The sequence below is a fragment of the Filicampus tigris genome, chromosome 16, assembly GCF_054856515.1.
Source record: "Filicampus tigris isolate MCC_2025a chromosome 16, RoL_Ftig_1.0, whole genome shotgun sequence".
Taxonomy (NCBI): domain Eukaryota; kingdom Metazoa; phylum Chordata; class Actinopteri; order Syngnathiformes; family Syngnathidae; genus Filicampus; species Filicampus tigris.
In genome coordinates, this window is record NC_141232.1 from 16,845,986 (window position 1) to 16,990,164 (window position 144,179).

The 144,179-nt window shown below is 42.8% G+C and overlaps 1 protein-coding gene and 1 long non-coding RNA gene across 3 annotated transcripts; both read right to left on the reverse strand.

Moving 5' to 3' along the window:
- Nucleotides 1-1,187: 1,187 nt before the first annotated feature.
- LOC147135021 (uncharacterized) lies at nucleotides 1,188-8,731 on the reverse strand. The gene is made up of 3 exons (XR_015089959.1): nucleotides 8,608-8,731; nucleotides 7,687-7,772; nucleotides 1,188-7,429 (listed from the first exon to the last, which is right to left on the reverse strand). It is a non-coding gene; the product is annotated as an uncharacterized LOC147135021 (long non-coding RNA).
- A 9,733-nt stretch (nucleotides 8,732-18,464) lies between these two features.
- On the reverse strand, nucleotides 18,465-64,496 carry LOC147135022 (uncharacterized). 2 transcript variants are annotated; one of them, XM_086056183.1, is made up of 4 exons: nucleotides 64,340-64,496; nucleotides 33,632-33,794; nucleotides 21,585-21,702; nucleotides 18,465-19,137 (listed from the first exon to the last, which is right to left on the reverse strand). In XM_086056183.1, the coding sequence occupies exons 1-4, from the start codon at nucleotides 64,352-64,354 to the stop codon at nucleotides 19,029-19,031; spliced, it is 405 nt and encodes a 134-aa protein (XP_085912309.1). In that variant the 5' UTR covers nucleotides 64,355-64,496; the 3' UTR covers nucleotides 18,465-19,028. The 2 variants fall into 2 exon arrangements, with proteins under 2 accessions (XP_085912309.1, XP_085912308.1); XM_086056182.1 differs by having other exon boundaries at nucleotides 21,585-21,759.
- Nucleotides 64,497-144,179: the final 79,683 nt, after the last annotated feature.

Consider the following 144,179-nt stretch of genomic DNA (forward strand, 5'->3'; position numbering starts at 1 on the left):
TGTGTCTGTATTTGTCTGTAACAAATAGCATAAAATAGCACAAATAGCAGATGGCAGGGGAAAAAAAGATCATTCTAATTAACGTAAGCTTAGACAACTAACCAGAACATGTTTAACAGTTAATCTGTATTCACCAGGTTTAAAAGGCAACGATCTCTTAAAAATGTGTGTTTGTGTGGGAGGGAGGAGGGGGGGGTGAGTGTTTGAATGCGTGCATGTGCGTGTGTGTGCATGCGAGTGCTTGTGTGTGCAAAATTTGAAAGAATACTGTTTTATTGTGTGTTTGTTTTTGTTTTTTTACTGTAGGCTATGTCCTTTTTAAAGGCGAAGTCAACCCAAACATTTTCTTTACAATAATATGTTCTATGCAGCCCCACTATTCTAAACACAGATTTGCATTGCGTTTGTAAAGTATGAGTCAAGTAGTAAAATCCACTTGTTTTTGTCCATCTCAGGGAGCGGCCATTTTTTCACTTGCTGTCAATTGAACATTTGAAAATTGCATCACAGTTGCTCAGGGCTGGGATAACAACCAATTATGGCTCATCTTTAGAAATTTTTTTTAGCCGTCATGCTTAAAACTGGTATTTTCGTTCCGTGCGAAAGTCTATCAAAAAGCGCAGTCCAACTATACGCATGGGTGGAGAATTTAAAATAATTGAGCATAACGGGGCATTTCTGCCTTTGTGCACTGTTGTGGGATGGAAGGAGACTTTCCCCAGCCACTGAATTAGTCCATTGCAAATGACGATGCGCCCAATTTTACGCTGAGAGCAGATTTTCTGTTACCAAATTGACAGATGACTTGGGGGCGAGGCAACTCTGTGCGCCAAAACACCCAAATGGATGCAACACGACCCCAAAGCTGCCAGATTAGACTTGCGCTGGCACACTGTAAAATATAATACGTTGACTTCACTCCAAAACAATACGCAAAGCCGTTGCCTCAAAAAAGTAATTCACTTGAACTTAGATAAATTAGATTACACCAATTTATTCGTTGTGAGTGAGCAGGACTTAAATAAATTAGGTTAAATGAACTAATACATTTTTAGTTTGCAGTACTCAATTTAACTTAAATTAATTAGTATCACAAACTTATTTATTCTGAGTTTTCCTACTGAATTAACATTGTATTTATTTAGCAATCTGTAGCACGAGGGGTTGGACGAAGACATTTGAGAGAGTGAAATTTCGCTGTCTTTAATTGGACCACATCGCACTGCAACAGACTGCAACAGACGAGACACGACATGACCACGCCAGTTCCACTGAAGGCATTCTCTGACTAGCATAAACAACAAAGGATGACCAAAAAGCACGAAAATAAATCTACATGAAGCCCTTTAGTAATTAATTATCGCTCACCTGCAACAGACAAGACACGACATGACTACGCCAGTTCCACTGAAGGCATTCTCTGACTAGGATCTGTGAGGACCCCTGCACTGCCTTCACCCGCCTGCACTGGTTCCCAAGTATCTCCTGACTAAAACTCCTTACGTTACAGAACGTTTTATGCATGTCCAACACAAATTAGGCAACATGTAATATTACAAAAATAAAAATAGAACCTTTTAAGTAGGCCTGGGCGGTGTTTTATAAATGGGCAAAAATTACTGTTCATCCCACATTCTCCCCTGCAAAAATTCATGGCGTCCCGACATTCCACACAGTCCATCATATAAGTCTTTAACTTCAGAGCCACATCGCCAGAGTGGAAGTCAGTCCAAATAAATGAGGCACCACAAGTCCATCGACTGTTGTGCACATGGTGTTATCTCCCTTTTCCACCACGTTCACTGGAAGACACCACTGCGCGGTGGTATCTAACGACATGCTCTGCTTCACAGGCAAAGTACCTCCACTGAAAGAAGATTCTTAAACACCAGGCCATGACTCTGTGTACAAGCTCATAAGGCTGTTACCTTGATACTGTGACATGCTCGCAATCTATGTTCAGGCTGTGGTGTGTCTTCATGTCAATGTGGTCAATGTGTCATCTGTAAGTAAGTGCTTATGGTTGAACATCTTACCGAACTCAAGGTCGAAATAATGAACTAACAACAGTATCAGACCACAGTGTGTGTAAAAGAAGGCTGACCTAAAGTGTTGTATGTAAGTGTTTTAGGTGGCATTATGTGTCTGAAAGGATACTGTCGAAAGGTGGCTGGCTGGCGCCCAGCATCCTCGTCTGCTTCATCAGATGATGTTGTAGGGCTCTGGTGTGTGGCAGGACTGGCTGGAACCTCATCTTGAGCTGGATCCTCCAACTCGGACCCTCTAACTCGGACCTCACACCGTCATCAGCACTCAGCAGACCATCTGGAGCGTCCTCGGAGTCATCTCTTTGAAATTCCTTATTGATGCTCCTGTCGTGATGTCTAGGGGTTGGTTGTGGCTGGAACTCTTCTGCGTCTGCCTCAACTGACTCCGGGTCGGTTTTGAGATGATTGCATGCCACTCTGCTTCACTATCAGAATCTTCTGTCTCAGAGTTACTATTCTCATCTTGGCTTGCACTTTTCTCTTTAGTCCTTGCAGATTTTACACATGTTGGCAGAACATCTTCAGCAATGGGCAGGTAGTCGCAAGGCAGCAACAAGTTGCAATGAATGACACGGGTCTTTCCTGGACCTCTCTCAGGCTTGATCACATAAACAGGAATGTCAGGTTTCTTTTCAACAACATGAACTTTTTCCTCCCAGTACGACCTGAGTTTACCTGGGCCACCACGCTCAGAGAAGTTGCGCACAAGCACCCTGCTTCCTGGTTGAAACTCTGCACCATATGCTTTTCTGTCATAGTATGTTTTTGATCTGGCCTGCCCTTTACTGTCACTTTTTGAGGTGATATTGTATGCTTCCAACATGTGTTTGCGCCACTTGTATGCATTTTCGCTGTGGGATGTGCTTTCTTCCTCGTCGCCACCAGGGGTCAGGCTAAACATAATGTCAATGGGCAGCCTGGGGCTCCCACCAAAGAGTAGATAATGAGGAGAAAACTCAGTTGCTTCATTTCGCGTACAATTATACGCATGCACCACTTTGTCAAGTGAACTTTTCCAGTCAGCTTTGGCTTTCTCAGGCAGGTTTCTTAGCATGGAGCGTAATGTGATTAAACCTTTTGACTTGGCGATTCCCGGCAGGGTGGTATGGAGTCGTATGGGAACCTTGAATGCCGCAATACTCTTGGAGTTTAAAAAACAACTTATTTTCGAATTCTCTGCCCTGATCGTGGTGCAGCTTAGTAGAGAACCCAAACCTGAGCACATAATCCCCAAACAGTTTGTTTGATGCAGTTTTTGCTGACTTGTTGGTGCATGCATATGCCTGGGCAAATCTTGTAAAATGGTCCATGACTACTAGCACATACTCATAGCCCCCCTTACTTGGCTCTAAGTGTAGAAAGTCTATGGAAACCAGCTCGAACAGGTAGGTGGTCACAATGTTAGTTAAAGGTGCTCTAGTTGGCTTGTGGGATGAACAGTAATTTTTGTCCATTTATAAAACACTGCCCAGGCCTACTTAAAAGGTTCTATTTTTGTTTTCTTGCGCTTCGTTTAGTTTCAACTTTGGGTTTTAGAGTTTTGGCTGTATCTTTAGCTGACAAATTGTACAGCGGCTTAGCGATTCTAGAGAGGTTTTGGATGTAGGGCCAATAGTATGATATGAACCCTAAGATCTTTCTCAGCTCACCCACATCTGTTGGCTTTTGGTCTTTCAAAACTTGTACCGGTGCTAGCTCTGTTGGATCCATACTATATCCATCTTTGGACACAATCTTTCCTAGGAACTTTACTTTGTTCTAAAAAACCTCACATTTTCTCAGAGTTAATTTGACACCATGCTGCTGGTAACGACGCAGCACCTCTTTCATGTCCTGTAGGTGATCAAATGTTGTGCTGTGTACTAGGTTATCATCCAAATAGGGCTGGCACGTTTCATCCCTCAAACCCGCAAGACACTCTTCCATGCTTCTCTGGAACTCTGCAGGAGCTGTGGAGAGGCCAAAAGGGATCCTCACCCACTCATAAAGGCCCCACGGTGTTATGAAGGCGGTGAGTGGTCTGCTTTCCTCCTCCAAGAACCCTTGGTAGTAGGTCTTCCTCTGGTCTAAAACACAGAACCATGCACTTCCGCATAAGCTGTTCAGGATATCCTGCACACGGGGAATGGGGTGTCTATCTGCTATGGACTTGAGGTTTAGCGCTCTATAATCGATGCACAGGCGCAGCGTCACATCCTTTTTGTGAACACATACAAGTGGTGAGGAATAAGGAGAACGTGACTTTTGGATCCATCCTCTATTTAGTAGATCCTCTAGGTATTCCTTCACCTCCCTGTGGAGTGGTTTTGGTACTGAGGTATACGTTCGTGTAACAGGGGTAGTGTCTTTCAGACGAATATTTACTTTTAGTGATGGGATGCATCCAAGGTCTTGATCTCCCTTAGAAAAGGCTTGAAACTCCTCTCTTATCACTGTCCGTACCTTGTCCTGCTGCTCCGGTGTCAGATGTTCAAGATTCACAAGTGGGTCCCACAGTTCTGTTTGATGCCGTTGTCCTTGTGCGTCTGTATCGGTGTCGTGAATTACACTGTCATTTTTGTTTTCAGCACTGGACGAGTAACCAGGATCTCCCTGTTCTGTCTGCAGCGGTTGCACACTTGCTGGGTAGACTGCTTTAACCTGCTGGAGCTGGCCTAATACAGTATGTGCTGTGAGAGTAATACTGCTACTACTTTCATTTGTAACTGGCACAGAAACTTTTGACCGACCTCCCTTATGTACGGTTATTACTGCCTCATTTTAAAGCTAGTCCGTCTGGCCACCTTGAACTATCTACAGGTTCAAACAAGGCATCTTGTCCCTCTGCACTGGTGTTTCTGCGTACATTGCACTTCACCATCTGAGTTTGACCCGGGGGAATAGTTACTCTTGGTTGCCCCACTCTCACTACTCCCTCCCTCATGTCTTTGTCATTCTTCTTTGCCAACTGTATGAATATTTCAGTTTTTGAGCAGGCAAGTGCAAATGCTTCTTGTACTGATGCTGAGGTAAAGTCTGGATATTGCTCCATCCCATTTTCGACTAACTAGAATCACATTAAAGCCTGTTATGGGTGGCTCAGCAACACCTGGCTCATCTGAGATCAACACTGGGGTATGAGTTCATATGGGCCTTGGTTCGAGGTATTAAGATTGAATTTGAATTCTACCCAACCAGAGAAGGGGATAACTGTTTGGTTTTCTGCCTTACCAACCAGTGTTTCATCTTCATCCAGAAGCTCATCCAGGCGGCGTGTGGCAATATGTGGGAGGTAAGTACGACGCCAGCTTTCATTAATTATGGTTACCTGTTAACCAGTGTCCCATAATGCTTTTGTAGGCACTCCCTCAAAACAGCAGTCAACTAGACATTTCTTGCTGAAGAGAGCATGAAGCTTGGCTTGGCGACGTATGGCTTGGCGACGTGTGGCTTGGCGACGTGTGGCTTGGCGACGTGTGGCTTGGCGACTTGTGGCTTGGCGACGTGATGTCATCAGATTGGTGGAAGTGGAACTCACCCCTTGGTGTGCACTGTTTTTGTTTTGTATCTGAGCTTCAAGTTGTCTTATTCTTTCTAGAAGCAGCTCCTGCACCTTACTGTCTTTTTCAGAATAGTCTCTTGATGTAAAGTGTGTTGGCGCCACCTTGTGGGGTTTGACATTTATCGTCTCTAGCCTGTTACCAGCTCTCCGAGCTCCTCTGCACCCTCTTGAGAAGTGTCCTGTTGATCCGCACTTAAAACAATGTTCACATTGATCACTCTGGTCACTCTCTTCACAAGCTGCTCATGCTCGCCGTTGGATCCATTTTAGGCTGGGAGTAGCACGCTGCTGGCGGCCGTGCAGACTTTTCTTAATGTCAGCCAACTCCTCTCGGAGTAGTGTCACCGTTTCATGCAACTCGGGGTCTCTTGAGTGCGACGATGCTGGAGTTTTTCGAGTCTTTGGTTTATCAGTGTCCATTTGGTCTTGTACACCCACTTTCATTTCGGAAATAGAGTTACTCTCTGTTGAGCCCATTTGCGCTCCTGCCTGTAGCTCGTGAACTTTTGGAGTTCTATTTGCAGCATTTTTGCGCTGTTTGGATTGGCGTTCTGACTCTACACTAGCAGCTTCATTCAGCTTATCAATGAGAGTCTCATTTGTGACCGCAACATCATCTAAATAAGGCTTAAGCTGGAATTTGATGTGATCCCTAATAAGCCCTGTGCTGACTGACCTCAAAAACTTCAGTTAAATCACAACTGGACTGTTTTGGTCATCTGAGCCTGATTCTTTAGCAGCAAGGAGCAGTCTCTCTTTGAGTTCTATGGCTCTGAATAGAAAGTTTTGGGGAGATTCGTGGCTGTCCTGAGTGACATTCACCAGCTTGTGATACAAGTCCATGGAACCATCCTCTTTGAAGTGCCCCTTTAATATAGTCTTTAACTGTGAGAGAGTGAGGTCACTTTTGACTTCAAGCATGTCCCGTAAACTTAATCCTGGGCTGGTGACTTTTACTACAGCTTCCACAACTTCATCTTCACTGTGTCCTTTCATTAACCCTCTCTCAATTTGGTGCATTAGGTTTGTGAATGACATCTTATCTTTCTGTCCTTTTTCCCCAATTTGTCCACTTATTTTAAATTCTTTCCTTATTGTGACTTCTTGTAATCTGCCTATGGGCAGACTGAAGCTTGGGTGCATGGAGGGCTCATGCTGTAGAAAAGGAATGCTTCCTTTGTCACCCTGTCTCTTTCTTTCACTCACAGGTGTTTGTATGTTTCCTTGAAGATGTTCTGTTTCTGTAGCATTTATTTTAATAGGACCAGTTGTGCTTAAAGTTAGTAAACTGACCAAATGTTGTTTTGCCACATCATCTTCTTCCATTTCAATTACTTTGTCTGTAGATTCCATTATTGCTTTTATGACTGCCCGCCTGGTCGCTGCACTTCCATACTCATCTTTAGCACGCACACACACCTCTTTGAGCTCCTCCAGCCTCAGAGTCCAGGGCTGCTGTGCTAGCTGCTCGGCTTATTCCTCGAGGCTAATCTTGCTCGCTCTGTGTGTTGTGGCACTCCGCCTCCCTCGTTAATGCGCGTGACCGTCAGCTGTGGAGTTATACGATAACTTTTTTTGTGGAAAACACACTCAGAAGGCTAAATCCATCCTGGACGAGCCCCCATATGTAGCACAAGGGGTTGGATGAAGACACTTGAGAGTGAAATTTCGCTGTCTTTAATTGGACCACATCGCACTGCAACAGACTGCAACAGACGAGACACGACATGACCATGCTGGGCTGGAGGTGCACTCCATTTGGATCCTGCTGCTGAGCATCTTCAATTACATTCAGAACCCCAAATGTGACTGAGGCAAGTGCTTCTTCTTTCGCTGTGTCCTGCAAAAAAACACACAGGTCTAGTTATTGAATGTGGTCTTCTTTTGGAGGAGGAAGGGAGGGAAATTGCTAAGATTTTAAAGTTGACCTCATTTTAAAGATTTTATATACAGTACTCTTGGTTGACAATGTCTTTTTTAATTCATCCAAGGGGATTTTTTTCACTGTGTTGGGGAAAATAATTATAATTTAAATGAAATATGAAATACATAAACATGATTTGTCAATAAACTGATATCAATGTTTCTTTTACTTACGAGGCAAGTATTGTAAACTTCAGTGGAGTGAGGAGAACTGGCAGACCTTTGAGGACAACTGTCTGAAGTGCTGTCATATCAGGCGACTGAAATTACAAAGAGAACAGATACCAGTCAAGAACTTTGTAGCATTTTGCGAATTTAGGAGAATATGCGTTGTGTCCTGTATTTCTTGACTTACTGTATTAGGTCCCAGCACTTGAGGGATATGCAAAATACGTGAAACAGGCCTATGGTAATGAACCTTCCCCAAACACAACATTAATCAGAATGCCTTGTTTCAACTAGTGGGTCTGCATAGAACATATTCTTGAAAAAAAAATGGAGATGGACGGATTGATCGCTTTCTAAGATCTTGTGGGCACATTTGGTTGATTTGTGACGAGGCTCCACAATTCACCCTACTGTGCAAGAAACACTGGAAATCAGTGCGCTCAGACAATGTAAGGTGCTTGTTAATAGCCGACAAGTTTAAGCGTCAGATTCAATCTGTCCCATCTCCTACACAAAACCAACCAGAGTAACCGACGCTGCTCTAATATGGGAAAAGCAAAAATATTTACAATTAAAACAGCGTTTAATTCAGCGACGTACTCGTCGCAAAATAGTGCGACTTTTGGCGGTTAAAGGGATGGACAAGCATTGAGCAGTCTTAGTTCGGAGAAGCCAAGCTGTCAAGTTAAATGAATACTCCAACGGTTAATTGGAATTTAGCAATTATTTTCACAATGATAAAACATTAACGGTAGCTTTTGTGTGCCTGTCCATACAGTGTATGCGACGAAGTGACTTTTGTGGAGTCCGGCGCCATTATTGCTGAGTACATCATGTATTCATGACAATTAAGCCCTTGGCGGTGACACGCACTAACGTGAAACCACAACAACAACACTTTGGCGGTTCATAAAATAGTTTACTTACCAAGTAACACTGGTTCAGACGAAAGGGTCCGCTTCTAGTTTACACAGGTTCCATTAAATTCCACCGTGGATTTTCCATTGTGTTGAGAGAGGCGTGCGTACGTCCGTACGAAATGGTGCAGGTCTGCGCATGTCTGGAAGAACCCGCAAAGGACCCTGGGACAATAACTTACTCTATCGAATTTGACTGGACTCGGTTACGTAAGTTACGTTACGTTAAGTTAAGCATGTTCCCCAACCCAAAAGTTCTAATTTAAGATTAGTGTTCATAACAAGTTAATGAATTTTGAGTTAGGTTCACTAATAGTGTTCTATTAATTTGAATTTTTGTTTTTACAGTGCACGAAAATGAAATTACGACCATTTTTACACCGAGCTCACAGGCGCCAGTCTACCAAAATAGAGTGCTGGTAATTTAGTTTCACGGCACTGTAAAACCTATCAGTACAGCTTAATAAAAAGAAAAAAATTGTTTCCGTTACAATCAGTCATTCCAAAAGAATAACCTGACTTAAAAAGGAATTTTCGTCGTAGTAACTCAGTTTTTATGAATACAATAACATTTTGGAGCATTTTATGTAGGCCTTTATGTAGGCCTATTGAAAATACAGTTATCCTGTAATTCCATTTTTTCCCACTAACTTGTTTTACTTCATAAATGTTACATAAAAACAACAATTACAAAATTAACCTACCACTGTTTTGCGGAACTGGGTATTTTACTAAAAATTGAGCGTCCGTATTCGTCATCCATCTGCAACGTGGGTACCCTTCCGTCGTCTGTCATTCACCTTTTCTTTCGGTTGTCAGCCTGCCAGCATCAAAGTGTGCAGAGTCATTTACGTCAGCTTAATGTAAAAAACTTAACTTGGCTTTATGTCAGAAAACTACGACCAACGGTTATCAAAATCCACATGGACATCGCTACTTATGCTCACTTCAACCTCGGAAAATATCGAAAAACAGCTGCCACAGTATTTTGGATTTTATGAGCATTCAGCTTTTTTTTATTCCCATAGACGTTCAATATAGAGAAAAAGCTTAATGTTGCTCAATGTTAGAAAACTATAACCAATTGCCACCAAAATTCATGTGCGCATCTCCACCCATGCCCACATAAATCTCTGAAAATATCAAAATAATTGCCCCAATATTTTGGATTTTCTGGGCGTTAAGGGTTTTCCTCTCCATAAAAAAATTCTTAGCGTCACTTGATGTCAGAAAACTACAACCAATTGCCACCAAAATTCTCTGTAGAGCAACACGTCACTGCTTTCCTTCACTTCAAGGGATCAAGGTAAATTGAAACATCATTTTGGCTTGTCACTCATTTGCAATGTCAGCACTTTGTAATACCGCAATTGCAGGTAAAAATTACCAGTTATCAAATAATAACGTTTTTAAAGCTATCTTGGAGACAGAGGCGAGCCTAAATTATATGCCGGAAAACCCCTTACTTTAAGCAGAAAACACAATTGTACTCATGAACACTAAGTCAGTTGAGATAAGGTTTAACCCTTGTGAACCTCCAAACTGATCGGAGTGCAGCCTTGATCGGGTCGGGGAGACTTATTTTGAAGGTTTCTCCGACCCGGTCAGCAGTTTTTAGACATGTCACAAGGAAGCAGTGACAGCTCCGAGGAAGGCGGCAGTGAATGCCGAAACTGTCAGCAAGGTAAGAGAGTTTTCTCTTCGCTCGAATAAGAAGATCATTGTCGGGAAAAAAAGAAGCCTTAAACCAGGGGTGTCAATGTCAAATTGACGGAGGGCCAAATAAAAAAATTTGCGACAAGCCGAGGGCTGGACTGATAGAATGTTCATTGAAATTTTTTAAAATGTCCGGATTGGATCGGGTCCTTCGCGTCTGCTGATGATGTCACGCTTTATGTAATCAATTTCTTTGCCTCTATGTGTGTCACCCCCCTGGCTGTTGTGTTTTTATGTTCCAAGTTACTAAATGAAATATAAAATAAAGTACATTACTGCTACTTTTGTGAGGCAGCTCGTACGTCACTTCCGCTTATGACCCGAGAAGAAGCCGCTGTCCGTCTTGTGAAACAAGATCAGTGGAACATTTGCGTTTCTCCTGCCAAACTGGAAACAATTTTCTGGTTGACTTGGGCGGCAAGATTGTATGAACTGTACATAATGTGAAGTAAAACGGAGTGGATCATATGATTGGTATGATGTCTCCAGCTGACTCTATTTTAGAGTGGCAAAGTATGGATGTGGGTGCTCCTTTCAGAGAACACAGGCCCGTACTCCACTTGGCACGTCTATTTATTGTGGTTTGCAACAACACAGACAAAGAATAACCTAGCAACATCATCCAATGCATATCCATTAGTTAACAATATGCCTAAACATTACAATTCACTGTGTTAAGAAATTAAACAACCAAACAATACATACAATACTGTATTCATCAACGTGACATCACTCACGAGAACATATCAAGGTTATTATGTACAGCAGTTATCTGACACGAACCTAAACTATTACACTCACCTTTTAACATTTACACACAACAACAAACGTGATGAAACACGGGAAATCTGCAACTACTGAGTTTGCTGGTACAAACAAACTACTAGCTAGCTGTGTCGAAGGAGGAAAATGAAAAGAAACCACGTTTCTCGCTATCAACACTGAGCGCTTGAGGAGCATTCAATGCCTGCTCACAGTGTTGGACATCTCAGAACTACATCGAAACTCAATGAATTTATTCTCAAATGCCAACAATTACGAATACTAAAACAACGTGGAATTTCTAACATGAAGTAATTCTTAATAAAGCGTGTTTTACTCCGAATAACCTTTCACCACAATCTGATTCTGAAAGCCACGAAAACTGCCGTGACGTCTTCAGTCGGCACGTAGACGACCGAAGGACGATCCTTGCAAAAGTTGCGGTAATGTTCGTTATAACAAAAGCCAGGGGGTGGCAAACAAATGCAAATAGATATATGACAGAAATAGTGTAACAAATTGGGTTATCTGGGAGTATTTTGTGAGTCGATTGATTTGTTTACAACTGCTTAAATGTGAACCAATATTTAGCTGCCAACACAACCGCCGTTGGTCACCAGACTTACTGGGGATAAGCAAATGTTTTTTGACGGAGGACAAGTGCTCCTCCTCTTGTCCGCTTGAAACAAAGTAAAGTCACGACCTCCCACAGACAAACATGGTGAATGCGCACAAGACAAGCCGCGCTTCGTGATATTTCACATTCGGTCTGAAATTGTGTATTGTCGGATTGCACATGCTAAACAGGCTGGGCGTGTTTCTGTCAGTGGTCAGTGAATTGGTGTCCGTTGGTACTTTACCCGTTAGGGACGATTACAGGGACATACAAAAACCCACTTCTGTCCTTGCTTAGTCCGTCCTTTTTAAAAACCTCTCGTCCTCCGCCCCCAAAATGGATGTCTGTCCGGCTCGTTCTGTCCCTGGGCTGGAATGATGGCCAATCTCTGTAGATTTCATGTATATGGTGCATGGACTCACTTAAACCATATACATATGTGCCACTTATCAGAAGCTGTACATCCAACAAGACTCAGTGCAGCTATACTACTGTTTTGGCCTTAAAGTGATTGCAGAATCATTTCACCTGTGGGGATGTAGATTTTTCTGCATGACAGTGTCTCTGCCAGAGATGCTCCGTCCATCCGTCCTAGACTGACACCAATTTGGGGATGGAGGACGAGAAGGTTTTTTTTTTTTTAAAGGACGGACTAGGCAAGGACGGAAATGGGTTTTCGTCCATCCCTGTAATCATCCCTAACCGGGTCAAGTACCAACGGATGTGTTGTGTTGGGTTCCTTTAAAGAGAAAAAGTCCTGTTTTTTTTCTTTTTCATGTGTGTTCTCTGCAGTAACATTGTACTCACAGGCATAGTCTGCTCTTTAGTCGTTCAACCCATGTAATATCATGGATTACAAAACTGATGACTGACATAAACATGCCCAGCCTATCTTGCGTGTGTAATCCGAGATAAGGTATGTATGGCACGTAGGAAATAGGTGGATAGTAGGGGTGTAACGGTTCACAAAGATCACGGTTCGGTACGTACCTCCGTATGGGGGGTCACGGTTTGGTACGGGTTCGGTACAGCAATAAGTCTCAAATACACAAGACTAGTGTAGGGTATGATTAGTATTAAATATTAATGTAATAAATGGGCGGCGATTGGGTTAATGCCTGCACTAACTTTCGATCACCGGTAGGGGGCACCACGTCCGTTTTGGGTTGTTTCTTTGGACAAAACGGACCAAAAAGTCCTCGTAATTCAGTCTCAATATATGAAGGTGCTACATTAAAAAACAGTAAGTCCGATTTACCAGATCAGTGATTGAAACTTTGACTCAAACACACACAATTCACACTAGATTTCTGTATAGCACAATGATTTATTTTCTACAGCTATTGAAATCTAAACGAAACACACTACAATTTTCAGAAAGAGAAATAGAAACACAATAAAGAAATCCTATGCTAAGACGAGTCTAAATAAATGAAGAAAACAAATATCAAAGGTTTGTGAGGAAGGGCATGGGGGACCGGAGTGGGAGGTTTTGGAAAGACCAGGCGTTGAAATTTGAATACGGAAGTGCTTTAAAAGACGAGGATGGACGGGGATAATTATTTTTATGAATAAGGACGGAGGGACGATGACGGAAAGGTGCCCAGGTCGTGGACGGAGGACCGGCAATATAGGGTACAGTAACAATCTCTGGTCTCTGCATGATAGTTTTCTGGCAGTGTAGTCTGGTGGTTGTAATCTGTCTGTTGCTTAAATTCCTCTGAATCTTGAAAGATAGGTTTTTGTTGCTAGTGGCTCTCAAGCAAATGCTGAGTGTGCCTTTCGTTACCAAGCAAACGGGTACTCAGATTTCTCAACTTTTTAAAAATTTCTATATTGAAAAACGTTTCTATGTTATTGGAGACTTCTGATTTTATGGATTTTTTGAAGAACAAATTTTAAATATAGTCAATTGCTCTCTTCAGACAGGCGTCTTCCCCACTGCCTTTAAAACGGCGGTGGTGAAGCCCCTTCTGAAGAAGAGCGGTTCTGACCCGAGCGTTTTTAATAATTACAGACCCGTATCCAACTTACCGTTTTTAAGTAAGATTTTAGAAAAACTGGTTTTCATCCAGTTGAATCATTTTTTAAATACAAATAATATTTTGGAGAAATATCAATTTGGTTTTAGGATGAACCACAGTACGGAGACTGCTCTTTTAAGGATTTTAAATGATATTAGGTGCACTGCAGACGTGAGAAAACTCACAGTCTTGGTGCTACTGGATCTAAGCGCTGCTTTTGATACAGTAGATCACCAAATTTTATTAAATAGACTTAAAAATCTAGTGGGCATCTCTGGTACTGTTTTTGACTGGTTTTATTCCTATCTCACAGACCGATATTTCTTTGTAAGTATGGATACTTGTTCCTCTAAAACTCATGAAATTAAATGTGGGGTTCCTCAAGGTTCGATTTTAGGCCCCCTACTTTTTAATCTTTATATGCTTCCCCTCGGGGATGTCATCAGGGGACACGGCATCAGCTTTCACAGCTATGCTGATGACACGCAGCTGTATATTGCCGTGTCTCCTGATGACACAGGACCCATTGATACCCTTTTAAATTGCATTTTAGATATCAAGTCATGGATGGCAGATAATTTCCTACAGCTCAATCAGGACAAGACTGAGGTTTTAGTTATCGGTCCTGAAGGTCAGAGAGAGAAGCTTTTACCAAAACTACACATTTTTAATCCCTCACACTGTGTGAAGAACCTTGGCGTCATTTTTGACTCTGAGCTCAGTTTTATTCCTCATATTAAAAATGTAACCAAGATTGGTTTTTATCACCTTAAGAATATCGCCAGAGTCCGCCCGTTTCTCTCCCAGGCTAACACGGAAGTGCTGATGCATGCCTTTATTTCCTGTCGTTTAGATTACTGTAATGCCCTGCTCTCTGGCCTCCCGAAAAAGAGCATTTCACCACTGCAACTACTGCAGAATTCAGCCGCTCGGGTGCTGACGAGAACCAGAGGGCGGGAGCACATTACGGCAGTTTTGAAATTGCTGCATTGGCTCCCTGTGTGTTTCAGGATCGAGTTTAAAGTACTTTTATTAGTTTATAAATGTGTTAATGGTCTTGGGCCATCTTATTTATCTGATTTGCTTTTATCATACCAGCCCTCGCGGATCCTGAGGTCCTCTGGCGCCGGCCTTTTATTTATTCCAAGGGTGAGGACCAAAATGCATGGCGAGGCTGCATTCAGCCGTTTTGGTCCTCACCTTTGGAATAGCCTGCCAGAGGATGTCAGGTCTGCAGAGACTGTTGATATTTTTAAGAGGAAGCTCAAGACACACCTTTTTAGTTTGGCTTTCAACAACTTTTAAATAATTTATCTTTTCTTTTGATTGAAGATAATTCTATGTTTTGCTTTGAATGTTTTAAAGCACTTTGAGTTGCATTTTTATGTATGAAAAGTGCTATATAAATAAAATGTGATTGATTGATTGATTGATTGAAGACTCCATTCCAGAGGAGATATTCAGTTCCCTGCATCCAGACTGAGCGGCTCATGCACAAAATCACCACTGACTAATTTAAATATAACCTATATACATGCATGGGCAGACAGAATTACTCCTGTGTACATGGTAATTGTGATCATTTGGAATATCCCAATCTAAACTGCGGCACATGAACACTATGTGTCATGATGCACATAACTACAGTCCTAAATTAAGTCTCAGATGAAAGTAGTGCTCAGTGCTTAAGAAGCCCATTCTTTCACTGATGTACTCACTGAACATTGGAAGTTTTGTACGTCAATTAACCATGCCTTTTGTCGTTGCAAAAATGTATCTTTTTTTTTTCAAACTCAAAACATTGGTACAATTACGTCAGTGTACAAAATAAACCACAAAATGCTTGGTTACACATAAAATCATTGTATTCAAAGAACAAATCCAACAAATCATGGATTTCACTCAAAAATAATAATAAAAACCATCTCTTTGGGTTTTTGCTCTTGCTTTACAAAGCTAACTTGAGGAACGCTTGGCTTCACCTTGGTAAGTACCACTCCTACATAATTTTTGCAAAAGCCTTTTCATGTTCTTCGTTTATGTCTACCATCCTCATAAAGGACTGCTTGCAAATCCTAGATTGTAACAAAATATAGAGTATAAGTATCACAAAGGATTTCTAGGAGTTTGTCATGTCAGAAAGGCTAAGAGAGTTGTTGTTCTAAAGAGTTATCACAAGATACGATATCTTATCGTTTCTCCACTTATATGCGTAGGGTAAATCGAGTGTGTCTCTGTGTGTGTCTGTGTGTGTGTTTTTTAGTGTGCGTGCGTGTGCGTGACTTGACCTCTGAAACCCCGAGACTGACTCACTGAGCCCCTGGGGTTTGATCCAACCCAGGTTAAGAACCACTGTCTTAGAGAAACAGTGGCACGCACCTCTCTTGTAACTCTATCTCCATCCTCATAAAATTATAAGCAAAATACAGACTTCAATTAATTACAATAAAAACAAAGGAACTGCAATCTGGCTCCCTAATTGGAGATAATTACCAAATTATACACACATGAAAAAATAACAGTTAGACAAGTAGTGTTCTTTTGTAGTTTTAGTCAGTATCCTGGCCAGAAAAAATACAGCATGTGCCCTGTTTCAACTTAATGTAAGATACATCAGCCCTTGACCAGCACTTTAAGTGAGCATGTACACAGCGGTTTGGAGGACCAGCACTTCTCACCTTTAGCCTGCAGTGTACCGGGACATTTTACAGTGTGCCGGGACTTCACATGAGCCCACAGGACCTTCTCTTGTTCTATTTCTGTCTCCTTCAGTAATTTGGGTACCTCAAATTAAAAAAAAAAAAAAGATAGAGGATCTTTTTCTGTCTCCAGTGACAGTTTATTTGGTGTGTGTGTCGTGATTTAGACGCTGAAGCGTCAAAACATACTGCACGAAGCTGCAAACATACTCATAACGTAACACACCACCAACGCAAAGGCTAACTTCAAAACACAAACTTACCAAATAACACATCAACGCCAATGCAATAGACTTTTATTTTGAAGTTTGCCTGCATGGTTGCGCGACAGCTAGCTTGACTTGTCTTTTCTACATTTTGGCTTGCCTTATAACAATAATATTGTTTTCCATTACATAGTTGCTACCAACATCAACACAATGTCATGCCAAAATCATATTCAATCACTAGTCGAGGACACTAAGAAGCACCTGGTGAATTACGCAATCATTGTATGATAACGGCACAAGTTTCTCACATTAGCTTCTAGCGGCAAGTGCTAGCATCTGGCAATTGCAAATAGTCAGATAGCTGTTGCCCTGCTTTCTTTATTTTCTTCTTTTTCAATGATGTGGACATAGGCCAGCTTGTAATTCACTGCCTTTAAAAGAAAATAATGTACCTTAAAGGAGAAGTCAACACAAATTTTTTTTTCAAGAATACTGTATGTTCGATGCAGGCCCACTAGTTGAAACATGGCATTCTGATTACTATTGTATTTGTGGAATATGAGTTTAGCAGCAAAATCCACCCGCTTTTAGCCATCTCAGAGGGTGGCCATTTTGTCACTTCTGTTGACTGAAAATGACATCACAGATTGTAAGAATAATAATGTATATTATGATTCATGTGGGCGTCACGGTGGTTGACTGGTTAGCACGTCCGCCTCACAGTTCAGAGGTCGTGGGTTCGATCCCGGCTCCGGCCTCCCTGTGTGGAGTTTGCATGTTCTCCCCGTGCCTGCGTGGGTTTTCTCCGGGCACTCCGGTTTCCTCCCACATTCCAAAAACATGCATGGTAAGTTGATTGGATACTCTAAATTGCCCCTAGGTGTGATTGTGAGTGCGGATGTTTGTCTCTGTGTGCCCTGCGATTGGCTGGCAACCAGTTCAGGGTGTCCCCCGCCTACTGCCCAAAGACAGGTGGGATAGGCTCCAGCACGCCCCGCGACCCTTGTGAGGAGAAGCGGTACAGATAATGGATGGATGGATGATTCATGTGTTAGATACACAGATGCTCAGAGCTAAGATAACAACTAATCATGGTTCGGCTTCAGAAAACAGGTGAGCTATGATTGGTCATTACCTGAGCCCTGAGAAGTGACAAAATGGCCGCCCCCAGGCTAAAAACTGGCTAAAAACTGGTGGATTTAACTCCTATTCCACAAAAGCAATATTTATCAGAACGCCTTGTTGAAACAGGTGGGCCTGAATAGAACATATTCTTGAAAAAAAAAAAGTTTTGGTTGGCTTGTCCTTTAAAGTGCACTTTGAGGTCATTCTCATTCATGGTCCATATATAAAATAAGAACGTAGGCTGCCTTGTATTACACTTCGAGTTATGTTCCAGAAATCTAAAGAGTTATATTTGACATTTTGTGCTGGATGTTTTTTTTATGTGATAGGCCAAATTTTATCTTTATTTATCTTGTTTGTTGCCGATCCAAAAAAGGATCCGATTAATGACTCAAATCCGTGATCCTATCCGAACCATGAGATTTTGATCCGTTGCAACACTAATTTGTACGCGGCACATGCCTGTCCCTCGCGAGGTGGTCTCACAAGTCTAGTGCATAGCAGGAAAGAAAGTTGAAAACAGTTGAACCCATAAATGTTGCCGCGGCTCCAAATGGGCCCAAAGTGAACCCGGACTGGTGACAAAGCGGGTGATGATGAACACCCACGTCTTGCAAGTGAAGAGCAGCCACCTAACAGCCAGTGATCTTTCTTTCTTTCTTTCTTTCTTTCTTTCTTTCTTTCTTTCTTTCTTTCTTTCTTTCTTTCTTTCTTTCTTTCTTTCTTTCTTTCTTTCTTTCTTTCTAACCTGCCCTGTTTAGTTGCCTGGTCATGCAGAATGTGGATCTGTTTGCATTTTTATGCTGGATCCGTTTTTCTGCGCAACAGGGGAGGTTGAAATACAGTAAGTATTTGTATTGTTGTTTGTATTGTATTGGACAGAGCAAGATTTGTGAGGGGACAGGAAGAGAAAAGAGAGAATAGAGCATAAACAGAAAAAAAAACAAAACAATAACAGAATATCATAGAAAATTAGTATATAACATAATTTCCTTGGCATCCATGTGTTCATTTTTTAACTTTAATAATCAATTAGAAAGGAGATTCTGCCACCTTTAAATTGCAAGACAATAACTGTGTCACCTGACACAAGCTGTCAAGTTATTTTGTCGTCATTAATCTCTTTTCTTCACTTAAGATTCCATGGGACTCAATGGGGTGGTATTTTGTGGCTTAAAGCAGTATTTATTTAGAGTCAGAATGATTTACAATCGAGTCACTGATAGTGTAGTGGTACACACGCCTGAGTTGTGTGTGGGCAGCGTGGGATCGATTCCCGCTCAGTGACGGTGTCTGTGTGTGCCCTGCGACTGGCTGGCGACCAATTCGGGGTGTAGTCTGCCTTCGCCCGTTGACGGCTGGGATAGGCTCCAGCACCTCCCCGCGACCCTGTATAGGATAAGCGGTTTGGAAGATGACACATGATTTACAATCAACAATATTGCAGTATTAAATCTATGTGGCAGAGCTATGGATCAGCTGTAAAGGTAAAACAACTGTCAAGCAAGACCAAAAATTCATTCAGACCTATTTGGAACTCCCATTGGTGAGCAAAAGAAACTTTCAAGCAGCCTTGGCAGCAGGAACAAATGCACCCAGAGGCAGGTGAACCCCATGGTGGAGCTCATCCTCAGGGGGATGGCCTTGGCTTCATTCATCACTTGGCTGACACATTCCTGCTGACTGCCTGAGGCTCAACCTCACACAGCGAGCTGTTGTGCTCCTACAAAGTGCCATGTGGTCACACTGACAACCCTGCTCACCTCGATCTCATATATTATTTTCTATTATCTATGAGCTGTAGGTAAAGAATACATTCAACAATGTTTGGCTCCCACACCGTAATAAGTGTTTTTTTTTTTTCTTAGCATGTAGAAAGGTCCACATAGAGTACTGTGCAAACATTTAAAGAAGGTTTGTTGTTTTAGCAATTTGATTACCAGAAGTAGAATGTCACTCATTGGACGTTGACATTCTCCAAGACTAAGGTGTTCAACAGAGCTGGTCAGTCCGTCCCTGGGCCGGACCAGTCGGACCCTCCGGCCCAGCCGGATGCCCATTTTTGGGGCGGGGTTCGGTGGTTAACACATTTTAAAAAATGGCTGGACTAAGCATGGCCGGAAGTGGATTTTAGTCTGGCCCACTAATCGGCCCTCATGCGTTTGACATGGTCGCAACGCGGCCAAATTGTGCTGTTGGCGACAGGTCTGAAACACATGCCACGAACCCATCAGGAATTGTTGCTGCTCTGATCAGTCCATTATGTCACATGTTGCGATGACATACAGTTTCCCACATGGGGAGGAGAGAGGATGCAGCACGCAGCTCGTTGCTGCTGCAAAAGCAAACTATTTTGGCATTAAAATTAAATCCATAGTCTAGTCATTTCGGTCCCTTTATGGTTGTAGCAGGTACGATATCCATTGTTGTCGCTGTCTTTTTGAAGCGCCCCCCGACTTGGAACTTAACTGTTTCAAAACAACTTGTGCCCGAGAGAACATTAAGCTGTGCGCAGCACTCAAGTATGATGCTGCCACATCAAGGTGGAGTTCATGCACTTCTTCTGGCATCTTCTACTTCCAGAAATATGCCGTAGCAAACCTGCTGTGTATAGTGGTTTGCTGGTATGCTTTTATTTTGAAGGCCGTGAAGGAAGGGAAGTGTGGAAAATAAATAACTTGTTGAAGGCGACTTCTGGCCGTCTGTTGGACACAAATAATTATACAATACGACAAAACCAACCCCAGGGCTCGCAATGGAAGTAAGCATACGCAGTTGGGTAAGTAGTAAAGTACTAGTGGCGCATTTTGAAGCGTGTCCACAGCGGGTTCGAATAGTAAATTAGCTAGCTAATGATCCTTAAAAAACTTCTGCCGTTAGCATCCCTGCCGCGGCGGCGTCAATCACTGACACTTTTTTTGGGGGGGGCCGGAGGGCAGAACGGGTTGGTGGGTGATCATTTTTATGAATAAGGGCGGGGGAGTCGCGGCCGGAAGGGTACCCAGGTCAAGGGTGGAGGGTCACGGCCGGACCGGCAAAAAAGGGTCAAGTGCCCAGCTCTGGTGTTAAAAAATAGAGAGGAAAAATGTGAAGAATCCTGTTTATATGTTTCTTTTAGTAGTGGCCTAGTTTCTAGATCTTGGAGGATGAATAACAGAAGGGTGGTCGCATTATGATTCTGGCAGGAACTACTCTTTTGACGCCATTATGACTGAACATCATTTTATTTATCTGGGAGTATCCTTGGCATGAGGTGTCAGACAATATTGTATAATATACCTTGAAGAACAGAAAAAAATGATTTCCTATTTCTGACACTGCTGGGATTAAGGTGTGAATCTTAAGTGGGAGTCATTAATTTAGCACTTTAAAATATTGACAAGATGAAGGTTCAATGGGGAAGTGGTTTTGGCACCCTCTAACCTGTAAACCTACTGTGTTATCCATAGGTTTCTTGCACCAGTCCACTGTTGATCTTTTGTAATCCTGGGGTGTCCAAACGCTGTCCTCAACTTCTTCAGAGTTCATTTTATTTCTCATTAATGTCCAGACCCTTTGTACAAAACCTTAATATTTAACTCATATGCTGTCCATTTCTTCTGATCTTCCTTGAGATGATTCTGCTCCATTATTGGAGTCCAGCTTTGTTTAATTAAACTGATTGGACTTGATTAGGAAAGGCACACACCTGTTTATATAAGATCTTACAGCTCACGGTGCATTTCAGATCAAATGAGAATCATGAGGTCGAAAGAACTGCCCAAGGAGATCAGAGACAGAATTGTGGCAAGGCACAGATCTGGCCAAGGTTACAAAATAATTTCTGCAGCACTCACTCAAAGTTCCTCAGAGCGCAGTGGCCTCCATAATCCTCAAATGAAAGAAATTTGGGAAGACCACAACTCTTCCTCGACCTGGCCTTCCAGCCAAACTGAGCCATCGTGGGAGAAGAGCCTTGGTGAGAGAGGGAAAGAAGAACCCAAAGATCACTGTGGCTGAGCTCCAGAGATGCTGTAGGGAGATGGGAGAAAGTTACACAAAGTCAACAATCACTGCGGCCCTCCACCGGTCGGGGCTTTATGGATGAGTGACCCAATGTAATCCTCGTCTGCATAGAGTTTGCCGAAAAACACTTGAAGGAAGACAAGATTCTCTTGTCTAATGAGACCAAGGTTGAATTTATATATAAAAATTATAAGAATATATTATATCGTCAGCCTCAGTTTGAGAAGTGTAAAATACTGCGACACCTCTAAAGTGGCCACGATTGGAAAGGATTCTTAAATGGTCACAGGTACTGGAAGAGCAGTCAGGCGTCGGACGTAACCGGTATTCATATAACAGGTATACATATAGTCACAAGAAATTAATATCAGCAGCAGAACTAATCTGCAACTTCTTTGCACACAGTTTTGTATCAGTGAGTTTAAAGCTAAACTTGATCATCATCGGCGGTCACTCGTAGTCGCGTATGACTGTCCTCCTTCTTGGTCCTTGTGGGTCTTCAGGTGGGCGTTGAGGCCGATCCTGGACCCGATGACTCTGGTGCAGCGTGGACAGGGGGATGCAGAGGTCGTGGGTTTGGGTTGGGCCTGTTTGGTGGATGCTCTCTCTTTCCTGAGTCTGCGCTTGTCTTGTGCAGCATGGCGGAGGTCATCATTATACTGTGCAGCACCCTCATGGACAAGGTTTCTCCAGGCGACTCTGTCTTTTGCTGAGTGTTCCCAGGTCTTTAAGTCTATGTGGCACTTCTTTAGGTTAGTTTTAATGTTGTCCTTATACCTATTCTTTTGGTCCCCAGGGGCCCGTTTCCCTTTAACAAGCTGTGAATAGAGAACCTGTTTTGGGAGGCGAGTCAGGCATACGAAAACATGGCCAGTCCATCTGAGCTGGTTTTGGGCGATGGTGGCGGTGATGGTGGGAATGTCAGCCTCCTCCGGGACACTGGTGTTGGTGCGTCGATCCTCCCAGCTAATCCTGAGGATTTTCCGGAGGCATCTCTGGTGGTACATCTCAAGTGCCTTTAGGTGCCTGCTGTATGTGGTCCAGGCTTCTGACCCATACAGAAGGGTGGGGAGTATCACAGCTTTATAGACCTGAATTTTGGTCTCAGCTTGCAAGTCACAATTTTCAAAGACTCACTTTCTCAGTCTTGAGAAAGCCCCACTGGCACAGCTGAGGCGATGGTGTATTTCGTCATCTATGTTGGCTCTTGAGGACAGGAGGCTGCCAAGATATGGGAAGTGGTCCACATTTTCCAGTCTGGTGTTGTTGATGGTGATGTTTGGGGGTAGGACAGGCATACTGCTGTTTGGTGGTGGTTGGTGGAGGATCTGAGTCTTTTTTTATGTTGATGGCTTGACCAAGCTGGTTATATGCTTTCGCAAAGGCAGATAAGGTACACTGTAGGTCCTCTTCTGAGAGAGCTACTAGGGCGTTATCATCCGCGTACTGCAGCTCCATGATCAATAGGGTGATGGTTTTGCCCTTAGCCCTGAAGCGATTGATGTTGAAGAGTTGGCCGTCAGTCCTGTACATGACGTTGACTCCCTGAGGCAGATGCTTGCAGGTCAGATGGAGGATAGCAGCAATGAAGATAGAGAATAGTGTTGGAGCGATGACACATCCCTGTTTGACTCCTGTGTTGACCCGGTAGGGTTCAGTTTCGTTTCCATTGCCACTGAGTACTGTGGCTGACATGTTATCATGCAGCAGTCTCAGTACCCGGATATACTTGTCTGGGTAGCCCATCTTTGCTAGGACCAGCCAGAGGGCCTGACTGTTCACTGAGAAGTGAAAATCATATCTGAGGTGCCTCTGTTTGGGCAAAAACCACTCTGAGATTCAGGAAGGATGCTTTCTGACAGGGGGGTGAGCCTGTTTGCCAGCACCCGAGCAAGGGCTTTCCCTATGGTGGACAGGAGATAAATGCCACGGTAATTTCCGCAGTCTACCCTCTTTAAGATGGAGACTATTAGGGCGTCCCTAAGATGTGCTGGGATTTTCTCTCCATCCCAGATTTTGAGAATCTGCCCACCCTACTGGGAGACAAGCTGGAGCGGGCGGGGGTGGCGCACCACCTCACCACATGGATCCAGGACTACCTCACAAACCGGCCACAGTATGTGAGAACACAGGACTGTGTGTCTGACGTGCTCCTCTGCAGCACGGGGGCCCCACAGGGAACTGTCTTGGCTCCCTTCCTGTTCACCCTCTACACCTCGGACTTCAACTACAACACCCCTACCTGTCACCTGCAGAAGTTCTCTGACGACTCTGCGATTGTCGGCCTCATCACAGGCGGAGATGATCGGGAGTACAGAGAACTTACTCAGGGTTTTGTGGATTGGTGCCAGCAGAACCGCCTCCTGATCAATGCGGGGAAATCCAAAGAAATGGTGGTGGATTTCGGTAGGCGCCAGCACTCTTCACCTGCACCAGTGAATATCCGGGGAACAGATGTTGAGAGAGTCTCAACTTACAAGTACCTGGGTGTTCATCTGAACAATAAACTGGACTGGTGCGACAACACAGACGCCCTCTATAGGAAGAGTCAGAGCAGACTCTTCCTACTCAGGAGACTGAGGTCTTTTGGGGTTCAGGGGACACTCCTCAGGAACTTTTATGACTCGGTGGTTGCATCGGTCATCTTCCAGGGAGTGGTCACCTGGGCAGGCGGCGTCTCGGCCCGGGACAAGAAGCGGCTGGACAAACTGGTCAAGAGGGCCGGCTCTGTCCTGGGCTGCTCCCTGGACTCTGTGGACTCGGTGGGGGACAGGAGGATGTTGGCCAAGCTGTCATCAATGCTGGGCAACCCGGACCACCCCCTCCAGGGCACCCTAACAGCACTCCACAGCACCTTCAGTGACAGACTGTTACACCCTCGCTGTGCAAAGGAGAGATTCCGCCGTTCCTTCTTGCCTGCTGCTGTCAGACTCTTTAACAAGAACATTGTGTAGTCTCTACAAACTGGCGGACATTAGTGCAATTGTGCAGTCCTGCACCTGAGCTCGTATCGTGCAATACCCAATATTCCCCACTACTGTAATACCGTGCAATACTCAACATTCCCCACTACTGTTAGTCTAGTTTTATTTTTATCCAATGCTGTTCCTTACATTTCACTACAGCACTGCAGCACTGTCACTTAGAGTATTTTTTCCTCTGTACTATGTACAGGCCGAAATGAGTGTTCCTCATATTTTTTATGTAGATGTAGGTTGGTGTGTATACACATGTGTATATACACATGTTACTGCGTATATCTACATAGGTTTGATTCTAAATGTTTGCCGTCAATGTTATACATTAATGGCCACATTATGCCGCCACCCCTGTGTGACCTATATCTTTGCTACTGTAACAACGAAAATTTCCCCACTGTGGGATCAATAAAGGCATTCTTATCTTATCTTATCTTATGCATGGATGTGCTTAAGCAGATCAGGTCCGCCTTTCTTCAGGACTTCTGCTGGGATACCATCAGGCCCAGCAGCCTTGTTGTTTTTCATCTGCTTAATTGCATCTTGCACCTCATCCAGGCTGGGTGGCTGGTTCAGATGGGATTTCATCCAGGTCAGCGTAGAAGGCCTCCTTAACTTCATCCTGTGCATCGAGCGTTGGTGCGTAGGCACTAATAACTGTGGCCATCTGACTGCTGGCAAGCATCAGGCATATGGTCATTAGGCGCTCGATGCCCAGAGGGCGTTCGTGGAGGTGAGACACTTCTTAATAGCAAAACCCACACCATGGATTCGTGGCTCATTTGTAGGCTTTCCTTTCCAAAAGAATATAAATCGTCCTTTTTCCTCCTTTAGCTGACCTTCATCAGCCAGTCGGGTCTCGGAGAGTGCAGCGATGTTGATCCGGAACTTTCTGAGCTTTCTGGAGATGATGGCAGTTCTCCTTTCAGGTCGATTGCTGGCTTGGTTGTCTGTGAGAGTCTGCACATTCCAGGCTCCAAAGTGTAATTGTTTTTTGTGTTTCTGACTGCATGGTGGTGATCCCTCTGGATGTGGTATTCCAGACAGGATTTTGTGAGGCAGGCTATGTTTAGGGTACCTTTTCTAACCCCCTCCCCTACTGGGGTGAGCAGAGTGGATCCTGAATAGGGCTGCTCAGTCATGGGTGCAGCTGCCGAGAAGCTCTTTCTGCCTCAGTCCCAGAACTTACCGACTGAGTCCGACACCCACCGCCTGTGTGCCAGGTTGTGGCTAGGGACTCCCAGACTTCACTGTCCTGTCCCCGTTACCACTTCCTGATCGCCACAGGACTTTGTATCCGGGATGTAGCATGGATGGGTTCCCATTTAGGGGGACACCTGCGTGTGGCGTCTTTTAGCGTGGGGAGACTGATGCGCCTGCAGCCACCACACGATCCTTGGCAGAGGTGGGTCTTGAACCAATGGCATGGAATCCATGACGACTGGAGACCACCCTCTGTTGCAGCCTTCCTCCGCCTTCAGTGTTGTTGTGACTTACAGTGTCATCCTCCGCCACTTCCACCGTTGAGGGCTTTGGACCGCACTTTGTCTGGACCCTCCGCTTCGACCTTACCGCCATGGTTGAACCTACCAGGAGCTAAGCTCCAGACGGCATCGCTCTTAAGTTTATTGGAACACGCAAGGCTCTCCACCACGGCAAGGTGGCGATCCGCTAAACTTGATACATTGGCACTGAAAACATTTTTTTTATATTGTAATTAATAACATCCGAAGTTTCTAACAGTGTTTTTACCCTTTTCAAAGAATGAACACAATCATTAGTCAGCTTCCACTTACTTTCGATCACAATATGATTTTCCATAAGAAACAATTAGAGATAGAAATAGCAGACTATACATACAATATTGTACAGTATTATTCTACTACTCTCTATTTACTATTATAAAAACATTCTCAAATTTTAGCCTCTAAAATCTTTAAGTATTTTATTATTTTTGAAACTATCCATTATCCAAATCCTGCAATGTAGAGGATTAAGAGTGAATCTGTTCAGGCTTCAAGCTTTCAAAGTGCATTTGGTTTATGTGTCTAAAAGGACAGGAGGAGAGTCTCTGTCCCTGAGGTCTATTGGTGTGTTGTCTCATCAATAACTTCATATTGACAGGTGAATAAAAAGACACACAGAGACATTAGCCCACCCCCACCCCCCACACAGTGTGATGCCTTTCAAAGCCAATATGAGTGAGGTTTCAGGTTGAGGAAATGAGTCTTGTGTCTTCAGATCTGTCCCTGAGCAGGTGGTCAGTCGAGTCTTATCTGCCTTGCCCTCTGTCATGCACTCACATACAAGTACAACGTAGCAGCTTTTTGGGCAGATGTGGGCAGAAAAAAAATGCACAGTGGACATCTGCCATGTATTCACAAATTCATTCTGGATTGTGAAGTGAAAAAAATGTGTTTGCATGTTTTGATGCAAACTATCAAAGACAGAATCACATTGGCAGTGAATCACAACATTGTGTTTGTGGAATATGAGTTAAGCAGCAAAATTCACCCGTTTTCAGCGCTCAGGGGGCTGACATTTTGTCACATCTGTCGACTGAAAATAACATCACAGTTGCTCAGGGCTCGGATAGCGTCCAATCACAGCTAACCTGTTTTCTGAAGCTGAGCCATGATTTGTCGTTATCTGAGCCCTGAGCAACTGTGATGTCATTTTCAGTCGACAGAAGTAACAAAATGGCAGCCGCCTGAGATAGCTAAAAAAGGGTGGATTTTGCTGCTTAGCTCGTATTCCACAAATGCAATATTAGTTAGAATGACTTGTTTCAACTAATGGGTCTGCATAGAATATATTCTTGAATGTTTGGGTTGACTTCCTCTTTAACAATATCAGCAGTATGTTACAATTTATGTGAAATGCAACCAGACTTTTTAAAGTCATACAGAGCAGGCTTAATGTTGCTCAATAATGCTTTTCTCTTAGAGAAAAGGCTAAATATCCATAAAATCCCAAATATTGGCGTGATTGTTTTGACATTTTCAGAAGAGCCACGAGTAGAGATGTTTACATGAATTTTGGTGACAATTAGTCCTAGTTTTCAGACATTTAGCTCATTAAGCTTTTTGAGACGACCTCGGCAGCCAGCCCGGCAGCAAGCCGCGCGGCAGCGAGCCAACGCGCCGCACAGACACTGGCTCCCGCAGCCCCATGCTCAACGCTGCACAGCTGACATCGCACCTCCGGGCTGACTGATGCTTTACTCCCCACAGTGTCCTCATGACAGTGGCAGGCCAAGAAGCAGTGTGTAGTATGAATTGATCTTTTTTCAAAGTGGATTTTATCCTTCCTTCCTGAGAGAGGTTTTATGGTAAGTTTAGATACATGCTCCTCTTGGTCTATGAAGTAACATGCAGTGTGCCTGAAGGTTCAGTTTTAGGTCATTTATTGTTTAATTTACATATTCTCCCTCTTGGCTGTGTCATTAGGAGGCACAGAGTGAATTTCCTCAGCTACGCTGACGACACGCAGTTATACATCTCTGCGTCTGCTGATGATGCCCGATGCATGCATTTATCACAAACAGATGTGATTACTGTAATGCCTTGCATTCTGGTCTTCCTAAAAAGAGTACTTTTAGTACTATATTTACATTTGTACTACAGAATTCAGCAGCACATGTCCTGACGAAGACTGAACGGTGGGGGCATATTACATCAATCTTAACATTTTTGCATTGGCTCACTGCGTGTTATGGGACTAATTTTAAAGTATTATTGATAGTTTTTAAAAGTCTTAATGGTTTACGGCCTTCTAGCTTTCAGCACTCCTTTCATCATATGAACCGTCGCAAGCTCTGAGATCCTACAGCACAAGGTAATCAATTTTGCCAATGAAAAAAAGGCATCCCAGGTGCAATTAATTGTTTACAGAATGCCAAAATGGATTGATATATTAAAAAAGAATGTCAATTTAAATTTTTGCTTTTCACCAATTTAATACAGGGTTGCTGATAGTGTAGTGGTACACACGCCTGAGTTGTGTGCGGGCAGCGTGGGATCGATTCCCGCTCAGTGACGGTGTCTGTGTGTGCCCTGCGACTGGCTGGCGACCAGTTCGGGGTGTAGTTTACCTTCGCCCGTTGACGGCTGGGATAGGCTCCAGCACCTCCCCGCGACCCTGTATGGGATAAGCGGTTTGGAAGATGATGACACCAATTTAATACGATGCAAATTTGCCATTCATGGAAGCATGACGGGGGACGTTCGACCATGTAAAAAGGAAGCATGTTGTGGCTGATGTCTGATTTCATTTCTGACATTTCCTATGTCAGAAATGAAATCCTTCCTGTCTCGACTGGAAGCTAGAATTAGCATACACAGTGTGCTACGACGGTAAAACAGAATTTCTGCCATTACACACAGGTTACTGTGTGGTGTGTGTTTGATATAATGTTGTAACATGATGTCCAGTTTGGTATGCTAACGTATTGTTGAATCTACTAAGAATTATGGAGCCATTAGTCAGTGAACTCCCATGTATTAACAACCAAAGCACAGCTACTGCACTGCAAGTGACACAATTACGAGGGAGGCAAGCGTGGTAATATTGCTCGCTTTGTCAGTTCTGTTGTCTAAAACGGCGACCGATCGCCACCAAAATGCAACTGCACATCACTACTACTGTCCACTTCAACCTGTGAATGTATAAAAGTGTTCTGCAAAATAGTTTGGATTTATTGACATCAAACGTGAGCACATCATGATCACCTCCACAAAATCAAAAATACCGTGGCGATCGCTTCTCCACTTACACATACTGAAGCGGACGAGAGCATGAATGCGCACAAGAACCCCGACTGGTTATATTTCGGACATTTAGCGACGCTAAACTCGTGTCAACTCCCAGGAGGGAGACGGCGGCTTTCAGCAAGCAGCAGGCAGCCATCAGGCAAGCATGGATCTTTATCCCTCCACGGCTAACAGTAGGATAATAGCAACAACTAGCTTGAGGCCGTTAAAACAAAAGGCGTTAGCGCAACAACATTAGCTCCTTACTGTCCATCCAGCCTGCATCTTCATGTCGCGCGGCGTTGCCTCCCAAGCAGTCACGTACGTTATCCAACACCGCTTGCAGCCGGCTGTCTACTCATTACGACTTCAATTTTTTGTAAATATCCTGACTGATGTTGAATGCCTTGCCCGTCCTAACAATGAGTCTTCTTGTTCTGGTGGTGTGGTCGTTGCGCAGTGAATACCTCTTGCCAGGAGGTGACGAAATTTCTGGGTTTGTCGCTCCTTGCTGGCCATGTTAAGTTCTCTGATCTTCTTCCATTACTTGACCACACCCAGGGAACACACTCACCGAGACATAAAGGGACTGCACACTTAAAAATTAGAACTCAAGAAGCCTTTGGATTAAAGGTGAAAACGTCTATAACAAACATGAACAGTCCCGTTGCCTTTGTGGATTACCATAACATGGATGTTTGCAAATCTATTCTACACAGACAAGATGTCTTTGTTTGAAGTCCTTGGATTAGAGTGCCAGGAAAAGCTCGTGCCGGTAACTTCTTTGTTCTGCTAGGGGATTTCAGTGCCCATGTGGGTAAAAATGGTGAGAACTGAAGGGCAGTTATAACATTATATTTGATTGAGTGTTATCGTACATTACCTTTTTATGAAGCTACATCACCTTTGATTGAGCTTCATTGTACATCACTGTTGTGTGATCATTAATCAAGATCTTGTTATTGTTACAAATTGTCGTGTTACCCACTTCTTTAAATCCTATGATCTTTTTGATCACATGAAGTATTTTTCATGCAACCATTATGATGGGCTTTTAGAAGTCAGATATAATGTCAAACTAAGCTCTTACCTAACGGAACCTAATGTTTTGAACCCTGTTGTGTAGCCTCTGTACTAGTGTTGCACGGGATACCGGTACCAGTACCGTACCGTATTTTTCGGCGTCAAAAACGGCTCGATACTATGTTTTTAAACACCAACTCATTCACTGCCATTGATGAATATATTTGTCTTTGCACAGTCCAGCCATTCAATCCCAGGAATTTATTTATATTTTTTTCAAACATTACGGTAAAAGAGGGTCTGAAAATGTCTGGCAGTGAATGAGTTAAGAAAACATAAAAAAACACACAGCTGGCAAGTATACATAAGTGCAACGAACGGTACCTGTATACCAACATGTGAGAAAAGCCTTAAGTGGCACACCTCCTTCTGTATGTGGAGAGGAAGATAGCCTTAAGCAGTGAGTGAAGCGCCCGCTGCCCCGCCGCTCACTGCCCCTCCACTGCTTGTTGAAAAGCATGACGCACTAAGTGTCATAATGGGACTTTTTTGCTTCCGTGGCCGAAAGCCATGGAAAGCCGACCAACATGACAAAGCGTGTCTGTAAGGCTTGTTTTAAAACTACCGTGGCTCAAAGTGGGAACATGTCCAATCTGTCCAAGCACCTTCCTGACCGGCATCCAGAGTTATACCACCAGTTTTAAGAGCTACATGTTGTGATGCATTTTTGACACTTCCCTCAAAAATGAGTAGAGTTTGAATTATTTTGTTCACAAATATTATAATTTGATGACACATTAAACTAGCTGGTAGCGGACTAGAGAATCGTAGACACACACGCATGCACAGACACACACACACACGCACCCCCCCCCCCACACACACACACCCCCACACACCCCCACACACACACACAAACACACACTCAAAGCAGCATTACGTTGAGTCATTATCAATTAAATGAACATAGTTGCTTGACCGTAACAGTGCAAATGTATTGTCCAGAGCTGGGCATTTTACAAAAAATTTGCAATCGGTTTATCACCTTCCGCCGACAGACAGGGTACCGTTCCGCCGTCCGTTTATCCTCCATTTTTGTCCAGCCGGACCTAATATTAATCGTCTACAGGGCAGCCCGACTATCCTTTTAAACGGGCTTCCGTTTGCGTTTCCGACTACCAACTTCGACAAACTAAAAAATGAATAAATAAAAAATTCCCCATGCACACCTACTCTCTAAAAGTTGTGCTGCGGTCACTAAAATGTATTTTATGTTTCTTTACAGCTCTCACAATATTTCTGTCATCAACCGCTATCGTTTTCCTCTGTCAAAATTTTTGAAGTCTGCTGCTTAATTGTTTCTGTTTCATGACATTCTAAATGGTTGTATTGGCTATGACTAATGTTAGTGCAATAGCTGTGGTTGATTTGCCATCCATTAACTTGTAAACTGATTGATTTTCACCCATTAACAGCTCTGTGTTCCCTATTTAACAAGAATGAATGTAGTCTGGAATGTAGAAAAAGCAAATCTGACATTGAACGAACACATTGTGCACCATTTATTCTTTGAATTATCAATGACAAAACTGGGCAAAAACACACTTTTCAGTCAGATGCTCCAGTTGACAGGATAAAAACGGTTCAAAGAGACATGTCACGTATCCAGTCCAGACATACGTTGAAATGAATGTTTAAATATTGCTATTTTTTTGTCATATTCATCGTTTTAATTTCACAGCAAATATATAAGTAATTTGCCTCACTGTTCCATTACATTTGGAGGGGAGCGTATGTGTACTGTATGGAAAGGAGAGGACTAAAAATAAAACCTTTAGTGACACCAATGTTGACAGTTAGAGTGGAAGATTACGTGATTTTGTGTGTCACTGTTAGTCCATAATGTGATAGTGTGTCAATTAGAGCCTGTTTTTCCATCATCTTGTGAGCTGTCACTGTTAAAAGTGGCACTGTAATTCCACCGAATTCTGAATTGCCCAGGTTATACAGTACACTATACCCTTGTATATCACTTTTCCTGGTTTGGTTTCCATGATGTCTCCAGTAAATACAATGCACAACATATTTGTTTGCACCCCAGTTTAGTCTGTATAAACTGCTCGAGTCAAACATTTGTTTAAAGATTCAAACGTGAATTAACAATGTAGTCATGGATGGGTGGATGAATGGATGGATGGACGGATAGATTAGTTGAAGTGTTATGTCTTTATACAAGTATAAAGGGAACATAACACAAAAGCTCACGTTTCCAAATCAAACACAGTGCATATTGCCCCCTAGTGGTATGGCTCAAATAGTACTGTTAGAGTGGTGCACGCACACACACACACACGTACACACACACACTGATGCACTTACACGCGAACATACTCCCATTTCAAGCAGGAATGTAATTGATTTGTTTCACATTTTTTTGTTTCACAATTGCTGATAATACCTCTAAAAACTATCACAAATATGAAATGTTTACCAATATTTAACAAGGAACGAGAAGATAATAGATCGCAATTGACCAAAAGCAGCAATTCACCCTGCAATCTATGCCTTAAGGCCTGTTGCCATAACAACGCTCTGACGAAGGGAGTGCAGGGCTAATGTCAGGGTCATACAGAGTTTGAAGTGTGTGAAGATGAGCACCGCATGTGTGTTCATGTGTTGTTTACAGTTGTCTTCAGCCATTTTAAAAATCAGAGCTGCATCAGTTAGATTAGCAGGCTAAATAACTCCACCCACTAAAATAAATTCAAAACGGATATGCTCGTTTCACGATGGTGTCGCTGTTTTCTCCCATCTCTCACGTCATGCCTTTTGTTTTGGAGCTTGTAAGTGCTGAATAATAGAGCAGATAATGTTATTTTGCCCAAAATGTATATTCAGCCTTTCATAATGCAACAATCATTTAACTACAAAATACTTGAAAGATTCAAGAAATTCAAGATTCAAGAAGTGTTTATTATTAAATAAAAAGTAGGGAACAGGCACAGCTCCAAGATTTTTTCTCTCCCAGGGCCAAAGGGATTCTTGACTGATACATAGGGGGGCCTGATAAAAAAATGTAAAATATATTTTAGAAGATGGTGTCACTGGTAGTGTGGTGGTACTTACGCCTGAGTTGTGTGCGGGCAGTGTGGGGTTCCCGCTCAGTGACGGCGTCTGTGTGTGTGTGCCCTGTGACCGACTGCCGACCAGTTCGGGGTGTAGTCTGCCATTCGCCCATTGTCAGCTGAGATAGGCTCCAGCACCTCCCTGCGACCCTGTACAGGATAAGCTGTTTGGAAGATCACACATGACACATTTTAGAACATCAAATAAAATGCTAAGAGGGCTTAACTGATACACAGATTTCTGTGGGCGTTATGGCACCCCTCGACCTAGTGTATAGCGCTAGGGCTGTTCGATTTTGGCTGAGAAAATCCTGATTATTTTCTCTCATACCCGATTTTACGATTACGATTTCTTTGTAAAATAAAAAATAATGAAAAATGTATTTTGAATGTCTTTTATTTAAACTGAATTTTTCTTGCTTTGAACTCAAAATGCCAGTCAACTTAACTTAATACACACAGAACAATCCATTGGGATTAACAGCCCTTTACTCACACAATAGATTTCAGATCTGTTCTTAATTAAACCAATAATGAAAGAAGAAAGTGCATATACCATCTGAAACGAAATAATCAACATGAGAGAAGGTAGACAGTCAAGTCTGTAAACCAAATAGTCTGTCAGCAAGTCATTTTGCCAACCAGCTCGTGACCAGCCTTTCACCTTTCTCCCTGGTCTTACTTAAACATAAATCAATGATTAGTGCAAAATTGTCACTCAATAATACAATGCACTGTCAATGCACCGGTTGGACGAGAGGTCCGTTGTAGAGGAGAAAAAAAGAGATGCCTTTCAGACGTTGAGTAACTTGCTCACGGGTTGTATTGTACATGCGGGGCACACACTACACTACAGATCTATATTTGCCCGATTTATTAACTAAACGCTCACTTGCCTGAGCAAATAGCAGAATTGCCGGTAGCCCTGGATGTCGTTGTTGTTGTTGTTATTGGACTGCGCGCTCGTGGGAGGAAGTGGAAATGCAGACGAAAGTATGGTGGCTTAGAGACACCAAAAATAAAAAAAAAATCAAACGGCGCCGATTTGAACGTTTTTAACATCGTTTTATCCAGAAAATTTGGTTTCGGTTCAAAATCGCTTAATTGAGCAGCCCTATATAGCGCTATAGGGAAACATGTTCCCCCTGTTCAATGAAATGTTTTCTTTGCTGTCCACAGGCATGCGAACGTAATGTAAAACATAAACAAGCTAAAAAGGGATAAAAAGATGAAAAAAATAGTACAAAAAAAAACAGAGGCACAAAACTGAAGAAAATAATGATAATACTATTGGTTTAACTGTACTTGTGTGTAAATAATAATTATGCAATTTAAGAAGATTGTACAGGCAGTAGTATAAAAAACGCACTATGGTAATGTCAGGGAATTCTGCTCGGAAGACCAAGACAAGCCTTGTTTGAGGACTGTAAAAAGCAACTCAGACCAGCCAAGATTGACTTTTCATGCTTGCGAGGGACAGACCGTCGCCCTCCGTGTCCTCTCATTCGCCTTTTATTCAGCACAAGCAACATGCATTTCAAAATCCAGACACACGAAACCAGCCATACTTCCTCTTTTCTGCACATTGCACCGGTTTGTGGGCAGACATCCTGTTTCACAATTTAAGCATACATTTTTAATGCTGACAGAAACTTCGTGGGTGAGTTCAACAAAAGGTCACAACAGGAGTATCAAAGAAATCAACTTTTAAACATGATATCATTGTAACTGTCGATTTCTCTCACAGGTAAGCTATGTGTTTGTTGACTCCAACTCTTACATCCGTCATCTTTTTTGGGGAAAAAAAGAGTTTTTCAGAATGGCAGTCTTGCATTTCACATTTCTGTGCCTCCGACCTGAGGGTAGATGTGCCAATAGTCTGTGCTGTGGGTGAGAGGGTCTTTGATAATGGAGTGCTTCTGTGTGCTCTGCAGTGTGCAATTGCATCTTGTGATGTTTCGGAGAGGAGAATTGTTTTTTTTGTTTTTTTTTAGTTGAAAATAAAAAGGAATGATCGGGACAGATTATTTCCTTATCTTACTTTCTCCCCTTTATAAATGCATATTTTTCCCTGGTTAGAACGGAAAAAGCCCATAAAAGCTAGTGACTTCACACACACTCTTTTCTTTACTACTTGTTATCTGTCTGGTGTCATTTAACAGTATAAATTATAATTCTTATGATTCATTGTTCACATTACTTGCAGACATGTGTAAAATGATGCTTCCGTGGCAACGGTGTAACCAGGAACAAACAAATGTAGTCATCAGCCAATTGAGATTTGGGACTGTCAGTGTTTGTTACTAATGAGTTGAATTCATACCACCTCAAATATTTGCCATCTTTCTGTCAGAGGGACGTTTTTTTTTTTTTTTTAAAGGTAAAAAATGTTAAAACTGATCTACTGTAGTTTAAAACCAAACAGATTACACAAAAGTATTTGCGTGATGTTATTTATATTTTAGGTTTGCGTAAAATAAAAGTTACATTTAGAGTTACCTTAATTTATCTTAATATTATCTCATAAAAAGTAATATTCCACAACTTAGAATTTGGGAAAAATACACTAAAAAATGTCAATATTTCTCAATACATAGCATCAACATTTTCAGTGGTCTACTTCTGAGAGAAATGCACTCAAAATTAATTCCAAACGAAAATACTGGTGCCAGCCCACGACACAATTACAATCAGCTAATAATGTCAAGCGTGACTACCATGCCCAACCGCTACCAAGTCCCCCATTTCCAGGATTTCTCTGTGCACCTGCCAAGAAAGCGGGTGTTCTCCAAGGTAGACCATGTGCGTTGTTATCACCAGGTTCTGGATATCCCCAAAATGGCTGTGGTGAAAATACACTCAAAAATTTCAATATTTCTCAATACATAGCATCAACATTTTCAGTGGTCTGCTTCTGAGAGACATGCACTCAAAATTAATTCCAAACGAAAATACTGGTGCCAGCCCACGACACAATTACAATCAGCTAATAATGTCAAGCGTGACTACCATGCCCAACCGCTACCAAGTCCCCCATTTCCAGGATTTCTCTGTGCACCTGCCAAGAAAGCGGGTGTTCTCCAAGGTAGACCATTTGCGTTGTTATCACCAGGTTCTGGATATCCCCAAAATGGCTGTGGTGACTCCATTTGGGTTGTTAGAGTTCTTGAGGATGCCTTTTGGTTTGAAAAACATGGCACAGATATTTCAGAGGTTGATGGACACATTGCTCAGAGATGCTGTATGTCCTTCATTTTTGTTTATTTGGACAATATACTTGTTGCCAGCTCCTTGGTGGATGAGCAATTTGTACATCTAGGAGTCCTCTTTACAAGACTCATCGCACACGGCCTGATCATTAACTCGGCCAAGTGCCTTTTTGGGGTGTCCGTCCATCCAAATCCTGGGGCATCTTGTCACCAAGGACGGGGCCGCCCCTCTTCCGGCGAGGGTGGAGGCCACCTCTTCATTCCGTTGTCCACCCACCGCTTGTGCGCTCCGGAAGTTTCTCGGGATGGTGACATTTAAGCGCAGTTTCATCCGCCGGGCAGCCCACATTATGCAACCGCATTACGCACTGTATGAGGTTCTTAAAGGTAAATCCCTCAACCAAACCATTGTGTGGACGGCTGATACGGAGGCCGACTTCAATGATGTCAAGAGAGCCATAGGTCATGCCACAATGTTGGCCCACCCATCACCAAGAGCCCCGGTCGCAGTTACAACAGATGCCTTGGATCTGGCAGTTGGTGCAGTGCATGAACAGTGGGTGGATGGGGCCTGGCAGCCAATGGCCTTTTTTAGTTGCTGGCTGACTTCCTGGCGGCATAAATATAGCATGTTTGACAGGGAGCTCCTCGCCCTCTTCTTGGCAATCCGCCATTTCCATTTTTTGCTGGAGGGCTGCTTCTTCACGGCATTTGTAGACCACAAGCCACTCACGTTCTCCATTTCCAAGGTGGCAGAACCGTGGTCCACCCATCAGCTAGTTGTTGTTCATATCTGAATACACCACGGACATCCGGCATGTTGCTGGTCCGTCCAACGTGGTAGCAGACTGCCCCTTCAGAGCAGTAGTGGGTACTGTTCAACTGGACTGTTCGCAATTACGCCAGCATGCGCGTGGAGCTGTCCTCGGACCTTTGGGACCCTCCCTCAAGGCTTCAGACATTGGATTGCGACTGGAGGAGGTGGCAGTGGGGGAGTCAGGCATTAAGCTGTTGTGTGACCTTTCTACTGGCCAGCCTCGCCCTATGGTCCCTGCAAACTGGCGACGTGCTGTCTTCGAGGCGGTGCACAACCTCTCTCACCCTGGCAGGAAACCATCTGTGAGGTTGGGTTAATGTGGCATGGGTTGAAGGAGGATGTGCGGGCCTGGGTGGATTCTTGTATGGCCTGTCAGCGGGCTAAGATGTGTCGCCACAGCAAGTATTTTGAGCATTTTGATGTTCATGAAAGGAGGTTCAACCACGTTAATGTCAACCTGGTGGGCCCGCTTCCCCCCTCACACTCCTACATTTTCACCATGGTGGAGCATACGACTCGTTGGCCCGAAGCCGTTCCCCTTGCCTCAACTGCGTCCTCCGATGTGGTCCACACTTTCATCAGCACGTGGGTGGCTCGTTTTGGTACCCTGTCCGACCGGTCTTCTGATAGAGGGCCGCAGATCCCCTCTGAGCTATGGAACACTGTTGCCAATGGTCTGGTGGTCAACCTACAGTCCTCTTCCGCGAAGCTAGTTTATGGCCAGGTCCTTCGGGTTCCTGGGGAGTTCATTCTGGATGCCAGGACACCCTCGTCGCTGGCTAGGCAACGCTCCTCCCTGCTGGAGACCTTCAGCAAGTTCGCTCTAGTTCCTACTTCGCAACATGAGTTGTATTTTCCATTTCCCACCCGGCCTGCGCCCAGTGGATTTAGTTTTCAGCTAACAAAGTGCGCACCGCAGCACACTGCGCCCCTAATATGACAAGCCATTCAGGGTCCTACAGCATTGTGAAAAGGATCTCGTCATTGATTTGGGGGGTAAGCCTGAGACCGTCTCAGTAGACAGAGTTAAGCCAGCTCATATGGACATTTCTGGGCCTTTGGTGCTGGCTCGAGCTCCTCTCCAAGGCTGGCCTCCCCACCCTGCTGCTCCGGCCACTGCCTCTGTCCCCCACCTGGCGGCCAACAGTCACGGTTCCCCCTGCAGACCTCTTTTTTGTGCACCCTCCGTGGTCGGGTTGTCGTTACACATAGGCTGGAAGATTTCGACTATGGGTGAATTCTTATACAATAGAATACAATACAATACAACTTTATTTCATCCGGTTCCAGCGCCGCGCAAGTGGCAGCCCGCTACAGTAGCTCCGGCTCATCGGTGAGCCTTTTCGTGTGTTTTTGTTCCTTAATATTACTCTACCTCATACCTTTTTCACATAGTTGATAGTCGTAACTTGCGTAGCAATGGACACCCAAACTGGGGTATTCTTGCTGCTGCTGATGGCTATTTTTTGCGCGATCGTGTCCGGCGACTTGGCTCGGAGCCGCGCTCCCATTGTTCACAGCCGGAATCAGCTGTTAGCACTCCGTGCTAACCCTGCGCCGGCTCCCGGGGCGAGACCCGATATCCCCTGTGAGCTGAGGAGGAAGAGACGGGGATCTCGTGCGGGGGTTAAACGCCGGGAAAGGAGGAGACGATACCATCCCGTCCTCCCGTCTGTTATCATGGGGAATGTTAGATCGCTCCCCAACGAGATGGACGAGCTAGCGGTACTTACCCGGCATGAGAGGGACTTCCGGGAAGGCTAGCCTGATGCTTTTCACGGAGTCGTGGCTAACAGCGCTAACGCCGAACGTGGTCGTAGATTTGGACGGCTTCCAAATAATACGCGCGGACAGGACGCTGGAGAGTGGAAAGAGGAAAGGAGGAGGGCTGGCTGTGTTTGTGAACGATAGATGGTGTAATCCTGGGCACATCACGATTAAGGAGCAGCTTTGCAGCAGGGATATTGAGCTGCTAGCTGTTGGCATGAGGCCATTCTACTCCCCGCGAGAGTTTAGTCATGTGATCGCGGTGACCGTCTACGTCCCACCAGCTGCCAGCAGCGACACAGCCTGTGATGTCTTGACTGCAGCAGTGAGCAGGCTGCAAACACAGCACCCAAATGCCCTGATACTCATCTCTGGTGACTTCAATCATGTCTCCCCTTCCTCCTCTCTGCCTTCATTCACACAGTATGTCACCTGCCACACCAGAGACAATAAAACACTGGACCTTTTCTATGCCAACACCAAGGAGGCATACACATCACTGCCCCTCGCCCCGCTGGGCAAAGCTGATCACAACCTGGTGGCTCTCCAAACAAGAACATTGTGTAGTCTCTACAAACTGGTGGACATTAGTGCAATCGTGCAGTCCTGCACCTGAGCTCATATCGTGCAATACCCAATATTCCCCACTACTGTAATACCGTGCAATACTCAACATTCCCCACTACTGTTAGTCTAGTTTTATTTTTTTATCCAATGCTGTTCCTTACATTTCACTACAGCACTGCAGCACTGTCACTTACTTAGAGTATTTTTCCTCTGTACTATGTACAGGCCAAAATGAGTGTTCCTCATACTTTTTATGTAGATGTAGGTTGGTGTGTATATACATGTGTATATACACATGTTACTGCGTATATTTACATAGTCAATCAATCAATCAATCACATTTAATTTATATAGCACTTTTCATACATAAAAATGCAACTCAAAGTGCTTTAAAACATTCAAAACAAAACATAGAATTATCTTCAATCAAAAGAAAAGATAAATTATTTAAAAGTTGTTGAAAGCCAAACTAAAAAGGTGTGTCTTGAGCTTCCTCTTAAAAATATCAACAGTCTCTGCAGACCTGACGTCCTCTGGCAGGCTATTCCAAAGGTGAGGACCAAAACGGCTGAATGCAGCCTCGCCGTGCATTTTGGTCCTCACCCTTGGAATAAATAAAAGGCCGGCGCCAGAGGACCTCAGGATCCGCGAGGGCTGGTATGATAAAAGCAAATCAGATAAATAAGATGGCCCAAGACCATTAACACATTTATAAACTAATAAAAGTACTTTAAAATCGATCCTGAAACACACAGGGAGCCAATGCAGCAATTTCAAAACTGCCGTAATGTGCTCCCGCCCTCTGGTTCTCGTCAGCACCCGAGCGGCTGAATTCTGCAGTAGTTGCAGTGGTGAAATGCTCTTTTTCGGGAGGCCAGAGAGCAGGGCATTACAGTAATCTAAACGACAGGAAATAAAGGCATGCATCAGCACTTCCGTGTTGAAACGGGCGGACTCTGGCGATATTCTTAAGGTGATAAAAACCAATCTTGGTTACATTTTTAATATGAGGAATAAAACTGAGCTCAGAGTCAAAAATGATGCCAAGGTTCCTCACACAATGTGAGGGATTAAAAATGTGCAGTTTTGGTAAAAGCTTCCAAAGTATCCATACTTACAAAGAAATATCGGTCTGTGAGATAGGAATAAAACCAGTCAAAAACAGTACCAGAGATTCCCACTAGATTTTTAAGTCTATTTAATAAAATTTGGTGATCTACTGTATCAAAAGCAGCGCTTAGATCCAGTAGCACCAAGACTGTGAGTTTTCTCACGTCTGCAGTGCACCTAATATCATTTAAAATCCTTAAAAGAGCAGTCTGCGTACTGCATTTTCTCTTTGATATTTTGATAGCATTGTTTCTCCACGGGGGTACAGTCTTTGTTTTTGTTGTTTTAATTAAAAGTGGAGCTACTGAATCTAATGATGATTTAAGATGTAGGTTAAAATTGTCAACAATAAGATCACAGGGTGCAGGTAAAATGTCAGCAGGAGTGCTTTTTAAGATCTCGATAAAATTTGCAGCCACCTCAGAAGATAGGTAGCGTTTCTTCACTGTTCTGACCGGGACTGCTAGATGGTTAAAACTGGCGATGTTAATATAGACACAGTAGTGGTCTGACACTGCCAAGTCAACAACAGAGGACACACCAGCAGACAAGCCATAGGTTATAACCAAATCCAGGGTGTGTCCTCTGTTGTGAGTTGGCTGCAAGACGTGCTGTTTAAAATCCAAGCAGTTTAAAAGGTTTGAAAAATCTCTGGATAGTGGGTCCGAGATGTTGTCCATGTGTATATTAAAATTGCCAGTTATTAATATCCTGTTATAACTGGAATATAAAATGGATAAGAATTCTGAAAATTCTGTAATAAAAGAAGTGGAATGATGGGGAGGTCTATAAACGGTAATGCAGAGAATAGGGGGACTGCTAAAAACAAAGGCATGGTGTTCAAACGATAAATAGCTGCTAAAAATGATCTCCTTTGATAAAAGAGTATTAATAAAAATTGATGCAGTCCCGCCTCCTCTTTTGCCATCCCTTGTAGAAAATAAAAAGTTAAAATTCGGTGGGCAAGCCTCGTTGAGAGCAACTGGAGCATCTGTACCAAGCCATGTCTCAGACAAAAGTATACCATGTAAATTATTGTCTAAAATCAGGTCGTTTATGATAAAAGTTTTGTTTAAAAGGGAGCGCACGTTCAGCACGGCCAGATTAATCATTGTGCTGGACGTGCGCTCATGGTGGTACGAATGAGCAGTATTAACATATACTAGATTACCACTGTTAAAACCACGTTTGTGTGTGCAAGGGAAGCGTCTGCCGGTGATGGTTTCAATGGGAAAGTTGTCCGATAGTTGTCCAGCTGGTATTGGCCTGTAAGTGATGATAGTGACATTGTCATTGCAGCGTTTATGAGTAGAAGAAGAAATATGATTGGTAAACAAGAGTCAGCTGGGAGTGGAATTGGTTACGACATGGTGGATGTTAGCGGCTAAAATCTTGCTACCAAGAGAGTTCGGATGAACACCATCCGGCTGGTAAAAAGACGGGCGATTCCAGAATAGGTTAAAATTGTCAATAAAAGCAAAGTCAAGGTGGCCACAAGTGCGTAGGAGCCACGTGTTCAAGCTTAAAAGGCGGCTGAAGCGCTCGACTCCGCGAGACAATGCCGGCAAAATGCCACTCACCCAGACCGACAGACCGCAGGTTCTTAACAAGGCAAAGAGGGCGTGAAAGTCTCTCTTCGTCTGCTCAGACTGTCGGCGTATTGTCTCGTTTGTCCCAACGTGAACGATGAGCCGGGTAATGGATGATGGCAGAGAGTTTGATCCTAAATGTTTGCCGTCAATGTTATACATTAATGGCCACATTATGCCGCCGTCCCTGTGTGACCTATATCTTTGCTGCTGTAACAATGAAAATGTCCCCACTGTGGGATCAATAAAGGCATTCTTATCTTATCTTATCTTATTTATATAGCACATTTCACAACAGCTACAGCTGTAACAAAGCACATTACAGTGGTACTTCTACTTAGAAATTAATTGGTCTGGAAGAAATTTCTTAATTCAAAAATTTTGTAAGTAGAGACGCATTTTCCATTTAAATGCCCTAATCCGTTCCAAGCCCCCCAATATTCAGACATAAATGTTTTATAAAGCATAAAAATACATCAAAACATGTAACAAATACATGTTATAATTAGATTATTGCACAATAAATGAGAGTTGTGCACAATGTAAAAAAACAAAGAATGGAGTAAAGAATAAAAATGATGGTCGTTTACCTTTTAATTGCTGTCCTCATTGCTTTTTGCTCTCTTTGGTTCATGTTCTCTCAGAAGTGGTTTTTGCCTGGCATTTTGTAGAGAACTGATTTAATAACATGGCGACTGTTGATACATTACGGTCATATCCTTTGGCTAGATCAACCAAAGGCATCCCTTTTTCATACTTTTATATTATCCCTTGCTTTGTTTGTATGGACAAAAAAACGATTTTCTCCTATTTTCCTTTTCCTCGTTTCTAATTCACGTAAAACTATCGGAACACCTCATGGCCCGCCCGAGGGGCGAATGACGAGGACGCTGCATACACATATCTATCACATATATATCTACCTGTCTATCTACACACGTAGACACATACGGTAGAGGTCCCTCTTAGCCAATGGGATGCCAGGAAGATGCTAGGTAATAGCCAATGGCAGAGCAGCTATGAGTATGTTCCGTTCAGGAAAATCTGGAGCTGCAAGTAGCAGCCCATACTGTATTTTTACTTTTCGTATCCTGAAATTTCTTTCGTAGCAAAAGGCAATATTTTCCTGTTGAGGCGTTTCAGAACTTGAAAATTTCGTAGAGGTACCACTTCACATACAACAACAACAACAAAATAGCAATAATAATAATAACAATAATAAGTGAAAGCAATAAATTAACGTAAAATACTATATACAATAGACACTGTAAAACAGCAGAAAATAATCAATATAAATATAAACATAACACTTTTGTTTTGCTCCCATTTTTTATGAGACTCAAAGGTTGAAAACATTTTCCACATACACAATATCACCATTTCTCTCAAATATATACCGTATTTTCCGGACTAGTCACGTTTTTTTTTCATAGTTTGGCCGGGGGGGTGACATACTCCGGAGCAAGTTATGTGTGAAATTATTAACACATTATATCGTAGCCCTTTCCTTTTCAAGGTCAGCAAACAATACACCAAACAACCACAGAAGGGCGTTCTAAGGCTGCATATAAACCTGCATTACATATTGACTTTACAACGGGCAGAATAACCTGTAGTGCAGAGCTGGGCAGACCTGTATATCATTTCACATAAAGAAACATCCTTAAAGCTATTAAAATGCATGGTTAATTTACACAGTTAAATCCTAATATTTTGTTAAATAAGTGCCGTGCCTGTGGTCTTACACACACGTATGGTGCGGAGACAACAAAGAGATAATTACGACCGAATACATAAATACTTTTGGAGACTTGGAAACATGGTCAGCGATAAATAAAATACTTATTTAATCGATCTACGACCATTTTTGGTGAGTTCAAAGTTATCTTACCTTGTAGTGTTGTAGACACGGAAGAAACGCACCATGGCGGAACTAAACTTTGGTTCCCCCCCAGTCTTTCTGACATACCTGTTGTAAATTCCTCATGAGTGCTTTGTCTATACAGGCATTGGTTTACTGTTTAACTTTTGTGTTTTACACGAGACATCCTTTCGGGCAGCCAATTGGTCCTTTCTTTACGTTGATTTATGTCGGGCATATTGTTGGACAGCTAAGGGGTCCTAACAAGAGACGTTTGGAGTCTGTTAGCCGTTAGCGGCTAGCGGCAGATGCTTTGTGGTCATGTACGCACCGGGATTGAGCGAGTTGTTGAGCTCTGTGGAATGGATTGGAGTGCGACTGAAGCCACGTTGTTCCCTATCACTGTGTCCGGTCACGCTCTTTGATTCGAGTGACTGTTTGGATGAGGCACTCCGGTGAATCCCCACGAATTTACATACAGTCCTAACTTTACAGTAACTTTCTTGTAATTCTACATGTGTGAATGTATGCTAAATGTTACCATTGTAGCTCAGTGGAAATGATGTTTACTAAGCGCACAATTTTATTATTTTGATTTATATGGACACATTTATCAACGTTACGCGACGGAGGCAACTTGGCTTGCGGGTGCTGGATGGGGGGGCGTTGTGTAATGTAACATAAGCATACCGTTCAGCCTGTTGTTGTCTCTATTCTATCTTTATCTTAAATTTTTCGTTATTTAAATTTTAAATGACATTTCTGTTCTTGGTGTTGGATTTTATCAAATACATTTCCTTAAAAAAATGTGATTTATACTCCAGTGCGACTTGTATACATTTTTTTGTACTTTATTATGCATTTTATGGCTGGTGCGACTCCGGAGCGACATATAGTCCGGAAAATACGGTGTGTATATATGTGTGTATATATATATATATATATATATATATATATATATATATATATATATATATATATATATATATATATATATATATATATATATATATATATATACACACATTAGTGCTGTCGAGCGATTAACATTTTTAACCGTAATTAATCGCATTTTTTCATAGTTAAATCGAAGTTAATCGCATATTTTATTTATTGTAAAAAATTCCCTTTTTCTGTCCCATTATTTTCTTGAATTTTAATACCCTTAACATGAATAAGAGGATTCATTTTCTTATGCAAATACTTTATTAAAGCGAAGTCATCCCAAACATATTATTTTTTAAGAATATGCTCCATGCAAGCCCACTAGTTGAAACAAGGCATTCTGATAAATATTGCGTTTGTGGAATAAGAGTTAATCCACCTGTTTTTAGCCATCACTGGGGCCAGCCATTTTGTCACTTCTTTCAACTGAAAATGACATCATAGTTACTCAGGGCTCACGTAACAACCAATCACAGCTCACCTGTTTTCTGAAACTGATCCATGATTGATCGTTATTTGAGCCCTCAGCGCATCTGCGATGTAATTTTGAGTCGACAGAAGTAATAAAATGGCCGACCCCTGAGATGGTAAAAAAATGGATGAATTTTACAACTTAATTCATATTCCACTGACACAAATTAATCAGCAGAGCTGGGCAGTCCGTCCCTGGGCCGGACCGGTCGGACCCTCCGGCCCGGCCGGATGCCCACTTTTGGGGCAAAGGGGTGGGGGGGCGACAATCTTTTAAAAATGGCTGGACTAAGCATGGCTGGAAGTGGATTTTAGTCCGGCCCACTAATCGGCCCCCATGCGTGTGACGTGCTCGCGAGGCCGCCAAATTTCATCTCAGCCTACTCAGTGAAAGGCTTCTTTTTAGCTTCTTTCAAAAACAAATTGTGTCCGGGAGGAAAATCAAGCTGCGCGCAGCACTCAAGTATGACACTGGCACATCATGCACTTACCTAGTTCCGGAAATACGCGGTTGTCGGAACGGGGCGGGTGCAGAAAATGTTTACGAATATGCCCGGGGGGTCGCGGCCGGAAGGGTACCCAGGTCATGGGTGAGGGCTGCGGCCGGACGGGCAAATAAGGGTCATGTGCCCAGCTCTGTTAATCAGAATGCCTTGTTTGAACTTGGGGGGCTGCATAGAACATATTCTTGAAAAAAAAAGTTTGTGTTGACTTTCCCTTCAATTGAAAAAACAAGCATTGGATTCAACTCACGCGAACAGCCCTTCAGCTACTGAACACCAATTGATTGGCTATCCTTGTTAGGTTCCCTGATTCTGCTCCTTGAGCCCCGAGAGACGATTGGTGCTGGGACTAGGTGCAAGCCATCACCATCAGCAGCTTACTTAAACTGGTCCCAACTACCAGATCGTCGCCAGATCAACACCCTCGAATCAGAGTTTGTGCATCCAGCAACTATCCTGAACTCTTTCAAGTACTTTAAGTAATTTGAACCTGTTCTATATCGCTTCTCAGGTTACCCTGCACTCAATCTGCCAACGCTGTGCCGCGGACCCTGACTGCTCTCAAGACAACTTCCGGACTTGCTCTCTGATCTACAACTTCATCCCTGTTTCAATAAACACATCACTGTATTTCTCAACTCGTCTCAGGTCTCTGCAATTAGGCCCTCCTCACACCCAGGACCCTGACAGCTTGATCTGGCCAGCCATGGACCCAGCAGAGGCCGACCCAGTCAGTCAAAGGCTCGCCGGATAGGGCGTGCTTCTAAATCAGCATGATCAAGCCCTCACCATGTTGATGGATCAAGTCCGTGAGTTCTCACAAGCCCTTATCACACACCAGCGACAGTTTTCCTCATTGCAAACACGCAAAGAATTACAGCCAGCCTCTGCAGCCGCCCCACCTTACTCCCAGGTGCTTAGGGAGCCACATGTGCCTGCCCCAGCCCCCTACGATGGCGATTTAGGGGCCTGCCGTGCCTTCTTAGTGCAATGTTCACTGGTTTTTGAGCAGCAGCCCTTTTCGTACTCTACAGCCAAAGCAAAGATTTCGTACCTCATTGGCTGCCTTCGGGGCTTCGCGCTTTCTTGGGCCACCTCAGAATCCGAGCGGCAGTCCCAAATCTGCATGTCATATGCTGCCTTCACCGAGGAGATGAGGAAGGTGTTTGACCACCCAGTCCGTGGTAAGGAGGCTGCTAAACGGCTCATGTCCCTACGACAGGGTTCCCGCAGCGTGGAACGCTCGCTGTGGAGGGTTGCTTCAACGACGAGGCACTCCAGGAGGTCTTCCGAGGGGGGCTGAATGAGTTACTTAAAGATGAGTTGGCTTCCAGGGACGAGCCGACAAGTCTTGACCAACTCATCAGCCTTGCGATAAGACTTTATTGTCGTCAGCGGGAGCGCCGCCAAGAACGCAGTAGGTTCCAGACACCACTCCCTGCCTTGCCACATCAGCACACTCCAACCCCTTCCTTCAATGTACAGAGTCCGCCAAGCACACCACCCCCTGGCGCCGACGGTGAACCGATGCAATTAGGACATGCCCATCTTACTGTCGAAGAGAAGATACGCAGACGCAATTCTAACCCCTGTCTTTACTGTGGGGAAAAGGGCCACTATATCGCCAACTGCCTGCTGCGTTCAGGAAGAGCATCGGGCTCACCTATCAGGGTGGACAGATTGGTGAGTCTTGTTTCTAATGCTCCTTCCTCAGTTCGTTTCAAGCTCTCTGCTACCCTCTGTTGGAAAGAACTGTCTATGCCCCTCTTTGCTCTTATCGATTCCGGTGCTGATGACAACTTAATCGACCGCAGCCTGGTAGAACAGATCGGGATTGACCTAGTACCCCTGTCCACTCCCACCAAAGACCCTTGTACTTTCCGGTAACCACCAGGAGGGAACAAGTTTTTACGTTTTTGAGACTCTTCAAGTTCCTATCGTACTGGGTTTACCTTGGTTGAGGACCCATAATCCCAGTATAGACCGGAGTGGTGGCAAGGTCACTTCTTGGAGCGAATTCTGCCGCAAGAATTGTTTGAAGTCTGCTGTAAGCCCTGCTTATACTCAACCACTTACAGAACAGTTGGATCTTTCCCTTATCCCTGCCTGTTACCATGACCTCGCCCCTGTATTTAGCAAACACCGTGCCACCTCCTTGCCCCCGCACAGACCGTATGATTGTGCCATAGATCTCAAGCCAGGTGCACCCCTCCCCAGTGGTCGGCTGTTCAACATCTCGCGGTGGGAACGGGAAGTAAGGGAGGAGTACATATCTGAGTCTTTGACTGCAGGAATTATCCGACCTTCGTCCTCACCCGTAGGAGCCGGGTTCTTCTTTGTGGACAAGAAGGACAAGACCCTCCGGCCTTGTGTGTCATGGTCTGTTCTTGTTGTGGTCATGTTTTGTTTTTGTTGTTCCCAGTTGCTCCAGTAGGGGCAGTTGGTGGATCCCGTGCAGCGCACCTGTTCGTAATCTTAATCAATGGACTATTTAAGGACTGCCAAGAAGACATCTCTTTGTCGGATTATTCCTCTGCTTGCTCATGACCATAGCACCAAATATTGAATTTTCTAGATGTCCTCTCATGTTTTCGCCATGTATTTTGCTCCTTTTGTTGACTCAAGTTTTTCGCCAGTGTAAGTATTGTATCTTGTGTTATTAAAGCTACCCTCGTTTGAACTTTTTGGAATTGGTGTGATCTTGTCCTTTTACGACAAGCAAGTTTCGTTATTTCTTTCCTTGCCTTTTGCAAGCGTTTTTAGTTGTTCTCATTTTCATTTTGTCATACCAGCGCCTTTATCTGCACTTTGTCGGTCTTGCGTATTTTGTCTAATAAACCCTTTTTGCTCAAAACACCATCTGAGTCCACGCTTTTAGACTCTGCTTTGGTTCCGGGTCCTCCCGAAACCCTGACAGAATAATCTGACCATGGACTCTGTGGACTTGGATCGGTTTATTAAAGCACTGGCCAGCCAAGGACAGCTGGTGACAGAGCTCCGCTGCACTGTCGCCCTGCTGAACAAACGGCTAGGAGAGTTAGGGACGCGAATAGAGCAGCCAAGCCCCCAAGCTGTGCCAACATTCACGCCACCCACATTTCCTACCGGGGTGTACCCACCCATGGGTGGGAACCGCGAAACCCTCCCTACCTCACCCATCTCGTTATGGTGGGGAACCTGGGTAGTGCGGTCAATTTATACATCATTGCAGTCTAATCTTTGATCAGCAGCCCTTTACCTACGCCCAGGATAGCACCAAGGTGGCTTTCATGATTAGTTTATTGACTGGCCAGGCTAGTTCTTGGGCCATGGCCATGAGCAATTCCCGTCCTGAACTTCGGTCTTCCTTCCCGGACTTCCTTGCTGAGTTTCGGCGGGTGTTCCACCATCCAGTCTGTGGGAAGGAGGCTGGAGGTCAGTTATTGGACTGTTATCAGGGTAGTCGGTCAGTTGCTGACTATTCCATTGGCTTCCGTATCTTGGCGGCGGAGAGTGGTTTTGGTGACTGTGCGTTACGTGCCATCTTCCGCCGTGGCTTGAGTTCCTCTCTGAAAAATAAACTGGCCGTCCATGATGATACCACGACTTTGGAGGAACTCATCAGTCTTGCCATTAGACTGGACAACTGCCTTCGAGAGAGACACCGGGAGCGTGAAGGGGAGCAGCTCCATGCTCAGCCGAGCTCCTTCCATATTGACCAGATGCCTCCAAACCATGAGACTGCACAATCCAGCCATCCCGAGCGCCACATAATTCCAGGAGCGGCCACAACGGTAAAAGGAACCGATCCAGCTAGGAAGAGGACGTCTGGGACTGATGGAGAGACAGCGATGGTTCCATGCGCATGCCTGCTTCTACTGTGGTCAGCAGGATCATCGGGTCTCCACGTGCCCAACCAGACCTCCACGCCGAGCAGAGCCATCTACTTGTATGGGCAACTGTGAGTCAGCCACTCCGCCCAGCAGTGACCGCCGGGATCAGGGTGAGATCGTCTCTGCGCAGACTCTGGGGGGAGAGACTGAGATCGGTGCTCTCTGAGGGAACAGACTCCAACTCAATGGAGAAATTATCGGCCCTAACCAAGGCCTTGTTATCCGCGCACTCGTTGACTCTTGGGCGGATGATTGCTTTATTGACCCGGTTTTGGTTAAGGAATTAGGTTGTCCGGTCGAGTCGTTAAAAGAGGTCAAGCGGGTGAATGATCTTGATGGGCGACTCCTGGCGGAGGTTGAGCAAGTCACGGGCTTTTGATCTTGAAAATTTCCGGCAATCACGTAGAGAATAGAACTTATTTGTCATGCCATACGAGCCCCACCAGTAGTTTTAGTATTACCATGGCTTAAGACCCACAACCCGGTCATCTTATGGGACCGCCCTGCCATTGTAAGTTGGAGTTCCGTTTGTTATGCTCACTGCCTGAGGTCGGCTGTCGAGGGCACCTTCCTGGGAAATTACAGTAGAGATTTGTCTCGACAACATTCCAGAGATATATCATGACCTACGTCGGGTATTTAGCAAGGAGCGCGCACAATCGTTGCCTCCCCATCGACCCTATGACTGTGCAATTGATATAATACCCAACTCACCACTGCCTACAACCAGCTTATATCAGATATCGCAGCCCGAACAGCAAGCCTTGAAAGAATATAATGACAATTCGCTTGCAGCAGGTCTTATCAGGCCCTCCAAGTCCCCATTAGGTGCGGGGTTTTTTCTTAATAGATAAGAAGGACAAGACCCTACGACCATGTGTAGACTATCGTGGTCTTAATGAAATCACCGTTAAGAACAAGTACCCGCTGTCTTTAATGGATTCCGCTTTTGCCCCTCTTCAGTCCGCTACGGTTTTTACTAAACTCGATTTACGTAGCGCTTACCATCTGGTACGCATTAAGGAGGGGGATGAGTGGAAAATGGCCTTCAAGACTCCTTTGGGGCACTTCGAGTACCTGTTCATGCCGTTCGGTTTAACTAACTCCCCCGCTGTCTTCCAGAGTTTGATTAATGATGTGCTCAGAGACGTTCTAAACGTTTTTGTTTTGTCTACTTAGATAACATTTTGATTTTTTCTCGTAACCTCCAAGAACACCAGCAACACGTTCGGATCATTTCACAGCGGTTGTTTGAAAATCGTCTATTCGTGAAGGCTGAGAAGTGTGAATTTCACGTTAAGTCAGTTCAATTTCTCGGGTTCATTGTCGAGGAGGGTCATTTTAGAGCAGACCCGGCTAAAGTCCAAGCGGTGGTGGATTGGCCCACGCCCACCACCAGAAAACAATTGCAACGCTTTCTGGGTTTCGCCAATTTTTATCGAAGGTTCATCAAGGGCTATAGCCAGAGGGCGCTACCTTACATCCGTTAAGGTCCCCTTTGATTGGAATGATAAGGCAGAAACAGCTTTTCACATGTTAAGGACTGCCTTCACCAATCCTCCTGTCCTGCGTCATCCTAACACTGCGATACCTTTTTTTGTAGAAGTGGACGCTTCGGATTCAGGAGTGGGGGCTGTACTGTCCCAGCGTTCCCTGGTTGACCAGAGACTCCACCCTTGCGCCTTTTTCTCCCGTCGACTCAGCCCCGCGGAAGCCAATTACGACGTGGATAACCATGCTGGCCATTGTGCTGGCCCTTCAGGAATGGAGGCACTGGCTTGAAGGAACCAAGCAGCCCTTCACCGTGTACTCTGACCACAAAAACCTCTCCTACATCCGATCTGCAAAGAGGCTCAATTCATGCCAGGCCCGGTGGGCATTACTGTTGACTCGTTACAACTTCACCCTCATTTACCGCAGTGGGTCCAAGAATGGGAAGCCGGATGCCCTGTCCCGTATCCATGATCCTGCGGTGGAGCACCCTGGGCCTGAAAACATTCTCCCCGCTCACTGTATTGTGGGGGCGTTGAGATGGGAGGTGGAGCGGAGGATCCAGGAGGCGCAAGAAGGGACGACAGTACCAGCCGAATGTCCCGTGGGTAGACTGTTTGTGCCACCGCAACTCTGATCGGATGTGTTACGGTGGGGTCATACGTCAAAGGTGGCGTGCCATCCCGGGGTGGACCGCACGTGTCATCTCATCTCACAGCGATTTTGTTGGCCGGAGCTTAAGAAGGATGTCTTGGATTTCGTCAAGGCCTGCTCTGCCTGCAGCAAATCTTCCCACCAACCACCGCCGGGGTTACTGCTGCCTTTACCGGTTCCACCGCGACCTTGGTCCCACATCTCTATGGACTTTGTCACTGGCCTTCCTTCATCCCAAGGCAAGTCTGTCATACTCACCATTGTTGGCTGTTTTTCCAAGTCTGCTCACTTTGTTGCTCTGCCTAAGTTACCATCTGCTCTTGAGACCGCCGACCTGCTAGTCAGCCATGTCTTCCGCTTGCACGGGATCCCAGTTGACATAGTATCGGACCAGGGTCCCCAATTCGTCTCCCAGGTGTGGAGACGTTTCTGCCATGACATGGGAGCCACCGCCAGTTTGTCTTCTGAATACCACCCTCAATCAAATGGTCAATCCGAAAGGGCGAATCAGGACCTAGAGTCTGCACTCAGGTGTGTATGCCTGAGTCGGCCCACGTCATGATCTACCTTGGGTGGAGTATGCGCACAATACGCTGGTCTCGTCAGCCACGGGGCGTTCACCTTTCACCCTACCAGCCTCCGTTGTTTCCGTCGCAGGAGAGGCTGGTTGTGGTTCTGTCCGTTGAGCGCGACTTGCGGCAGGCCCGTCAGGTTTGGAAGGAAACCAGGGCCGCCCTGTCACGTACTGCAGCTCTCAATCGGGTGATTGCGGATCGCCGGCGGCGTCCAGCGCCAGCTTACCAGGTTGAGCAGAAGGTGTGGCTTTCTACCAGAGACTTGCATCTTGCTGGCTCATCGCGCAAGTTGGGACCAAGGTTCACAGGTCCGTTCGAGGTGGATGCCATCGTCAACCCGGTGCCTGTCCGGCTCCGGTTACCACCGACCATGAAGGTCCATCCCATCTTCCACATGTCCCTGCTCAATCCCGTAGCATCCAGCCCCCTGGCCCCCCCTCCCACTCCGCCTCGTCCTCCGCGGGTGATCGACGGCGGACCTGTGTACACGGTGAGGGAGATTTTGGACTCTATGCGCAGGGGTCGGGGTGTCCAGTACTTGGTCGACTGGGAGGGCTACGGACCGGAGGAGCGGCAGTGGATCGTGGTCGTGGACCCGTCCCTTTTCCGTACCTTCCACTTGTCCTTCCCTTCCAAGCCGGGTGGTCCACCAGGAGGCGACCATTGAGGGGGGCAGGGGGGTACTGTCATGGTCTGTTCTTGTTGTGGTCATGTTTTGTTTTTGTTGCTCCAGTAGGGGCAGTAGGTGGATCCCCTGCAGTGCACCTGTTCGTAATCTTAATCAATGGACTATTTAAGGACTGCAAGAAGACAACTCCTTGTCGGATTATTTCTCTGCTTGCTCATGACCATAGCACCAAGTATGGAATTTTCTAGATGTCCTCTCATGTTTTCGCCATGTATTTTGCTCCTTTTTTTGACTCAAGTTTTTTGCCATACTAAGTATTGTATCTTGTGTTATTAAAGCTACCCTCGGTTGAACTTTTTAGAATTGGTATGATCTTGTCCTTTTACGACAAGCAATTTTTGTTATTTCTTTCCTTGTCTTTTGCAAGCGTTTTTGGTTGTTCTCGTTTTCATGGTTTTGTCATACCAGCACCTTTAGTTGCACTTGCGTATTTTGTCTAATAAACCCTTTTTGCTCAAAACACCATCTGAGTCCACGCTTTTAGAGTCTGCTTTGGTTCCGGGTCCTCCCGGTACCCTGACATCGTGTTGACTATATAGGCCTAAACAGCATTACAATCAAGAACAGGTACCCCCTAGCACTTATTGATTCTGCATTCACACCCCTACACGGTGCCAAGGTTTTCACCAAACTGGACCTGCGCCACGCATACCACCTGGTCCGCATTAGAGAGGGAGATGAATGGAAAACGGCTTTTTGTTTCCATCACAGAAGGAGGACTGCGCAGTTCCATCGGTCAAGAGCCACCTGCGCAAGTGCGCCAGCATCTGGAGGTCAGCTCGTTCGGCCCTGCTCTGTGCCACATCTAGGTCCAGGCTAATCGTCGTCGCTTTTTGGCACCCGCCTACACAGTCGATCAGAAGGTGTGGCATTTCCCTCTGAAGATGGAGTCGAGGAAACTAGCACCCCGATTCATTGGCCCCTTCCAGATCTTTGCCTTGGTGAATCCATGTTCTGTCCGCCTCAGGCTCCCTCCTTCTCTCCGGGTCCATCGTACGTTTTATATCTCCCAAGTCAAGCCGGTGTCCTCATGTGCCCTGTCCCCTCTGGTGCCGCTTCCTCCTCCCCCCTTGTGGTCGATGGTCTTTCTGCCTATTCCGTCAGGCGGCTCCTTGATGTGCGTCGGCGGGGCCGGGTTCTTCAGTATTTGGTGGACTGGGAGGCATATGGACCTGAGGAGCGTAGTTGGGTCCCCGCTCGTCAGGTGTTGTGTCGGTCCCTCATCAGTGACTTCCAGGCGACCTGGGTCATGCGCCGGGTGGGGCCCGTAGGAGGGGGGATACTGTTAGGTTCCCTGATTCTGCTCCTTGAGCCCCGCCCCTTCATTTCCGTGTGTGTGCGTCTATGGTTGTCTTGGTGCAGGTGTGGAGAGACGATTGGTACTGGGACCAGGTGCAAGCCATCACCATCAGCAGCTTACTTAAGATGGGCCCAACCAACGCCTCATCGCCATATCAACACTCTCGAATCAGAGTTTGTGCATCCAGCAACTATCCTGAACTCTTTCAAGTACTTTAAGTAATTTGAATCTGTTCTATATCCCTTCTCAGGTTACCCTGCACTCAGCCTGTCAACGCTGTGCCGCAGACCCCGCCTGCTCTCAAGACAACTTCCGGACTTGCGCTCCGAATCTACACCTTCATCCTTGTTTCAATAAACACATCACTGTATTTCTCTCTGGTCTCTGCAATCGGGCCCTCCTCACACCCAGAACCCTGACAAACCTTGTCTTGCTTTAGAGAGAAAATATATATGACAAACACAACGCTGCATTTTAAGGGCAAGCAAGGAAAGTCTATCTAATCCAAGCAGTCTATGCAATGTAGGATGTATCTCTATGTACAGTATTTATGTATATGCTGCAGCTACATATGATCTAAAGTAAATATTAGCTGGATATGTGCATTTGTGCGTTGAACTTGTTGGTTCAACGTTGCAATTAGACATACTTAGACGATTCTGTCTTTGGGTCATGAGCCGCATCGCGTCATTCTATGGCTAGGCAACGGCCGAATGAGCTGGCCGGGCCAGCCCGGGCAGGATGTCAGACCCCGGGAAGGGCGACTGTTGCCACCGCGGTGTCCCAGCGGCCGCGCAGCTGTGGAGATCTGTGGGAATTGGCCCGCCACGAGTCGCCGCTGTCGCCACCCACGCTTGGTGGCCGGGACGAAGCGAGCCGAAGAGCTGAGCGCAAGTGGGGGCGAGCTAACGTGATATTGCTCCGCAGCTTCGGCGGAAGAAGCCCGAGGCTGCGCCGATGCGCGCACACCTTTTTTTTTTTAATTGGTCGTACTTTGTTTGTAGCTCTTCTGCGCGGCTAACTAGGAATCGAAACCATTATCTCCCGCTTATCCGAAGTTGGGTCGCGGAGGAAGCAGCTTCAGCTGGGAAGCCCAGACTTCCCTCTCCCCAGCAACATTGTCCAGCTCTTCCGAAAGGATCCCAAGGCGTTCCTAGGCAAGCCGGGAGACATAGTCTCTCCAGGGTCTCCTGCCGGTGGGACATGCCCGGAACACCTCACCAGGGAGGCGTCCAGGAGGCATCCTAATCAGATGCCCGAGCCACCTCAACTGGCTACTCTCAACGCGGAGGAGCAGCGACTCGACTCTGAGTCCCTCCCGGAAGGCCGAACTTCTCACCCTATCTCTAAGGGAGAGCCCGGACACCCTGCAAAGGAAACCCATTTCGGCCGCTTGTATCCGGGATCTTGTTCTTTCGGTCATGACCCACACCTCATGACCATAGGTGAGAGTAGGAACGTAGATCGACCAGTAAATTCGGCTGAGCTCCTTCTTCACCACGACAGACCGATACAGGGTCCGCATCACAGCAGATGCTGCACCGATCCGCCTGTCGATCTCCCGTTCCATCTTACCCTCACTCGTGAACAAGACCCGAAGATACTTGAACTCCTCCACTTGGGGCAGAATCCCATCCCCACCTGGAGAGGGCACGCCACCCTTTTCTGACTGAGGACCATGGTCTCAGATTTGGAGGTGCTGATTTTCATTCCGACCGCTTCACACTCGGCTGCGAACGGCTCCAGCGAGAGTTGGAGATCGTGGCTTGAAGAAGTCAACAGTACCACATCATCTGCAAAAAGCAGAGATACAATACTGAGGCCACCAAACCGGACCCCCTCGACACCTCGGCTGCTCCTAGAAATTCTGTCCATAAAAGTTATGAACAGAATCAGTGACAAAGGGCAGCCTTGGCGGAGTCCAACCCTCACTGGAAAGGAATCCGACTTACTGCCGGCAATGCGGACCAAACTCTGACATCGGTGGTACAGGGACCGGACAGTCCTTATCAGGGGGCTCAGTACCCCGTACTCCCGAAGCACCCCCCACAGAACCCCCCGAGGTACACGGTCGAACGCCTTCTCCAAGTCCACAAAACACATGTAGACCGGTTGGGCAAACTCCCATGCACCCTCGAGGACCCTGCTGAGGGTGTAGAGCTGGTCCACTGTTCCATGGCCGGGACGAAAACCACATTGCACCTCCTGAATCCGAGATTTGACCTTCCGATGTACCCTCCTCTCCAGCACCCCTGAATAGACCTTGCCGGGTAGGCTGAGGAGTGTGATCCCTCTGTAATTGGAGCACACCCTCCGGTCCCCCTTCTTAAAAAGGGGGACCACCACCCCGGTCTGTCAATCCAGAGGCACTGTCCCCAATGTCCACGCGATGTTGTAGAGACGTGTCAACCATGACAGCCCCTCAACATCCAGAGCCTTTATGAACTCCGGGCAGATCTCATCCACCCCCGGGGCTTTGCACGAGGAGCTTTTTGACTACCTCGGTTACTTCAACCCCAGAAATAGGAGAGCCCACCTCAGAGTCTCCAGGCTCTGCTTCCTCAGTGGAAGGCGTGTCGGTGGAATTGAGGAGGTCTTCGAAGTATTCTCCCCACCGACCCAAAACGTCCCGAGTTGAGGTCAGCAGCACCCCATCTCCACTATAAACAGTGTTAATGGTGCATTGCTTCCCTCTCCTGAGATGCCAGATGGTGGACCAGAATTTCCTCGAAGCCGTCCGGAAGTCATTTTCCATGGCCTCCCCGAACTCCTCCCACACCTGAGTTTTTGCCTCAGCAACCGCCAGAGCTGCATTCCGCTTGGCCAGCCGGTACTTCTCAGCTGCCTCCGGAGTCCCGCAGGCCAAAAATGCCCGATAGGACTCCTTCTTTAGCTGGACAGCATCCCTTACCACTGGTGTCCACCAGTGGGTTCGGGGATTGCCGCCACGACAGGCACCGACCACCTTGTGGCCTCAGCTCCGATCGGCCGCCTCAACAATGGAGGCACGAAACATTGTCCACTTGGACTCGATGTCCCCCGCCTTCCCCCGGTATGTGGGAAAGGTCCTGCCGGAGGTGGGAGTTGAAACTCCTTCTGATAGAGGATTCTGCCAGACGTTCCCAGCAAACCCTCACAATATGTTTGGGTCTGCCAGGTCGGACCGGCATCTTCCCCCACCATCGGAGCCAACTCACTACCAGATGGTGATCAGTTGACAACTCCACCCCTCTCCTCACCCAAGTGTCCAAAATATGCGGCCGCAAATCCGATGATACGACTACAAAGTCGATCATCGAACTGCGGCCTAGGGTATCCTGGTGCCAAGTGCACAAACCCTTATGTTTGAACATTGTGTTCATTATGGACAATCCGTGATGAGCACAAAGTCCATTAACCGAACACCGCTCGGGTTCAGATCGGGGGGGCCGTTCTTCCCAATCACACCTCTCCAGGTCTCACTGTCATTGCCCACGTTAGCATTGAAGTCCCCCAGCAGAACGATGGAGTCCCCAGGTGGAGCGCCCTCCAGTATACCCTCCAAGGACTCCAAAATGGGTGTGTACTCTGCACTGCTGTTTGGTGCATAAGCACAAACAACAGTCAGGACCCGTCGCCCCCCCCCCCCCCCCCCCTCACCCGCAGGCGGAAGGAGGCTACCCTCTCGTCCACGGGGGTAAACCCCAATGTACAGGCGCCATGCTGGGGGGCAATAAGTATGCCCACACCTGCTCGGCGCCTCGCACCCTGGGCAACTCCAGAGTGGAAGAGTGTCCAACTCCTCTCGAGAGGACTGGTACCAGAACCCAAGCAGTGTGTGGAGATGAGCCCGACTATATCTAGTCGGAACCTCTCAGCCTCACAGACCAGCTCGGGCTCCTTCCCTGCCAGAGAGGTGACATTCCATGCTCCCAAGAGCTAGTTTTTGTTGCCGGGGATCGAACCGCCAAGGTCCCTGTCTTCTGCCGCCGCCCAGCTCACACGGAATCGAAACTGACATTCCAAAATATTAACGGTTCCTGGTGAACCGGAATGATGGAACTGATGCCACTCGAATCCAGGGTTTCGGTGCCCAACCCTAAGCAAGTGACAGCTGTGCATGTGTCTGCCGGGCAATTCATCCTCATCGTCAATATTTTGAAGCAGATGTAATGCCTCCTCTACTCTAAAGCTTTTTTTTTTTTCAAGATACATGTATAGACCACGGTGACCAGCAGCCTTTATCAATGGAGCCGCTGGTTGCTATGGAAACCTTAATCACGCGATCAAAAAAATTGACGATCAAAAAGGGGGTTGGATTGACTTTGAAAATAACGTGCTAAATTGACAGCCCTAATATATATATCCATCCATTATCTGTACCGCTTCTCCTCACAAGGGTCGCGGGGCGTGCTGGAGCCTATCCCAGCTGTCTTTGGGCAGTAGGCGGGGGACACCCTGAACTGGTTGCCAGCCAATCGCAGGGCACACAGAGACAAACATCCGCACTCACAATCACACCTAGGGGCAATTTAGACAGTCCAATCAACTTACCATGCATGTTTTTGGAATGTGGGAGGAAACCGGAGTGCCCGGAGAAAACCCACGCAGGCACGGGGAGAACATGCAAACTCCACACAGGGAGGCCGGAGCCGGGATCGAACCCACGACCTCTGAACTGTGAGGCGGACGTGCTAACCAGTCGACCACCGTGCCGCCCCTAATATATATATATATATATATATATATATATATATATATATATATATATATATATATATATATATATATATATATATATATATATATATATATATATATATATATATATATATATATATATATATATATATATATATATGCAAATACTTTATTACAGCGAAGTCAACTCCATGCAAGCCCACTAGTTGAAACAAGGCATTCTGATAAATATTGCGTTTGTGGAATAAGAGTTAATCCACCTGTTTTTAGTAATCACTGGTGGCGGCCATTTTGTCATGGCTTTCAACTGAAAATGATATCACAGTTACTCAGGGCTCACGTAACGACCAATCACGGCTCACCTGTTTTCTGAAACTGAGCCATGATTGGTCGTTATTTGAGCCCTCAGTGTATGTGTGATGTCATTTTCAGTAGACAGAAGTAATAAAATGGCCTTGCGATGGTAAAAAATGGATGGATTTTACAACTTAACTCGTATTCCACAAACACAATATTAATCAGAATGCCTTGTTTGAACTAGGGGGCCTGCATAGAACATATTCTTGAAAAAAAAAGTTTGGGTTGACTTTCACTTCAATTGAAAAAACAAGCATTGGATTCAACTCACACGAACAGTCCCTCAGCCCACACAAACACAAAGACACACAAACGGACACTCACACACACGCACGCGTGAGTGTTTCAGCTGTTACTAAAAGCATGCTACTGAACACCAATTGATTGGCTAGTCTCAAACTCCAGTCCTCGGGGGCCGCACTCCTTCATGTCTTAGAGGTTAACTCGTCCAACACACCTGATTGAAACGATCTGGATCAGGATCAAGCTACTGCAGAACTTGCTGATGAGCTGATCATTTGAAACAGGTGTGTTGCAGCCTATAAAACATATATATAAATATATATATGTATATATATATATATATATATATATATATTTATATATATATGTATATATATATATATATATATATATATATATATATATATATATATATATGTTTTATAGGCTTTTGCTTCTGAGTGTTAGGAATTCAGTGTCTTAATAATTTACTAAATTAAGAGATCTTTATTGTTAGTGTATTTTTTATTCTGGTGTAATTTCTTAGAATATCACCCAAATGGTTCGAAAATTTTTTTATTTTCTCTAGAAATGGATCCATTTAATTGTCATCTTTTCAAAATAAACATATTCTTTTTTTAAATCTGTTTTTTTGTCCCAAAAATATACCGAACTGAAGTTTCCAAAAAATGTGATTTGGCCTACCGTTACACCCCTAATATATATATATATATATATATATATATATATATATATATATACATATATATATATATATACATATATATATATATATATATATATATATATATATACATATATAAATATATACACACATACATATACTGTATATATTATATATATCCACATATATATAAATATATATAAATATATACACACATACATATACTGTATATATTATATATATCCACATATATATAAATATATATATATATATATATATATATATATATACAGTATATATATTAGGGGTTGGAATCTATAGGTACCCCACGATTCAATCCGATTCCGATTCCTACTATTCGATTCCGATACATCACTACAATGGCTTACATTTTATAGTTAATCTAAAACACTGGTACCTTTTTTTTTTTAATAATTGCATAACTCAAGGAAGAGTAAGGACTTATAGATCACTCTTTGACTTCTAGTAAAGTAGCAAGGCAACCTTGTTTACGTGTGTCAACACAAAAGTGTTGTTACAAATATCTGTAACTTCTCCGAAAACAAAAAATTATCAAAACATATTTAAACTTAATCTGATTTAGAGTAACCTGTATTTTTAAACTTTAAGTGCAATATGCATCGTCTGATTGACATAACTGTGTAATTTAGCACGCTGCTTTTATTTAACCTAATGTAGCACCTGGTGTAGTATATTTTCTTTTAAATGATATTGCAATCGGGCGGCACGGTGGACAACTGGTTAGCACGTCCGCCTCACACTGCAGAGGTCGTGGGTTCGATCCCGGCTCCGGCCTTCCTGTGTGGAGTTTGCATGTTCTCCCCGTGCCTGCGTGGGTTTTCTCCGGGTACTCCGGTTTCCTCCCACATTCCAAAAACATGCATGGTAAATTGATTGGACTCTCTAAATTGCCCCTAGTGATTGTGAGAGCGGTTGTTTGTCTCTGTGTGCCCTGCGATTGGCTGGCAACCAATTCGGGGTGTCCCCCGCCTACTGCCCGAAGACAGCTGGGATAGTTTCCAGCACGACTGCGACCCTTGTGAGGATAAGCGGTATAGATAATGGATGGATGGATGATATTGCAATTTGCCCTGCGATAGGCTCCAACCAGTTCAGGGTGTACCCCGCCTTCTGCCCGAAGACAGCACCCCCGCGACCCTCGTGAGGATAAAGCGGTTTAGATAATGGATGGATGGATGATATTTCAATTGGTGACCTTTATTTCACGTGTAGTTTATGTAGTTGGACATGATATTGTGCATTACAGCAGAGGGCAGTGTTGAACATTGTGTGAAAAATGACTGTGGCGACGTGATCGAACCAGAGAGTAAGAATGTCCCTGGGCGGACAAATACAAAAGAGGACGAGACTGAAGAAAGAAAAAGGGGCGCAGTGCTGTAGCGATATGGCTGGTAGAAGTACTGTACTGTGTATTTCCTCTGTAAGAACAATATCGCTGGTAGAAGTACTGTACTGTGTATTCCCTCTGTAAGAACAATAAAAGTTCGAGCTCTTCCCACAGCTTACTCTGAGTGGTGTAATTAACACTAACATTAAGCCCTGAGAAACTGCCATCAAACAGAACAGCTTTATTATTCGAAATATAAAGCATCATATTTTGTCTCAATAAATCACAGACTTTAAACTGTTAATCTTGCAGAAGGTTTGCATATTCTAGGTTTCCGTGTGAGCTAAGAAGTAATTTTTTTTATATTCAGCGTCACTGTGCAAAGGGGCTGCGAAAGCCCCTTCCTTCCACAACCGATTCGGGCGCAAATCTGATGCAATGTACTCTGCAATAGATTTGGTAATTTTTCTTACTCTTTCGGAGTTTCAGTAAGTCGGATTCGTTTCCTGTGGGGGTTGGACTCCGCCAAGGCTGCCCTTTGTCACCGATTCTGTTCATAACTTTTATGGACAGAATTTCTAGGGGCAGCCGAGGTGTCGACGGGGTCCTGTTTGGTGGTCTCAGTATTGCATCTCTGCCTTTTGCAGATGATGTGGTACTGTTGGCTTCTTCAAGCCGCGATCTCCAACTCTCGCTGGAGCGGTTCGCAGCCGAGTGTGAAGTGGTCGGAATGAAAATCAGCACCTCCAAATCTGAGACCATGGTCCTCAGTCAGAAAAGGGTGGCGTGCCCTCTCCGGGTCGGGGATGGGATTCTGCCCCAAGTGGAGGAGTTCAAGTAGTTCACGAGTGAGGGTAAGATGGAACGGGAGATCGATAGGCGGATCGGTGCAGCGTCTGCTGTGATGCGGACCCTGTATCGGTCTGTCGTGGTGAAGGAGCTCAGCCGAAAGGCGAAGCTATCAATTTACCGGTCGATCTACGTTCCTACTCTCACCTATGGTCATGAGCTCTGGGTCATGACCGAAAGAACAAGATCTCGGTTACAAGCGGCCGAAATGGGTTTCCTTCGCAGGGTGTCCGGGCTCTCCCTTAGAGATAGGGTGAGAAGTTTGGCCATCCGGGAGGGACTCAGAGTCGAGCCGCTGCTCCTCCGCGTAGAGAGGAGCCAGTTGAGGTGGCTCGGGCATCTGATTAGGATGCCTCCTGGACGCCTCCCTGGTGAGGTGTTTCGTGCATGTCCCACCGGCAGGAGACCCCGAGGACGACCCAGAACACGCTGGAGAGACTATGTCTCCCGGCTTGCCTGGGAACGCCTTGGGATCCTTCCGGAAGAGCTGAAATATGTTGCTGGGGAGAGGGAAGTCTGGGCTTCCCTGCTGAAGCTGCTGCCTCCGCGACCCGACTTCGAATAAGCAGGAGATAATGGATGGATGGATAATGATAAAAAAGATTAAACACAGGATCACGGGTCAAAAGAAAACCTTTTATGGATAGAATGAGGTCGCAGATAAAGTCAGGTAGCACTTGCCAACCAGTAACTTGAAATTCATCATAAGAGCAGCAAAGGACAGCTCATGCTACACCACGGCTCTTGTGCGATTGCATAGGACAGGGACCACAGTCTTGCTAATATGCACCCGGGGTGGAGCATTGTAACAGGGCTCCAGCATGTTTAATGAACGTTTGAAGCCCGGCTCCTTGACTAAAGCATATGGGCGCATGGATGTTGCTATGTCCAGTATATGCCGATTGCTTCAGTAATTACGAATATTGTTGGCTCTGTCTGCTTTCACTTCTCCAGGCTGCTTAAAAGTAGCGGGGATACATTTTTGGTGTTGAGCGGGTTTCTTTTTTCTACCCTTGGTAACTATATCGGGTTGATGCCGTCTTACATATGTTAGCATGTTTGAAGTGTTACCTGCAACATACCGCACGGAGGTCGAACAACGCTGACACACAGTTCTTGTTTGCTCACCCGCTCGCACTCCATCGCCGTTGTACTCAAATCGGAAGCCAAAATGTTCCCAAACGGCTGATTTGTACACGGGCAGACGACCCCTCTAGCTCCACGCTTTCTCCCGCACTCGCCCTTTTTGCTTCGTCTTCGAACAACAAATGTTGCGGTTGCTTGGTTTCGGTAGTGACGTGAAAAGTTGGGACACGTTTTTTTTTTACATAAAAACTTCTAACTTGAAAAAAATCTACAAAATCAATGTAAATCTTTCACAATACATTTAAAATCAACCAAAATGTCTGTTAAAGTAAAGTATTTTGTAAATTGGCAAAAATCTACATTTTTTTTCATGAATTGAAATTCAGGAGTTAAGAGATTGGGACAGCCACCTCCCAATAGGAAGTGACATAGAAAAGTTGACTTTTTATACATTCAGTTTAATGGTAACTCAATTAATGCCTTGTGGTAAAATAGATCATAACAAGATATGACTAAATATGCAAGGTTTGAAGACTTCATTGTTTTTTAAAATTAGATTTTCATTTTGGGACAGCAATTTCAACCAATTCGGCAGAATGGCTTATATATATATGTGTGTGATTCATTAAATAGCTTTAATAGCCTCAATGAGGGTGACTTGTTTGTGACTTGACCATGTATGTACAATATAATTTTAGTGTCTGATGGGAATCAGTTATCCTGCTCATCACTGTCCTATTCCTAATGTCCAATTATGTGTGCTGTTTTTTAGCCTGAGGCAATGGATCTTTGTTTAGTGGTATTTTAAATGCACACACGTCCTTTCTCTGCTTCCTCCTGGGATGTTATAGGAGGGACCTTCCTCATCTTTTGACCTTTAATTCACCTAGACTCCACTTTGTGTACTCCTGCACTCTTTGATCCCATTGTGACGAGTCATACAATCGCATTTCTGCTTCTGGCACTGTGAAGAGTCAACTCGGTCCATAAACCAGATATACTCTATTTATAAAATACTTGTTGTATTTAACATGTGGATGCTGTGTGGTGGTGCGCAAACAATTAGTTTGACTGTTGTCTCAGCCATTTGCAGGTAAAGAATAATCAAATAATAATAATAATAATAATCAAATTCCCATTGTCCCAGAATAAACACACAGCAGTGTATTGTGTGTATTTTAGGCAGTTTGCGTTACATCATCAAATGTTTTCAAAACATTATAAAAAATAAATATTGTGAGAATGAGTGTGTTTGTATGAAGGACAATTTATGTTTTGACAAGTTTCCCATTACCTGAACGTCTCCTGCAGTAGTTTCAAACTTGTCCAAAGAGTGCCCCCTGCTGTCAATTTTACAAAGTTTCACAAAATCAGCAACGCCTTTACCCCTAGTTAAAATTCCTTTGTTATTTCTCATGGGATTTTTTTCCCAAATGGTCAGAAATGGTCAAAATTTCAAGTTGTCAGGAACATGCCAAACAATAAAATGAGGATTACCTATCTTTTAGTGGCAACAGTGTTGGCATTGTACAAGCGTATTGTATTAATCTTGTTCACACTGTGCCACTTTAATACATACTACTTTTCGTGTCTGTCTATGTATATAGAGGGTGTTAGGTATGTGGAGAATAGGCCCTTTCAAAGACTCCTTGACACTTTGTCACCCCGTTAACAGTTCAAGTTCAGTTCAGAAGTTCAGAGCGTAGAAATCATGCTTTTGTCTGTGCTTCGGGTCACAATAAAATTATAAAAGCAAATGGGGATGAAAAATTATGTTATTGTCTGTGCAACCAATTCTTTTAAAAATATAATTTGTACAAAAGTAGAAACTGCATCAATGATTAAAAAAAAGGCAAAAGCTAAAGTATTTTATTGCTACTGTGCCAGTCTCATCAATCTGAGTCAGACATCAAGTAATATTTTACCAGTGTTACTAATACTAGCAAAAACAACAATAAAACAGCAAACTAACCCTAACCCAACAACAACTACTACTACCACTACTCTTTTTACGACTAACCACAATTACAATCAGCATAATAAATGAAAACACAAGAGGTAAATCTATTTGACACCAATCTAAAATGTCATATTTTTATGGACTGGTTTTTGTGAAATAAAACAATAATGTATGTATTTTTTTTTTAATGATGTGTATGGCAGTGACATTATTTCTCCCACACTTTGAAATTCGTATGTCCTGTTATTTTGGTTTGTTGATAACAATTGTGAGAAATATAAGTCTAAATATGGAAAACTATAATAATAATAATAATAATAATAATAATAATAGTCCGCTGATAGTGTAGTGGTACACACGCCTGAGTTGTGTGCGGGCAGCGTGGGATCGATTCCCGCTCAGTGACAGTGTCTATGTGTGCCCTGCGACTGGCTGGCGACCAGTTCGGGGTGTAGTCTGCCTTCGCCCATTGACGGCTGGGATAGGCTCCAGCAACTCCCCGCGACCCTATATAGGATAAGCGGTTTGGAAGATGACATGACATGACATAATAAAAATAATAATAATGATAATAATAATAACACTTTCTTTTTTTATAACTACAGCAAAAAACAAACCAATGAACAAAAACGTGAGAAATAACCTTTTATAATGAATCCAGTCTATGTATCATTTAAATTAAATAAAAAATTATATATATTTTAAAGTAATTTGTCTGGTGGTTATAATTACATTATTTCTCCCTCATTTTTAAGTTACATGGTGAAAAACAAATTACTGTTAAAGCTACTTCAAAACTAAAACATATGTTTATTTAGAAAAACACACATTTTAAATTGGAGTCACTGATGGTGTGGTGGTACACACGCCTGAGTTGTATGCGGGCAGCGTGGGATCGATTCCCGCTCAGTGACGGTGTCTGTGTGTGCCCTGCGACTGGCTGGCGACCAGTTTGGGGTGTAGTCTGCCTTCGCCCGTTGACAGCTGGGATAGGCTCTAGCACCTCCCCGCGACCCTGTATAGGATAAGCGGTTTGGAAGATGACACATGATGATGACACATTTTAAATTGGAACATACAACTATTACTATGTATAAGCATTTTCCAAAGTAAATTGAACAGATGCATGCATATTATTGAGCTTATTTGCAATTAACTTTCGTACAAATATACATTGTCGCCCGCAGTTCTGTTCTAGAAAGAGCCCAGTGAGATTTATATATATTTTGTTATTTCTATTCCTTGTTATTATAAATATATATAACAAATGAATATTATAAATACATTTTGAAGTGACAATATAAAAACATATACATACATGTCTACAATATAACTTGTTTAATGGTTGGAATTGTTGCACATGACCAAACCACAGTGTTCGTGGAGACAAGCTAGTGGGTGCATTGATGATGAGGAAATGATTTTTCCCCAAGTAATTTGAGCAAATTTGTTATTTCAGAAGTCTGTATCAAACTGGTAGCACTTCGTAATAATCAGTAGCCAATAATTACTTTCAGTTTCAAAAAGGTTGGTGACCCCTGCTATAGTCTATCCACCAAATGTTAAGAGAAGCAACAACAAAGGCCAAATTAAGGATAGACAGAACAATGAAGAAAGAGAGAGGGTTAACCACAGTTCAAGGGTTCAATTTTTGTTCACTTACACACAAAGCTAATGTGTGTGTGTGGGGGGGTGGGGGGGTGTGGGTGGGGGGGCGGGCGTGTGTGGGGGTGTGCGTTTGGGTATGTGTGTGTGTGTGTATGTGCATCCGCATGCATAAGTCTGTGCATAAGGCTTGGCAGAAACTGGTATGATATGTGTGTCTGGATGGCTACCTTAATACTAGAAACCTCCCTGGCGCTTGTTTAGACCTTCTATTTTCTCATAATGAGTTTTGCCCATATGTGGGCTGTTTTGTGTGTGAATGTGTGTGTGTGTGTTTGGGCATTTGTGTGTATTTGAGTGTGCTATACACCATTTGCTGGCTTTCCTTGGTTACAAATTTGGTGTCACTCGCCCCATTGAGGATGAAACACACACACACACCCACACACGTGTGCACACCCACGCACACACACGCACAGAAAAATGGTAATTTGAACTTTGCTTCACCCGAAAAATGCAGCATTTGACCTGAGCCTGTACACTTTTTCCACAAATTCTTCTCTCCTGTGTGTCTTCCTCATCTCTTCATCTACATTATTTTCGACTGTCTCATTTTCTTCTCCATGTAAGGACCCTTGAAAAGCTGTCATTATATTTTCAAATCATACAACATTTTTTATATATATATATATATATATATATATATATATATATATATATATATATATATATATACATATATATATATTTATACTGTAGTCTTAAGCCAATTGTAATTCCTGTCCTTCACCACCTGACGTGGTATACGCCATCTGACTATATATATATATATATATATAAATATATATATATATATATATATATATATATATATATATATATATATATATATATATATATACACATATATATATATATACACACATATATACACATATATATATATATATATATATATATATATATACATATATATATACATATATATGTATATATATATGTATATGTATATACACATATATATATATGTATATTAGGGCTGTCAATTTAGCGCCAGTTAATCCAACCCCCTTTTGACGGCGTCAATTTTTTTGATCGCGCGATTAAGGTTTCCATAGCAACCAGCGGCTGCATTGATAAAGGCTGCTCGTCACCATGATCTATACATGTATCTTTAAAAAAAAAAGCTTTAGAGTAGAGGAGGCGTTACATCTGCTTCAAAATATTGACAATGAGGATGAATTGCTCGGCAGACACATGCACGGCTGTGTCCCCCTTAAACCATCGATTCGAGTGGAATCAGTTCCATCATTCCAGTTCACCCGGAACCGTTCAGATTTTAGAATATTGGTGCTAAGTTTCGATTCCTAGTTAGCCGCGCGGAAGAGCTACGAACAAAGTACGACCGATTAAAAAAAATGTGTGTGCGCATGTCGCGCAGCCTCCGGCTCCTGCCGCCGAAGATGCGTAGCAATAGCACGTTAGCTCGCCCCCACTCACGCTCAGCTCCTCGGCTTGCTTCGTCCCGGCGGCAAGCATGGGCAGCGGCGGCGGCGGCAACTCAGGGCAGGCCAATTCCCACACATCTCCACAGCTGCGCGGCCGCTGGCCGCTGTTCTATGCAGGCCCCCTAGTTCAAACAAGGCATTCTGATTAATATTGTGTTTGTGGAATATGAGTTAAGTTGTAAAATCCATCCATTTTTTACCATCGCAAGGCAATTTTATTACTTCTGTCTACTGAAAATGACATCACACATACGCTGAGGGCTCAAATAACGACCAATCATGGCTCAGTTTCAGAAAACAGGTGAGCCGTGATTGGTCGTTACGTGAGCCCTGAGCAACTGTGATATCATTTTCAGTTAAAAGATGTGACAAAATTGCCGTCCCCAGTGATGACTAAAAACAGGTGGATTAACTCTTATTCCACAAACACAATATTTATCAGAATGAGAATGCCTTGTTTCAACTAGTGGGCTTGCATGGAGCATATTCTAATAAAATATGTTTGGGTTGACTTTGCTATAATAAAGTATTTACATAAAAAAATCAATCCTCTTATTCATGTTAAGGGCATTAAAGTTCAAGAAAATAATGGGACAGAAAAATCGAGGGATTTTTTTACAATAAATAAAATATGCGATTAACTCCGAGTTAACTATGAAAAAATGCGATTAACTACAATCAAAAATGTTAAAAATAGTGCTTGATAGCACTAATATATATATATATATATATATATATATATATATATATATATATATATATATATATATATATATATATATATATACAGAGAAAGGAAGGATAAGAATCTCAAAAAGTAGGTCAAGTTTGTCAAGGTCATTATTACTATGCTGAAATGCCTAAGTTTTTATTTGATCATGTCTTTTTTCATCTTAATTATTTGGCCCAAAACCTATTATTTCATGTGGAATATTCATTAACAATGTTATAGTGGTAATACTAATTTACTATTACTCTGAATTGATTCAGTTGCCCAATGTAGTTGTACACATGTCTTAAAATCATACAGACAGTGAAGGGCAGCATGCATCAGTGACTATAAGTGAGCATGTGGTTGAAATGTTGTCTATGTGCTTTGTGATTGACTGACAACCAGCCCAGGACGTAGTCTTCCTTTCGCCCAGTCAGCTGGGATCGGCTCGAGCTTCCTCTCCATCCTGAACAGGATGAGCAGTAGAGCAATGATTTTCAAAGTGAGGTTTTACATGGGCTCCCTCTAGTGGTATTCAGGAGGCTAGCTGACTTTTAAATAATAACAAATAAAACACATACATCATTAAACATGAAATCTAATCAGAAATATTTTAATGAATGAAAATATGAAAGGATAAGTTAAAAAAATTAAGACCTATAAAAACAAAGCAAGTGCTTCCTGGTTGCCGTGCGAAATAATAATAAAAAGTGAAAATGTGCAACAAAACCCAATAGAGTATTGTGTTATTACACAATCTTAAATATATTAAGAAATATTCTCGTGATGTCCCCTGGCTTGCTCCAGTCTGAGTCATCTCCATTAACATCATCATCATCATCATCATCATCATCTTTATCATCACATGTGACGGTGGTTGCTGGCAGCTAAAAAGCTGTCTTGATTAAACACTTGCAAACAATTCGAGCCACTCACGATACTTGAAATAATGTCATGCACAGACGCTTTTTTTTTTTTTTTTTTTTTTGGGCCAGCAGTGGCGGGGGGCGGACCGACGGAATGTAAGGACGGAACTGCTTTTAAAGTACCAGTATTGATTCCCTGGTACCGAGAATTGGAACCGAACCGGTTCAAATGTGAAATTTACCCATCCCTACCTGTGTTACTTTGTATTGTTTACAATCTCCTCCCTGAGCCGAATTATCATGATGGAGGGGTTTGTGTGTCCCAATGATCCAAGCCAAGTTGCTGGGGGCTTTTCATCACCCAGGACAAACAGGTCATCTGGGAGGGGCTTAGAGTCGACTCGCTGCTCCACCGCATCGAGATGAGCTAGAATGAAGTTGCTCAGGCATCTATTTAGGATGCGTCCTGGATGCCTTCTGTTGAGTTGTTACGGGTACATACCACTTGGAGGAGTCCTCAGGGACAAGCCAGGACACGCTGGATGGAATATGGGCTAATTTCATGCTAATTGTGCCAGGACGGCCTATGGCCTGAAAATGGACCTCGTCAAGGTTTGAAAACAGTTGCACAATCTTATTCCAACAAAGTTTGCCACCTGAATGAATGCACTCACTTTAGCTTACCATACTGCCAATGTCAGGGGTCTCGTCTCCACTCCATGTCCGGTGTTCTGACAACATTCTCTTCCTCTTGAGCACCTGGCTCGTAGATACGGTCCAACATGCATTATGCAAACAACCTTCTCTTCCTCCAGCTCTTCAAGCACCTGGATCCCCTTATAAGTTTGAAATATCGCTTTCTGAGTCCGTTTCTGAGTGGCTTTGTACACTTTTCCCATTGAGCACTGCCATAGTCGTTCATCTAATGACGTCGCATTTCCAGTTTCGAGCTCAGCCTCTCACTTTGGAAAAACTGATTTTGTTAAAGATACAAAATAGAAATGATTTTTTTCGTGCTTTATTTTTTGTTGCTATAATGTTTAATTACTTTACTTAGATTTCATTTGGCATTTTCTGAAGTTACTTCACACGAGGACTTTAACTTTACAGTGAGAAGAGGAAGTCCTGTCAATCTCTGCTCCAATCAACTGGTCGTTTGTATGTACTGCATAGCTACACAACTAAAGGGACCGTCTCCAACTATTGTAGCCACCGTTTACCATCCCCTAACGAAGCCCAACGCAAACTTTTTCAGTGAATTCTCAAGAGTATCTCACATATCAACTAACCGCCAACTTAATTATGCCTGGTGACTTTAATTTTCATTTTAACAATATCAATAACCCCTATACAAAGGAATTACCATCCTTGTGGGACATTTTTGGTTTTCAACAATATATTGATTTGATATGCCCCTCATTCCAAAGGATATGTTCTGGACCTGTTTTGACTGTTTTGGTGTTATGCCTTTTAACAGTTCTGCACCTATTTCTGGTCACAATTTAATTAATTAATTATTGTCAATCTTGACAATAATCTAAAAATGAATAATCCTGTTTTATCTAATTCTGTAAGAAAGGACATTTATTTAACCTCTCACTTTTGGTATTGCAAATCTCCCAAGCATGAAGTACTCCTGTTGGAATACTGTACTTCTCGTGGTTGCTTTAAACTTTTAAAACAGCACCAAATACTGTTGTGGAGTGCGCGTCTACTGTTATTTATGTGTGGATCTGCAAGGCAGAATATTTGTGCCAAAAGTCACGTAACAGTGGTAAGATTGTGCCAAAAGTCAAATGACAGTTTTCCGTAATTGGAGAGTTGCTTTTTCTGTAGGTGAAGGATTTTTTTGGGTACTTAAGGGATTTTTTGGTAGGCCTATTGAGGGTTGTTCTGTTTTTGTACTTGAAGGCTATTTTTTGTACATGAAAGATTTAATTTGTATTTGAAAGATTTTAGATTGTACTTGAAGGATGTTTTTTGTAAATTGAAGAAATGTATGTGTGAAACATGCTGTATTTGTTTCTGAAGCAGGATGTATTTGTTTGATTGGTACATTTCTTCTGTGCAAAACAAAATTCATTAGTTTGTGATTTTTTTTGTTTTGTATTTGCAAAACACACTGAGTTTGTTTGTGAATTGTTGTGAGTAAATCATGTTTTGTGTGTTTGTGAGGTTTTGGAATGATTTTAACTCCATAGTAGAGCACCGGGAGAAACCGGAAATTTAAGATGTTTTAACACTTTAAAAGTTGACACTATATGTAACTACTTGTGCAACATGGACTACATTCAAACAAAAATTATATTCTATAAACACCTATTTTGCACAAGTGTCACAATGAACTCTTGACTGGGTCGATGTCTGTGTATATAAAGGATCAGGGAAGTAGTGAGACCACTTGAAGGCATATAAAGTGTGAGTCCTGTTAAAATATTAGGAAGAGAGATGTCTGTCTTTTGACCTCTGGATGACCTCTGCCTTCCAGTCCTTCTGAGTGACTCTGCTAGTCTCCATGGAGATGGTTTCAGGGGTCACAGTGGTTGTCAGAAAGTGGTTGCTCTGTGGAATTTCCTCTCACAAGCTCACAACTCTTACATTCTCTCACAGCCACAAACTTTGTTTTAATTTCACAATAGCCATATTGCATCTTGCTTTATTGTTTTGGTGTCAGGTTCTGTAAAACCCGGAAATGGAGTGGATCCCACAAACGCAGACAAGCGAGAAGATTTGAACAATATTTATTTACAAAAACACAACCAATTTACTACCGTACAAAGTACAAAATAAAGCGCAGGCGGATTGCCTGGAAAAAACACGTGAAAACCAAAAAGGCAAAAGGCAAGGAGAACAAATAAAAAATCACCTGCCGCAGAGGGATCAGGGAAAGTCCAAATAGAAATAAACAAAAACTCAGAATGAGATAACAAACACAAATACCGAAATACTTGGGCAAAAACACGTGAACAAAACTATAAGATAATTTAGCAGATTGAGGAAAACAGACACTAGGTTCAATGGACGTAAGCAAGGTGAATAATCTCACGACGAGCCCTCGACGCCGCAGTCCCTTTAAAGTCCTTGATTGTTAATACCGCACAAGTGCGGCGCCGAAGGACACGCCCCCACAGCTAATCAGCTGGAACACAGAGCAGATGACATCAATACAAAACAGACCATGACATTTGGCAGCTGTAGTTTTTTTATTTTTTTTGTATTTTCGAAATGAGTTGGAGACTCGGCTGTAGTGTGAAGCAAGTTTGAAAATGTTGAGCATACGTAACATGTTCACTTGAATCATGTGCAAAGATTATGCATTTATAAATGCAAACAGTATATGGAACACCAGGTTTCAAAAAGTGCTATTAAATCGCCGTTATTTTTGGGAGCAGCACAATATGCCTAATGTCATGATATTTACCTATTTTGGAGACTGTTTGAAACTGAGACAGTGGGGAATTGCTGGGGCTCTTTGGAAAGTCTAATCTTCTATCCAACTTTCACCTAATCTCCTTTCACCTTTCCTTAACTAAAATGTAATGGGTTCAAGAGAGGAGATGAAAAGGTGCCTCCTTATGAACACAAATGACAGCACTGTTTAAACGAATTTGACTCTTCTTTTCCTAAGTGACAACTTTCCCATTGAAACCATCACCAGCAGACGCTTCCCTTGCACACACAAACAACGTGGTTTTAACAGTGGTAATCTAGTATATGTTAATACTGCTCATTCGTACCACCATGAGCGCACGTCCAGCTCAATAATTAATCTGGCCGTGCTGAACGTGCGCTCCCTTTTAAACAAAACTTTTATCATAAACGACCTGATTTTAGACAATAATTTACATGGTATACTTTTGTCTGAGACATGGCTTGGTACAGATGCTCCAGTTGCTCTCAACGAGGCTTGCCCACCGAATTTTAACTTTTTATTTTCTACAAGGGATGGCAAAAGAGGAGGCGGGACTGCATCAATTTTTATTAATACTCTTTTATCAAAGTAGATCATTTTTAGCAGCTATTTATCGTTTGGACACCATGCCTTTGTTTTTAGCAGTCCCCCTATTCTCTGCATTACCGTTTATAGACCTCCCCATCATTCCACTTCTTTTATTACAGAATTTTCAGAATTCTTATCCATTTTATATTCCAGTTATAACAGGATATTAATAACTGGCGATTTTAATATACACATGGACAACATCTCGGACCCACTATCCAGAGATTTTTCAAACCTTTTAAACTGCTTGGATTTTAAACAGCACGTCTTGCAGCCAACTCACAACAGAGGACACACCCTGGATTTGGTTATAACCTATGGCTTGTCTGCTGGTGTGTCCTCTGTTGTTGACTTGGCAGTGTCAGACCACTACTGTGTCTATTTTAACATCGCCAGTTTTAACCATCTAGCAGTCCCGGTCAGAACAGTGAAGAAACGCTACCTATCTTCTGAGGTGGCTGCAAATTTTATCGAGATCTTAAAAAGCACTCCTGCTGACATTTTACCTGCACCCTGTGATGTTATTGTTGACAATTTTAACCTACATCTTAAATCATCATTAGATTCAGTAGCTCCACTAATTAAAACAACAAAAACAAAGACTGTACCCCCATGGAGAAACAATGCTATCAAAATATCAAAGAGAAAATGCAGGAGTGCAGAGAGGAGGTGGAGAAAAAGTAAACTTACAGTACACTATGAAATTTTATGCGAACAACTGAAATCCTACAATAAAACAGTAAAACTGGCAAGATCTTCCTATTTCTCAATCCTCATTACAGTCAATAAAAACAACCCCAGGGTTCTCTTCTCCACCTTTGAACTTTTAACTAGTTCTGATTTTAATAAGTCCCCACAGAGACCAACAGATGCTCTCTTTGAGGACTTTGCAGACCACTTCAGAAGTAAAATCGATGACATAAGATCCAGTCTTTTAGCCCGTCAAAACACAAGTTTTAATAAACCCGGACAATCATATTTACATGAGGAAACACTGGAAAGTTTTGCCCTGGTTGATGCAAGGACACTTGTTCGAGTTTTCTCCCAGGTAAACCCAACAACCTGCCTTTTGGATCCAATTCCCACATTTCTTTTTAAGACATTTTATGGATTTTTTGAAGAACAAATTTTAAATATAGTCAATTGCTCTCTTCAGACAGGCGTCTTCCCCGCTGCCTTTAAAACGGCGGTGGTGAGGCCCCTTCTGAAGAAGAGCAGTTCTGACCCGAGCGTTTTTAATAATTACAGACCCGTATCCAACTTACCGTTTTTAAGTAAGATTTTAGAAAAACTGGTTTTCATCCAGTTGAATCATTTTTTAAATACAAATAATATTTTGGAGAAATATCAATCTGGTTTTAGGATGAACCACAGTACGCAGACTGCTCTTTTAAGGATTTTAAATGATATTAGGTGCACTGCAGACGTGAGAAAACTCACAGTCTTGGTGCTACTGGATCTAAGCGCTGCTTTTGATACAGTAGATCACCAAATTTTATTAAATAGACTTAAAAATCTAGTGGACATCTCTGGTACTGTTTTTGACTGGTTTTATTCCTATCTCACAGACCGATATTTCTTTGTAAGTATGGATACTTGTTCCTCCAAAACCCAAATGTGGGGTTCCTCAAGGTTCGATTTTAGGCCCCCTACATTTTAATCTTTATATGCTTCCCCTCGGGGATGTCATCAGGGGACACAGGACCCATTGATACCCTTTTAAATTGCATTTTAGATATCAAGTCATGGATGGCAGATAATTTCCTACAGCTCAATCAGGACAAGACTGAGGTTTTAGTTATCGGTCCCGAAGGTCAGAGAGAGAAGCTTTTACCAAAACTACACATTTTTAATCCCTCACATTGTGTGAAGAACCTTGGCGTCATTTTTGACTCTGAGCTCAGTTTTATTCCTCATATTAAAAATGTAACCAAGATTGGTTTTTATCACCTTAAGAATATCGCCAGAGTCCGCCCGTTTCTCTCTCAGGCTAACACGGAAGTGCTGATGCATGCCTTTATTTCCTGTCGTTTAGATTACTGTAATGCCCTGCTCTCTGGCCTCCCGAAAAAGAGCATTTCACCACTGCAACTACTGCAGAATTCAGCCGCTCGGGTGCTGACGAGAACCAGAGGGCGGGAGCACATTACGGCAGTTTTGAAATTGCTGCATTGGCTCCCTGTGTGTTTCAGGATCGATTTTAAAGTACTTTTATTAGTTTATAAATGTGTTAATGGTCTTGGGCCATCTTATTTATCTGATTTGCTTTTATCATACCAGCCCTCGCGGATCCTGAGGTCCTCTGGCGCCGGCCTTTTATTTATTCCAAGGGTGAGGACCAAAATGCACGGCGAGGCTGCATTCAGCCGTTTTGGTCCTCACCTTTGGAATAGCCTGCCAGAGGACGTCAGGTCTGCAGACTCTGTTGATATTTTTAAGAGGAAGCTCAAGACACACCTTTTTAGTTTGGCTTTCAACAACTTTTAAATAATTTATCTTTTCTTTTGATTGAAGATAATTCTATGTTTTGCTTTGAATGTTTTAAAGCACTTTGAGTTGCATTTTTATGTATGAAAAGTGCTATATAAATAAAATGTGATTGATTGATTGATTGACATCACGCATCGGCATGCATTGCTAAGTAAATCTCTAGTGTGTACCGCTCCAGCGTCTTTGCATGGAGTCACAAAACTGCATTGGTGGTCTGTTGCTTTGAGGCAAAAAGTCATCTAAACTTGAATTTATCTAACTTTTATTTTGTTGAATGTGATCGAGGTGAAGGCAGTGAGATTCTGCCCTCCACTCTGTGTGCTGGATGTCATTGTATTTCATTCATATATATATGACGAGAGCATGCATCCAGCCCTCTCAATCAATGCAGAAATAAAATTAATTGAATGCACTATCATCTTTATTATATATTTTAAGATCATGCCACTGGCCACGACACAGCTATGGAGAACAAAGTGTGTGTGTGTGTGTGTGCGTGTGTGTGTGTGTGGGGGGGGGGGGGGGTGCGTGCGTGTGTGTGTGTGTGTGTGTGTGTGTGTGTGTGTGTGTGTGTGTGTGTTTGTGTGTGGGGGTGTTTGTGTGTGTGTGTATGTGTGTGTGTGTGTGTGTTGGGGACGTCGCAAGGGGTCTCCAAGTACCCACTTCAAAGATCTGTAATCTCTCTAGCCAACTTTATATCATGCATAAATGGCAGTTCCTTATAAGCGTACATTGCGCGCCTAGACCTGTCACAGAACACGAGCAAATGAGTTTCTCCTTTCGCCAAGTCAACAACTGTCAGTGCGCCTTTCACGCATGGCACTTAAAGTGAATAAGAGGAGCTGCTTTGATTGGATGGCGGGCGACTGGTTAGCACGTACGCCTCACAGTTCAGAGGTCGTGGGTTCGATCCCGGCTCTGGCCTCCCTGTGTGGAGTTTGCATGTTCTCCCCGTGCCTGCGTGGGTTTTCTCCGGGAACTCCGCTTTCCTCCCACAGTCCAAAAACATGCATGGTAAGTTGATTGGACACTCTAAATTGCCCCTAGGTGTGATTGTGAGTGTGGATGTTTGTCTCTGTGTGCCCTGCGATTGGCTGGCAACCAATTCAGGGTGTCCCCTGCCTACTGCCCGAAGACAACTGGGATAGGCTCCAGCACGCCCGCGACCCTTGTGAGGAGAAGCGGTATAGATAATGGATGGATGTCAGCTGTGTCCATGCCTACAACTAATAAATGTTAAATGTTATTAAAGGTTATTTAAATGTGCAAATCTGCGCACTTGCACGGGTCTGGAAAAGTACCAAACTGAAATTGAAAATAATAATTTCCTTTTATCCTGAACATTACAGTACCAGAGATTGAGCCAAATGCGAGACTTGAGGAAACAAGTCCAAAATTACATAAAAGTTTTTTTCTAAATGGTTAAACTTGCAAAACTAATTACAGAGTTTGCTAAACTAAAAGCAAAAACATTGCTTTGTACTGAGTTTGTCATTTTGTAACGCTCAACATTTATTTATCTCTCTCTCTCTCTCTATCGCTCGGTGAAATTACTGGGGGGGTGGCAAATCAACAGGGAATCAGCGCAATGATTCATGTTGGTCCCTCTCATCCAATCGACGATGAGTCTAATCTCCTCTACCAGTACACTGAAAAAATGCTGTGTATCATTTACTCAATTGTATTTCTTCAAGTGGTTTCACGAAATATATCATTTGAATCTAGATACCTTATTTAAGTAGACTATACAGCTACTTAAAAATGTATCAGGATCTGTCTTATTTTATTTTGTGCAACCAACCACCTGACGAAATATAATTGAGTAAATTCAACCATCATTTTTTTTTTTTTTTTGTGTAGTTTAATGTTTGCTGTGTTTTTCCATTTTCTGATTTTTCATTTGCTGTTGTGTTTAGTTATTTGCTGTTATTTAGTTATTTGTGCAGCCCTAGTTAAGATTGTCACATGCCATCCTTGGAACTCCCGTTTCAGGACTGTCCACCCCCAACATTCCCTGGAAATACGGGTGTGGTATCCTTGAGCAAGACACCGATACACCAGAACTGCTCCTCAGGCGCTTAAGTAGCCACCTGCCTGATGTTATGTTGTTATTTGTTCTTGTGATTACTTCTTTGCTGTCGTTTTTTTTCCCCATTGTATTGTGTAATTTGTTGTTGTGTTTTCATTTGCCATTGTGTTTAGTTGTTTTTGTTGTGATTTTTAGTTTGTTGTCATGTTTTAAATTTGCTGTTATGTTTAGTTATTATTTTGTTGTGTTTTTTTAGTTTGTTGTCATGTTTTTAATTTGCTGTTATGTTTAAGTTTTTTGTTGTTGTGTTCTTTTGGGTTTGTTGTAATTTTTTAATTTGCTGTTCCGGTAGTCATACTCATTTGCAGTTCTGTTTTTGCCCTTGTGTTTTGATATTTGATGTTGTGTTTTGCACTTCTGGATCACCACACAATTTTTTTTATTTTCATAATTTTGTATGTGAAAGGTATGGAAAAAGAAAATAATTAGAATGGCTCGAAACACCCATGTACACACAGTGAGCTGTAAATAAACTCCAGTGTACAGATGGTGTGGTTGTGTGTGGTTTGTGTGTGTGGGGGGTGGGGGTGGGTTATGTGGAGGTGTGTGGGTGTGTGTGTGGGTGTTGATTTACAGCTTCTGACATGGCAGGATGAGGAGGAAATTGAAATCTTAAACTAGAAACCATCAATCTACAAACTGACACATACACACGCAGAGAAACATTCACTCAGAGCAGCTGTTGCTCTAATTAGGTCTGCTATGCACAACACACTTATCACCATTACTTGGCTCTGTCTGCTAATTTAGCGATCGATCTAATTTTATGGATTCTTTATTGGTATTATATTTTACCCAATTTATTTATTTTTTTGCCTTTTGGTCTTGATTGACAGATTTCACCACCTCTTATGGTGTTACAGATGTATTCCTTTGTCAATTATGATTTGTGTCCTTTTATTTTTCTCTAAGAAGTTTGATTTCATATAGTCGTATGTAATTTGCTCAGGCCTACCTGTGTGGGGTTTGCATGTTCTAACTGTTCCTTCATGTGTTTTCTCCAGGTACTCCGATTTCCTTCGGCCCACATTCTAAAAACATTCATGGTAGGTTGATTGGACACTAAATTGTCCATAAGTGTGAACGTGTGTGTGAATGGTTACTCTTCTATGTGTGCCCTGCGATTGACTGGCGACCAGTTCAGGGTGTACCCCACCTACTGCCCGAAGGCGCCAAGGGTACGCTCCAGCACACCGCGACCCCAGTGAGGATAATCGGATCGGAAAATGGATAGATAAAGGAATACATTTTATTCACTCAAGCGCCGATTCAATTTTATTTTTTTTAAATATTTTTTTTAACAAAATGAATCACAAATTTTACAACCAAAAGATGTTTTTTATTTTAACATCTGCATTTTGTCCTTGTTACAAACAGTAGCTTTTAGTAACTTCACCCAAAAAAATGAACTAATAATTCTGACTGTATAACTACATTTTGTCTTATTATCAGTGATTTGTTAGTACCAGAACTAAACCTGAAAATAAATAAATATACAATAGATTTGACTGGGGCGGCACGGTGGTCGACTGGTTAGCATGTCCCCCTCACAGTTCAGAGGTCGTGGGTTCGATCCCGGTCCCGGCATCCCTGTGTGGAGTTTGCATGTTCTTCCCGTGTCTGCGTGGGTTTTCTCCAGGTACTCCGGTTTCCTCCTACATTGTAAAAACATGCATGGTAAGTTGATTGGACTCTCTAAATTGCCCCTAGGTGTGCTTGTGAGTGCGGATGTTTGTCTCTGTGTGCCCTGTGGTTGGCTGCCAACAAATTCAGGGTGTCCCCCGCCTACTGCCCGAAGATAGCTGGGATAGGCTCCAGCACGCCCCGCGACCCTTGTGAGGATAAGGGGTATCGATAATGGATGGATGGATAGATTTGACTGTTATCATTACAAATCCTTTCGTGATCAAAATGTGGATATTGATTCTTTTATTTTTTTACATTGATACATATTTTAAGCAGTTTAAAGTTTTTAGATTTTAAATCGGTTTTCAACAAATTGTTACATCCCTACTTTTGAGACGTAAAATCAGTTAAACTGTGCCAGCATGTGGGCCACGTATTCCTTCTCAAACTGAACGCTTAACTTGCAATGTTAATGATATAAATGTAAATAATAAAGACAAATGCTTTCAGTATTCAAAAATTTTAACAGTGTAATTTTCACATATTCTAGTTTTTCAAAAGCTGTGAGATGCGACATAAGGTGCATCACCTTTATTGAAATTAGAATTGTTCTCGCATGAAGGACCATACATAGTATATTTGTTATTTTTCTTTTCACCGGGCTGTCTTACTTTATTTCTCTTTAGCACCACAGTTTCTTCCATTGTTGCAGAAATCAAAATGAACTGGCTCTCATTAAACCAACATCATCTTTCCAAAACTGAAATGTGAGTGTCTTAATGTGTGTGCAATCTGTGTTCGTTATTGCGCATATACTCTTACAGACGTAAGCGAGGGTGCTTGCATTGAGATGATAGCAAAGCAGTTGGAGGCTAGTTCATTGGGAGGTCAAAGTCAACCCCCCCCCCCCCCCCCCCCACACACACACACACACCCACCCACACACACACGATAGACTGGATTGCAAGAGACGGATGGCACCCTGGTGGCGTGTCTTTTCTGGTATCGAAGAAAAATTGAGCTGAGGTTGGCCATGGGGAGAGAAGCATATTCATGCATACATCCATGCAAAAGGAGAATTTCCATAGCAAATCTAATGAATGCTTAAAGCCTTTATAGTCTTGCATTGAAATACTAATCGTTAATTTCGTTAATAGAAAATTGCTCCAGTGCATTACAAGGCCTTTTTTACTCTTAATTAGGGCTGCAAATAATGATTATTTCAATAATCAATTCATCTGTTGAAGATTTTTTTTCGATTAATTGATGAATCAGATAAAAACAAAGCATTTTAATATTTCCATTCTTTTATTTAAAAATCAGGAAAGTTATTTCAAATTGACAGGGCACAAACACGATGCTGCATGAATATACAAGAGTGATTACCATATTTTTTGGACTATAGGACGCAACTTTATAGAAATCGCATCCACTCTATTAAAAAAATAATAATAATGAAAAAAAAAAAAACAATGTATAAGCCGCACCGGGTTATAAGCCGCACCTATCTATGTCCAAAATTGTTATATTTACTGCACTTACAGAATGATTTTGAACTGTAAATGTACCTCAACAGATTCTTTCCTAACAGTGCCTTTTAACATGGCAGCAACTTGCTGATTACCTTCATTTCTCCTGTGTTTGAAATCACAACTCATAGCGCCCTCGCCTGTTGAACTCCTCCACCTGCAGGTACGTAACGGGTTCCATGATGAAGGGGCGAGGATTTGAAAATAATTAACTGTTTGTAATCTGTCGTCCATGTTCTACCTGCTAAAGAAAAAGTAGCGTATTTTTCTTTGCATTGATTTTTTTCTTGGTTTTGATTCTAATTACGGTTAGAGGGCCCCTAGTGGTGGAATAAAAATCCACAGAATATCCGCACCTTTATATAAGCCGCATGGTTCAAAACCCAGAAAAAAAGTAGCGGCTTGTATCCCGGAAAATATGCTAAATAATTGATGAGTTATATATTGGGTTTTTTTAACAAATGTTGATATCAAAAATCTTTACAATGGACCATGGCCATTATCGTAGTTGCTTGTTACTGGAATACTAGTGGGCACTACTATCGGAGACAAATTCCCTGTTACATACCTGGCCAATTAAGGTGATTCTTATTCTGATATACTTCAAGAAAGGTCTTTAGCTCAGCGGTCAGTGATCTGCGCTCCAGAGCTGGCAATGCAGGCTCAATCCATAACATTGGGTGGTTGCCGTGAGAGTAAGGCGCCACTGGCTACATGTTTTCACTGCTGATAGGCAAATTCTGGACGTTTTCCATGGCCTCACCGAACCCCTCAATGCTCAGGTTTTTGGGGCGTCCCTGTCACGCCCTCCCAGGTCTCACTGTCATCGCCCACGTGATCATTGAAGTCCCCCAGCAGAATGAGGGAGTCCCTAGAGGAAATGATGCCCGCACCTGCTCGGCGCCTCTCACTGTGGGTAAGGACTGGTACCAAAGCCCAAGTTGTGTGTGGAGGCTAACCCAAGTCGGAATATCTCTGCCTCATACACCGGCTCGGACTCCTTCCCTGCTAGAGAGGCGACATTCCACGTCCCAAGAGCCAGCAAGTGAGCTTGGAGAAGTGTCCCCCTTAGAGGACTTGGCAGCGAGCCACAGGGGGAACAAACATTCAATTGGGGGGACCTTGACCCGTAACTGGGTCATTTATCTGGGCATCTCTGACAACTGATTCGATTTTCCAGGTTGCAGCACCCACAACACACATACGAGGAAGGATTGTTCAGGTTCAGGATCCTCCAAACCTGAGAGGGAGGAGTGGATTTGGGAGAAAGCACTGGGCTTGATATTTCGGGATCCAGCGCAGTAAGAAAGAGAGATGTTGAATCTTCTAAGAAACAGAGACCAGCGGGCTTGACAGGGGTTGCGACGTTGTGCGGACTGGAGATTTGACAGGTTCTTGTGGTCAGTCCAAATGAGAATTTCAGAGCCCTCCAACCAGTGTCTCCACTCCTGAAGTCCCAAAACCACTGCCAGCAACTCACAGTTTCCAACGTTATAATTACTCTCAGCAGGACTGAGTCGTCAGTGTAGTTTCTGGGTTTCAGGGTTCCATTGTGATTGGATGGCTCCCACTGTCGTGTCCAAAGCATCAACTTCCACCACAAACTGTTGAGAAGGACCGGGGTGTTTAAGAAAGGGGGCACTCTGCTGGTCATTCAAGGAGGAAAAGCTCATTTTTTTCCTGCCTTCAACATAAATGTGTTCATTTATTGATATGTAAAGTCTACCCTCCATTCCTTTTCAAGAAAATTATCCAGTTGACAGTATTACCTGCTATGATGTGCAGATTATTTTAGTTTAATTTAGATTAGTTACGTTTATTTGGGCATGGTATACTGTATTCCAGTGTATTTACATACACTATACAGTACACAGTAAAAAAAAAAAACCTTTCTCACTCCTAAATAAGGGACAGGTATACGGTGCCACGGTGGTGTGAGCATGATGTATGAATTGGGGATTTTTGTTTCACGTTAATGCGGCAACCACATTCACGTAAAAATAAGAAAAAATGAAAAAAATGGACAGTGTTTTTCACAGGACAGGGACGATATGTCATCTCATATGAAACCTCATATGAAACCACAATTTGGCTCTTTTCATCAAAAAACGGGTGTAAGAAATCTGAAATGTAAAAGAGGAGTGTGACCTACATGGATACTTTTGGCTGCTTTTGACTGACTCAAGCAGTCTTCTGTCCATTTGTGCAGCCAGAGAGAAGTCCTTACATGACAGGTGGAGTGATTGGCGCTTGTTCTTTGACGCTTTATCTGATTTAGGATCTGTCATGTGTAGTACCGATAGTCTCCATTTAGGAGCGCTGTAATGTGCTATCACTGTTTAAGAACCAGCAATGTATGTTCGAGCAAGTATACAAGTAAAAGACATTGAGCTGACAACCAGTCTGTGTCCGTCGTTATTGACAATCGATCGCCATCCAAAGCTTTACTAAAAGCATCTTATATTACAGGTAGATTGCAGTTTTCTGTATTTGCAAGAGTTGATAGTCAATATACTGGACATTTAGGTCCTGTACGGGACAAACCAAATTAGCCCAATATACGGGACGTCCCGGCTAGTACGGGACAGTTGGCAACCCTAGGTGAAGCAGAAGCCTAGAGAGGCCTACCCCACCACGCATCTTGCAGTATAGTAGGGGCGTCCAAACTTTTTCCATCGAGAACTGCAGATTAACATGAAAAACAAAAATATCACATGCAAGATTTCATCATCCCTGAAGCTACCAGTATATGTTATGTTTCTTTACCGTACTTATTAAAAATACAGCTGTCGTTTTTTTTAATTGCCGTATATTAGCAGCACTTTTTTAAGTCATCATCTAGCATGCTAGCAGGTGGAGCTCCTGTACGAGGTCACTGTGTGACTGGTTGTGAGTGTGCATGATAGTGATGGAGGGAGAGCATCCATACCCAATAACTGTCCAGTTGCACACATTGGAACAACCCACTTTTAGCTTGCTCATCGATGCAGTAGACGGTCGCCTTCCGAGCACCGTGGCACCACGCAGTAAATACAAAGGATGTGGTGTCAGTTACCTGTGGTAAGTAGCTGATTCTGAGCAAAAGATGAAGGCCTTCTAGCACATATTTCGTTACCTGAGCCCTGAGCAATTGTGTGCCCCCTGAGATGGCGAAAAACGTTGGATTTTGCTGCTTAACTGATATTCCAGAAATGCAATATTAATCAGAATGCTTTGTTTCAACCAGTGGGCCTGCTGGGAACATATTCTTGAAAAAAAATGTTTGGGTTGACTTTCACTTTAATGTAGCTGCACTGATTACTTCAGGTATTCTGCTTTTGTGAAAAATTTTGATGCATATGAATTTTATTTTTATTTTTTTTAAAGGTGTTGATTGTTTCACGTATAGTAATTATTTGGACATTTGTTGTCTGATAAATTTGTTGTTACAGCGGCTTACTCAATTTCGGAAAATAAAACAAGTTATACACAAGGTATCATAGTTTGAGGCAAACCGACAAATATAACAAATGATAAAGAATTGGCGTTTATGGGTCAAATGTGTTAGTGTCTCTGATTGTGCTCATTTCCGTCTCAACATCTGCACCATGTAAACACACCTGGCGTGTGTCTGAGTCATGACGAGGATTGAGTTTGGGCCTATGCACGCGCCCGCGCGTCTATGTGTAGTCATGTGACTCACCCATCCTCTTTTCAACCTTCCTGCTGAGCATAGCAGAGGACACTACCAGGACGAATCATTGTGTGTGTGGGGGGGGGGTTGCGTGTGTGTGTGTGTCTGTGTGGGTATGGGTATGTGTGTGTGTGTGTGGGGGTGTGTGGGGGTGTGTGTGTGTGTGGGGGGGGGGGGGGGGGGGGCCTGCATGTGTGCGTTTAAGGCCTCCTCTTTCTCGGATGAAGGATGGAGGAAGGGAGGTGAAGGAGAGGTGAGAGGGAGGAGGTCAACCCGTGGTCAAATACAAATGCCTCCTCGTGCTTCCTCAATCTCTTTGTCCTCCTCTTTTCCTTCTCATCATCTCCTCTTCTAAATTTGCCCCACCCCTCATCACAGCCTTTACCTTCTCTTCAACCTTTACACTATCACACTGCTTGTCTTGTTTTGGAATATATAATCCGGGTCACATAACACTTATCTGTGTGTTGTATTTTAAAACCCAAGAATAGAAAAATCTATACAGTCTGTATCTCACTTTTTGATCTGAAAATGTTTTTGTTTCAAGTCCATGTATCAAAAGGTTACCCACAGGTGCAATGTAGAATGTGACGCTGGGCTGTAATGGGTAAGAAATGAGTGTGACCTTTGAATCCTGCATTTCATCCCATTTTCCTACTTCTGCTTTCATTCTTCCCAGCAGTTCACAGTCTTAGTATGTCCCTTTTTTTGCTCAGTCTTCTTCTTCCATTTTGCAAATTGTTGCTGCCATCAAAGGCAACTCTCATTTGTTTGCTTCATTTGTTTCCTAGTTTTAATATGGTTGAAAAGGAAACTAAGTAAAGACATTATTTCATCCTTTAAGTGGAAGTCAAACCAAATATACAGGTATTTTTTTCGAGAATGTGTTCTATGCAGGCTCACTAGTTTAAACAAGGCATTCTGATGAATATTGCGTTTGTGGAATATGAGAAATCCACCCGTTTTTAGCTAGCTCAGGGGGCGGCCATTTTGTCACTTATGTCGACTGAAAATGACATCACAGTTGCTCAGGGCTCAGATAATGACCAATCATGGCTCAGCTTCAGAAAACAGGTGAGCTCTGATTGGAGCCCTGAGCAAATATGATGTCATTTTCAGTCGACAGAAGTGGAAAAATGGGATGAGATGGCTGAAAACGGGTCGATTTTAAATTAGATTCCATAAACGCAATATTAATCAGAATGTCCTCTTTCAACTAATGGGCCAACATAGAACATATTCTTGAAAAAAAATGTTTGGGTTGACTAATCTTTAAAATGTAATATAACTTTATATATAATATAACATGTAATTTTAAAGGTAAGTTTAAAACAATAGTGGGAACTTATTTTCTGTTCCACGTGTATACACTGTTCCTTAGGGACACAGGTAATTGACACACAATAGCTACAAGAGGTCCTTAAGTCCTCCCCCACCCACCCAAAAAAATTAAAATAAGCGTCCGTGCATGGCGAGCCACGGGAGAGATTGTGCTAACAGCAGAGGTTATTTAAAGCTCATTAGCTGGCTAATTTACGACTCAAACCTGCTATGGACACGCTTCAAACACGCTTCAAACTAGTAGTTACCCAACTGCGCATACTTACTTCCATTGGGAGCCCTGGCGGGAACGAACGCTGTGTACTGCACACACTTGGTCTGCATGGAGGGGAGTATCGGCAACTTGATTGCGATGCCGAAACCTTTTTTTTTTGCCAGTCGTCATCTTCTACCAAGCAAAAGCTCCTTCTCTCCTATGTGCATGAATGAAGCTGCTGCGGCATTCAGATTTCAAATTTCCCATGGTCAAATGCCAGCACTCCCTCTTCTTCATCTCATTCTTCTTCTCCTTCCTTTTCTTCTCCCCTTCGTGCAGACCGAATGTGCGAAGTGCACAGCAAGTGTAACATATGATTTAGTTGCCAATTGATATTTTCATTTTTATATATAAATTTGGGATTGAATATAGAATTTTGTATTTGTTATTTTTCTAACATGCTGCAATATTGCGTTGTGAGTACATATTTATTTTTATCCTGCTTAAGTATTTGTTCCTGTCCTGCCGCGTCGGTTGTTTCAGTAGGGAAGACGCCAGAAGAAATGCATGAACTCGACCCTGAATTGTAACTCACCATACCCTGGCCTCCGGAAAAGGTATAACAACTTTTGAGGGTTACAAACAAGTAAGTACGCGTAGTTGGGTAACTAGTGGCGCGTTTGAAGCGTTTGGAAGCAACTCTTGTCGTTTGCCCATGCATTTCAGGCTTCTTCATACTCCTGCAGGCAGTATCCACGAGCACGTCACTGCAATAATGTTGCGCGCAGTTTGCCTTTATACTCGGTCGGGCACAACCCACACGCGTTGTTTTGAAAATGTGTTAGTTTCATTCCAAGTCAGGGGGCGTCGCGACGGCTACTGACAAGGACACCTCAGTGCGGAATTTCCTCTGCCTTTTATGGCCAATTCCGGTCGGCGTTTTTACTGTGTCGAATAACAATAAAAAAGACAGGGACAACAATGGATATCGTGCCTGGTACAACAAAGGGATGTAGATGACTAGACAATGCATTTAATTGTATTGCGAAAACAGTCTGGAAGGTGGCGGCGAAGGCGGTACGTGCGTGTGTAGCTTCTATACACACCCATGTATGTGACATAACACCCACCACAGTTATCGGTTCAGGGGGCCATAACGAGCTGACCATGGATGATCACACTTTGACATGCCCTTTCTGTATCACCAGTATCGTGTGATGGTGCAGCAGGCCAATGGCAATGAAAAACAACAAAGTCAAGTTGTATCCCAGTACATGCAACATAGAAGAGGCTGATGTTCCTGTGGTACATACAGCACACAGGATCATCCTACAAGCGCTCAACATCATTTCCACAATGGGATTATGCTTTATATCCTGGCCACATACCCTTGCAAAAGTAGCATCTTCTGCTTCTTTCCACGTCACTTTGGCCTCAGTGGTGTCATCGGTGCTATTGATGGATGCCACATCATGGTGCAAAGACCGCCAATTAAAGGAGGAGACTTTATGAACCACAAGTCATTTGATTCTGTTCTCGTTCAGGGGATTGTGGATGAGAGGGAACAATTCATTTACATTTTTGATGACCACCGGACAAGGTCCATGATGCCAGGATGTTGAGGGCCTCAGACTTCTACAAAACATGGCAGGAGAAGATGGATGACAACTGCTTGCTGGTAGAGAGTGTCAAATTTGGACAAGCTGCATTGCCTTTTGCCATCACTTCTAAGGGTGACAATGGGACTCTAACTGAAGTTGATGAGTTGCAGGACTTTAGGATCAGCCGTGGGAGGGTGATCGTAAGCAAACCTTGGCATGATGAAGTGCAACTATGCCTAAACCTTGTTTTCCACACAACGTGCATGAGTGTTTCAGAGATCTGTCAGGAACACCCAAATGGATGTCCAAGGCAGGCGGATGAAATTAGCTAGAGAATTATTTCCCAAACTTTATTGAGCAAAGGCACATTTTTTACAAAATGTTGTCATCTAGTGGAAGAGCATTTAAGAGCTCTGCCTGTAACTACTGTCGATGTTGCTAGCATAGATATGAACAAAAATAGTTTGGGGGAACTAATTGGGGATCACTGGTCATCCTATGAAATAATTCAGTTTTTCTTAAAATGCTCATGCAGCAAATAGGTATCATTCATTCATTCATTCGGGGGGAGAAGACAACAGCCTTCACGCGGACTCCCCTGTGAGTAGCAAGAGATGGTAAAAGACCAACTTGCAAAACCAATGTCGCCAACCAAACGTCGAGCTGGTCGACCAAGGAGCGGCGGACGAGCAGAGACAAACATCCGCACTCACAATCACACCTAGGGGCAATTTCGAGAGTCCATTCAACTTACCATGCATGTTTTTGGAATGTGGGAGGAAACCGGAGTACCCGGAGAAAACCCACGCAGGCACGGGGAGAACATACAAACTCCACACAGGGAGGCCGGAGCCGGGATCGAAACCCACGACCTCTGAACTGTGAGGCGGACGTGCTAACCAGTCGACCACCGTGCCGCCATTCAAAAATATAAAATGAGAAAATATCAACTCAATTTTACAATGAAAAAATCCAAATAGCTTGAAGAATACAAAAGCTAACATGAAAAAAAATCAAGAAACAAAACAAGCAAACACATCAAAATTGTCAAACAAATGACTGATTGTCCTATCACATTTCACTTGCTTTGGACTCTTACTCCAGATTTGCATTTAAAAACACAAGCTGACTAATTTTTGATGAGCTGAGCCGATTTTGTCTCTCTGATAATATTTGCCCCATCTTGCTGAAAATCCTCTCAGATGGGACAGATGTGGCCACAATGCAAAGTCTCTTTTTCATGATTTGAGTAAGTCTTGGACAGACCACACCTCTACTTTGCCACCAGAGAGGGGATTTGAAGCTCTAGTTAAAAGTGGCTCCTTCACAAATGCGCATACCTCCAGCATTGAATCAGTCAATGGATTTTGACAGGTGCTCACAAGCCCTGACACCTGCTGGTCAAAATCCTGCCACCTTTTGCTGTCCTGACTGGAACATCTGTTTGGCAATTGTGTCCACTGTGAGTTTCACAGGATCTGTCAGGTTTGCAGCTCTTTGTATGTTTGTGACTATCTTCTGTAACCCTCTTGCCAGAAGAATCACTTTTGAGGCAGTAACATATCTGACACAAAGAAAAACAAGTTTTGACCCTCATAACAACAACAATGCACTCATGCGCATAGTTAGACTACGCTTTGTGCTAGGCTTGCCCAGGATGAAAATAAGGCCAGAAGCCTTCAAAATTACAGGATTACACTGCAATAATCAAATTATATACATATCTCTCATTTCTCTGCTGACTTCTTCGAAGGGCTCCAAAATGTCACTGGCCTGCTTTATTTCCTCCCATTCTTCTGGTGTTATTATGGATAATGTTGGATTTGTGATTATTGCGTCTTTGTTCATAAGGGTACTCCGGATCATGTAAAATGTTGAATTCCATCTAGTGGGGCAGTCTTGCTTCAGTCTAGCTTCTGGCAAGCCTAACTGTTTTTGGGTGGCTCGCAGTTTTTGAGTGGCAACTGTGCTTTTGTGCAGGTATTCAACAATTACCTTCACCGTTTCCACAGTTTTTTTTTTAATTGCAGCCAGGCCACTATTTACTATTATGTTGAGGGTTTGGGCAAAGCAGAAATGGTGAGGCCAACCTGTGTTCTGTATTGTTTTCACCACGTTGGCAGCATTGTCAGATGCACAGGAACATACCTTGTCTGCGATGTCCCACTCCCTTGCAACTCTTACGAGCTGCTCCGACAAGTGGTCTGCTGTGTGTCTCTCACTCATTCCAAAGCATTCCAGCAGTAGGGAGATCACCATATAATCATCAATGAAATGGCATGTCACTGACATAAATTATGTTGTTGTCCTTGATGTCCAGCAATCCGTGGTCAAACACACTGTCTGGGCTCCTTTCACCCTTTCCTACATTTTTTCAAGTGTTCTCCTGTACAAATCAGGGATGACTGCATTTGACAGAGTTTTCCGGCTAGGTAAAACATAGTTCGGGTTCAGTTCCTTTGTGAACTGGTGGAATCCAGGGTCTTCTACAATGGAATAAGGTTGAAAATCCCGTGCAATCATTTCAGCAAGTATCTCATCCAAGGCCTTTTTCCTGAGTGGGTCAATTGGTCTTGAAATAAAATGTGTGAGTCTGGCTTGTTTTACTCTATCTTTACTGGCTGAAGCAGTGAAGGTTTCACTGACTGGCACAATGGTGGTACTGGTGTCACTGGCCTGAATCGTGCTGGCTAGGACAGTGCTGGTACTGGGTTCTGTAAGGACAAGGATTTGTCTCACCTCTTGCAGTTGAACAATTGGATCTTGTCATTCACTTTGCTTGACTCTTTTCTTCTAACTTCGGCCACAATTTTTTTTTTACAACAACAACAGAGTGATCAGGGGATCACGTGGACATAGAATTAACAAGAGGTGGAGGGGTGTGTGCCTGTGTTTGTAAACATTGTGCTGTGATTTTAAGCATTGCTATGGTCGTGTGCACCTCCCCTGATAAGTAGTGTAGTCCGGGTGACGTCTGGTTTAAGGAGGGGCTTTACCCTATACGGGTAGGGTTAAGCCCCTCCTATAAGTCTCCTATAACATTTCTTTCTCCCATTTTGCGATTTGACTTCTTTTGTTGCTCTGTACTTGTGGAAGACGAGCAAACCTTGCAAAAGCCTAACGATGTGGTGCTTGGGTCCACTTCATCATCCAGGCGCACACAGCTCAAGTCAATATCACCACCGTCTCCACATAAAATGCATCACTCGGTGGGAATTTGCCCCTATTCGTTTGCATTGATGTACTGTAATCACGTCAGGCAATATTCGTGTTTGGTGATAATGCATTTATTCATTCATTCATTATCCAGACCGCTTATCCTCACAAGGGTCGCGGGCGTGCTGGAGCCTATCCCAGCTGTCTTTGGGCAGTAGGTGGGGGACACCCTGAATTGGTTGCCAGCCAATCGCAGGGCACACAGAGACAAACATCCGCACTCACAATCACACCTAGGGGCAATTTAGAGAGTCCAATCAACTTACCATGCATGTTTTTGGAATGTGGGAGGAAACCGGAGTACCCGGAGGAAACCCACGCAGGGAGGCCGGAGCCGGGATCGAACCCACGACCTCTGAACTGTGAGGCGGATGTGCTAACCAGTCGACCACCGTGCCGCCCATAATGCATTTATTTATTTATTAAATAAAAACAAGAATTAATAAAACACTCGAGCACCAAACAAGTTTTGAAATAAAAGTACAATTTAATGGCAAACCAACATTATGATGATCGCACCACAATAGTTGCAGTAGACAGAGAGGATAATAATATTTAAGTGCACATATGTGTATTGTAATAAATGTTTTCAAATAAAGTTGTCCCATGTCCACAACAACGTCATCTCCCAGTTGCTGCATACCTCAAGTGGGGAAGTGGGGCGCCTCATCACGATCTGGCGAGGGACTGTACGTTTGTGGCCCATGGGTGGGTGGGTGCCCACGGGACTCGCTATACACAGAACAATTTCGAAGCATTCCCTTGCATGTTATATGTATATGGTTAGAAAACTGAGTTTCTGCAGATTCGAATGATACCAAACATTATAAGATACAATCATATCTACAGGTTCAGCGAGCATTTAAGTCAAAACAATCGCTGCTCCAACCGCACATTTTGTACACATTTTCCATCATAGATTGAGTTAGCTTTGACGATTTAGCCACACGAGATTTCAAAATATAGGCTGGACCTTATGTTTGGTTGATTACTTTATCCAATAAACGAATGTTTCCTGTGTCAAGAATTAAACAACAGCCAATGAACAAATTATGTGCGTAAATAGTACCACTCCTGCATATGGGATTCGTCAGTTGTGTTTGCAGTCACAATCAAACTTGCTAAGATGGTGATTGACATTCAACGGCCAATGAAATTCTTCTTCAAAATAAAAAAACACGGAAACTCTTTTGAACAAAAACAAACACCGTGCGGAACTTGCGGAACACAAGCTTTCAAAGCCGCCGGCAGCGACATCAGAGGTGTGCGTCAGATCGCACGTCATATCGCGTCACCTTCTTTGATTTTTCTGCGTTTTTTTTTTATCTAGATGTAGGATGTAGTGCCAAGTCTTACTTTCATTAGAACTCATGATTGTTGAAGCATTCCACAATAGCAGCCTTTTCCCCTACGTATGTGAACATGGTTGCAATTGGATCACCCAAATGGCACACTTTTGGTTCGCCTGGACATGCCCTTAGTAAAACTTGTGTAAAGTGCCCATTTTCTGTCGTATTATTGTCAAATTTGAAATAGAATTAGAGGAGACTTTGAGCTGTAATCCTGTTGTGTTATTTTAGTCCACCACGCTACTACATAATTTTCCAGACAGATTTTTTGAAGAAAAAAAAATAGGCGGACATAAAATCTGCCTTCTTTTATGTATTCAAACTTCCATAATTCAGTGCCAGTAGCACTTAAAAAGATTCTGATAGTTGAGGAGAAAAAATCAATGTGTTATCTTCAAAAAGAGACTAAAACTATGCTGATACTCCAAAAGGTTCAAGTACAGCTTCAAATTTATTTTGGATGCACCTTTTTATGCATTCAGGTAAAAATGCCAGGTGGAATTGCAATGGGTTTAACAAGCTAGAAAATTATAAAAAAAAATCAAATAAAATAAAAAACATACAGATGTAAGCTGAAACAATGTTTTAACATCAACAATACAGCTATTTATATCATTTATATTAATAAAGGAAAGTTTGCAGGGGATCAAAATGTGTTTCGATGAACTAGAACAACAAACAATTTATCTGAATCAGCCATCTTTGTTATTTACATTCACCTGGAATGCTTCATGTCGGAACGGGGACAATACGAGTGGTGCACTTGAAGTCCCGGCATTTTCCACTTCTGCTCCATGCCCCCTCCCTTTTCCAGGACTTCCAAATTCCACTCCAGGTACTGTTTGTCTCCATTGAATTGTAAATTGTGCATGCTCAGCCCTGGACCTGGAGGTTTCTATTGTTTGATTTACTCAACAGTTGTCCACAATCATCTCGTTTTGTCTTTTGATTCAAGAAACATTTTAAATTTGCCATAAAAACTCTTTTGGCCAGTCATTTTACGATGGGCATGCTCAGAAACTCCATTCTCACGACCAACCTGTTTGCGCTCTTCTTCCAGTGTCTTTTCCTGCACGAGCCTCTTTTTGAGTTCCTCTGAAAGGTCCATGAACAATCGGCGACTTTGTTTGGATCCTGTACATGCTGTGTACAAAACATGTGCATTTGTGGCAGCCATATCAAGAAGGTTGTAAAACACAGCCACGGGCCATCTTGTACCTGCACGCACAGAGTAGTTGCGCAATTTCGGATCCATGATGTCAACACCGCATTTCAGATGGGTGATATAATTACTGTGATTATTGATATAATCAACAACAGCGTTTGGTTTTTGTTTTCGGGTATCCACAATTTCCACTTTCTGATGCATGGTGCTCAAAAGACAAACTGAATTTATTTTTGGGGACGCATACACTGACAGAAACGCTCCTCCAGATGTAAAAACCTGCGTGGAGTGTAACTGGCGCCCTGAAGCTGCTTTTGCAGTTGTTGGTAGCTCCTGACGATTTTTGTTGATGGTCCCAAGCAGAGTTGGATTTCTCTGAGGGAGCCTGTTAGCCAAAAACAGAGAGGTGAAGAAATTGTCCATTGTTACAGTCCTTCCCTGGTCCATAAATGGTTCCATCAATTTCAGAGCCACATCCTCTGACAGCCTCTCTCCCGTTGGACGAGTAGAATCTTTTCCCAAGGGATGGCATTACACATGTATTTGGCGTCCAGATCTGCTGCAATCCAAAACTTAATTCCAAACTTGTCAGACTTGGATGCAATGTACTGCAGAAAGGGGCAACAAACCTTTGTGGGAAACAATTGCTCATATACAGTAACATGCTGTCCTGGACTGTAGGATGACATACAGTTCTGAACAAACTTCAGCCAAATGTCTGAAATTGCTGCAAATTTGTCATTTTGTATGCCTTGCTTGCGGGTGTCCTTGTTGTCAAAGCGAAGGTACCACATTTTTCCCATAAAGCGGTTACGAGACATTAGGGATTTTATATCTGAGTTGCCCAAGTTATTGGCCCATGTGTCGCACGGGACCAATGTAACCCATGGCAGTAGGGCTGCTCGATTAAGCGATTTTGAACTATAACCGAATTTTCTGGATAAAACGATGTTAAAAACATTCAAATCGGCACGTTCGATTTTGTTATTTTTGGTGTATCTAAGCCACCGTAGTTTCCTCTGCATTTCCTCTTCCTCCCACGAGCGTGCAGTCCAAAAAACGATCACATCCATGGCTATACCGCCGATTCTTCTATTTGCTCAGGCAAGTGAGCGTTTAGTTAATAAATCGGGCAAAAACAGATCTGTAGTGTAGTGTGTGCCCCGCATGCACAATACAACTCGTGAGCAAGTAACTCAATGTCTGAAAGTCGTCCCTTTATTTTCTCCTCTACAACGGACCTCTGGTCCAGTTGGACTATGCAGTCATGCATCCGTACTTAAGCTTGACAGTGCATTGTATTATTGAGTGACAGTTTTGAACTAATCATTGATTAATGTTTAAGTAAGACCAGGGAGAAAGGTGAAAGGCTAGTCACTAGCTGGTTGGCAAAATGACTTACTGACAGACTGTTTGGTTTACAGATTTGACTACATTCTCTCATGTTGATGATTTCATTTCAGATGATATATGCACTTTCTTCTTTCATTATTGGTTTAATTAAGAACAGATCTGAAATCTATTGTGCAAGTAAAATGCTGTTAATCTTAATGGATTGTTCTGTGTGTATTAAGTTAAATTGACTGGCATTTTGAGTTCAAAGAAAGAAAAATTAAGTTTAAATAAAAGACATTCAAAATACTTCATTTTTCATTCTTTTTTATTTTACAAAGAAATCATAATCGTAAAATCGGGTTTGAGAGAAAATAATTGGGATTTTTTTCAAAATCGAACAGCCCTACATGGCAGCCCTTCGAAAAAGGATTGCGAGGAACACCATCAGCTCGTAGGTACTCATCTACCAGCTGGAGTTTGTTCTGTGGGCCTCGTGGACTGTGCAGTCTGTGATGGTCCGCAACATGCACAAATCCACCAAACACAGGAAACTGCTAAGGCGACTTGAGATTTTGCGTCTTGCTGACACGGTTGGGCCTCCAGATCCAGTGAAGGCAATTTGTGGGGTTTCAGGAGCAGTAAAGTCTCCAACTTTCCGGTGGGACCAAACAGTGCCATCTTTCCCCTTCTCTGTGGATCCAGGTGTTGAGCCAACATTTTTTTTGTTCAAAGGAGGACTGCTATGCACATATAAGTCTCTTCCTCTTCGTCTGATCAGGCCTCCGTGTTTGAACTGTCCTGCTCAATCACATAAGTGGCAACCCGTCTCCTGGTGCGGCTTTGGATGGGAGGATTTACTGGTGCAAAAACATTCACACTCAGAGCTAAATGATTCTTGTCGTTTGAAGAATCAGTGGTGCCCTTTTCATTCTGAAATGCAATGTTTCCAACATTTCCACCCTCAGATTCGCAGTCTGACATGTTCTGTAGCATTGCCAAGGCCTCCTGAGCGGTCATCCTTCTTGGGTGGCTTGCTTGTGCCATGGTGAAGTCTGAATCAAGTCTGAGGTTGGGTGTTGGGAAAACTTATGTGCACACAGGAAACAACTGGGCGTGAGGGGAAGTGGTGGGGCTGGTTGGTGCTCACCATTATATTGCAAATCATGGATACTGCAGCCAGAGGTTGCTACTTGCTACTACAAACTACTACTCTTTGATTTAGTCAACAGTTGTCCACAATCATCCTGTTTTGTCTTTTGATCCGAGAAAAAATTTCCATAATACACACCAACAATGAAATTTTATTCTGCAAATCTCACAATTGTGTGCCATGGTGACTTGGTGATCTAAATTTGTGCAGATTGTGCAGAACAGCTGTGTCTGAGGGGGTGGGGAGGGGCTAGTAGGTGTTCAATTCTTTGAAAGGGTACTTAAGAATCCAATCAAAAGAAATCAGGGATGTGACACTTGGTGGGGGGGATACAGAGTGGAGACTAAAGTCTGCTCTTTGGGAGTTTAGTGCTAAATCCGACTTCCCACCTTCCTCAAATGCAGTCTCAGTTCCCTGCTTTCTTTCAGTCCTTGTCGGTTCATTGTCCTCGTCATATCTTATTCCCTGTTGCTGTGAGTCCTGTTTTCCCAGTCTTTTGTAGTAAGTTTATTCCCGGTTTGGTTTGTTACTTTGTATCTCGTTTTCGTCATCGTTAATTATTATTATCCCAAAGTTACTTTTTTCTTGAATTACATATTTTTGTTGAGAGCACACATGCCTTGCCTCCCTGCTTCCCTGCATTTGGGTCGACATCCATACCTACCACGACACTATCATCACATTAAAAATCTCACAGGCTCAACATATCAGTGGATTCCATTCTAGACAGAACATATTCATTACTATTAATTAACTACACGATTTTTATGTGAGTCTATTCTGAGTTTAAAATCCTACTTTGGTGGGAATTCCACTGGAAACATCTGACAAGGGAAGGGGTCACCAACCTTTTGGCTACTGATTCATACGAAGTGCAGTTTGATATTACACTCTGAAATAACACATTTGCTCAAATTATCATCATATATCATTATCATATATCATTTCAGTTTTGAGACCGCTTATTCTGTACAGGGTCATAGGGGGTGGTGGAACCTATCCCAGCTGACTTCGGGCGAAAGGTGTACGACACCCTGAACTGGTCGCCAGCCAGTCACAGGGAACACTCAGAGACAAACAACCATAAACCATAAACCACAAACCATCACCGAGCAGGAACCGATCCCGCGCTTCCTGCACACAAGTCAGGCGAGTGCACCACCCCACCATAAGCGACTTATACATTATTACTAATAGATAAATACAGTACAGTATTTACAAACACAATATTTCATTTCGGTTTTCTTTGACTACACTGAGCTCAACTGTGCACTATACTAAATCAGCATTCCCACAACTCAAAATCACACAGGTATTTCTCAGACATAAAAAACAATTCCAACAAACACATACGAGCACGTACATTTCATTCTTGTACTTGGGGTACCTGGAGATGTTTGGGTGCCAATAGACTTGGCTTCTTTGGGGCGGGGGGGTCACTGTGTCTACAACAGGTGTCTGTGTGCCAACAGACCATGCTGTTCTTGAGGAAATTTTTACTGCAGTCACAGTGTCCATAGGAGGTAGTGAAGGTGTTCCCTAACTGAACTGAAATAATAGTTGTTTGAGCCATTTTTCAATTATTTCAAGGCATGTGCAGGTCTCAGTAGGGCTTCAATGCATTAACTCACAATTTGTTTGTCCAGGCGAGGAGGTCGGGAGTCAAGTTGTGGTTGCTTACAAATGACCAATAAAATAATGCTTCTAGATGTCCAAATAATGCTTTCAGATGATGCTGAGCTTGAAAAACCTTATCTGACTGAGGCCTGCTTGCATGCTTAGCTCTTTGTCCACCCACCCACACACACATACCTAACTCAATAAGAATAAGAATAATAAGAATAAGAATGCCTTTATTGATCCCACAGTGGGGAAATTTTCATTGTTACAGTAGCAAAGATATAGGTCACACAGGGGCGGCGGCATAATGTGGCCATTAATGTATACCATTGACGGCAAACATTTAGAATCAAACCTATGTAGATATACGCAGTAACATGTGTATATACACATGTGTATACACACCAACCTACATCTACATAAAAAATATGAGGAACACTCATTTCGGCCTGTACATAGTACAGAGGAAAAAATACTCTAAGTGACAGTGCTGCAGTGCTGTAGTGAAATGTAAGGAACAGCATTGGATAAAAATAAAACTAGACTAACAGTAGTGGGGAATGTTGAGTATTGCACGGTATTACAGTAGTGGGGAATATTGGGTATTGCACGATACGAGCTCAGGTGCAGGACTGCACAATTGCACTAATGACCGCCAGTTTGTAGAGACTACACAATGTTCTTGTTAAAGAGTCTGACAGCAGCAGGCAAGAAGGAACGGCGGAATCTCTCCTTTGCACAGCGAGGGTGTAACAGTCTGTCACTGAAGGTGCTGTGGAGTGCTGTTAGGGTGCCCTGGAGGGGGTGGTCCGGGTTGCCCAGCATTGATGACAGCTTGGCCAACATCCTCCTGTCCCCCACCGAGTCCACAGAGTCCAGGGAGCAGCCCAGGACAGAGCCGGCCCTCTTGACCAGTTTGTCCAGCCGCTTCTTGTCCCGGGCCGAGACGCCGCCTGCCCAGGTGACCACTCCCTGGAAGATGACCGATGCAACCACCGAGTCATAAAAGTTCCTGAGGAGTGTCCCCTGAACCCCAAAAGACCTCAGTCTCCTGAGTAGGAAGAGTCTGCTCTGACTCTTCCTATAGAGGGCGTCTGTGTTGTCGCACCAGTCCAATTTATTGTTCAGATGAACACCCAGGTACTTGTAAGTTGAGACTCTCTCAACATCTGTTCCCCGGATGTTCACTGGTGCAGGTGAAGAGTGCTGGCGCCTACCGAAATCCACCACCATTTCTTTGGATTTCCCCGCATTGATCAGGAGGCGGTTCTGCTGGCACCAGTCCACAAAACCCTGAGTAAGTTCTCTGTACTCCCGATCATCTCCGCCTGTGATGAGGCCGACAATCGCAGAGTCGTCAGAGAACTTCTGCAGGTGACAGGTAGGGGTGTTGTAGTTGAAGTCCGAGGTGTAGAGGGTGAACAGGAAGGGAGCCAAGACAGTTCCCTGTGGGGCCCCCGTGCTGCAGAGGAGCACGTCAGACACACAGTCCTGTGTCCTCACATACTGTGGCCGGTTTGTGAGGTAGTCCTGGATCCATGTGGTGAGGTGGTGCGCCACCCCCGCCCGCTCCAGCTTGTCTCCCAGTAGGGTGGGCTGGATGGTGTTGAAAGCACTGGAGAAATCAAAGAACATGATCCTCACAGTGCTCCCCGCCTTCTCCAGGTGGGAGAGTGAAGTGTGGAGGAGGTAGATGATGGCATCATCCACACTGATGCCAGGCTGGTATGCGAACTGGAGTGGGTCCATTGAGGAGCTCACCAGGGGGCGCAGGTGGACAAGGAGCAGTCTCTCCAGGGTCTTCATCAGGTGAGACGTCAGCGCCACCGGTCTGAAGCTGTTGAGCTCCTTCGGGTGGGGGGTCTTTGGCACCGGGACCAGGCAGGATGTTTTCCATAGCTGGGGGACCCTGCCCAGCTTCAGGCTCAGGTTGAACATGTGCTGGACAATTCCACACAGCTGGTCTGCGCAGGATTTGAGGAGCTGGGGGCTGATGCCATCTGGACCCGCTGCCTTCCTCGCCTTCATCTTCTTCAGCTGGTTCCTCACCTGAGATGTTGTGAAGGCCAAGGCTGGACAGGAAGGAGTGGTGGCTATCTGGTGTAGCTGGGAGCTGGAGACTGTGGAGAAAAGAGGGGAGGGGGTGACACGCCCAGCAGGAGGAGTAGGTGGAGACTGCAGCAGGAGAGACTGAGTGGAGGCAGGCATCTGATCGAACCTATTGAAAAAGAGATTTAGCTCATTTGCCCACTGCAGGTCCCCCCCAGTCCGGGTCTTGGGTTGTCCGTGGCCTGAGATGGTCTTCAGGCCCCTCCAGACTCCCCTGGCGTTATTCTGCAGCAGCTGCTCCTCCATCCTCTTCCTGTAGGACCTTTTCCCCTCTCTGATCCTCCTCCTCAGCTGGCGCTGCACAGTCCTCCGCTCCTCTATGTTGCCTGACGCAAAAGCCCTCCTCTTCTCCTTCAGTAGAGCTTTTATGTCTGGTGTGATCCAGGGTTTGTTGTTGGAGAAACACCTTACTGTCCTGGTGGGTATGGTGTTCTCCATGCAGAAATTTATATAGTCTGTAACAGTGTCCGTTAGACTACTAATGTCTTCCCCGTGAGCATCGCTGAATACTTCCCACACAGTTGTGCTGAAGCAGTCCTTTAAGGCCTCCTCGGCCTCTCCAGACCATCTCTGAACCGTGCGGGTCACAGCTGGCTGCCTGCGGACCAAGATGGCCATCTTGCTTTTAACCCTTGACCTCCACATGGCCATCTTGCTTTTAACCCTTGACCTCCACAAGGAACACGCCTCTAAATGTAGTAGCCGTACCTGGCCATTGAGGGGCATACTAAACAAAAATGACCACATAAAGGTAAAGAATTCAAATAACAGAACATTAACTTTAACCCTAACTACAATACAACAAAGATACAACTTCTACATTAATTTATCTTAAAGGACACTTGGGTGAGCTTAACATTGGCACTAGGGGTGTAATGGTACACTAAATCACATTTCGGTTCCGTTCGTTTTTTTGGAAACTTTGGTTCGGTATATTTTCAGTACAAAAAACAGATTTTTTAAAAAATATGTTTATTTTGAAAAGATGACAAATAAATGGTACATTTACATTTTAGAAAGAATAAATAAAAGCGAACCATTCGGGTGATATTCTAAGAAATTACAGAATAAAAAAATACACTAACAATAAAGATCTCTTAGTTTAGTAAATTATTAAGACACTGAAATCTTTAAACACTCAGCAGCAAAAGCCTTTGACACATCTAAGTATTCAAGTTAAAGCCAAGTTGTCATTACAGTACATATATACACTTTTTGTGATAAAAAAAAATACATACAATAACAGTTACAATTATCCATCCATCCATTATCTGTACCGCTTCTCCTCACAAGGGTCGCGGGGCGTGCTGGAGCCTATCCCAGCTATCTTTGGGCAATAGGCGGGGGACACCCAGAACTGGTTGCCAGCCAATCGCAGGGCACACAGAGACAAACATCCGCACTCACAATCACACCTAGGGGCAATTTAGAGTATCCAATCAACTTACCATGCATGTTTTTGGAATGTGGGAGGAAACCGGAGTGCCCGGAGAAAACCCACGCAGGCACGGGGAGAACATGCAAACTCCACACAGGGAGGCCGGAGCCGGGATCGAACCCACGACCTCTGAACTGTGAGGCGGACGTGCTAACCAGTCGACCACCGTGCCGCCCAGTTACAATTATTGCTAACTATATTAAAACTCTTTTTATAATATATATTTTTTAAAGGTCTTTATGGAATTGTATACACTTTTTAGGCATTGAAATCTTTGAATGTTCAACAGCATAACGAATTGGGTTATCTGTGTTGTGGTCAGATTCGTGTGTTGCTGAGTTGTGATGTTTCCGAGGTTCATGAATGCATCGTACGGCAAGCCAGTGGAGCAGCAGAGAAAGAAGAGTGCGAGCACTTGTACTTGAATTAATAAAAATGTGATAATTAAACTATGTCTGACGGCGTGTTCCTGGAAGATGCTACAATATGATAAATCTCGCTATTTAAGTTTGACGTTTTTGCTTCCTCGTTTGAAAAACATTCGCCGATGATGCCGTGCTTGTTAGACGTGCTAGCCGCAACATAGTCATCTCATGTAGCAATGTCGGCACACATCTTTTGGACTTATAAGCGCACCTTTCCCCATCGGTGATGGGGAACAGGAAAGCCAGAATGTTCCCAAAAAGGAGACCGCAGTGTACGCGGGGACTTTCGAGCTCTGGCTCTCACTGTTGTGCCACCACTCTCGTCTCCCGCACACAACAGTCAGCGTCCGTGCGTAAGCTCACTCTAATAAGTGGACCGAACCAAACATGCCATACATTAATACACCCGAGTGTACCGTTACACCCCTAATTGGCACTTATATAATAGGTTTGCATGTAAAAATGACATCAATAATAAAGTGCCCCCCCAAAAGACTCTGTCATGATTTAAGGTCTTTTTTTGTGATTAGATTTACAACAAATTGCCCTGCCCCCTTTTGGGGCGTGGCTTATGTTATGTTTTTGGTCGCAGCGGTCTACGTCACGGGAGGGAGGCAAGCGTGGTAATATTGCTCGCTTTGTCGGTTCTGTTGTCTAAAACGCCGACCGATTGCCACCAAAATGCAAATGCACCTTACTACTCTTGTCCACTTCAACCTGTGAAAGTATAAAAGTGTTCTGCACAATAGTTTGGATTTATTGACATAAAACGTGATCTCATCATGATCACCTCCACAAAATCAAAACTACTGTGGCGATTGCTCCTCCACTTTCACAAGCTGAAGGGGACAAGAGCATGAATGCGCACGCGAACCCCGACTAGTTATATTCCTGACATTTAGCTACGCTAAACTCGTGTCACCTCCCAGGAGGGAGACGGCGGCTTGCACCGAGCAGCAGGGCAGGCAGACTGGATCTTTATACCCCCACCCCCTTCTCTCCCCGGCTAAACGTAGGATAACGGGACGGCTAATCGCAACAACTAGCTTCAGGACGTTAAAACAAAAGGCGTTAGCACAACAACATTAGCTCTTTACTGTCCGCCCAGCGTGGGGAGGTGAACATGAGCCTGCGTCTTCATGTCGCAGGGTTGCCTCGCAAGCAATCGCGTGCGGTGTCCGACACTGCTTGCATCCGCCACCTTCTGCCTGAGTGAAGTGGCATGAGAGTGAGGTAAGCCCTCATCGAACAAGTGCCAATGTTCAGCGAACAAAAAGTTCTGGCGAGGCTGACTGCACAGTCGAGTGTGGCCGCATTGGAACGTGCCATTTCGGCTGTTCCAAATTGGACGGTGTGTTGTAGGTCGAAAAACTGGGGCCATTCCTCATCCAAATAAATGTGTACGTCTCATTTCCACTTCAGTCTCTGTAAATATCCTGACTGGTGTTTAATGCCTTGCCCGTCCTAACCGTGATCAGCAAAGAAGCAGTGTTTTTTTTTTCTTTTTTTAAGCAAAGAAGCAGTGTGCGCTCGTCCCAGCATAATGCTATGTAGCTCTGTTCATTTTCATATTCATTCATTCTCATTCTCATACTCATATAAATCAGCCACGCAGAGGTTAATCCTTTTGACATGTTGAAGTGGCAAATTAGTAAGGATGTCCACATAAATTTTGGTGCCAATTGATCACAGTTTTTGGACATTATAAGCAATGAAAGTACAATGATCTGCAATGGATAATTTTTAATCGGTTGCTCCAGTGACTCCGTCCGAACAAAGATTGAACGGTAGGGGGCTCGGCCATTCTCCTCATTAACAGGGGCCGTTATTCATGGAGTCACTTCTTTCCTAATTTCTCCAAAATGAATGGATAAAATAGAAAATGGCAACTCTTTTCATTTTCCTGATCAAAAAATATATCAAATGAACTTGTTAGTGAAAACATGGCCATCCCAGCCCCACCGCCCCTTTAACTATAACCAAACAATTTACTCCATTCATTCCACAAACAAAAATAAGTGATTTACACAAAAATACAACTGTTTTCAGAGAAAGTGGCTCCAACAATAGTCAACTACTGTATTTCCTGAGCAGGACTCACCAACCTTTAAGACACTGAGAGCTACCTTTTGATACACACATCTGAAATAACAAATCTGCTCAAATTAACTTTAATAAGGTTATTGTATGTAATAATCAATAATTATTCCTTTTCATTCATGTGAAGACACTGTTAATGATTATGCACAATCATTTAGGAAATTAAAAAAATTCTATAAAACTTTGCCAGGGTGTATATTTTCTAATCACCACTTCTACAGCAACAAATTACAACGTCCCATCAATGGTCAGGTATCATGTTGGTAAACCCTGTTCTAGGGTAAGATTTCAAATGAAAATAGTTATGTAAATCGGGGGAATCCTCAAAACTATCTTGGTTCTGTAGCTTATACTGAAACTACACAAAACAAAATAGCATCGGCTCTAATAACCGAAGCATTACTATAAGACTTATTTTCAAGCAAATGTTTACAATGACGGGCCTCCTCTGGAAATTCCCAGAGCTGGGCAGTCGGTCCCTGGCCGGACCGGTCGGACCCAGCCGGTACCTGTCAGCTTCCTCCGGAGTCCCGCAGGCCAAAAAGGCCCGATCAGAGTCCTTCTTCAGCTGGACAGCATCTCTTTCCGCTGGTGTCCACCAGCGGGTTCGGGGATTGCCTCCACTACAGGCACCGACCACCTTGCGGCCACAGCTCCGATTGGCCGCCTCAACAATGGAGGCACAAAACATGGTCCACTCGGACTCGATGTCCCCCGCTTCCCCCGGGATGTGGGAAAAGTTCTGCCAGAGGTGGGAGTTGAAACACCTTCTGACACGGGATTCTGCCAGACGTTCCCAGCAAACCCTCACAATACGTTTGGGTGTGCCAGGTCGGACCGGCATCTTCCCCCACCATCGGAGCCAACTCACCGCCAGATGGTGATCAGTTGACAGCTCCGCCCCTCTCTTCACCCGAGTGTCTCAAAACATGCGGCTGCAAATCCAATGATACGACTACAAAGTCGATCATCGAACTGCGGCCTAGGGTATCCTGGTGCCAAGTGCACATATGGACACCCTTATGTTTGAACATGGTGTTCGTTATGGACAATCCATGATGAGCACAGAAGTCCAGTAACCGAACACCGCTCGGGTTCAGATCGGGCGGGCCGTTCCTCATAATCACACCTCTCCAGGTCTCACTGTCATTGCCCACATGAGCATTGAAGTCCCCCAGCAGAACGATGGAGTCCCCAGGTGGAGCGCCCTCCAGCACACCCTCCAAGGACTCCAAAAAGGGTGGGTACTCTGCACTGCTGTTTGGTACATAAGCACAAACAACAGTTAGAACCCATCCCCCCACCCTCAGGCGGAGGGAGGCTACCCTCTCGTCCACCGGGGTGAACCCCAATGTACAGGCACCAAGCCGGGCGGCAATAAGTATGCCCACACCTGCTCGGCGCCTCTCACCCTGGGCAACTCCAGAGTGGAAGAATGTCCAACCCCTCTCAAGAGTACTGGTAGCAGAGCCCAAGCTGTGTGTGGAGGTGAGCCCTACTATATCTAGTCGGAACCGCTCAGCCTCACACACCAGCTCGAGCTATTTCCCTGCCAGAGAGGTGACATTCCATGTCCCCAGAGCTAGTTTTTGTTGCCTGGGGATCAGACCTACAAGGTCCCTGTCTTCTGTCGCCGCCCCGCCCCGCCCCTTTGGCGCCTCCCACCAGTGGTGAGCCCAGTTCACGGTCTCCAATGCAGTAATTCCTCTCTGTGGGGGAAAGTTTCTTGGAAAAGAATGCACTAGGCTGTATGCGACTGTCCATGGAGGACCTCTGAGACAGAACAGCTCCCACATCAACATTGCTGGCATCAACTTCCACTACGAATTGTTATGAAGGATCAGGTTGGATCAGCATTGGTGCAGCAGAAATCTGTCCTTGAGTGAACTGAATGCTTGCTTTGCATCAGTTGTCCAGGTGAAGGACATCTTAGATGAGGTGAGCTGATGAAGAGGTGCAGCAATAGAACTGTAGGAACGAGTGAATCTCCGGTAGAAGTAGGCAAAACCTAGGAATCTATGGAGTTGCTTGGGGTTCTCATGAACTGGCCAATCTTTAACAGCAGCAACCTTGGCAGGGTGCATCTTTATGGTACCCGCTCCAATGACAAATCCAAGGAATGATACTGTGTGGAACATTTTTTTTTTGCTTTGACAAATAATTGATTCAACATTTTTTTGCTTTGACAAATAACTGATTCTCCAGCAATCTCCGCAGGATGGAACGTACATGGGTGATGTGTTCCTTCGGGATGGTGAAAAGATGGGCTTTCACTTATGGGCTGTCACTTATATAGCGGTTTTCTACCTTGGGTACTCAAAGCGCTTTATACCGTACCTCATCTACAGACTGATGACGCAGCATCAGGACCAACTGGGGGTTCAGTATCTTGCTCAAGGATACTTCGACATGGTCACCATGGCCGGGGATCGAACCCACAACCTCCGGGTTGGGAAACGATCAATCTACCACTGAGCCAAGCCACCCCACAGAGATCAGAATATCATCTAGATACACAAAAAAAATGTGTTTATCATATCCCTTAGAATGTCATTCACCAGGTTCTGGAAGACAAAGACAACAGGAGCGTTAGTGAGGCCAAATGGCATGACAAGGTATTCATAATGGCCAGTAGGAATGTTGAAGGCAGTCTTCTTTACGGATGCACACCACATGATAGGCGTTGCGAAAGTCCAGTTTGGTAAATGCCTTTGCTCCCTGAAGTCGCTCAAAAGCTGAAGGACAGGATCTGACAATGTGAACAGACTTGCCGCATTACAAACAGAGATTGTGTTGAAAACGTTGCCCCGACTCCTCTGTTGAAACCACGGGATGCTCTTTGATAAGAGCACCATTCCTGCTTTGCAGCTACGTCGGCTGAATCCTTCTCACACTCTCTTCGCAAACAACTTCAACTTACATGATACAAGCCAGGTTATTCTGCTGAATAAATGCTTTACAATGCTTATAAGATTAAATATGGGATAACGTATGTACAATTATTCTAACAGGAACCCTTTCTCATCTCCACCCCCTTAATCGATGGTCAATACGGGTGGCAAGCATAATAAGGTCTTCCAGTCCTGTGGGAATATCATGTGCAGCCAACTCGTCCTTTTAAGTGTCCATCAAGCCTCTGTAAAACATATCCTTTAGAACTGGTTAATTCACTGTCAGATACAAGGATTCGGAAATCAATAACATAATCTGCTACAGATCTGTTATCTTGATTAATTGTAGTCAAACTATGAGATGCTTCTGAGTCACATTAAATAGGGTCAAACACCAAACACCAGTAATGGAAAGAATCACAGTTAGCAGATGAGGACCGTTCCCGCTCCACAGTTCCCCAAAGACGAGCTCTGCCAGAAAGCAATGAAATAACTATGGCGACACAAGAGCTCTCTGTTGGAAAAGATAGGGGCTGTAGTTCGAAAAATAGAGAACACTGTGTCAGAAATGCCCGACAATGACCTGGCTCCCCAGAATAACGTTTGGGTGGAGCAATGCGAGCCTATGTCGAAGCTTGTGGTGCGACAGGCACTGTGTGTGGTGATGATTCACTGCTAGTGGGTGGTCTTTGCACTAACTAACTCGTTTAGTTGTCAAGACATTTTGCGCACGTTGGTAACCACCTCTCTGAAATTCGACTCGTATTGAGACAGAATAGTAGTGATTGTACTCTTCCAGGAAGCATCGGCTGGGTCTATGTTTTGGCAAGATTGTTCTGTCATGGTAATGATGTGGACCCAAATGCACTACAGCAAGAACTGGAAAGATTTAACAACTTTTACTTAACAGAGTATGAGTGGTATGAATCCTTGACTATCAGTGGGACCCAAGGGGAGACAGGAGTTCAGAGTACATGATGGAGCTTCCTTAACGCCAATTGGATGGCCAGAGGAAGAGTAGAAGGTCCGCAATCCAAAACACAAAATCCACGCCGGGTTCAAAGCCACTAAAACAGGGGGCTCTTGTAGTTGCTGAACAGTGTAAAGTTTTGAACAAAGAGCACTTAACAAAATCAGAGCACATATAAAACTTTCTAATCAACAAATTAGCCTGAGTATAGTATATTTTATGGCGCTGACGAAAGATACCATTGTCATCCAGCAAGTCCTCAGATATGATATGGCCAAGATATTTTGTTTTGACACACACTGTAAGTGGACTATTCTATAATCTGTAATATAATCTAAGATCTAAAATCAGTATAATAAAATATGATCCATCCATCCATCCATTATCGATACCGCTTCTCCTCACAAGGGTCGCGGGGCGTGCTGGAGCCTATCCCAGCTGTCTTCAGACAGTAGGCGGGGGACACCCTGAATTGGTTGCCAGCCAATTGCAGGGCACACAGAGACAAACATCCGTACTCACAATCACACAGAACATGCAAACTCCACACAGGGAGGCCGGAGTCGGGATCGAACCCACGACCTCTGAACTGTGAGGCAGACGTGCTAACCAGTTGACCACCGTGCCGCCCTGATAAAATATGATAAAGGAAAAATAGTCCCCAATAAAAAGAAAAAGATACTTCAATTATTTAAAAGTCAAACTAAAAAGGTAGGTCTTGAGCTTCCTCTTAAAAATATCAACAGTCTCTGCGGACCTGGCGTCCTCTGGCAGGCTATTCCAAAGTTGAGGACCAAAATGGCTGAATGCAGCCTCGCCGTGGGTTTTGGTCCTCACCCTAAAAAGAATTAAAAGGCCGGCGCCAGAGGACCTCAGGATCCGCGAGGGTTGGTATGGTAAAAGCAAATCAGAAAAATAAGATAGCCCAAGACCATTAACACATTTATAAACTAATAAAAGTACCTTAAAATCAATCCTGGAACACACGGGGAGCCAATTCGGCGATTTTAAAACTGGTGTAATGTTCTCCCGCCCTCTGGTTCTCGTCAGCACCTGAGCGGCTGAATTCTGGAGTAGTTGTAAGGAAGAGATACTCTTTTTGGGGAGGCCAGAGAGCAGGGCATTACAATAAGCTAAACGACAGGAAATAAAAGCATGCATCAGCACTTCGGTGTTAGCCTGAGAGAGAAACGGACGGACTTTGGCGATATTCTTAAGGTGATAGAAACCTATCTTAGTTACATTTTTGATATGCGGAATAAAACTGAGCTCAGAGTCAAAGATGACACCCAGGTTCTTCACACATTCTGAGGGTTTAAAATCTTGTAGTTTTGGTCAAGGTTTCTCTCTCTGACCTTCAGGACCGATAACTAAAACCTCAGTTTTGGTTGAGCTGTAGGAAATGCCATCTGCCATCTGCCATCCATGACTTAATATCTAAAATGCAATTTAAAAGGGTATCAATGGGTCCTGTGTCATCAAGAGACATGGCAATATACATCTGTGTGTCATCTGTGTGTCATCAGCATAGCATAGCTGTTGAACCCTGGGGAACCCCACATTTAATTTCATTAGTTCTGGAGGATCACATATCCATACTTACAAAGAAAGATCGGTCTGTGAGATAGGAATAAAACCACTTAAAAACAGTACCAGAGATGCCCACTAGGTTTTTAAGTCTATTTAATAAAATTTGGTGATCTACTATATCAAAAGCAGCGCTTAGATCCAGTAGCACCAAGAGTGCCCCAGCAGTGCACCTAATATCATTTAAAATCCTTAAAAGAGCAGTCTCCGTACTGTGGTTCATCCTAAAACCAGATTGATATTTCTCTAAAATATTATTTGTATTTAAAAAGTGATTTAAGTGGAGAAACACCAGTTTTTCTAAAATCTTACTTAAAAATGGTAAGTTGGATACAGGTTTGTAATTATTAAAAACGCTGGGGTCAGAGTTCCTCTTCTTCAGAAGGGGCTTCAGGAGAAGACGCCCGTCTGGAGAGAGCAATTGACTGTATTTAAAATGTGTTCCTCAAAGAATCCATAAAATGTCTTAAAAAGAAATGTGGGAATTGGATCCAAAAGGCAGATTGTTGGATTTACCTGGGAGAAAACTCGACCAAGTGTCCTTGCGTCAACCAGGGCAAAACTTTCCAGTGTTTCCTCTTGTAAATGTGATTGTCCATGTTTACTGAAACTTGTGATGTAACAGGCTAAAAGACTGGATATTATGTTATCGATTTTAGTTCTGGTCTGCAAAGTCCTCTCAGAGAGCGTCTGTTGATCTCTGTTGAGAAATCAGCTAGTTAAAAGTTCAAAGGTGGAGAAGAGGAATCTGGGGTTGTTTTTATTTACTGTAATGAGGTTTGAGAAATAGGAAGTTCTTGCCCGTTTGACTGTTTGATTGTAGGATTTTAGTTGTTCACAATATTTCATGTTGTACTGTAAGTTTACTCTTTCTCCACCTCCTTTATGCCCACCTGCATTTTCTTTTTGAAATTGTCATCGAGTTTTTTCTCCACGGGGGTACAGTCTTTGTTTTTGTCATTTTTATTAAAAGTGGAGCTACTGAGTCCAAGGCTGATTTCAGGTTCTGGTTAAAATTGTCAACAATAAAATCACAGGGTGCAGGCAAAATGTCGTCAGGAGTGCACTTTAAAATGTCCATAAAATTTGCAGCCACCTCAGAAGATAGGTCGCGTTTCCTCACTGTTTTCACTTGGGCTGCCAGATGGTTAAAAGCAAGCAAGTCCGTTATGGTTCCCTACACTTACCATCCTTAGTCATTATATTGAAGCGTATGCACATGCAATGAAACACAAACAAAGAATATTCAAAAACCAAATGAAGTCGAATAAAATATGTTTCTCTTCTCTGGGTTTCCCATCCATTAAATTTTTCTGAAGGACTTGCATCATGAAACAAGAGCATTACCACAGCAACACCATTGTTAATGGTCACTGGAGCTGTAATTGCTGATCTTTGTTGTGAGTAACAAACTGGGTTTCTTCAACATTCAAATCCACTTTGAATTGATTTTGCAGTTGCAACAACCCTGTCTCAACATCCATGTCTCCTAAGTCATTCGCACGCGCACGAGAATGCACACACACACACACACACGCACACACATACACACACTTGGTGTTACAGGCAAGTGGCTTGTTTGAATGACGCCAGCCACCCCTACATATACAGAACTGGTGACGCCAGTCTGAAAGAAAAATATTGGGTCGGTATTAGAGTCTGAACACTCACTGATCTACTGCATGCTTGTCTCGCCACTTGCCTGTCTCTGCCATCCTGTCTCTTTGCTTGTTCCCACACTAGTGACCACAGCCAGGGATGATCCAAACATATTTCAGAGGAGGAATTGGGACATTTTTAGGATCCACCAAAGTTTCTACATTTTTTTAATCAACCTGTCCTGCCTGCGGTAGGCAGATTTTTTTTTTTACTGAACAGTTATATACAAACAAATAGGCATTCATATCAACAAATAACATCACTTCACATCGATTGAGCATGAGAACCATACCAATGCAATTCAAGATATAACAAAAAAAACAAACAAAAAATATTAAAAGAAAATTGAAATTAAATTTGTAAGGGGGCTTTCTACAGTAAATAAAATATTTCTAATAAAGAGAATAGGCAAAGGGCTTTTTTTGTCCATAATCAGCTTCAGAGATTTACAAAAAAGTAAGTAGTCATTTTTCCAGTGGAGTAGACGCGGCTTTGTTCTCAGATATCTGCACCTGTGGATGAAAAACTTCCCTAAAAGCAAGAAAACAAATTCCAATTTCTTATCTTCCTCAGACACACCAAACAAAATAGTCTCTTCTGTCAAGGGGAAGTTGACATTTTTAGATTGCAACCAACTCTCTAAATCACTCCAGAAGGAATATAGAGCAAAAAACAAATGTTTAGATTTTCAACATCATCGTAGAATACACAATTGTTCACATCAAAATCAAACTTCATTCTTAAAAACTCCTTTGTTGGGTAAATTTCATTCAAGATTTTAAATTGAACCTCTTTCGCTTTGGGCGGCACTGGGAATGAAATCTAATTCTTTCTTATGCTTTGGATCTTATCCCTCTCACATCGTTTCAAGATATACATACAACCTTTTAATTGGATTAGGGTAATACTCATCTAATAACAATTTCCTGATAAATGTGTTATTATATACATGACCACAGAAATCCACCCCATCTATGCACAATTGTCTCAGATTTTGAGAGACTCCAGAATTTCAAATATCTTCTTTCACCATCGCTCTTAGAGAGGTCGGAATTGCATTTATTATATTTGTGTATTCCTTCATATTACATTGTATTTGGTATTTTTCACAAAAATCTTCATGTAGCAACCAGTTTCCATTTTCATCTAACAAATGTGCAACAGCCCAAATTCCTTTTGAATGCCGTTCTGCCTTAAAAATGGATTTCCTTTTAAATAATATATATCTGTTATTCCAGATTTGAGTATTGTGAGGTGTAAAATTATGGCAGTATAATAATTTCCAATAGAGAAGGGCTTGTTGATGAAAGTCAGAAAGTTTAAATGGGAATGATCTACACTCAAAGTCACATCACAACAGAAAATCTATCCCCCCTACTTTTTGGAAAATCATATTGGGAACAACAAACCAAAACGGATCTTGATTTGTAACAAAGGATTTCAGCCATTTTAGTTTTAGGACTCCATTCATCGCATCAAAATCGATGGCGTTTATACCTCCTTCTTCATACCTTTAACCATGTCATTTTTTCTTATATACTGGCCTTTGTTTCTCCATATGAATCTGAAATTTAAAGTGTTTATTGTCTTAATCACTAAATGCAGGGTAGATGACTCTTGACAGGCTCTCCATTTTTGTCAACAAAACCCTTCCAAAAATGGAGGTGTCTCTTTGTAACCATCTGTTTAAAATAGGTTTACATTCGTCCACAGTATCACAGATATTCATTTTTTGTCATGTCATGTCATGTCATCTTCCAAACCGCTCATTCTATACAGGGTCGCGGGGAGTTGCTGGAGCCTATCCCAGCCGTCAACGGGCGAAGGCAGACTACACCCCGAACTGGTCGCCAGCCAGTCGCAGGGCACACACAGACACCGTCACTGAGCAGGAATCGATCCCATGCTGCCCGCACACAACTCGGGCGTGTGTACCACTACACTATCAGCGGACCCTATTCATTTTTTCCATCAACATTTTGTCCTAAGAGAGAATAATCCCCAAGTATTTGACTTTCTTTTTCATCTCAATATCACATACAGACTGTAATTGGCAATCATGTAAGGTCAAAATCTCACATTTTTTTCAAGTTGAGTTGTAAACCAGATGCCTTGGAGAACAAATCAACAGTCTTTAGAGCCAGTGGAACTTGATCTCCATTCTCCAGAAATACAGTGGTATCGTCTGCTAATTGGCTTATCACAATGTTCTCCTCCATTACCTTCAGTCCTCTAATCCTACTGGTTTTTATTAAAATGGATAACATTTCCGCAACCGGGGAAGTGCCATGACCAAAAGTTACTGAACTATTGATCCCTTTGTAAAGCATTCCAATAATGTCTATAAACTTCCTTCCAAAACCAAAATGACCTAAAGTTTTAAAATTAAGGGATGTTCTACTGAATCAAAAGCTTTATACAAATCAAAAAACAAAATAAATCCACTTTCATGAATCATTTGACTATAATCAAGCAAATCACATACAAGTCTAATGTTACTGTGAGTGGACCTTCCCTTTAGAAAACCTGATTGCGACTCACTGATTACATCCGACAAACCTAAATTAAATCGAGCTGCGATAGTCCCTGAGAAAATTTTATAATCTGTATTAATTAATGTGATTGGTCTAAAATGATCAATAATTCTTTTATCGTTTCCAGACTTGGGAATCAAGGTTATCAACCCTTGTTTCATAGTAGGCATCAATTCTCCGTGAAAGGATCCTTGAATATGAGGAATAGAATTCTTGATTTTATCAAAAAGAATATCAGCATCCATTGAGGAATAGCGTGAGGAATATAAATGAGAATAAAAAGAGAAGACCTCTTTTTCTATAATCTTACAGTCTTTGTTTTCAACTCCATCAATTATCAGACTTGAAATAGAATTCCTTTGTTGTCTACTTTTTTCCAAATTACTAAAATAGGAAGAATTCTTTTCTTCCCATTTTAGTAATTTCGTTTTGCAGCAAACTAGCATTAAATTTCCAGTATCCCTTATTTCTGTTTTCTTTTCTTTTCTTTTCTGTTTTGTGGATTCTAATATTAAATCAATAAAACAGTGATCAAACAGGGGGGTTTTAGAAATCTTGGATTGGGAAGTATTGCTTAAAACATTCTCACTTCCCAATCAATAATCAATTCTGGATTTGTAATCTCCATTAGGTTTAAACCACGAGTAGCTCTTAAGGCTTGGGTTGAGGCTCCGCCATATATCCGTTAGATCATTGTCTGCCATAAAACTGCGGACAATATCATTTTCCTGAGATTTTTCAAACCTTGGAGGCATTCTATCTGACCACCCATTTGGAGTCATATTCCAGTCCCCTCCCACCAAAACATAGTTAGTAGGGTATAGCACTTTTAAACCAGAAATTACCTCAGTTACTTCTTCTAAGAGTTTCCGGTTTTGACAATCATTATTATAGCCGTAAATATTTGTCAAGACAAAAAACAAACTCTCCACTTTTAACACCACCGTTAGCCAGTGTCCCGTTCATCTGCTTTGTGCGTAACAATATCTCCAGGAAACCTGTTGAAACAAATAGCCACACCTCCTGACCTGTTTGAGCCGTGGCTGAATAAGATGCGGTCTCCCCCATTGATTGGTCCAAAAAGATATGTCCTCCTCTGTAGAATGAGTCTCCTGTAAAAGTAAAGAGTTCGATTTGCGCCCTTTGCAAAACAAAAAATGTGCTTTCCTCTTCTCAATATCCTTGAGTCCCCTTACATTTAATGAACCAAAAGAAAGTTTAACATTTTCTATGAACCCTCCTTAGTTAATAAGCAAATATAAACTAAACAGTGTTCGACGTCCCTTTCTAAAAGTTTCCACTTTGGTCTCTTTTATTCATTTTTTTCCCCCTCATTTGTCATTAATCCGGCGTCCTTCGATGAATCCGTGCGCTCCCAGGAAGATTGAAGGCCACTTTCCCAGCTCTTCTCGCCTCTTCAATTTGTGGCAAGAGATGTCTCCTCTCCTTCCAGTCTTGCCGCGGCAACAGCTCAGCAAAATGAATCTTTTTCATCTTGCACACCTGTGAATTCTTGGTCCGACGCCAGATCTCTTCTTTCATCCATCTTTTGGCAAACAGCACAACAACATGTCTGATTTTGTTGTCCATCTTCCTTCCCACTCTGTGGACAATGTCCACTGCGTCATCCATTTTCATCTCAAGTCTGGAGCAACTTCTTGGAGAAGTTCGACAACTTGCATTCGAATATTCTCCCCTTCTTTCTCCTCCATGCATTTAATGCGGAAAGACCACTTCATTCTGTACCGTTCTTGTTCTCTCACTCTGTCCTTCAGCTCTCTGTTATCATTTTCAAGCAGGGTGTTTTGCTTTTGCAGGTCCTCAATTTTCTTCTTACAGTCTGTTAGCTCCTCTGTGTTGAACTCTACCACCTTGGCTAAATTACTAATAAATTACTATATTGTTCTCACTGCATTGCCTCGTTTGGTCTCTGAGGTCCACCAGCTGCGCCTCCACTCGGCTTTTGAGTCTTTGTATTGCCTCCAAAATGGCACCGTTAGACACTTCAACACACTCCTCACTAGACCTCGATTTTTTCTCCACCGGATTCTTCACTGGTGTCGTGTGGCTCGAGGCGTTGCCGCGGTTGCGTTTATTCGCCGTCTGGGTCTCTGTAGCATAGTCGTGCTCCATTAATTCGCCCTCCTCCTGTCGAACGACATTCGGAGAGGATTTCCAGACTTTGGTGTCAAGCACAAGTTTGGCCGGCTTCATAATTCTCTTGTCTTGCATTCCGACACTTCAAAGTGGATTGTAAACAAGTTTGATCTTAATTTTGGGACTTAAACGTACGAGCTACGATCAAACACTGCTGCTCAATCCGCCATCTTGCCGGAACTCCGCCACCTCCAGTAGGAAGATAATTTACTGTTATTCAGACTTCATGGTTATAGTCTGTGATTATTTCTAAATTTACTCATTTGGTTCTGTAAAAGTGCGCTGTTCCTTTTAAGAGCGATGCTGAGTTGGTCTCGTGATTAGATCCCGGAAGCAGTGCCGTCGAGAGAACGTCGCCTCGTTTCTTTCTGCCAGCTCTGTGACCTTTACAAACAACTAGCTACATCTTGTGCAGCCGTGGAATCGTCGGTATATATTCTGGCTTCTTTTAAGTTCAGTAGTCTCATAATGCCTTATTTTGGATGTCAATTGTTTGCGCTACAACACGGGAGACGGTCTATGTAAGTAGTTGGCGTCATACCATCGAGTAGTTAGGCTGGTGGCTTGCTGTTTATTTGTTGCATTATGCTGTCCTCAATGGCCATTTTGTGTCACTATTTTTGCCATGTAAAATATAATGTGTCAAGTTCAAGGATATTTGTTGTTAGTACACAATAATTTGGAGCACAGTGAATTGGACTGTTGGAAGCAATTTATTTTTATATTTGATAGTGAATGCTACATTTAGCTGGTAATTTAGTTATCAGGTCATTTATTTCATATTACTGATTACGCAATATGTTTTTGTATTTGTCAGTTTCACCCTTTCAATTATCAATAAACCTGGAGTCAACTGGTCAAGCTGGTCTTCAGAGTCTTGATGAGCGGAAGGTGTTGAGCTTACTGCCTTTGTGTTCAGTGAACTTTAGGAGGGCAGGATACAACCGTTTAATTAACCTTTATTTATCCAGATAAAGCAATTAAGAGCAGATTCTCATTTGCAATGCTGCTGTGGCAGTAGAAAGCTGAGTAAAACAAAGCAAAATAATATAAGCAAATACAAACAATAGATAACAAAATATGCTGTGTGATATAGTTAAATAGTCATTCAATATATTACATTACATCACAGCAGATGTTGAGTAAAAGGTTTAAAACAGACTAAAAACAGGTGCAACCACGGACGGAGCCCCCCCCCCTCGAAATATAAGATAAGATAAGATAACATAAGAATTGTTACAGCAGCAAAGATATAGGTCACACAGGGACGGCGGCATAATGTAGCCATTAATGTATAACATTGACGTCAAACATTCAGGATCAAACCTATGTAAATATACGCAGTAACATGTGTATATTTTTATATTTGATAGTGACCAACATACATCTACATAAAAAGTATGAGGAACACTGATTTTGGCCTGTACATAGTACAGAGGAAAAATACTCTAAGTAAGTGACAGTGCTGCAGTGCTGTAGTGAAATGTAAGGGACAGCATTGGATAAAAAATAAAACTAGACTAACAGTAGTGGGGAATGTTGAGTATTGCACAGTATTACAGTAGTGGGGAATATTGGGTATTGCACGATATGAGCTCAGGTGCAGGACTGCACAATTGCACTTTAACAAGAAGAGTCTGATAGCAGCAGGCAAGAAGGAAGGGCGGAATCTCTCCTTTGCACAGTGAGGGTGTAACAGTCTGTCACTGAAGGAGCTGTGGAGTGCTGTTAGGGTGCCCTGGAGGGGGTGGTCCGGGTTGTCCAGCATTGAAGACAGCTTGGCCAACATCCTCCTGTCTCCCACCGAGTCCACAGAGTCCAGGGAGCAGCCCAGGACAGAGCCGGCCCTCCTGACCAGTTTGTCCAGCCGCTTCTTGTCCCGGGCCGAGACGCCGCCTGCCCAGGTGACCACTCCCTGGAAGATGACCGATGCAACCACCGAGTCATAAAAGTTCCTGAGGAGTGTCCCCTGAACCCCAAAAGACCTCAGTCTCCTGAATAGGAAGAGTCTGCTCTGACTCTTCCTATAGAGGGCGTCTGTGTTGTCGCACCAGTCCAGTTTATTGTTCAGATGAACACCCAGGTACTTGTAAGTTGAGACTCTCTCAACATCTGTTCCCCGGATATTCACTGGTGCAGGTGAAGAGTGCTGGCGCCTACCGAAATCCACCACCATTTCTTTGGATTTCCCCGCATTGATCAGGAGGCGGTTCTGCTGGCACCAGTCCACAAAACCCTGAGTAAGTTCTCCGTACTCCCAATCATCTCCGCCTGTGATGAGGCCGACAATCGCAGAGTCGTCAGAGAACTTCTGCAGGTGACAGGTAGGGGTGTTGTAGTTGAAGTCCGAGGTGTAGAGGGTGAACAGGAAGGGAGCCAAGACAGTTCCCTGTGGGGCCCCCGTGTTACAGAGGAGCACGACAGACACACAGTCCTGTGTCCTCACATACTGTGGCCGGTTTGTGAGGTAGTCCTGGATCCATGTGGTGAGGTGGTGGGCCACCCCCGCCCGCTCCAGCTTGTCTCCCAGTAGGGTGGGCTGGATGGTGTTGAAAGCACTGGAGAAATCAAAGAACATGATCGTCACAGTGCTCCCCGCCTTCTCCAGGTGGGAGAGTGAAGTGTGGAGGAGGTAGATGATGGCATCATCCACACTGATGCCAGGCTGGTATGCGAACTGGAGTGGGTCCATTGAGGAGCTCACCAGGGGGCGCAGGTGGACAAGGACCAGTCTCTCCAGGGTCTTTATCAGGTGAGACGTCAGCGCCACTGGTCTGAAGCTGTTGAGCTCCTTTGGGTGGGGGGTCTTTGGCACCGGGACCAGGCAGGATGTTTTCCATAGCTGGGGGACCCTGCCCAGCTTCAGGCTCAGGTTGAACATGTGCTGGACAATTCCACATATGATAGAATGATATTGAATGATAGGGAATGATATTGTGGAATCATAGGGAGAGAAGTTTAGCAACAACTAGCTTCAGGCCGTTAAAACAAAAAGCGTTAGAACAACAACATTAGCTCCTTACTGTCCGCCCAGCGTGTGGAGGTGAAGATGAGCCTGTGTCTTCATTTTGCCTCGCAACCAGTCGCGCGTGGTGTCTCTGCTTTTTGTTTGCAGCCCCCTTCTGCCCGAGTGAAGCGGCTTGAGAGTGACAAAAGCCCTCATCGAACAGCGAACGAAAAGTTCCAGCGAGGCTGACTGCACAGCCGAGAGTGTGGCCGCATTCGAACGTGCCATTTCGGCTGTTACCTTCCAAATTGGCCGGCGCGTTGTAAGCCGAAAATCTGGGGCACTCCTCATACAAAATAAATGTGCACATCTCATTTCCACTTCAGTCTCTGTAAATATCCTGACTGGTGTTTAATGCCTCGCCCGTCCTAACCGTGATCAGCAAAGAAGCAGTCTGTTTTTTTTGTTTTTTTTTAAGCAAAGAAGCAGTGTGCGTTGGTTCCAGCCAACATAGCTCTGCTGACTTCCACAGTTCCTCATTCTCATATAAATCGGCCACGGTGAGGTTAATCCTTTTGATATGTTTAAGTGGGCATTAGTAGAGATGTCCACATAAATGTTGGTGCCAATTGATTGTTTTTGGACGTTATAAGCAATGAAAGTACAATGATTTTCAATGGAGGGTTTGGAATCGGTCCTTCGCGTGACTCCGGCCGAACAAGGACAGAACGGTAGGGGGCGCGGCCATTCTGCTCATTAACAAGGGCCATAATTCAGTCACTTATTTCCTAATTTCTCCCAAATTTATTGATAAAAGGGAAAATGACTTTTTTCATTTTCCTGATCAAAAAATATATAAAATGAACTTGTTAGTGAAAACGTGGCCATCCCGGCCCCACCGTCCCTTTAGTTTGGCAGCATGTGTAAAAAGAAGCTACTCACCCACGTTCCCCCTTAGCCACCACCTTCCAGATAATTTTCGCAATAAAATTAAATGCATCATCTAGTCATCTCTGTCCCTTTATGGTTGTAGCAGGCACGGTATCGCCCCCTGACTTGGGATGTCGATCCATCCATCCATTATCTGTACCGCTTCTCCTCACAAGGGTCGCGGGGCGTGCTGGAGCCTATCCCAGCTGTCTTTGGGCAGTAGGCGGGGGACACCCTGACCTGGTTGCCAGCCAATCGCAGGGCACACAGAGACAAACATCCGCACTCACAATCACACCTAGGGGCAATTTAGAGTATCCAATCAACTTACCATGCATGTTTTTGGAATGTGGGAGGAAACCGGAGTACCCGGAGAAAACCCACGCAGGCACGGGGAGAACATGCAAACTCCACACAGGGAGGCCGGAGCCGGGATCGAACCCACGACCTCTGAACTGTGAGGCGGACGTGCTAACCAGTCGACTTGGAATGTAACTGTTTCAAAACAACTTGTGTCCACGAGTATAGTCAAGCTCAAGGATGATGCCGGCACATCAAGGTGGAGTTCATGCACTTCTTCTGTCTCGTCTTCCCTACTTCCGGAAATACGCCGTAGCAAACCTGCTGTGTATAGTGGTTTGCTGGTATGCTTTTATTTTGAAGGCTGGAAGTGTGAAGGAGATAAAGTGTGGAAAATAAGTAACTTGTTGACTGCGACTTCTGGCCGTCTGTTGGACCCAAATAATTATACAGTGATCCCTCGTTACTTCGCGCTTCAACTTTCAACTTTTCCTCAGTGCATCGCAGATTTTTCAGAAGCAGTCATAACAAATTTAAAATGAAACAACATAGCCATATCGGGAGCTATACTGCAGAAAGACACATTGTTTCAAAGATATGAGTTGACTCTGAGGCTTTGTACATACCTGCAGGCACTCATAAAAGGCGGTGACTGGTTCCCAGCGCAAGATCGACCAACGAGAGCACAAGTGAATTTACTTTTTCCACACACTGTACTGTGCGTGATCTGACTGGGTGCGCATCATCCCAGCCTCTCGCTTAGTCTCGTCCACTATTCAAATGTGCCGTTGATCTAGTCAGAGTAAAGACAGATACTTTCTCATCCGTATTCGTAATGATGTGTTTGCTCTAATAAAGTTTTGTAAAAATCGGATAGTACAGTACAACAGCTGTGTTTATAAGTCGTGAGCGCAGCGCAGCTCGCTCCCGGCCAGCCAGCGGCACAGACGACTTAGACATCGCTAAATAAAGTGTGAAAGTGTTTGTTAGTTTTGTCTTAGGTTGTCTTAAAACAGCTTACCTTAACTACAATCCCGCGTTGCATTTTATCCAAAGGACTTTATTGATGTTATTGTGCAAAGATAAAGTTAATGCATGATGACTAGCCGGCTGCCATGCTTCTTCTTCGTTTTTGAAATGAAGTAGGAGGAGGAGAAGAAGAAAAAGCAGGCGAAGAAGAAGAAGAAGCGGCCGCTTTACTTTCACTTTTCACGACGACGACAAGCGTTTTAAAGTGTAGGATTGGCTAAATTACACTATGGCATTCTAGTTAAGGTAAGTCAATTTTATGATAAAAATTAAAAAGTTAACGTACTTTGATCGTCAGCTGCCGTGGTTGAAGCTCATGTTCCTCTCACCGCCTACAGCTCGGTACTGTATTTAAATTCTTCATTTTGCATTTTTATAGTTAAATTGACTGTTTAACAAGTATTTAGAAGTGTGGGAACCATGTCGGGGTTCGCAACAGCGTAACGGTGGCGCAATTCCCCCCCAAAATAAAACTGTACAATAAATATCATATAAAATAGTAATAATCATCATAATAATGTTAATAAGTCCGACGCTACTTCGCGGTTTTTCACTTAACGCGCCGGGTTCTGTCCCCCCATTAACCGCGATGAATGAGGGATCACTGTACATACAATACAACAAATCCAACCCCGGGGCTCGCAATGCAAGTAAGCACACGCAGTTGGGTAAGTAGTAAAGTAATAGTGGCTCATTTTGAAGCGTGTCCACAGCGGGTTCGAATTGTAAATTAGCCAGCTAATGATCTTTAAAAAGCCTCTGCCGTTAGCTCTCTCTCGCGGCGACGTCAATCACGGCCGCTTTTTTAGGGGGGGAGGGTCGTCGGGCGTAAAGGGTACCCAGGTCAAGGGTGGAGGGTCGCGGCCGGACCGGCAAAAAAGGGTCAAGTGCCGAGCTCTGGGAGACGGTGTCCTTTTTGCTTAGCGGGACATACATTTGACTGTCATCTGCATAGCAAAGGAAGAAAATATCATGGTTTCTTAAGAAGGAAACTAGGGGCAGCAAATACAGTGAAAACAGCATGATTATTAATCCATCCATCAGAAAATTGTCAGTAAACTCATAGTCTTGGCCTCCTATATACGGCAGTTACGAGCAGGAAGGCAGGGTGAGGAATGAGCACCATGTGTTTGTACAACTCAGAGTATGCGTTGTGTCAGAGTGCCTCCAAGTGGCTGGACAAGAGGCTGTGGGAGAACGAGCGGATTTCCTCTCTTCTTTTAAGAGTTTCTTGACTGTTCTGTTTTTTGTTAGTTGTTTTTGTAAATGTGTTGTAATAAATGATTCCCTATGCTCTTATGTAACACATATAAATTGTGATTTCCTACAGAGAATTTTACTGTAACTCAAACTTAAACAAAACAGTTATATTGGTAATGGTTGATTTGACAATGCATCTCCATACAACTTATTAGACTTATATTTATTATAATTTAATACTTAAGTTAAACGATTTCTACATCACCAAAAACTGTACCCATAATAAACTTGTTGGCAGTTATAAACAGTTTTTTTATTTATTTATTAAATATAAGTACATTTTGTATTAATATAAAGAGCAGTCAAAGAACAGCTACACTATGATCATATGATGCAGTTTATATACTATATTTAATAATGATATATTCTATATAAATAATATTATTAATCTCTAATACTTTGGCGTCAAGGAGGACGATGGACCAAAACATAGTTTAAAGAGAATTAATTTATTGTGAATCGTATTTTGCATAATATTGCACAGAGCCTAATTTAGGTTTTGAGCATTTAAGCAAAATGTAAAATCCATGTAGGAATGTCTAATATTTTTAACTGACTATAATCCAAACCAAATATACTGGTACTACTACTCTTCCATGAAACAGCTGTGACCTTCCATGAAAGAAAGACAAACCCACAACAGTAAATGAAATAACTTGAAACTCGATAATGGATGGATGGATGTGATAAAAGTACATTTAAAAAGTAAAAATGAATATAATGAAAAGCAGGCATTGCTTTATTTTTGCGTTTCAAAATAATTAGTTTTTATTAGTTATACAGTATATGGAAATACTGTCCTCATCTCAAGTACACCGACGCATTGTGGTGCCATCACAGGCCATTGAAATATATATATATATATATATATATATATATATATATATATATATATATATATATAGCATCGATTGCACTACTTTGTTAATTAGGGTGTCAGCAGAAGTCACAATAATTTAAAATGAACAGTAGCAATAATTTATTGCACAACTGGAAGCGGCCCCCCTGTAACAATGTTAAACGCTGCCTGAACAAAATATCACATGCATCAATAAACACAGGCACAAAGTGTTAATTATAATTGCAGCAAAGCATTCTGGTAATGCTACTTCTCTAATGGCTTGTTGTTAAGCCCCGATGACACAAAAATTACTACCGGTAATCCTGCAGAAAAGTGATTTATTCTTGAAGAGATATATGTTAATCTTTTTAATTTACGTGTTAACATTGAGTGATTGAGTGACAGCTTCAGATAACAGGTGAGCCGTGATTGGTCGTTACCTGAGCCCTGAAACTTCGGTGTCATTTTCAGTCGACAGAAGTGACAAAATGGCCACCCTCTGAGATGGCTAAAAGTGGATGCATTTTTGCTGCTTAACTCTTATTCCACGAACGGAATCAGAATGCCGTATTTCAACTAGTGGGCCTGCATAGAACATATTCTTAAAAAAATATATGTTTGGGTTGACTTCAGCTTTAAGTTAGCATCAGTCCACTCACTAAGTTATGCACCGGAACATACAGTATGTGAATTGGTTTCAACCTGGAGCAGGCGTGCCCAAGTCCGGTCCTCGAGATCCCCTATCTACCTATCTAAGTGTGAAATCCCATGTTATCTACGTTGGTCCCTTTTTGTCCATTTTAACAATTTATGTTATCGTACTTGTTCAAATAAACACTGATCATGATTTTTTTTAAGCACACCAGGGCTGCCACAAACAATTATTTTGCTAGTCGATTAATTACTAACAGTAGCAGCATTTAGTAGACTGATCGATCATATGTAAATTGCGGCATACCGCACCAGCAAGCAGCTGCTGTTATACAACCATCATTATCTTACAGCTTGAATTTTTTAAAGCACTTGTTGATCAGAGGGTAATTGCATTACACATTTATGGTCATCACACACAAACAGCTAAATATCCTTACACATACTGTAAGCAGTCATATAACAATCAAGAGTAAGGGAAGAAAGAAAACTATTTGTGTCTTCTGTAACACACACACCAACAGGCCTTCACATAAGTGCACGCATATAGCTTTGTCTAGTGGAATGGAATGTGGCTTTGAGGGACATCTGACAGGGATAGAAGAACCTTGTGACCAATATACATATATATATATATATATATATATATATATATATATATATATATATACACATATATATACATACATATATATATATATATATATATGTATATACATATATATACATATATATGTATATATATATATACATAAATATACATATATACATATATATACATATATACATATATATATATGTATATATACATATATATGTATATATACATATATATGTATATATACATATATATGTATATACATAAATATATGTATGTATGTTGGTATGTATGTATGTATATATATATATATATATATATATATGTATGTGTATATGTATATATATATATATATATATATATGTATGTGTATATGTATATATATATATATATATATATATATATATATATATATATATATATATATGTATATATATGTATATGTGTATGTATGATTTCTATGAATTTGCTTGCACTACCTTTGAGGCAATCGCTACAATCAAAAGATATTTGTAAACTCTTAACGAGACTTGCGCAACTTTTGAGAGGTAATTCGGACCACTCCTTGTGACCAAACAGATCCAGATCTCTCTTCAAGTTTGAAGGGGACCATTGTAGTTCTCCTATCAATTTCTAACCTTTTGTTTATCAGTCTGAAACAGAATCTGTCTTATTTGTACCAGACTGAGCCTGTCAGCCATCTCCTTTTATTCTCACAAGGTCTTTTGGTGTGGTATTTTGTTCCCGGTTACGCCATCTCCCCATCCCCACCACACCTACACACCCCATCAAACTCTATAAAGCTGTCACAACAGCGAGTGGAATATTGTGTTTCTGACCATTGCAAAAAAACACAAATCCCACTGGAAATGTGTCAAGTATTAGGCCTCCCTGAATCTCAGGTTCTCTCAAGTTTCAACCGCTGCGGTCGGAGAATCAATCAAAAATGATTCTACGTAGCAGAAACTTGAGCTGGGTATCCACAAAACGTTTTACCTGATATTAATTTACAGTGGAATTAATTCAGGTTAAGTTAACAAAATACAATCACTAATGGAATGGTCATTGTAATTAATTCATAAATGGTGTTCTGTTTTGATCCCTGTCAGTTTGATTCCACTTGATGACAATGGTGTCCTTGTTGGACCCCTGACCAGACTTGAAATGGATCCTCATGACAACAGAGGTTTTATCACCCCACATGCCATGTTCATTTGCAGGAATGACATCCCTGTTTAAGATGGCCAAAGTTGAGCCAACCTTTTCCCTTTCCTGTTGTTGCACAAAAGGGGGGCACTGCTCTATCACATCATCACACACTTCTTTTTGTGAGGCAACTCAACAAGATGTGATTATCTACTGATTGTGCCTCACACTTAGAGAGGCGACAATATAAACAAACGCCATGATGAGGGAAATATTGGGGACATGAGTTCATTGTGCCTTTTTTGTCCTTTTTACCTGCCTCCAACTACTCATGTCCATACCCCAACACCTGTTCTGCTCTTCTGATTTTTTTAACCCTTAACTGAATAACAAAGAGTTTATTATACATATAATAGTTGTCTCAATTGAAAAATCAGTTTCCACTCTTGCTCAGAGTGAGTCCAACTAAAACAGCTAATGTGTCTCCTGGGTCCAACTTTAAATGAGAAATTGTATGGAACACATTCAGTTAAAGGCAGTTAAAATGTTATTTTAATTTAGCTTATATATTTAACACTTTGCCAATAAGAATAATGATTTGATTTGACTGGTTTTAAGTTAATGATGTTTTAGTGGTATGACATGGAATTGATGGCATGCTTTTTGCCAGAAAAAAAATTGAAAATCATTTGTTCTATTTTTTTCATGTTATTTCCACGATTTCATGAATTTTTTGTTTAACTTTGTAGTTGCCAAAACATGACTTGTTTCAATAAAAACATTCCTCACTTCCCAAAACTAAATGGTGTTGAACTAGGGATGGGAATCATGTTACATGTGTTATTGTGGTTACAGGCATGCTTGCATGGATTGATGGATGCGTGATCTTATGGCCCACCTTAAATGGGAAATCAACCCAAACCCATTTTAACGACCAATCATGGCTCAGCTTCAGAAAACAGGTCAGCCATGATTGGTTGTTAGCTGAGCCCTGAGCAGTTGTGATGTCATTTTCAGTGGACAGAAGTGACAAAATGGCCGCCCCCAGAGATGGCTAAAAACGGGTGGATTAACTGTTATTCCACAAACCCAATAATTATCAGAATGCCTTGTTTCAACTAGTGGTCTTACATAGAACATATTCTTGAAAAAAATGTTTGGGTTGACTTCAACTTTAATGAGATGTTGTGTCACCCTTTCCACCCCACTGAAAAAGTTCTAACTCTGCGCCTGTACATATTCACCTAACATCCATCTAATATTTTGCCACTGATAAAAATATTTGCAATACATTGATAATGTGATAAATGATATACATATTGGAATAAAATATCATTTATATACAGGTTATATACAGGTTACAAACATAAGGCCTGGGGGCGGATCTGGCTGGCCACATCTTTTTATGTAGCCCAATAAAGCAAAATCAGTAACTTGAACAATAGTTGAACAAATTATTATGCTTGACTTTTGATTTCAAACTAGTGATCCATCAATTTGTCATGTATATGTAATGATAGGATGAGATGACTAAATATTATTTGGTTTACCAGTCATAACGACCATCTGGGGAAAGTCGTAATTACTATATGATGTCACAAAAATGAGATTGACACACCTTGATCTACTATGTAACTGATAGGAAATATTGTAGTACAGAAAAATTTAAGCTAGCCCGTGTTTTTCTCAGCTTGTATTGATACATCGAAAAGTAACATTTCTGACAAATAACACACCAGACCTGTGAGCATCAACCTATCTATCCATCCATCCATCCCTCCATCTCCCCCTGCCTATCCAGGAGTCACGAGGCAGAAACCTAAACATCGAAGTCCATACTTACCTCTCCCCACCCACCTCTTCCTGCTCCTCCAGGGGAATCGCGAGACATTCCCAAGCCAGCAGAGAAATGTGCTGGTGGGACATGCCTATAGCACCTCACCAGTGTGGCGTCCAGGAGGCGTCCTAAACAGATGCCCGAGCCACGTCATTCTGGTTCCTGTAAATGCGGAAGAGCAGCGGCTCTGCTCTGAGCGCCTCCCGGATGACTTGTATCTCATCTAATTCTGAGATTTTTTTTCTTTTTTACAAGCAAAGCACATCTGCACACAGTATAAATAAAATCATTTAACATCATGGTGGACTAGATGATTTTTTTTAATCAATATTCTATAATGTATCACTTTCAGGGTCACAGGGAAGCTGGTGGACCCTTAACCCATTTTTTTATACCCCTTCTGCTGTTCAAGAAAATGGTGACTTCGAGCGAATGAACTGCTGGTAGATAATAGTGATTGGTGTATCGATTCCGTGGCACTGATATATCAATACTCTCACAAGAATAAAATGAGTATCGACCACACTCATGAAGAATCAACACTAAGGGTACGTTCAGAAATTCACTCAGAGCGCGTTCTGCTCCACAACTTTGTTTGGAAACTTACAGGGTTGTTGGAATGTGCTGTTTGGTTACTCAGAGTGCCACACTCTGGGGATGTCGGAGCATGCTCTGAACACATAAAAATGATTTTTTTTTCGGGCCCTGTAAATATTACTTTGATTTCACAAGTATATTCACTACAGTTTTTCAGTTATCCACATTTACTTTAAAAAATTAAGTAAACTTTTACTGCTTCTTGAATTTTACCTGTAATTTTTCTTTACCATATTTATTGAAGTAAATGTAAATGACATTATCTGGTAAAACTTACTCAGAAAATGTGCTTGGTTTTACAACTGTTTACATCGAGTAAGGTTATTTTCCCACATTGTTTAACCACAACTGCTTTTTTTTGTTTGGATATTCATGATGCTGTAATAATTGGATTTATGTAATTGCAAGAGATATCCATCCATTATCGATACCGCTTATCCTCACAAGGGTCGTGGGGCGTGCTGGAGCCTATCCCAGCTGTCAATGGGCAGTAGGCGGGGGACACCCTGAATTGGTTGCCAGCCAATCGCAGGGCACACAAAGACAAACATCCACACTCACAATCACACCTAGGGGCAATTTAGAGAGTCCAATCAACTTACCATGCATGTTTTTGGAATGTGGGAGGAAAGCGGAGTTCCCGGAGAAAACCCACGCAGGCACGGGGAGAACATGCAAACTCCACACAGGGAGGCCGGAGCCGGGATCGAACCCACAACCTCTGAACTGTGAGGCGGATGTGCTAACCAGTCGACCACCGTGCCGCCCTTGCAAGAGATAAGTCCTGATTTTTTTTATTTAGTTGTTTTTAGCCACAGGTGCTTTTTACACTATGGCTGGGTTTGGTCTGACAACAAAGGGGGTAGCATAGCTCAGTGGTAGAGTGGTTGTTTCCCAACCCAGAGGTTATGGGTTTGATCCATGGCCAATGTGACCATGTAGAAGCATCCTTGAGATACTGAATCCCCGATTGCTCTTGATGCTACATCATCAGTATGTAAAATGAGGTACAATGTGAATCACTTTGACTACCAAAGGTAAAACAGCACATTATTTTGCTAGTCAACTAATCGGATAATATATAAATCGCAGCAAATCGCAGCAGCAAGCTACTGCTCTTATAATAAGCATCGTTCGCTTACATCTTAAATTCGTTATGTACAAACTAATCATGAAGACAAGATGATAGTACATTCAACTTGTATTAAACTTTGCAACTTAAGCCATCATTCCTGACATGTTTATAAATAAAGGAGTGACTTAAATTGATGGCGATACTCTGGCCTTAAAATTTTTTTGCTATAATTCCTTAGTGCGTTTTAAAATTGAACCAAAACTATACACTATGCAGAGTTGCACTAATACAGCGAAATTATCTATGAATACAAAAAGGGTTTGATTTCACTACTGTCCGTAGTGAAATCAGAGGAGTAAATTGGGCAAATACTCTGAGCTAAAGAAAACTAAAATAAACACTTGGTGGTATTGGTTTTTAATTTTGCGTTAATTTAAACTTTATCAAAAAGGTTTTGTTATTCTTTTCACTAGTATGCATAATTTAAAAGTAGTAAATTGATCTACACAATCAGAATGTGGTATGCACCTGCAACAAAAAAAGGAAGACCTTTTTTTTTGCACTAAAACATAGAATATTACAACAAACTTAATTATGGATTTTATTGTTATGTGATGCCGATGACACATATGTCGTTTTTGTGTTGAGTGGTGATATTTCCCAGTTCATGAACACATCACTCCGTTCGCAAGTGAGAGAGAGAGAGCAAGCGTGCGCTTCCTGCTTCGATGTCCACTACAGACATAAACACACAGAGTTTTGGTTGTTTACTTAATAATGGCTGCTTAATCCATAGAAGATCAAATAAGAGCGTTACATCAAACACACCGTAACGTGTGTATGCTAACTGCAGCTAGCTTCTAGACACAACTGTGCCAATGTCAGACATGAAATCAGGCATAAGCCATGACTTGCTTCCTTTTTTTAAATGATTGGGCATGCCCATCGTGCTGCCATGAAAGGCAAGTTTGCATTGTATTGAGTGTATTTGTTGAAATGCGCCGGAACTTTCGGACTCTGTTGCCAACATGAATTAGCCCTTACACTGTAAGGCTTACACTACTTCACCCACAATGCTTCTGTTTACATCACCCGGATTACAATCACTGCGCATGTGCGTTGCAGATAGGAAAAAAGCCAGCAGGAGAAGAGCAAGACGCGGCAGTCATGAAAGAAAAATACTGTGGCAAATAAATAAATATATAAAAACGATTCAAATGAATTGTCGACGATTTTGATCGAGGGCTTTATGTCCGTCATCTGACGCCTTCTGCATTACAAGTGATAAACTTTTATTGTCCAGGAACTGAATGAGCTCAGCATAAATCTCCGCATTTTTCTCTTCGTCTCCTCTCAACTCTTCCCATGATGCGGTGAGAGGCAGTTCAGTTTTTAGAGTGTCTTTGAACTTCTGTAGTCGGAGATGTCCCATGAACTTTGATTCCCATAGTTCAAACTTTTCTTCGTCTCAGTCAAACGCCAGTCGCGCCTAACACGCTCTTTTTTCCTGTTTCGCCATAGTTTCAGCACCCTGGGCCCATAACCTCTTGACAATCATGGCTGTTACTATGCCTGGGCTAAAACACCACAGGAGGAATCAAACACTCACGTCTTGTGCCAACAAAGTAACAGCGTTTTTGTTTTTTTTTTGTTTTTTTCCAAGGAAACGGTCAAATCTATATACAAGGTGTACCACCCAATTAACCAATCATGGGGCAGGAGGTGTGTCACCCAATTATACTGAGTTGGAGAGCACCCATAGGCCAACATTCCACACCTCTGCTTATTAGTAGAAAATAATAACTATAAATAAACAATATGTAATATGTAATTGAAAGTACTTCTAATTACTTCAGTAATTCTTGTTCAGTTAACTGATAATATGCAAGTAGAATTTACTTAGAATTTCTGAGTGAAAAAACATCCCTAGCTTTTTTGAAGTATATATCACTCCATTTTTTTTTTACAGTGTGGCCGCTCTGACTCAAGACAGATCACCATCAAGGAGGACAAAGATAAAAGCTATACAGGCAAGATGCGAGGGCTGTGAGCTGATGGGGGATTTGAACAGATTTGACAACAAAATGTTCATAAATACAAAGAAAGGGACCCCACTCTGCCTGTTGGAAAACTCACAGTCTTAAAGCCTTGACACACCAATCCGACCGCGGCCGTTAGAAAGGCGGTACATCCCGGCTGTTTGGTGTGTCCCGCGACGTCGTAAGGTCGGCGCCATTGTCGGGGCCAGTGTTGGGGGTAACGCGTTACAATAATAACGCGGTACAGTAATACATTACATTTAGGCAGTAACGACGTAATGTAACTTGTTACTCCGATTTTTATTGTAATATTATTTCAGTTACTGAGACTGAGACTGGTATCGCGTTACACCTTTCAGGACCATAATACATATGTTGACATAATTTTAGCAAGTAGTGCAGTACATAACATCACTTGATTGTAAGCTATTACTTCCAGCTATACTAAAACAACAAGTTCTTGTCGCACTTGGAGCTTCACGCAATGTAAGTGCGCGAAACAACTCTCTTCCAAGCAATTCAATTGTCTTCATACCATTGACAACAACTAAAAGGGCTGAGAAGTTACTGTTTGTGACAATAATCACTGTCACGGTTTCATAAAATAAAATGTAAATCATAGACACAAAATACATGCAGGAACAAACCTAAGTAAAACAAAGCGAATAAACTGCAAAAAATAAGTCACTGTGCTTTTGAGATATGATTTAATGAACTTAGTGCCATCAATTGCCATATGTAAAACGTAGTGATTCTGATTGGCTGTTCGCAATCAAAATGCAAATCATCTGCCGGTGACAAATGATGTCACGCGACGGCACCATCAATCGGACAAACTACAATAGACACCATTATTAGAGTCTGATGCGCTCTTTGTCTCTATCTATCTATCTATCTATCTATCTATCTATCTATCTATTCATCTATCCATCTATCTTGTTGGACCAATTATCAATTATATGTTATGCATCACTATTATTTGTGTGTAAATGGCAAATGGACTGTAACTTGTATAGCGCTTTTCTACCTTTGGTACTCAAAGTGCTTCACACTGTACCTCATCTCCCTCCTGATGACACAGCATCGGGAGCAACTGGGGGTTCAGTATCTTGCTCAAGGATACTTCAACATGGTCACAATGGCCGGGGATTGAACCCACAACCTGCCGGTTGGGAAAGGACCACTCTACCACCGAGCCATACCGCCCCCAGTGTGTAAATTAATTTGAGAACAATGATAATTTCATTTGTGGTTTACAGTCTATGATGATTTATTTACTGGACAAAATATCAGTTCCACCTTTCAGGTCCTGAAAGGTGTAACGCGATACCATATTTAAAAAGTAAATCTTATTGATACAAATATTGATCAAAGGTAGTGATGTCCCACCACACCATATAGTCGAAACATTTAATATTATAGACCACACTATATAGGTAAATATGCTCATAAGTTAACTTTACCAGCTAGAGTATGGCAGCAAATTTTGCATTTTCCTTTTAAGGTCTTGAAATCATTATGAAATAAATTAATTCCCGATTTTTGAAAAAGTAACGTAAAAGTAACTTAAACTTGAGTAACGCATTACTCTACAAATAGAATAATATTGTAAAGAAATGTATTACTTTCACATGCAAGTAACTAGTAATATGTAATATATTACATTTTGGAAGTAACTTGCCCAACACTGGTCGGGGCGTCTAGGGGGGGCGTGTTGGGCCAATTCAACATGTAGAATCGGGTCAGGCTGTCGGGACAAATGATCATTGTGATTCTCTGTTAGGTAGCAAATCAGCGCACCGGACCAGAATCGGAAGTGACGAATGCGGACAAATGGTGAAAATCAAAGCTTTTGCTCAAGAACTAAACCAACTTCGCTTATTTCTCACATCTCCTCAAAGGACATAATGGCTGGCTGGACAGAAGCGCGCAGAAAAAAAAAAAAAGACCGCTGTCATTCGACATTGCCATGAAAGGCTATGCCGATCGAGTGATGCAAAGCAAGTATCACAATCGACTGGTTCGACTGGTTCAAAATCCACAAGCCCGTTGTCTGTATCGCTACCATCACTTATTTCATACCTCCCGTTATAGTCTGGGTCCGCCATCACATCTTGAAAAAAATTCCAAGGTATGCTACGAGGGCTCACGTCACCGCCATGTGTGTATATTCTGATGCATTTCATTGGCTAAGTAACCGAGAATTGGTTAAAAGAAATTACGGATTTGCTTTCCCGGCTGAAAAGGTAGAAATATGTAACAATGCTCCCGGCTCTAGTTGTAGAAACATGGTAATGCGTTTCTGGTCTAAATGGGTTAATGGCAGAGGTGGGTAATCCAGGTCCAGAAAGTAAAAACCCTGCCACAGTTTGGCTTTAGCCACAGGTGCTTCTAATCAACTGAGCTCGTTTACCTGCCGGGTGAGTAGAAGCACCTGTGGCTAAAGCAATCTGTGGCAGGGTTTTTACTTTCTGGACCTGGATTACCCGCCTCTGGAATGGTGGAAACGGTTTTGAAATGATTTGTCTTGGTCTCATTTTTTTTTACATCACAGAACCAGGCTATAGAACAGGTCGTGTAGGCATGAGAAGCAGGGCAGGAACTGACAGGTTGATTCATAACATGCAAGGCAAGCTGATAAGGCCAAATGAAAACAATTGCAGAAAGAGACAGAAAATAAAGCAAGGAAAATTCAAATAATACTATTCAGCATTATACACTATTTTAGCAGAGTCACTGTGAACATAAAGTCATATTGAAGTACTGGTCACCAGTGCAGTCTTGGTTTGGTTTGACAAAAGCACATTTAAGAAGTGGAGAATGCAGTGGCAAAGAAACAGGAGATATTGCAATGTAAAAGAAAAGGCGGGGAAGAGGCTGTTTGCAAGAAACAATTTGATTCAATTTTCCGCTCAATAAAATGCACCCATCAGCTCTGCATGTACAAACGCAAACACACACACACACACACACGCGCACACCCACGCACACACACACACACACACACAACACTGAGAGGGCAAGAGAGAAAGTCTGTCTCTAGAGTGGGGTTTTAATTGAAATAGGTTACGGTGGTCTCTTGATGAAATTGAAAAAATTAATCAGCTGTAAAATGGTGGTGTTTCTTCCTTCTGGCCTTCCTGCTATCTTTCGCTTTCCCTTGCTCTACATCAGTCTAATATGAGATGCCACACAAGATAATTTGTGGTAGCCAGCTCAGTGTGTGTGGGATGGTTTGTTTACTGTGTGTTAATTACAAATATTTGCATTTAATACAATGTAAATCAATGTCTACTATGACATAAAGCTTTAATTCTCAGTGTGTTTTTGGGGAGGCATCTTTCTGGCCATGTATTTCCTCTCACTATCATCTGTTGACCTGGCTACCTGTTTTTTGCCTTCCAAAGTGCTCTACCCTGTCTACCCACCTATACTCATCGCCATCACAGTCGTTTCTCATTAAACATGAAATAAAATGTTATTATTTCAAAATAGATGATTTCAGTAGTTAGCATGACACATTATTCCTTACGGGCGGCACGGTGGTTGACTGGTTAGCACGTCCGCCTCACAGTTCAGAGGTTGTGGGTTCGATCCCGGCTCCGGCCTCCCTGTGTGGAGTTTGCATGTTCTCCCCGTGCCTGCGTGGGTTTTCTCCGGGTACTCCGGTTTCCTCCCACATTCCAAAAACATGCATGGTAAGTTGATTGTACTCTCTAAATTGCCCCTAGGTGTGATTGTGAGTGGGGATGTTTGTCTCTGTGTGCCCTGCGATTGGCTGGCAACCAATTCAGGGTATCCCCCGCCTACTGCCCGAAGACAGCTGGGATAGGCTCCAGCACACCCCGCGACCCTTGTGAGGATAAGCGGTATCGATAATGGATGGATGGATTATTCCTTACGTGCCTACTAATCCTGACCTAACCCAATCCAACTTCACTCTTCTGCTCTTCAAGCCTCCCAGTCCCTCAAGCACTGGAGGCCTCAGCAAAGAACATCAAAACGCTTATGAACTATTTGGGGTAGGGGAGGTCTACTTGAGACACCCAGCACAGGGGTTTACCAAAGATCTCATTTCCAGAGGTGGAAATGTACGGATGGATGGCCATTTTCTGCTAGGATAAGTTCCTTAAAAGAACCAAGAGAAGCAAATGGTACTGGAGATGACTGCAGTTGGTAAGGGGCACAGTATAACATGGTAAATTCTTCACCTCCTACTGAACACTAATGGTGAGGAGCTGCTCCAAAAAAATTGACCATGGCAGGGACAATCAGAAGAAACCAGGCCAAGATAATACACTTGTATGAAGACATCTATCTTGGATTATTGTGAACATGACAAGTGCAATTTTGGGCCGATTTCCGTTTTCATGCAATTAAAATATCCACAGCTATTTTTGACCACGAACAGGTATTACTTTTTGTGACAAAATACACATGTTAAATCGTTTTAAAGAAAATGTTCTTGATGACTTTGACCCAAAGTACCCTGTAATGTGTCATCTGATTATGTATTATCCAAAACATATTGGGAAATTATGTTTTCAAATGTAAACATAGAAGTTCAAAACTAATAATAATCACAAAAACTCAAATTAATAAAAATTTAAAAAAAAAAAAAAAAATCTAACTCAAGAAAAGTAGCAATAATATGTATAAATTCAGGGGATAAATTAAACTGTGATTCTTCGTGGAATACCGGTAGTCATTTCTGAATGGGTACATAAAATTGTTAAACACAAAATAAACACAACATGGTCAAATAGTTTATTAATATTACAATTTCAATCTTTTCACTGTATTACAGTATTAAACTGTAAACAAATAAATAATTCGCTTGGTCAACTTTTCCTTTGGCTTTTGCAGATTTGAAAATAATGACATTCTATTTTCACAAAGCTAGAAAAGTATATCGGCGTTACTGATTTTTGTATTTCTATTTGTTTATGTATGTTCTGTAAATGGATGTGTTTGTAATTTTACGAGTACCTGTTGTCTATACTACAGTAAGATTCCCTAACAAATACATTATGCTTTTCACTGCTATTTAATGTTATTTTGCTTGTGTTGAAACTGTCACTCAAGCAAACAGGAATATCCATTTAGACTTCCCCACCTCTCCCAGGGGTCACATCAAAAGTCTGACTTGAGTGGAAGGAAGGTCATTTCCTTGCATAATTCTCCTTCCACTAAGGCATCAATATTTTTCATACTGTATGAGAAACTCCCTGTGGTATAAACATTAGAGGAACTGACAATTTAATGAGTCCCTGATAGTGTAGTGGTACACACGCCTGAGTTGTGTGCGGGCAGCGTGGGATCGATTCCCGCTCAGTGACAGTGTCTATGTGTGCCCTGCGACTGGCTGGCGACCAGTTCGGGGTGTGGTCTGCCTTCGCCCATTGACGGCTGGGATAGGCTCCAGCAACTCCCCGCGACCCTATATAGGATAAGCGGTTTGGAAGATGACATGACATGACATGACAATTTAATGATTTGTTTCAAATTCTAGTATGCTCAATGACATACATATGGAATTAACCATGCAAGCAATATGAGGGTTTTTTTTCTGAAGTGCGCCAAAAGAAATTGGCATCCACTAATCTCCTGCACTCTTTACATGCATACCTAAACATATTTCAGTGTGACACAGTTGAGCTAAATAATTGTTTTTTGCATTTTTTTTAATCCATCAGTTGCAATGTATTAAGGCCTAAATGAGAAGGAGGACCAAAGAGCAGACACAGAGCAACAAATATTTATTCAAGACAATGAGTAGTGTGCCATAAGTGTTGCACAGGATTCCCATGGAGTCTTAAAAACTCTTAAAAGCATTGAATTTATGAAGTTAATACCTTAAAAACGCTTGAATTTTAATATCTGGGTCTTAAATTTGATGCGTTTGTAACTTCTCAGTGGAGAGGCCATAAGAAGAAGTTGGCAGAACTAACTGCCCTTGACCGCTATTCACTGTTTGGAATGTAATCACTGAAGAACTGATTAATTTTAACATTTAGAAAGAAAAGTTTGAGTTGTCAAGAGTCCTGTGGCGTCCCACTACTGCAGAGCTAGTTGCTAGCTTGCTAACGTGAGTTCAACCTTCTGTAGACATCACCCACCTATTTACTATTTAAATAATGTATGAATATGTAAATAAATAAATAAATACATATAAATATTAACAATAAAAAGGGCTAAACTTGTGACTGGGATTAAAGTGTCTTTTTGCAATCCACCCATCCGCATCCATCCATCCATCCATCTATCTGACTGTCTATCAGTCAATTTATAGATATATACAGTATGAATGTATTAATTTCAATGAGAATCAAGTATACACAGATTTTCCAAATTTCTGAGCTGGTCGCGTCCCTATAGCGGGGGTCCACTGTATACAAAGATATATTGTAGTCATATTTATTTTGTCTTCATTAGCATATTTGGCATCAGAGGGAACGTGAGATCGCCAGGCGGATCGGTGCAGCATCTCCTGTGATGCGGACCCTGTATGGGTCTGTTGCGGTGAAGAAGAAGCTGAGCCGAAAGGCGAAGCCCTCAATTTACCGGTCAATCTACATTCCTACCCTCACCTATGGTCACGAGCTATGGGTCATGACCGAAAGAAGAAGATCCCGGATACAATAGTACAACCCAGATACAACCCAGTACACGCTAAAGAGGTCATACCTCTCCCAGTTGGCCTGGGAACGCCTGGGGATCCCTCTGGAAGAGCTGGAAGATGCAGCTGGGGACAGGGAAGTCTGGGTTTCCCTGTTGAAGCTTCTGCCTCCGCGACCCGACCTCGGATAAGCGGCAGATAATGGATGGATGGATGGATGAATGGCATTGGAGGAAAGCAATTAAAGTAATCAAAAGCAGTCAAGTTACATTACTTTAATATTGTGTTACTTGAATTACATTACTAACTACCGGTACATTTTTTTAACAGGTAACTAGAAACTCTAACAGAATACATTTTAGAAGTAGCCCTCCCAAATTTTGCTTATATAACAATGTGGCCATGTATCGATAAGAGTTTACATTGATAGTGTCTTTTAATTCTGCTTGAATTTTCTCTCTTCATTTTATTCATTTATTGTTGAGCTTATTTTTCAAAAGAATCTGTATTGCCCATATTTCTAGCATAGAATAAATAACTAGCGAATGTAAAAAAAAATGTTAAAAATGCGACCCATGTTAAAATAAAAACAACTTCAGTGTAAGTCACGTTTCCTTGGACAATTGTCTATGGCAGGGGTGTCAAAGTCAAATTGACGGAGGGCCAAATAAACAATTTTGCTGCAAGCCGAGGGCCGGACTGTTAGATTGTTAATTTAAATTTTTTTAAATGTCCAGATTGGATCGGGTCCTTCGCGCCTGCTGATGATGTCACGTTTTCTATTTCTGTAATCTATTTCTTTGCCTCTATGTTTGGCACCCCCCGGCTGTTGAGTTTTTATGTTCGGAGTTACTAAATAAAAAATAAAATAAAGTACATTACTGCTACTTTTACGAGGCAGCTCGTACGTTACTTCCGCTTATGACCCGGGAAGAAGCCGCTGCTCGTCTTGTGAAAAAATATCAGCGGAACGTTTGCGTTTCTCCTGCCGAACTGGAAACAATTTTCTTGTTGATTCGGGCTGCAAGATTGTATGAACTGTGCACAATGTAAAGTAAAACGGAGAGGATCATATGATTGGTATGATGTCTCCAGCTGACTCTATTTTAGAATGGCAAGGTATGGATGTGGGTGCTCCTGTCAGAGAACACAGGCTCGTATTCCACTTGACACGTCTATTTATTGTGTTCTGCAACAACACAGACAAAGAATAACCTAGCAACATCATCCAATGCGCATCCATTAGTTAACAATATGCCTAAACATTACAATTCACTGTATTAAGCAATTAAACAGCCAAACAATACATCCAATTAGGGGTGGGCGATCTGGCAAAAATATCAGATCAAGACTTTTTAAAAATAAAATCACGATCATGATTTTATCACGATTCTTTTTTTACATCGTTTTTTTTAATACAAATTTGCACATTTCTGACCATTTTCCTGTTCAACAAAATAAAACATATTTGAAATGTGTATGAAATTCTAAAAGAAAAAAAACAAACATCTTAAGTCAGCTAAGCTTTCTGAACAGGTTTTAATTTGAATAGTGACAATTTTTATCAAGATGTGCGGTGAATGGAAACAAAAGGTAACATAATGTTAACATGCAAACACAGCTCGTAACGCAGGTGTAGTACTTTGAAGAGTCTTTTAAAGCCCTCGTTTTCCACTGTTTTAATGTGAATCATGTCTTCAGCAAGGTAATAAGTCACTGCCTCAGTTACTTCTTTAGACTGCTAGCTTGTTTTTTTCATATGGAGTGCTCTTGTTAAATGGCTGTGTTACCGTGGGTTGGTTTAGCTTGGAGCTAGCGGCTGCCTCCGGCTCCCAATGGTCTGATCTCCGTTTGCTTTGGCTGTCGGCGTTGTCGTCCGAAGTGAAACTCTGCAAACTTTGCAAACAACTGGTTTGAACTTTCCCCTCCGAGGAAAAGCCAAACAAATCGACACTGTGGATGTGGAGTTTCTTTTCGGGACCAACTCTGCTTCGTGGTGACTTTTCGCTATAGCTCCCCGCTGTATACAAACAAACAGGGAGGTGGGGAGTGTCACGTACAGTGCACTGTGCGTGCTGTGATTGGTTGGTCGGGTATACGCGTCAGCGACTTTGCGCCGCCATCGAGCTAAACTGTATGGAATGTGCCATCTAGACGATCAAACTATCTTCCGGCTTTATGAGATTGTGAACATGTTGAATCGCTTAACGGTCTAATATCATTATATCGCCCACCCCTACTAGCTTTCTAACATATAATATTTCTTAATAAAGCGTGTTTTACTCGAATAACTTTTCACCACAATCCGATTCTGAAAGCCACGAAACAGTGACATGAAGTCTTCCAAAGGACGATCCTCGCAAAAGTAGCGGGAATGTTCGTTATTTTATTTTATATTTAGCAAACACAACAGCCATGGGGTGGCAAACATAGATGGAAAGAAATATATTACAGAAATAGTGTAACGAATTGGGATATTTGTGTTGTGGTCGAATTTGTGTTTTTCCGGGTTGTGTTGTTTCCCAGGTTAGTGAATGCATCGCGCGGCTCGCTGGATGTAGCGGATGAAAGCGAGAGGAGCGTAGGAGGAGAGCAGTTGCACTTTTTTGACTTGGTCGTACTGTATTGACGTCAGCTGCGGCCCACAGTAGCCGGTTGGACTAATAAAAACGTGATAATTAAACTACGTCTGTGTTCTTGGAAGACGCTTCAATATATTTTAAAGCGTGACATCATCAGCAGGCGCAAAGGACCCGATCACATCTGCTACCCACACCGGCTTGCTGCGGTCTGGATCTAGAAACCTTCTCGCGGGCCACATCCGGCCAGAGGGCCTTAACTTTGACATAAGTGGTCATAAGTGGTGTGTCTGCGCTGTGGTGGTATTGCTCGAGTCGCCTCCTCAGTATGCTGCATTGTATATTTTTCTTTGGCAGTAGTGCTACTCTCTGTATTTTAGCACTCTAAACATTAACCTTATTGTTTATGTGCAATTATTGATCTTATTTATATACTGTTTCTTTACTTGTTGCTCTATGTGCCTTGAATTGTCCTCCGGGAACAAATTAAGTTTTTTTTTAATTGAATTGAATTCTTACATCCTGCACACATTGAAGTAAAGCACTCAAGCATGTAAAGTGACTGACAGGAAAAACAACGAATTGGAATTTATTTATTTTGTTTTATTTTTAATTATTATTATTCTGACAGGCCCTTGAATATTGTAGGTCCCTGGGCTTAAGCCCAGGTAAGCCCATTGGTAAACGTGGCCCTGGTTGCTGGCGTTTGTAGTAAGCTTAATGTTAGTTGGCGATATAAGGAGTCACACTGTCCGTTAAAAAAAAAAGAATACTTGGAGTGCAGTACTTGTGTAGGTTTAACGTTGTTTTCAGTCATTGTACCTTTGTGTGCCTATTGCATGCTATCACACACAAACGCACAGTTGGTAGAGTGATGTGCTGTCACTCATGAGGTATCGGGTTCGAGCCCATTAATAATTTTCAGTTTTAAACTCATACTTATTTAGGGTTATTCATAAGCATTGTACTCACAATGTTATGTTGCTTACTTATTCCATTTTCTGCACTACACGCCTACTGCTAAATCTGCAGTCCTGATACTAATTGTCATTTTGTCACTGTTTTAGCTTGCTGCATAAACATACAGCTTACTGCTTGATGACGCCATAGAACAAATCAAGCACTAAGAAGCTCTGAAATATGTGCAACCCAATTGGCTGGAAAGCCTCAAAAATTCATTAAGCTTCATTTCACCATCTTGGGACATTATTTGGAGTTAATTTTCACAGCAATATATTACATTAAGGCTTAAGTAATGAACATAGTAATTTAGTTACTTTTGAATGAAGTCATTTGTAACTATAACACATTACTATGTTTCAGTAACTAGCACAACACTGCTGATGACATACACATCGGAGCATTGCTTCCAAGTACTGGCAGGGCCTCTCAGTCTGACCATTGTTATATGATAACCTGAAGAAAGGCTAGCTGTCGCACCAAATGACTTGCAGAAAGCCTTCCACTTTCTGAACACAAACTGAGGTCCTCTGTCATGAGCTATGTCAGAACGGATGCCGTGAATCCAGAAAATGTATTTGAAGAATGTTCAGGTCTGTCAGGAGGACGGAAACTTAGGAAGAACAATGAAATGGCCAATCTTGTAAAACGGTCCACCACATCTCCAAATTAGAATGTGACAACAGGAGCCCAGTAACAAAGTCCAAAGCGACTATATATATATATATAATTTTTTGTTTTGTTTTGTTTTGTTTTTTATATATATACAGGGAGTCCGTTCCAATCCTAAACTGGCGATGTAGCCTGAATTTCGGCATATGTCGGATTTCACCGCCAAAATCGAAATTTACGTCAAAATACTTTGTATAAAAAAATGAAAATACATTAAAAACAAAAAATACTTCACATTATGTACAGTTCATACAATCTTGCAGCCTGAGTCAACCTGAAAATTGTTTCCAGTTTGGCAGGAGAAACGCAAACGGAAGTCACGTACGAGCTGCCTCACAAAAGTAGCAGTAATAAGATAAGATAAGAATGCCTTTATTGATCCCACAGTGGGGAAATTTTCATTGTTACAGCAGCAAAGATATAGGTCACACAGGGACGGCGGCATAGTGTAGCCATTAATGTATAACATTGACGGCAAACATCAAACCTATGTAAATATAAGCAGAAACACATACACATGTATATACACACCAACATACATCTACATAAAAAATATGAGGAACACTCATTTTGGCCTGTACATAGTACAGAGGAAAAATACTCTAAGTAAGTGACAGTGCTGCAGTGCTGTAGTGAAATGTAAGGAACAGCATTGGATAAAAATAAAACTAGACTAACAGTAGTGGGGAATGTTGAGTATTGCACGGTATTACAGTAGTGGGGAATATTGGGTATTGCACGATATGAGCTCAGGTGCAGGACTGCACAATTGCACTAATGTCCGCCAGTTTGTAGAGACTACACAATGTTCTTGTTAAAGAGTCTGACAGCAGCAGGCAAGAAGGAACGGCGGAAGCTCTCCTTTGCACAGCGAGGATGTAACAGTCTGTCACTGAAGGTG

What these genes read in the sequence shown, in the direction of transcription:
- LOC147135022 (XM_086056182.1), bottom strand. An exon ending in TGCCCGCACACAACTCAGGC is followed by an intron (nt 21,760 to 33,631) that starts GTAAGTACCACC and finishes ATCTCCCTACAG; the next exon opens with CATCTCTGGAGCTCAGCCAC. An exon ending in TGCGCTCTGAGGAACTTTGA is followed by an intron (nt 19,138 to 21,584) that starts GTGAGTGCTGCA and finishes TATCCTATACAG; the next exon opens with GGTCGCGGGGAGGTGCTGGA.